Here is a 144,179-nt window from a genome sequence, read left to right on the forward strand (position 1 = left end):
CAATACATGCCTATCAACATAGAAGGATGACTTATTGGTTGGGTCTTAAGGCCTGCCAACCACTTAGGCATGAGAAAACTTGCAATCAAGTTTGTGAGACCCAATTGTATTTTGTTAATGCATGTATCTTATGACATGTAATTGATGTCTAGGACCTTGACTACATATGAGAACTATGACAAACTATTCACATGTTGAGATTCAAATATTGACCTATACACTAGTAACTATGAGGATAATGCAAGGGAATTCAAAGGCATGAAAAAAAGGCCTAACAGACATGAGCCACAATGAAAATGGATTTTTGTGTAGATTTATACTTAATTCTTACCAAGCAAAAATCAAGAGCAACATATTGAAAGGTTTTGTTAAACAAAAATAATGTTGATGATGACCTTCAATCTACCTTTGAACCCCTTTAAAGAAAGACACATCTCAATATACTTCATTATTTAAGATGAAACAATATGTGCATTATTCAATTCACTTGCTTTATATGTTCTTTACTCTTTTTTATCCCAGCCTATATAATTCAAACTTCTACTACATGCAAAATACTTTATAACACTTCCAACTTGTTAAATGGGCTATCCCTTAGCAATTCCATGCTAGGGACCCTTCCCTCAGCTAGAGACTTATCCCTTAAATTGCTCATTTACCTTTGGTAAGGTATGCCTTGAATTTTAGGCCAATTAGTGACTCTTCCAAATACATTATGACTTCCTATAACCTAGCTATTACACCTAGGTCTAATGACCCTTATTGATGTAGAGCACACAGCCTACTTTTCCCACTTAGTTCTTAAACCTCTAATGGTAACCAAACCCACTTCAGGATGATGTCTTGGTTACTAGCCTTTTTCAAATGATAACCTTTACTTATCCAAGTGGACTACACTCTCCTAAGGTCCTTCCCTTTTCCTAGGGCTCTTTGCAAACTTGGATCAAAATATGGCTTTAGGGACACTTGTCCTCAACTAGGCCAATTAAGGGAAAAAAAAGTAAAAAGGTTTGATGACTTCAAAATTAGACTTGATTCAACATTTTTAGGACTAAACTACTAGGATTCATGCACTTTCAAGGCCCCAATAGCTTCAAAGGATCAATATCCCTAACTTAGGCCTAGAAATCTTGGTAGGTCAAAATTTAGTTTTCCTTGGAAAACTTCCAAACTTTCCAAAGGACAAGGCCAAATTATCACCTTTTCAAATACCTTTCACCTAGTTCTTGAAAACTTCAAAGGATCAAGGGTTGAATCCATTCTAGCATACCCAAACACCACTTTAATCCTCAGACTTAATATGCCTAATTAGGTTAGGTTTCCAAAGCAAGTGCTTGAAGATGGGTTCATAGAATTAAGTCAACCCCATGGAAATCTTCCTATCCTTCCTAAAACTCCATTTTCCCCTTCACTTAGGTTCAAAAAATTAGTTTAAAAGCCTAAATGCCACTCCTTCTTCAATTCCTGGCTGAACACATAGGGATGTTCAGCCTAGGGCCAGCTAGTAGAAATATGAAACCAATTCCTCCAGGTCTAAAACTTTTCCATATCAAAGTACAATACCGTAGCATCCATTCCCCAAAGAGGTATTAAATTCCAATTGTGGGTTTGCAAGTGAGAGGCGCATGTTTGCCAAAACCCTTGAATTCAGGCCCAAATAAGCAACCTTCACAAAAATTGTAATAACTTAAGCAAATGAAAAGAAATAACCTTCAAACCAAATGAAAATGAGACCTAGTTCATCAAGATATCCAATCATGATATCTGATATCCTTCACCAATCTATACACATCTATACAACTCATAAAAAGAGAGAAAAAGGTAGAAAATCAGAGTTTTATTCATGTAAATCTTCACCAGTCCATACAACTATTTTTCCTCTCCATGTAAAAAAATTTTAAACATGAATTCCTTTCCTCAAATGGTCATAACCATCATTCAAATGGTTATGCTAATGTTCAACTTCCTTTTCAATTATTTAGCAAGAAAAGTTGTCATTTTGCATTTTTTTTGCATGACAACATTGACATTTTTTTCTAAATTAATAACCTCATAGATGCCTAAATCTTTGCCCAAAGACCCCAAGGAATTTAAATCTATCAAAAGGCCTAAAAACTTCTTATTTCATACAAAATAATTCAAACTCCTAAAATTTAAACTTTGGTTCAATTTGGTATCCTGGCTTATAATGACACCAAGGACCCAATTGACCACTCTTTCTCTCTCTCCCTCTCTCCCTATTCAATCTAATGAACCAATTGGATCTACTCTAACTTTTAATGTCTCAAGAATTGCCTCATGGTCTAACTTGTCAACTTTCCAAAGTCTTATTATGTGGTTTTCCACCATACTTTATCAAGTGGACATTTGATGCGACAACAAGGTTCAAAAAATGAAGAATCTTCCTCTCTATTTGCCAATCCTTGAATAACCACAAGTTAGGGTTCTTCATAGAATATCATCCAAGCCATGTGCTAGTTATAACCACCACATTGATATGGTACTCTAATCCTTCACCATCTATAATCAAGTGATCCAATATTTAATTGGCTTGGACACAACAACACAAATAAAAATCTATCCCTTCTTTATTGTCTTCAGTGGCAATAACAACAAAAACATGGCCTATAGTGATAAATGTATAAAATGAGGTCATTAATTCAGAAAATACTTAAGTAAAAGTTATAAAGTTACATATTGAAATTAAAAATATATATAAATATATATATTACCTAGTTACACTAGATCAAACAAGAGATCAAATTCAATAGATGAAGGCATCTCTACTATTTCCAGTGCTTGTGGGGACAATAGGTGTCAATTGTGTCCAAAACCCATATATCTGATTTGTCCACCCATTTAGTCAACTAACAGTCATCCCAATTTTTCTCTACACATGATGGACAATAGCATGCCATTTTTCATGTGTGGATACTCCATGAACCTACATCAGAGCTTCTAAAAGAGTGAAACTCACTTGATCCTATTAGTGAGCAACAATCTTTATATGGTGCAATGTGAGTATTATCTATCAACCAAAATAATCTATGAACTATAGACTTACCTTCCTTACCGAGACCCATTGTAGTGTTACACCACTAGATGATGGATTTTGCATCTATTAATATTGCTTCATCTTTGTACTATAGTTCTTCACGAGATTAGGCTCTTTTGATGCATGTTCTTGCACCATCATGCTCTCCCTTTCCATGACCAGCCTCCATGAAATTTCACATATATTGAATTCTACACAGCTTGTGCATCCTACTCAACCAATAGAATATCTATGTATTCTTGAATTGAGATGTGCAATTGTCTTACCAAATAATGTGCTAATGATATGGTATGCCCCTATAAGCCAAATCTCCATAAAATAGTAAAAAAAAATCATGTACAAACTCCATAGAATGTGATTGATCATCAGTGATGTAAAAATGGTACTCCCTCAAAATGTTCCTGTCATCCTTTGTACTTGTAGGTGAAAGCATGAATGTTGTGTGAACAACTATGGAAACCTATTGAGAAGTATAATACTTTACTTGCACCACATTTTTTGGTTGTAGTGTGTAGTTCTCTACAAAGTGTACAACTAAAACAATGGTATCCAATAGAAATGTATCCTTGCACAACTTGAATTGAAAATCTAGCCATCGAGCTCTATGTGTATGCCTTGCTTACTTGTAAATAATCTTTTCACAAAAAATCTTCATGAAATCATACACTAGAATCTTTTCAATGAATAAATCACATCTTTTACCTTGTTTCCCATCTTTTAGAGCATCTATCACTATCTTAAATTTTTCGTAACCTACTATTTCATTTCCAATTGCATGTGTACTATCCATATGTTCACAAATTGATAAAAGTTGCAAAGAATCACAAAATAAGCATGTACCATCCAAGCATGATGTCTTGTAAAATTATTGGTTATCCCCTATTTCACATAAAATGTTGGATATGAATTCCCTTTAAGATCTTGGTGGCTCATTCATTTCACAGTCTTGCAAAACAAACTTAGAATGCAAAACACACATATATGCCTGAAAACATCAAAATGGTTAAAAAATTCAATATGTATCCTACAAAAAGAAGTTGTGCATATATGATTTATCTTCACATAAAATGGTTTACTCATCTCAAAAAATCTTTGACTTATTCAAATTTGAGGATACATACTAATAAATTTTGCAAAAAATTGTGTTTTGAGTTGAGTCCAAAAAATGTTTCGCATGTGGGTGATGATTTTGGCTACAAATTCTCCTTGTTACAACATCTCTTTGATTAGGGGAAACACATGTGTTATTTTTCCCAAAATCTTTGATCAACAATTTCAAATCTTCACTAATTTCTTTATCCTTTTGTCGTAGTGTATTGCTAAATTTTCATAAATCATTTTTTGTTGGATCTTCCAATCTCTCATGCCTTAGCATGGCTATCCTTAGAGTACCTCTACCAATTTTCAATATTTTTCTTGTCTTTCTCATGAGTCGAGCTTTCTTAATTTGGGTACTTACTATTGTCGATGTAAGTACTCATCTTGTGATATTACTATCTTTGGTGCATAATTTAGAACCCACTTTGTCATAAGCACTCATTAGATTCTTTACAATGTTTTTTTTTCATTTGAATTTTCCATCATTCTTAGCCCAAGAATCTTCATAATAGGCCTAAATTTAAAATTACTCATCATTTCAAAAAATAATTGGCATTGACCTGTAATATTTAATTCTTCAAAGAATAATCTCTACATACGATTAACTTTTCTTTGACAAGGACACTTGCTAATCTTGTCAGGCATTGATTTCAAAATATTAGTATCAATATCAATCAAATATTTTGGTCTTCTAAAATGAATTTTAGAAGGTGTCATAATCTCTTCCATTCCCTCAACATTTTGAACATCAACATAAGGTTTAGTGTTTTGCGTACCTTGAACTGAAGATGATATGTCTTGGCACTAAGATGTAAAAGATGGAATATCACCTACTTGATATGTTGATGTTGTGCCTTCAACATGATATGATGGAGTGTGTACATCATCGGATCTACAAATTAGCATCTCTTCAACATGAGAGGATGATATGACACCAACATTGGAAAATGGTGTAGCTTCACAATTCAATTGTCTACTTGAGCATAATAGTCTCATTCGTTCTCTTTGTCTTTCCAATTCTTCCTCTTTATTTCTTTGTATTAGTAGTTCTTGTTCCTGTTCAAAAGTCAATTCTTCAATATTACTTTACAATTTTCTTTGTTCACATAGTAGTTTCATTTATCTCTTTTAATTGCCAAATTTGTCTCCCTCTCTTCCTTTGTTTGTGTTTTTGGTTTCTTCCTTAGCATGATGATGATTTCTATATGTCAAATTATTCAAACATCTGAATTACTTACAATTTGTAAATTAGAAATCACTCAAATACATATAAAAATTACAATTATTTCAATGAATACACAATATATATTAAACATGTCAAATTATAATCAAATTTGTCTCTATATATCAACAAACAATATTAAAAAAGGAATGCACTAACCTTTTCTATAGAAAGAATATTCAAAAAGCCTTCAAATAGCGTACCCAATGATTGAATTTGGTGTTTGCTAGCTTCAAAAAGTCTTCAAATAGTGTTTGCTAACTTTCAACAGCTTGAAACCTATGTATTCTATTAGAACAATAGAATGCACAATAGACAAATAGAAGAGTATGGATTAGCAGGGACCCAAACTTTCTTTATGACCATTTTTTGGTGATTTTAGATAATGCATATGCATTAGAGCACATGTACACACTATAAAGCACATACGCACTATAGTGCATATGTACTATGTGAAAATAAAACTCACCTTATCCCACCATCCCCTATACGCTACTCTCTCTATCCCTACTCTTTCTCCTCTCCCATCCCCTACTCTCTCTCGCTCTCCCTCTCCTACTCCCCCTCCCATCCATCCCCTGCTCTCTCTTGCTCTCTCTCTCCTCTCCCATTCCCTACTCTCTCTCTCTCTCGCTCTCTCTCCTCTTCCATCCCCTACTCTCTCTCCCACTCTCCCTCTCCCACCACCAACTCTTTCTCTCCCATCCCCTACTCTCTCTAACCCTCTCTCCTCTCTCATCCCCTACTCTCTCTCTCTCTCACTCCCATCCCCCCCTCTCTCCCACCACCTACTCTCTCTCCCATCCCCTACTCTTACTCTCCCCTCTCCCATCCCCTACTCTCTCTCCCACCTCCCATCCCCTACTCTCTCTCTCCCTCTCCCTCTCCCACCACCTACTCTCTCCCATCCCCTATTCTCTCTCTCCCATCCCCTACTCTTGCTCACCCTCTCTCTTCTCCCATCCCTACTCTCTCTCTCACACTCCTTCCCCACTCTCTCTCTCTTCCTCTACTACTACTTACTCTCTCTCCTATCCCCTACTCTCTCTATCTCTCTCCCCTCTCCCATCTCCTACTCTCTCTCTCTCCCTACTCTCTCCTCTCCCATCCCCTACTTCCTCTTTTCACTCTCACTCTCCTACTCCCTCTCCCACCACCTACTCTCTCTCTCTCTCTCTCTCCCATCACTTACTCTCTCTCACTCACTCTCTTCTCCCATCCCCTACTCTCTCTTACTCTCTCTCCTCTCCCATCCCCTACTCTCTTGCCCTCTCTCTCCTCTCCCATCCCCTACTCTCTCTCTCTGACTCTCCCTCTCCTACTCCCTCTCCCACTACCTACTCTCTCTCTTTGATCCCCTACTCTCTCTCTCTCTCTCTCTCTCTCTCCTCTCTCTCTCTCTCTCTCTCTCACTACTCCCTCTCTATCCCCCATCTCCCATCCCCTACTCTCTCTCTCTCTCACACACACACATTCTCATCCTCCTCTCTCTCTTGCTCTCCCTCTCCCACCAGCTAATCTCTCTCTCCCATCCCCTACTCTCACTATCTCTCTATCATCCCATTCTCTCTCTTTGCCACCCCCTACTCTCTCTCATACTCTCACACTCTCTCCCATCCCCTACGCTCTCTCTTACACACACTCCCATCCCCCCTCTCCCTCTCCCACCATCTACTCTCTCTCTCTCTCTCCCATCTACTACACTCTCTCTCCCCTCTCCCATACCCTACTCTCTCTCTTTCACACACATACACTCCCACCCTCCCTCTCTCTCCTCTCCCATCCCTACTATCTAGAACTCTCAAACACACTCCCATCACCCCCTCTTTGTCCCTTTTCCACTCCCTCTCCCACCACCTACTATCTCTCTCTCACTCTCTCTCCCTCTCTACTCTCACTCTCTCTCTCCTATACCCTACTCTCTTTCACACTCTCTCCCATCCCCTATTCTCACTCTCTCTCCCATCTTGTACTCTCTTTCTGCACCCCATACTCTCTCACACTCTCTTCCATCACCTACTCTCTCTCTTATACACATTCCCATCCCCCCCTCTCCCACTCACTCTCCCACTGCCTACTCTCTCTCCCCCTTCCCCTACTCTCTCTCTCCCCTCCCCTATCCCCTTATCTCTCTTTCACACACCCACACACTCCTATCCCCCCTCTCTCTCTCTCCTCTCCCATCCCCTACTATCTAGATCTCTCACACACACTCCCATCCCCCCTCTCTCTCCCCCTCTCCCACTCCCTCTCCCACTGCCTATTGTCTCTCTCTCACTCTTTCCCTCTCTACTCTCTCTCTTACAAACACTCCCATCCCCCTTTCTCTCTCCCTCTCCCACTCCCTCCCCCATCGCCTACTCTCTCTCTCCCATCCCCTACTCTATCTTTATCTCCCTCCCCTCTCCCATCCCCTACTCTCTCTCTTTCACACACACACACACACACACACACACACACATACACCCATCCCCCTCTCTCTCCTCTCCCATCCCCTACTCTCTCTCTCACTTGCCCTCCCTCTCCCACCACCTACTCTCTCTCTCTCAATCTCTCTCTCTCTCTCTCTCACTCTCTCCCTCTCTACTCTCTCTCTCCACCACCCCCTAGTCTCTCTCACATTCTCACATTTTTTCCCATCCCCTACTCTCTCTCTCTCTCTATTTCTTACTCACATTCCCATCCCCCCTCTCTCCCTCTTCCACTCCCTCTCCCACTACATACTCTCTCTCCCATCCCCTACTTTCTCTCAAGCTACTCTCTCTCTCTCTCTCTCCTCTCCCATTCCCTACTCTCTTTCACACACACACACCTATCCCCCCTCTCTCTCCTCTCCCATCCCCTACTTTCTCCCCTCTCCCATCCCTTACTCTCTCTCTCTCACTTGTACACTCTCATCCTCCTCTCTCTCTCTCTCTCCCTCTCCCACTACCTACTCTCTCTCCCCCATCCCATACTCTCTCTCTTTTCCACCCCTTATGCTCTCACTCTCACACTCTCTCCGATCTCCTACTCTCACTCTCTCTCTCTCTCATCCTATACTCTCTCTCTCTGCCACCCCCTACTCTCTCTCTCATCCCCTTCTCTCTCTCTTACACACACTCTCATCTCCCCTATTTCTCCCACCTACTCTCTCTCTCTCTCACTCTCTTCCATTCCCTACTTTCTCTCTCCCCTCTCCCATTTCCTACTCTCTCTCTCTCTCTCTCTCTCTCTCTCTCTCTCTCTCTCTCTATCCCTCCCTCCCCCATCCCCTACTCTCTAGATATTTCACACACACCCCCCATCCCCACTCTCTCTCACTCTCCCACTCCCTCTCCCACCACCTACTCTCTCTCTCTCTCTCTCTCTCTCTCTCTCTCTCTCTCTCTCTCAATCTCTCTCTCCCATCCCCTACTCTTTATCTCTGTCACCCCTATTCTCTCTCACACTCTCTCTCATGCCCTACTCTCTCTCTTACACACACTCCCATCCCCCCTCTCTCTCCCTCTCCCACTCCCTCTCTCACCACCTTCTCTCTCTCTCTCTCTCTCTCTCTCTCTCTCTCTCTCTCTCTCACACACACACACACACACACACACACACACACACACACACACACACACACACACACACACACACATTCGCTACTCGCTCTTTCACACACACACACTCATGTCCCCCCTCTCTCTCTCCCCTCTCTCATCCTCTATTCTCTCTCTTACACACACACACACACTCCTATCCTCCTCTCTCTCTCTCTCACTCTCCCTCTCCCACTCTATCTCCCACTGCCTACTCTCTCTCCCTACCATCCCCTACTCTAAATCTCTCTCTCCCATCATGTGTACTCTCTCTCTATTCCACCCCTAATCTCTCTCACTTCCTCTCTCTCCCATCCACTACTCTCTGTCCCCTCTTCCATCCCCTACTTTCTCTCTATGCCACCCCTACTCTCTCTCTCACACTCTCACACTTTTTCTCATTCCCTCTCTCTCTCTCTCTCTCTCTCTCTCTCTCTCTCTCTCTCTCTCTCTCTCTCTCTCTCTCTCTCTCTCACACACACACACACACACACACACACACACACATCCTCCTCTCTCTCTTTCCCTCTCTCACTCCCTCTTCCATTGCCTACTCTCTCTCTACCATCCCCTACTCTCAATCTCTCTCGCCCATCCTATACTCTCTCTACCACCCCTACTCTCTCTCTCTCTCACTTCCTCTCTCTCCCATCCCCTACTCTTAATGTCTCTCTGCCATGTTTACTCTCTCTCTCACACTTCCTCTCTCTCCCATCCTATACTCTCTCTCTACCACCCCTACGCTCTCTCTCACTTCCTCTCTCTCCCATCCCCTACTCTCTCTCTCTCCCCTCTCCCATCCCCTACTTTCTCTCTCTCACACACACACCCATACTCTCTCTCTCTCTCTCTCTCTCTCTCTCTCTCTCTCTCTCTCTCTCTCCTTCCCTCTCCATGCACTATTTAGGTCTCAATATTAAGACTCAAATTGAAAAATTTTTAAATAGCATGCATGTGCTATAAGGCACAAACTATTCAAAGCTTTGCATTTTACCAAGCCTAAGGCTTGGTTTTGCCTTGGTGATCCAACCCATAGGTTTGGAGTCTGTAAATTGGTCTGAGATGTGTTTTGCCAGAAACATACAAAAAATGATTGATTTTTCTTATCTGCTCTCCTTCAAGTTTCCTCATGGTTGAGCATCGATAAAATTAGGTCACATGACATTCTAGGTCTTTGTGTTAGCTATATAACCATATAATTTATTTTTTATTTGAATTATTTCAAGCCTTTCATCTATAATTTCTTTTGAATGTATGTCCATTTTTTTGTCAAAAACCAACTTGTACTAATAGGGCTATAGATTTTATCTCATTCATCAAATTTTGCAACAACTTAGTTTTTAAGAAACTAGACTCCATTCTACACACTTTGAAAAAAAGAAGTTTTTATTTTAGATTAATTTTCAATCATTTCTAGGGGGATCACACAGATATTTCACATTTTTGGGATGTGTCTGATTAAAAAATTCATAATAAAAAACACATTATAAAATTACCCAAAAATATGGGATAAACTACATTGTGTTAGCTAACTTTTGACCAAAGCGATTAAAGAATTTCAAAAAAAGGTTAAAATTTTTGGGGGCCCACACTTTGTACTATGTTATGTTTTTTGGAATAAAAAGTACCACATTCTATGGCCCCCTTTTTTGAGGAGCTAAAACTAAACCATTTTGAAAAAAAATAGTAGTTTAGAAACTAGATTCAAAGGAGTACTACTTTTTTTTTTTCATATCTCAGAATTTTGAGTGTAATATCTTCAAATTCTTGTTGAAGTTTAGAAATTGTTGATTCAGAAAAAATGTGTCCACTTATTCCCCCCTTTGGAACCACAACTTTCTGCACTTACCCTATTACATGTTTGAATAAACTCATTTTGATAATTATGATTCCTAGTGGTCTAAATATCTAGACCTAGCAAAAAATAAGCTTGTCGAGATTGGAAATGAAATTTCCATGAGTAAGGGAAACACAAACAATTTGATTATCCATGGAGAAAACATTATGAAACAATGTGGAATCATGATAATAAATGAAAAATAGTTATTCCTAATATGACCATTATTATCTAAGCTGAAGTTGATCGAATTGTAAAATAAATAAGATTATATTAGGGATGCCCACCTCAACAAAAATTATCTAGTTTTTATTAATAAAATTCTAGCCAATACACCTTTGATTTTTAACAAACTCTCTCACATCTCTACCATAATTAATTTGAACATGAAAATTTCCATGGAATCCTCTAAACATGTTGCTTTTCATAGAAAACATTAGCAAGAATATGTACTTCTCCCTTATACTATATTTAATAAAATTCTAGCCAATACACCTTTGATTTTTAACAAACTCTCTCACATCTCTACCATAATTAATTTGAACATGAAAATTTACATGGAATCCTCTAAACATGTTGCTTTTCATAGAAAACATTAGCAAGAATATGTACTTCTCCCTTATACTATATTTCTTTATTTTTTACAAAAAGAAAATTTAGCTTGTAAAACTTCATTATATTTCAATACCAATCCACAAATTCCACCACAAGTAGAACAAAAATTGAATACTTCCTTCTTTCGTTATCCATAAAATCCATGGTAGTATTCTCTTATCTTAGAGTATGGATGATCCCAAATTAATTAAATGAAGAAATTATCCTTTTACTTAATCCATTCAATTATAAATGTACCTTGAATGTAAATATACTTTTCTATTGATTATTTATAATCATTTTGAACCACTTCCAAAATAACTCACCCAAAACATAGATCTTTCAAACATTTAATTCAATACCAAGTATCCAAGGTATCAAATCAGTAGGAAATCTGAGTTAGATATATATTTTAGTGTTAGATAAGTTATATATTACTTATGTTTAATTGTGTAGATAGGATCAACCTCAAACTATATTAGGAAAACTATTGTTTTTATAAAATTAAAATTAAATTTCATATACAATATTTATTTATTTTATGTTATTATAAATAACAATTTAAATTAACACTTCAAAGTTCTAATTTATTTTATATTGTATAGCTAATTGTATAATGTAATTCAAATCTATATAATTTAATAAGATTAAAGGAACAAATTTAATATAATTTAATATATTTTTATTATACAATATTAATACAATTAGTTACAATAATTTTATATATTTTTCTATTACAATAATTTTATTACATATGCATTCTTATTAAATTATAAATAATAATAAAATATATTATACTTATTTATTACAATAATTTTATTACATATGCATTCTTATTAAATTATAAATAATAATAAAATATACTATAGTTATTAAATTATAATAATTTAATAAGATTAAAGGAATAAATTTTATATAATTTTATATATTTTTATTATACAATATTAATACAATTAATTACAATAATTTTATATATTTTTCTATTTTTGACCTTGTATAACTAATTGTATAATGTAATTCAAATCTATATAATTTAATAAGATTAAAGGAATAAATTTAATATAATTTAATATATTTTTATTATACAATATTAATACAATTAGTTACAATGATTTTATATATTTTTCTATTACAATAATTTTATTACATATGCATTCTTATTAAATTATAAATAATAATAAAATATAATATACTTATTTATTACAATAATTTTACTACATATGCATTCTTATTAAATTATAAATAAAAATAAAATATATTATAGTTATTAAATTACAATAATTTAATAAGATTAAAAGAATAAATTCACTATTATTTTAGATTCACTATTAGAAAAACTATTGTTTTTATAAAATTAAAATTAAATTTCATATACAATTTTTATTTATTTTATGTTATTACAAATAACAATTTAAATTAACACTTCAGAGTTTTAATTTATTTTATATTGTATAACTAATTGTATAATGTAATTCAAATCTATATAATTTAATAAGATTAATGGAATAAATTTAATATAATTGAATATATTTTTATTATACAATATTAATATATAAAAATAAGTATAATATATTTTATTATTATTTATAATTTAATAAGAATGCATATGTAATAAAATAAATTTTATAACTAATAGAATATAATAAAGTTAATTTTTCATCTTCAATATTTTACTTCTTTTACTTTTTGAAACATTAAAAATATAATATCCTAATTAAGTATAAATATATTAAAAAATATATTTATTAAAGCACTTGATAATAATAAATTGAATTACTTTTTCTTGTTGATAATATTTAATTGTATCCACAATCAAAAGTCTTTCAGCTAATAATAATAAATTTAAAGAACAATTTTTAATTAAACTGGGGAAGAGCACCAAGAGCTACTATAGTAATTTTGCATCCTAAGCTACTTAATGATACAATAGATTTTGAAAATTTTCTTACTCTCATAAATAACTCAAATTGTGGATAAGTGATCTCTGAACTTATCTATCATCAGATTTTGGCTTGATCTCTGATTCAAAAACTTTAATGTAAATTAGAATGACATGTTTTAAAATTTGAAATTTGTAGTGATTTTCTTTGCCATACTTATACACACACACACACACACACACACACACACACACACACACACACACACACACACACACACACACACACACTAAAAATGTACCTAACCTTCTACATATTTTTTAATACACAACTTTTGATTTGACAACTTTGTATATAACTTAATTACTCATAACTATTTATTTAGCTTTGAGGTGAATGTTGTGGAATCCTTCATGCGTGCAAGTATAAAAAGTAATCATAATGCTATTTCAATTATATTTTATATCGGTCTATTATCCACTTACTTTGAAGCCAAAATAAATGGTATAATTGATCCAATACTTACACAAATGTTCCAATAATCAAGAATAAAGTTAGCATAATTATCTAATGATCTCTCATTTAAACAAGAACAACCTTAAATACTCTACACTCGTAGCCCTATTTTTTTTTGGATGGGGGTTATCCACAAAAAAGTTTTAGGTACCTGATATGGAAAATCCATAGCAACAAAAAAAAGGAAAATAGAAAAGGATAGGATAAGTAGGCCCACAAAGAAAATCAGGACTAAAAGGAAAATAGATAAATTACTAAGGGTGAGATTGACTGCTTAAATCACACAATAATATCTACTCTACACTTTAAAGTGTTAAACACCTAAAGTTGACTGAGACTCTCTAAGATAAAATACTACAAATTTACAAGGATATAGTAGGACTAGGAAATGTTGAGTTCATTTCTTAAATTCTATAAAGGGCATTTTTGGGGCTTAATCATTATTGACAAGTTAGTACTAAAGAATATAGTCTTTTGTTATTATCCTTTATATAGATGAGAAAGATCTCATCTCATAGTTGTTAAATTCTTATGAAGATGATATTCCATATTTTTTATTACAAGAAAATAGGTTTAAAGGGACCTCAATCCCTTTATGAATATATTTTGAGAGGGATTTGGAACTCCACAAAATAACCTATTACAAGGATAAAACACTATAAATTAGCAACTAACAAACAACTAACAAACAACTAAGAATCAACATCCTAGTGTATGCACCCTAAAATGGTCATCTCAACTATGTGCCCCAGTTTCATAATTTGTTTCAAGCTTGAATCGATATTTACATCATCATTCCCTTTAATGAAATTAAATTATTTGAATTATTAAATTTATTTGAATTATTTAATTAATCATTATTATTTTACATCAATTTTCTTGATTAAATTGGAGTTAATTTATTTAATTAATTTTAAATAAATGGTTGGATCATCTTTATTTAACTAATTATTGGATTAAGGGAATTTGCTCTCTTTTGATTAAATAAAACCCCTCCTTACTTAATCTTATTTGCAACAATTATTAGTTTAGAAGAAATAATTAAATAAATCTCACACACTTTATTTGATAAGAAAAGGGATTATTTTACATTTAAATTAAATAATAACACCCCTCATCTTATAATTTTTATGGAGTTTTACACTCCACATGTCTTAATTAAATGCTAATTGCACATTCTGTTATGTGTGTCACACCTTTTCATTTAATTTTCATTTTCCCTCCAATCTAGGAATGTCTCTTGGCTTTGGTATATATATATTTCATATCTTGTGTTTTCTTGTTTTGCTTGTTGCTTTGTTCGTTGCGAGTGAGTGTTCAAGCATACATGAAACGTACAACAGAGAAAAATGCGTTGCAAGAATTACTAGGTATTTTGTTAGATCTCTATAACACTTGGATTTGGAACTAAAATGAACATCTCATGTGTTTGTCTTGAGTGCTTTTACATGCTTTCATAGATTCACACTTCATTTTGTGCTCTAAAATTGGATCTAGATTTGCTTTCATGCATATATGTTTCACATAGTAATTAGGCCCTATGAACACTATTTGGGAGATCTTGAGAGATTGAGCTTCATTCGCTTGCTTTACATGTGAAGCTCCTCTTGATGACGGATCCCTTTATAGGTAGGGAAGGATATTTGTCATTGTCTCACTATTCCGCTTCGGTTTGTCTTCAACATCCACTAGTACTTTCTCTTTTGAGACTGATGGTGTTTGTTGTTGGATTTTTCAAAAAGTTGGTGAGGTGATTTCAAATTAGCATTATAAAGAATCTTGTTTGCTATATTTGGGTAAGGTGAAGAGGTTAGAGGAGTATGCTCTATTCCCTATTGGGCACATCAGAAACTTGAAACCCTTAAATCCAAACCAAGTCCTCATGTGGTACAACTTTGTGAGTCTTCCTTGATTAGAGAGGGTTAAACCGTAGTGGACATTCCCTTTATTGGGTCAACCACATGGATGGAAGATCAAGCGATAATAGCTATTTTTGACGTGGTAGTAGCAACTGCTATATAAATGTCCTTGTGGAGGAAATTCTCACGGGTGTAGTCTTTTGTTGGGTTGTTGAATCTCCTTAGTATCTCTGATTGATTAAATTTTCAGAATATGTCAAAACCCTAGTACACCAAGATTAGATTTTGCCCACTCTAGATTGCAAAAGCTACAGAGTTGACCATTACTAAGAACCTTAGTGCTGCCAAATTTTCTTTTCTAGGACTATGTGTGTGATTGAAAAATATTTTGAGAACATACACAGTAGTGGTTCTAGGGATTAGATTCATACTGTGACACTATTTTTTTTCATGCGCAAGGTTGCTTTGCCCCTTTCCCATTGCTTGTAGATGTTTTCTTGAAATCCCTGATTGTTGAACTATGTGCTTGATTATTATTTATAAATCTAAAATTGATCTTAGTTGGTTAAAAAAGGACAACTCATCATTCATCATTTGGACTCTAGGGTAACCGTATTTTTGTCATTCCTGAGTTGATTTGACCACTATGAACCTAATCTTGAGCATCTAAAATTGTTGTCACTTTAGATCCTTGCATCATAGCTATCTTTGAGTTAGTAAGTCTTGTCTTATCTTGTCACCAACATCAAAACTTGATAAGTTAGAGATTTTCCTAGTGGAGAAAGTTTTCTTTGGGATTCCTTGATTTCATCCTTGGATTGTGGGTATTCATTTGTCTAAACATATCAATTTATCTCATATTATTACATTTTATTACAGAACATTATAACTCTTGGATAAATTCGCAATTGTGAGATCAACAATGGCATATTGTCTTAACTAGTCGTGAGACCTCTATTGGCACTTTATGTTAACGAGAGTGATAGAAAATTACATTGTTACACCTTATTAATTGGACAAGTGATTACTTTACTACCCAAGAGTGATACCTACGCTTCTTGGAGTCTTCCTATTTACTAGTGTTTTCCCTCTCGTGCCAGTTATGACTAGGTTTCAAGTGACTCATAGTAAACAACCTCAAGTTAACTTTGATCAATTACCCTTAGTTCTGACTCATCAAAAATGTAAAGGAAAAGAACTCGTCTTTGATCAAACACCTATGGGAAAAATGGAAATTGAGTTTACTCCTCCTAGCAATCTTAGTAAATTGAACATACCTAGGCCCTCTTCAGTTTTTGAGCAAGACATGTTATTCACTAGAAGCAAAGATAAAAGCATGGAGATATCTTGTCATTGATATCAATACAATTCTTTCCTTTTGTCATTATTCTTGCCTCTCTTGGTCATCTCAAAACTATCCCATTCAGATTACATCCCATGTTAGTTGTACTCAAGTTCATTCAAAATTATTATAAGCTTAAATTAATGTACATACATAACACAAAGCCTAGTATTAAAAAGTAAATTAGGTGATCATCTTTAATGACACAATAAATGAATTAGTTAGCGATAAATAATGATGAATTAGAATATATGACTAGTGGACTAATCAAATTAGATTCTAATAACTATAAATTTATAAGTGACAACATGATTTCCTAGTAAAGGTTTTGAAATTATAGAATTTTATTTTCTATATAAGAGGAATTCACTTATTAGGGCAATATGAATCATGTGTCCTAGGCTTGCACTAGCATGCATCTCATTACTAGATCACAAGATTAGAAAAATATAGAATAAAATATAAAGGAAAAGAACCTATCTTTGATCAAACACCTAAGGAAAAAATGAAAATTGAGTTTACTCCTAGCAATCTTAGTAAATTGAACATACCTAGGCCCTCTTCACTTTTTGAGCAAGACATGTTATTCACTAGAAGAAAAGATAAAAGCATGGAGATGTCTTGTCATTGATGTCAATACAATTCTTTCCTTTTGTCATTATTCTTGCCTCTCTTGGTTATCTCAAAACTATCCCATTCAGATTACATCCCATGTTAGTTGTACTCAAGTTCATTCAAAATTAGTTAGTGATAAATGAATTAGTTAGTGATAAATAATGATGAATTAGAATATCTGAATAGTGGACTAATCAAATTAGATTTTAATAAAGAGCATGTGCAGGATCATGGTGTACCAAACTATGGCCTTAAGTGGCAGTGAAAAATCAGCAAATCAGGGTTATGTCAACTTGACACATAATTTTGAAGTGGTTATGGACTTTATATCAAAAATTTGTAAGAAAATAATCTATAGGAAATTGAATTTAGTTTCTAAACTACTAGGCCTTATCAGGAGAAAAAAATAATTGATTGGTCAAAATTTTAAATTTTAATGCAGTACTACGAAAATTTTAGGGCAAAAATAAAAAGTAGGTGTATGTCTGACCACCTTAATCAAACTCAAATGATAATATTTTTTTAATATAATTATAAATATGAAAAGTAGACTCATGCCTGGATGTGACGCATATTTTTTTGTATTTTTATTCCAAATAAATAATTAAATATGAATTTTCTACCAAAAATTTTTTGAAAAAAAAAAGTGTCGTGTCTGACCACCTTAACTAATAGAAAATTTTACCAAATTTATTTTTTTTATTTTTTTTCTTATACTAGGCAAAGCATAGAATGCGATGCAACTTTTAGATTTAAAAAATGTTATACCATTTGAAAGTTATAGTTATTTTTCAATCAGTATGTCAATCAGCACTTTACAATAATCTTCATTGATAATTAACTAATAAATACTTATCGAACTTAGAATTTGACAAAAATTATATCGATGGATTCTCGAGAGTGATATTAAAAAACTCTTTTCATTTCATTCAATTTCGATCAAAATAACATTGTCAGACGACTACCCAAAGTTTGAGTATCACTAAAACCCTCTTCAAACACGTCTTTTGTGTTGACCGGGTAGGCTTGGTAAATACCAAGCCTAATCGGATATTAGATTTGAAATCGGATATCAGATTTGAAATCCGATATCTGATATAGTCTGGTGAATTTTGGTGAGAAATTTGAAATCCCAACCCATTTTGGAGGGAAAATCATATTTAAGAGTTATAGCTTATGATTTATAAATTATTTTTGTTATATTACTCTGTAAATATGTATTATAATATATTATATATATAATAACGTAATGTAAAGATACTATTGCAATTGGTAAGGAAGCAGCTAAATTGATCCTGGAGCTGCAATAGTGGCACTCGGGTGGGTTCTCTAGTTTGGTGCCTGTCTGGTATTGGTCGCTGTTTGGGAACTCTGGTCTTGGTTTATGATTTTTTTATAGTTTAGACTGTTTGTGGTTCCAAGTCCCTATGAAACTTGGGTTAGATTGTTTTTGGACTTTTCTAGTGGTTTCAGGTCCCTGTAAAACCTGATTTTGATACTGTTCTTCAGTTTGTTGCAGGTTTTTTCCTGGTTGGGTTGTCTTGCTTTATCTTTCTATTTTTTGTTAAAGGGTTTCGGGGTCCCTTCAAAACCTGATTTTACCGTAATCTAAAATGTAATGTAAAGATATAACATATAATATATTAATATATAATAATATATTATGTTATTCTCATTATAATCTATAAATATAATTTATATTATTATTACTTTTACTAAATAAAATTATATATATATAAGTATGTTATTAATATATATATAATAACGTAATATTTTTATTAAATATAATATATATATATATATGTATTATAACGTAATATTTTTATTAAATATAATAATCTTATATATATATATATTATAACGTAATATTTTATAGCTTATGATTTATAAAAAAAAAAATTATATTACTATGTAAATATGTATTATAATATATATTATATATATAATAACGTAATGTAAAGATATAACATATAATATATTAATATATAATAATATATTATGTTATTCTCATTATAATCTATAAATATAATTATTATAATTATTATTTTTAGTAAATATAATAACGTAATATTTTTATTAAACATAATAACCTTATATATATATATATATATATATATATATATATATATATATATATATATATATATATATATATATATATATATATATATATATATATATATATATATATATATATATATATATATATGTTATTAATATATATATTATTATATTAATATCTATGTTATTAATATATATGTATATTATTAATATATATGAGTCAGAGGGGGTCATAGGTTGACCTATGACCCCCTTCGACCCACTACATAACGACATATGTCCCTAGGGGTCCTAAGACCCCTAGTGACATATTAGAATTGTTCTTATGGGTCGAACGGGGTCATAGGTTGACTTATGACCCCCCTTTGATACATTACAAGACGACATATGTTGACCTATTAGAATTGTTCTTATGGGTCAAAAGGGGTCATAGGTTGACCTATGACCCTATTCAACCCATTAAATGATGATATATGTCCCTAGGGGTCTAGGACCCCTAGGGACATATTAGAATCATTCTTATAGGTCAAAGGGGGTCATAGGTTGACCTATGACCCCCTTCGACCAATTACATGACTACATATGTCCCTAGGACCCCTACGGACATATTAGAATCATTCTTATGGGTCAAAGGGGGTTATAGGTTGACCTATGACCCCATTTGACTCATTGAACGATGATATATGTCCCTAGGGGTCATAGGACCCCTAGGGACATATTAGAATCATTCTTATGGGTCAAAGGGGGTCATAGGTTGACCTATGATCTCCTTTGACCCTTTACATGATGACGTATGTCCCTTGGGGTCTTAGGACCACTAGGGACATATTAGAATGCTTCATATGGGTCAAAAGGGGTCATAGGTTGACCTATGACCACTTTCGACCTGTTAAATGATGACATATATCCCTAGAGGTCCTAGGACCCCTAGGGACATATTAGAATCGTTCATATGGGTCAAAGGGGGTCATAGGTTGAACTATCACCCCCTTCGACCAATTACATGACGACATATGTCCCTAGGATTCTTAGGACCCCTAGGGACATATAAAAATTGTTCTTATGGGTCAAAGGTGGTCATAAGTTGACCTATGACCCGCTTCAACCCATTACATGATGACATATGTCCCTAGGGATCTTAAGAACCCTAGGGACATATCAGAATCATTCTTATGGGTCTAAGGGGGTCATAGGTTGACCTATGACTCCCTTTGACCCATTACATGATGACATATGTCCCTAAGGTGTCCTAAGAACCCTAGGGACATATTAGAATTGTTCTTATGGGTCAAAGGGGTTCATAGGGTGACCTATGATCCACTTCGACCTATTAAATGATGACATATGTTCTTAGGGGTCCTAGGACCCCTAGGTACATATTAGAATCGTTCTTATGGGTCGAAAGGGGTCATAAGTCAACTTATGAGCCACTTTGACCCATATGAACGATTCTAATATGTCCCTAGCAATCTTAGGACCCCTAGGGACATATGTCATCATGTAATGGGTCGAAGGGGGTCATAGGTCAAACTATGACCCTCTTTGACCCATATGAACAATTTTAATATGTCCCTAGGGGTCCTAGGACCCCTAGGGACATATGTCATCATGTAATTGGTCGAAGGGGTTCATAAGTTGACCTATGACCTACTTTGACCCATAAGAATGATTCTAATATGTCCCTAGGACCCCTAGGGACATATGTCATCATGTAACATGTCAAATAGAATCATAAGTTGACCTATGAACCCCTTTGACCCACAAGAATGATTCTAATATGTCCCTAGGGGTCCTAGGAACCATAGGGACACATGTCGTAATGTAATGGGTAGAAGGGTGTCATAGCTCAACCTATGATCCCCTTTGACCCATATGAATGATTTTAATGTGTCCTTAGACATCCTAGGGCCCCTGGGGACATATGTCATCATGTAGTGGGTTGAATGATGTCATAGGTCAACCTATGACCTCCTTTGACCCATATGAACAATTCTAATATGTCCCTAGGGATCTTAGGACCTCTAGGGACATATGTCATCATATAATGGGTCGAAGGGAGTCATAGGTCAACCTATGACACCTTTTGACCCATAAGAATGATTCTAATATGTCCTTATGGGTCCTAGGACCCCTAGGGACATATGTCATCATGTAATGGCTCGAAAGTGGGTCATATTTCAACCTATGACCCCCTGTGAGCCATCAGAATGATTCTAATATGTCACTAGGGGTCCTAGGACCCCTAGACTCATATGTCATCATGTAATGGGTCGAAAGGGTCATAGGTCAACGTATAACCCACTTTGATCCATAAGAACGATTCTGATATGTCCCTAGGGTTCCTAGGACCCCTAGGGACATATGTCATCATGTAAAAGGTCGAACGGGGTCATATGTCAACCTATGTCCCCCTTTGACCCATAAGAATGACTCTAATATGTCCCTAGGGGTCTTAGGACCCCTAGGGACATATGTCATCATGTAATGGGTCGAAGGGGGTCATAGGTCAAATTATGACCCCCTTAGACCCATAAGAACGAATCTAATATGTTCCTAGGGGCCCTAGGACCCCTAGGGACATATTTTATCATGTAATATGTTGAAGGGGGTCATAGGTTAAGCCATAAGAACGATTCTAATATGTCCCTAGGGGTCCTAGGACCCCTAGGGAGATATGTCATCATTTAATGGGTCAAAGGAGGTCATAGATCAACCTATTACCCTCTTTGACCCAAATGAAGCATTCTAATATGTCCCTAGAGGTCCTAGGACCCCTATGGACATATGTCGTTATGTAATGGGTCGGAGGGGGTCATAGGTCACCCTATGACCCCCTTTCAGCCATTAGAAAGATTCTAATATGTGTCATCATGTAATGGGTCAAAGGGGATCATAGGTCAACCTATCACCCCCTTTGACCCATAAGAATGATCCTAATATGTCTCTAGGGGTCCTAGGACCCCTAGGGACATATGTCATCATTTAATAGGTCAAATGGGGTCATACATCACCCTATAACCCCCTTTGACCTATAAGAATGATTCTAATATCTCCTTAGGGGTCCTAGGACCCCTAGGGAGATATGTCGTCATGTAATTGGTCGAAGGGGGTCATAGTTCAACCTATGACCCTCTTTGACTCATAAGAATGATTCTAATATGTCCCTAGGGGTCCCAGGACCCCTAGGGACATATGTCATCATTTAATGGGTCGAAGGGGCTCATAGGTCAACCTATGGCCCCCTTTGACCTATATGAAGCATTCTAATATGTTCGTAGGGATCATAGGATCCTTAGGGACATATGTTGTCATGTAATGTTTCGAAGGGGGTCATAGGTCATCCTATGACCCCCTTGGACCCATAAGAATGATTTTAATATGTCCTTAGGGGTCCTAGGACCCTTAGGGACATATGTTATCATTTAATGGGTCAAAAGGTATCATAGGTCATCCTATGACCCCATTTGACTCATATGAAGCATTCTAATATGTCCCTAGGGGTCCTAGGACCCCTAGGGACATATGTCATCACGTAATGTGTCAAAGGTGGTCATAGGTCAACCTATGACTCCCTTTGACACATACAAACAATTCTAATATGTCCCTAGGGGTTCTAAGACCCCTAAGAACATATGTCATCATTTAATGGGTCGAAGGGGGTCATAGGTCAACATGTGACCCCCTTTGATCCATATGAATGATTCTAATACGTCCCTACAGGTCCTAGGACCCCTAGGGACATATGTGGTCATGTAATGGGTCAAAGGGGATCATAGGGCAACCTATGACCCCCTTTGACCCATATGAAAGATTCTAATATATCCCTAGTGGTCCTAGGACCCCTAGGACACTATGACCCCCTTTGACCCATATGGAAGATTCTAATATGTCCCTAGGGGTCCTAGGACCCCTAGGGACATATGTCATCATTTAATGGGTCATGAACAATTCTAAGACGTCCATAGATGTCCTAAGACCCCTAGGGACATATGTCATCATGTAATGGGTCGAAAGAGGTCATAAGCCAACCCATGATCGCCTTTGACCCATAAGAATGATTCTAATATGTCCCTAGGGGTCCTAGGACACCTAGGGACATATGTTGTTATTTAATGGGTCGAAGGGTGTCATAGGTCAACCTATGACCCCCTTTGACCCATATGAATGAATCTAATATGTTCCAAGGGGTCCTAGGACCCCTAGGGACATATGTCATCATGTAATATGTCGAAGGGGGTCATAGGTTAACCTGTGACCCACTTTGAGCCATAAAAATGATTCTAATATGTCCCTAGGTGTCCTAAGGCCCCTAGGGAGATATGTCATCATTTAATGGGTTGAAAGGGGTCATATGTCAACCTGTGACCCCCTTTGACCCATCTGAAGCATTCTAATATGTCCCTAGGGGTCTTAGGACCCCTATGGACATATGTCGTCAAGTAATGGGTCGAAGGGGTCATAGGGTGACCTATGACCCTCTTTGACCCATTACAAGGATTCTCATATGTCCCTAGGGGTCATGGGACCCCTAGGGTCATATGTCATCATGTAATATATCGAAGGGGGTCATAGGTCAACCTATGACCCCCTTTAACCCATAAGAATGATCTTAATATGTCCATAGGGGTCCTAGCACCCCTAGGGACAAATGTCATCATTTAATGGGTTGAAGGGGGTATAGGTCAACCTATGACCCCCCTTGATTGATAAGAATGATTCTAATATGTCCCTAGGGGTCCTAGGACCTGTAGGGACATATGTCGTCATTTAATGGGTCAAATGGGGTTATTGGTAAACCTATGACCCCTTTTGACCCATTTGAACGATTCTAATATGTCCCTAAGGATCCTATGACCCCTAGGGACATATGTCATCATGTAATGGATCAAACGGGGTCATAGGTCAACCTATGACCCCCTTTAACCCATATGAATGATTCTAATATGTCCATAGGGATCTTAGGACCCCTAGGGACATATTAGAATCATTCATATGGGTCAAAGATGTTAATATGTCCCTAGGGGTCCTAGGACCCCTAGGGATATATGTTGTCATTTAATGGGTCGAAGGGGGTCATAGGTCAACCTATGACCCCCTTTGACCCATATGAAGCATTCTAATATGTTCCTAGGGGTCCTAGGACCCCTAGGAACATATGTCGTCATGTAATGGGTCAGAGTGGGGGTTATAGGTCAACCTGTGACTCCCTTTGACCCATAAGAATGATTGTAATATGTCCTCAGGGGTCCTAAGACCCTTAGCTATATATGTCATCATTTAATGGGTCAAAGAGAGTCATAGGTCAACCTATGACACCCTTTGACCCATATGAAGCATTCTAATATGTCCCTAGGTGTCCTAGGACCGCAAGGGACATATGTTGTCATGTAATGTGTCGAAGTGGGTCATAAGTCAACCTATGACCCCCTTTGACCCATAGGAATGATTCTAATATGTCCCTAGGGATCCTAGGACCCCTAAGGACATATGTCATCATGTAATGGGTCGAAGAGGGTCATAGGTCACCCTATGAGCCCCTTTGACCTATAAGAATAATTCTAATATGTCCCTAGGGGTCCTAGGACCCCTAGAGACATATGTCATTTAATGGGTCAAAGGGGGTCATGGGTCAACTTATCACCCCCTTTGACCCATATGAAGCATTCTAATATGTCCCTAGGGGTCCTAGGACCCCTAAGGACATATGTCGTCATGTAATGTGTTGAAGGGGGTCATAGTTCACCCTATGACCCGCTTCAAAACATATGAAAGATTTTAATATGTTCCTAGGGGTCTTAGGACCCGTAGGGACATATGTCATCGTGGAATGTGTCGAAGGAGGTCATATGTCACCCTATGATCCCCTTTGAGCCATATGAATTATTCTAATATGTCCCTAGGGGTCTTAGGACCCCTAAGGACATATGTCATCATGGAATGTGTCGAAGGTGGTCATAGGTCACCCTATGACCCCCTTCGACCCATATGAATGATTCTAATATGTTCCTAAGGGTCCTAGGATCCCTAGGGAAAAATGTAATCTTGTAATATGTCGAAAGGGTTCATAGGTCATCTTGTGACCCTCTTCGACCCATATAAACCATTCTAATATGTCCCTAGGGGTCTTAGGATCCCTTAGGCACATATGTCATCATGGAATGTGTCGAAAGGGGTCATAGGTCATCCTATGAGCCCTTTCGACTCATATAAAAGACTCCACTAGAAATAATATAGTAAAAATAATAATAATATAGTATAACAATCATATATATATATATATATATATATATATATATATATATATATATATATATAATTTATAGATTATAATAATAATAACATAATATATTATAGATTATAATTTACATATGATAATAATTATAATAATATATTATAGATTATAATTTATATAGTATAATAATAATAATATGTATTAATAACATATATATAATATATTAGGTTATTATATTTAATAAAAATATAGTAAAAATAATAATAATATATATTATATTTATAGATAATAATAATAATAATAACATAATATATTATTATTTATTAATAGATTATATATTATATCTTTACGTTACGTTATTATTATTATATATATATAATATTATATATTATAATATTATATAATATTATATATTATAATATTATATAATATTATATATTATAATATTATTATATAATATATAGATTATATATTATTTTATATATAATAATTATGTTATTATATTATGTATTTATAGATTATATATTATATCTTTACATATTTCATAACTGAAATTAGTTATATCACTTACAAATTTGTTTTTCCCTCTAATTTTTGTGCCTTTTCCCTCCAATTTTTATGCCGCCAATATCGGATATCGGATCTCATATCGGATATCCGATAAGGCTTGGGCCTTACTTTCTAGGTTTGGTACCTGGAAAGGTGAAAAAAATCAAAGTGGATTTTGAAGCGCTTTTAGACATTTTCAAACTCTATTTTTTTCACATTGCCACTTTTTGGCACACGATGATCCTGCACATACCCTAACTATAGATTTATAAGTGACAACATGATTTCCTAGTAAAGGTTTTGAAATTATAGAAATTCATTTTCTATATAAGAGGAATTTTCTTATTAGGGCAATATGAATCATGTGTCCTATGCTTGCACTAACATGCATCTCATTACTAGATCACAAGATTAGAAAAATATAGAATAAAATATATAATATCAACTTCTAATATAATTTTGCAAAATCATTTCATTGATGGTATAGTGAAATTATTTCATATCGAGGATATAATTGTATTTATTGTGATTTCAATATACTAATTGTTTTATTGAGGATATATGTAATAATCCCTATTAGTTTTTTTTAACATGTTTCAACAAGTTAAGGATTGCTAACCATATTAATATTCCTCAGAATGGATACAAAGTTTAAATGGCAATCACTCATCAATCTACCCGTGCAAGATGTCCTCAATGAAGGAAATGATTTTTCAAGTGCACAACTAGAGTGGACACCTATTGGACATCATAATGCAGTTATGGATTTATGTGCTACTATCCCTCTTGAGAGACTCTCTCACTTTGTCAAGGGAGAAGGTCTATTGGATGGTACAAAAACAACATTCGTACAAAAAGAACATCATGAGAAGAACTTGACAAACCCTACTAACCATTCTACCAAAATATATTCAAGGTTTGTTTAGATTTAGTATAATAATTAAGCGTGCAATATTCTATTTTTTTTAAATTTATTGATTATAAATTGGTATAAATATATTTGTACATGTATATACAAATATCATTGTGCATTTGGACCTCATGATAATAGAAGAAAACCTGAAACAGATATGCAAAGGTTACCAAGGTTTGCAAAGAAAAGGGGTTGTAAAACACACTTTTGTGTTAGAGTTATGTATGGAAGACCAGATGTTGCCATCATTACTTATAATGAGTTTAGTCATCAAGATGCTAGTGGTGAATTTTGTCATGGAAAGGATGACCCTTCTGGTGACCCAACGAGTATGGTTGCACCGAGATTGTCAAATGAATATAAATCTTATATTGAGTCATTGTTATTGATGGGTGTGGGGGTTTTCACAATATGTGAGCAACATTATTTGGATCCTAGTCTTACGAAGTTAATGAATAAGAGGGACACATTTCTGCTAAGAAAAGATGTAATGAATGCATGCAAAAGGGTGCATTCCCTTTGATCACAAAAAAATGAAAATGATGCCAAAAGTGTAAGTTTATGGCACATGAAGGAGAAAGACAACTTCTTCTACTATAAAACACCCAATAGTGGAGAAGACATTCCATTTCTCATAGGTATTCAAACACCATGGATGCGAGAGATGATGGTGAGACATTCACATAACTCTATTATAGCAATGGATTCCACTTTTTCAACAAATAAATATGCTGTGAGTATACCAATGTCAACTATATTAATATATTTTAGTTTAGTTCATCTAAAATTAATCTAAAAACTTAATTTATTGATTTCTTCATGTGCAGTATGAGTTATGGGTATGTGCAGGATCATGGTGTGCCAAAAAGTGGTGATCTGAAAAATATGTAATTCTGAAATGCCTCAAAGAATTTCAAAATCTATTCCCACTTTTTTCCCACCCATCCTGATACTAAATGAAAACAATTAATACCTTTGTAATTCCTATTATATCTTTCAATACCAACCTTATATGGTCATCTTTAAAACATCCTGAAAATGTGTTTTTGGCATGTTCTTATGTGTTTTTTACTTCAAGCATGTAGCTGACGACTTTTTTTAAACCAAAATTTGATGTAATGAAAAGGGTTTCTTAATAATGTTCTTAGCTTTTCATAAATGTAAGTTTTGTCAAATTATGAGTTCAATAAGTAATTATTACTTATTTTCTAATGGAGTTAGCTACAAAGTGTTGATTGACATACTGGTTGAAAAATAGCTATAACTTTCAAATCGTATAAGATTTGTGAAATCCAAAAGATGTGTCACATTCTATGCTTTGAATAGTATAAGAAAAAAAAAAAAAACTTAATTTTGATTTTTTTTGAACTAGTTAAGGTGGTCAGACACGGGAGTTTTTTAATTGTGAAAATAGTATAGTAGAAAATTCATAATTAATTATTTATTTGGAATAAAAATTGCCAAAAATATGTGTCACATCTAGGCATGAGTATACTTTTTATATCTAAAATTATATTTAAAAATATTATCATTTGATTATGATTAAGATGGTCAGACATACACCTACTTTTTATTTTTGCCCTGAAATTTTTGTAGCACTACATTAAAATCCAAACTTTTGACCAATCAAATAATTTTTTCTCTAGATAAGGCCTTGTATTTTAGAAACTAGATTCAATTTTCTACAGATCATTTTCTTACAAATTTTTGATATAAAGTCCAGAACCACTTTAAAATTATGTGTCAAGTTGACATAACCCTGATTTGCTGGTTTTTCACTGCCACTTAAGGCCATAGTTTGGTACACCATGATCCTGCACATACCCTTATATGCATTACTTGTATTTTATGAACAAGAGGTCGGCGTACCTATTGCATGGGCCATATCATCAAGAAATAAAGTTGATGATATACATGGGTGGCTAGCAGAAGTTTACAAAAGAGGCAAGCAATATAAAGAAGATTGGCAAGTCAATGCATTCATGACTGATGATGCTAGTGCCGAGATTGAAGCAATTAGGTTTGATAATCCTCCAATTATATTTGATATATAGGTTTTAAAACTATACATTTCATTATTTAAACATATAATTTTAGTTGAATAATTGATTGTGTTTGAATGCTACTTATTAATACTTATAATGTAACTTGTAGATTGTCCTTCAATTGTCGAGTACTTTTATGTATCTGGCATGTACGTAGGGCATGGCTAAAGAATGTCTACAAGTGAGTCATTTTAAGATGTCTACAAGTGAGTCATTTCTTCTTAAAATTCATGTAAATTTATTTTGTTAACATCATAGCTTGATATTATATTTTTTATTATAGGTTTTTAAGGAATAAGGATGTTGGAACAAATATTTTCACTAGACTAGGTGAGATAATGTATGCCATGAGTGATGATGGATATGTCACTACTCATCTAATAAAACAATTTATGGAGGAATTCAAAAAACAAAAAGAGTTTATTGATTACTTCCGAAAGACTTGGTGTCATGATGAGAGACGCATTGGTAAAATCATACACATTATTCGTTACATTATTTTTTTAAAATTTTTATTGCTTGGTTCTTTTATTATATATATTCTAAGACATTATCATACTTTTTTGCATAGAAATGTGGGCAAAAAACTTTAGAGGTTTCTCTCATGCGAATCAAGAGACTAATGCTTCCATAGAGTTATACCACATTCATATCAAGAGTCACTACTTGACCGACTGTTCTAGAAAATGCACAAGGAGAATGGATTGGCTCATTCATTTTCTTCTTCATAGGGTAGAGCCATACTATAAATATAAGAGATACTTGTAGTTATCTAGGTTTCTAACCAACTTCAAAAAGGAGAGATACTACCTAACTTCTTTAGAGAGATCAAAAAGAATAGCAGATATAGATTGCTACCTATATGACCTTCCTGATACATTTAAAGTTAGAAGTCAAACCATTTCAACCAAATGGTATCTTGTAAGAAAATTTGGACCAAATTTGCAAGTGTGTGATTGTGAGTGGGCAAAAAGAGGTAACACATGCAAATATGTGCTAAAGATTTTAGATCTACTAAAGAGAACCAATATAAACTAGCAAGGTCAAGTGGTTGGTAAGTATCATTTGAGAGATAATTTTAATAATTTATTTTATACAATCGATTATTATATTGTTAAGACCTAATTAAACTGATCTTGAATACAGATGATGTTACCGCATTGGCTGAGGATTGCGACAAAGTTGGAGGAAATTTTGGTCATAAAAACTATAACATTGGTAATAAGAATGTGTGTTTACAAGTAGATATTAAATTATTTTATGGATCAAAAAGTTAAGTGATTTTTTTCCAATTGCAGATGGTTTTATACCTTCAGAAGATCAAGATGTCCTTGGAGTCAACATTTGTGAAGATGAAAGAACTAGTAAGATTTAATACAAATTTTTTTCTTAAGAAATATATAGTCTTTTAAAATAGTATTTTGACTTTACAATTTTATTTTTTTACTACAGATTGTGTGAGATCATTTGATACTTCTGACGATGAACTTCAAAATTGCATTGATTATGTAAATTCATTTATTCAAAATTTGTCAACTAGAGAAGAATATGGAAAACAAATATTCATTCAACATGTTGGGAGATTTAGAAATGAGATACATGCATCTCTTGCTTCAAGTTCCAATTTTGAATCAATTCCTGGCTCAGAGAACATGCCTATGAAGCAAAAGACACCATGGTTTAGTCCAAGTAAAATGCATAAGCGTCGATCTTTTCATAAAAAATAAAATCCTATGACTCAAAACTTAAGTGAAATTTTTCAATTCCACTCCATACGCTCTAAAAAGAAAAAGGGAAAAAAAGTCATTAATCGTTCAGGCATAGCAATACAAGGAGAAAGAGTTATTCTATCACAACAAGGTGAGTACATTTATTTAAAAGTACTTTATTATTTTCAACATATAGCTCAATACTTGTTATTTTTATTTCATATGTTGAACATGTGTCAATATAGGTTTGGTTGATCAAGGAGAATCTCCACGACGTCGATTGCCTTTCTCTATTGATTTGAACTAAACAATAATAGATGACACACAAGTACTAGATGGTAATTTACTCACTATTAACTATTTTTATTAGAATTAATTATTTAGTTCACATTTCTAATTGCATTTAATGCTTTATCAAATAACCAAGATGTAGTTTGTGGAGATCAACCATCAACGCCAAAGGTTATTCATCCTCAAACATTTCAACAAACTTGTAGAGGTAATGGAATTTTGATTTTTCTTATTGTTACATAATGTGATATAGATTATGAGAACAATATTCTAATTTAGAATTTAGTTATGATAGAAAAAAAAAATGGAAATTATATTTGAGTTTTTAGTTTATAATTTAATTTTATCTAAATGGATGTGTTAAATGTGCATTGTTGTATTAGATGATCAACAAACTAACCAACAATATGGGTTGCCCTTTTCTATTGATCTTAACCAAAACACAACAAGTGGAGATGGTAAGGAAATTATGAAATGATATTCAATTTTCTAAGACCTTTTTCTTAAATGAATTTTATAACTAACTCGTTCATTTTGTAGGTATTGATGATATCTATATGGAGCACTATGGCCAATAAATTTTGAGACAATCATTAAAGTCTATAAAACTTTATATAAATGTATTCATGATTATATTTGTACAGGCACTTTATATGGCTATTTTATAAAGCCTCATTAGTGTTCCAATATGTGGTTAGAGTTTGAATATATAGAAGATATAAGGGAAGCTTTTTGGGTTTCTTAACAATTCTAGTTTAGGGATTACACTTTACACATCTTGAATATTATGAGTAACGAATGAGGGTTTTCTTTTTTGTTCTTTCCCTCACGAGCTCTTTTTGAACCAATTTATTTATTATAATATATGGTGATATTCTACTCTTGTTAAGAAAAAATAATAACACTCATTGAAATTAGACCACTCGTATGCACATGGAAATTCCACCTCTTATTTTTGATAACTAGTCAATTACTTTTAATAAGTCATATTGTTCTCTCTCTCTCTCTCTCTCTCTCTCTCTCTCTCTCTCTCTCTCTCTCTCTCAATTAATTAATTAATCTTGAGATAATTATTATAGTTTATCAAACTTTATATAAATGAATTATGATTATATTTGTATTGGCACTTTATATGGTTGTTTTGTAAAGCCTCATTAGTGTTCCAATATGTGGTGCGAGTTTGAATATCTAGAGGATATAAGGCAAACCATTTGGTTTTGTCGACAATTTTAGTTTAGGCATTACACTTTGCACATCTTGTATATTATGAGTAATGAATGAGGGTTTTCTTTATGTTTCTTTCCCTCAGGAGTTTTCTTTGAACTAGTTTATTTATTATAATCTTTTATGATATTCCAATTTTGTTAAAACAAAAAAAAAATAGCACTTATTGAAATGTGATACTACTTGACATGTGATACTTACACCAATTAGCATACAAAGATAAACATTTCATAAAATATATCTAAATTAATTAATTAACAAGATTCTTTATTGTTTGTTTTAAAATCTTAGTATCACATCAATCTTAAATTTGTTATGGTTGAAAGTTTTTTTTCGAAATTTATTTTACTTGAATATTTGATTTAACTTCAATTCAGTTTCAAAGAGTAAATAAAGTATATTATATATCTTATTTCTTTCATATTAATAATTCTAATTTCAATTAAGTGATTCAATATATTTTCATAAATAATATTTTTTAAATTTTTAATTTTTAAGAATGTTATGCAGTGTAAATGCTTCTCTAAGTGTGATTTTGTTGTGATATTTTACCATCAATGTTTCAGTTTCAGAATCATACTCAATGAACTAATATTGTAACTAATACTCAGTTTAAGAATGAGACAAATGAGTTCATTAATGTCTTGTAACTAATATTGTAAATAGTACTTTGAAAGAAATTAAAATATAATGGTTTGTTTTAAAAAGTGTTTCAAGAGATCTATATATTTTTGAATTTTTCTTTATGTTTTTTCTTTATTTTTTTTCTTTCTTCATAAATTGAATGATTTACCTTTCTATTGTTCATATTTTAGAAGTAGAATTTATCATTCATTAATTTAAACACTAGTCTAAAATATAATTGACCATAACCTTATTTTGTAAATTCTTTATTCTTTGTTTTAAATGAACAATGAACATGCTTGCAAGTTATAATTTACTTCAACAATCTAGAAGAGAGAAAATAATTAGTGATTAAATAAACTAAAAACAATTGGTGCCTAAAAGCTTGTCTTTTTTACCAATATAAATATCTCATTTATCCTTAGTTGCCTCATAAAATCCTAAAGAAGCACTAGCCTAAGCTTGATGGAACTAATACAATGAAAGATTAGCACCTAGTTTATCACTTGACCTAAATTACTTGTAGGTTGATTATAATTTTTACTTGATTGTCTAATTGAACTAATTCATGTCTATCTTATAGGGTAAAATTTAGATCACCAATAAAATGAGAATGACCAATTAGTATAAAAGATGTGTTTTTGACAATTTGTATGTCTTATTGAATAATACATTTAAATGCACAAATTTAAATGAATATTTTTAAATTTGTGGCAAGTATATCAATGGATAATGGTGATGTTTTAGGATCGTTAATTTTGGAATGTGGAAATTTGAATTTAGAGAAAAGGGAGCATACTTGGTCAAACAATCGTGTACAAGATTTTTTCTTAAAGTAAGATATAATCAAAGATAAAAGTTCTTAAAGATTGGACAAAGAAACTCTTAAGATAAATGCACATCATTACATTAAGTAATGCTTAGTCTAAGACAAAAGTTCATAAAGATTGAACAAAGAAACTTCTTAATAGAAATACACACCATTATATAAAGAGTGCCCTAGTCCAAAATACAAGTACACAAAGATTGGACATAGAAATATACATCATTACATTATGTTAAATTGAATCTTAAAACAATAAGAAGTTTAAATACATAAGTTTTAAAAAAAACACATGCATATTACCCATATAATACCATTTAATGATATTGATTAGTGAACACCATTCCCTTTTTGCATTATGGATACTCATAATATATTTAAATGAACCTCTCTATATTAGAATAAGTTTACTTAATATCAGAAAAAAAAACGTATACAAACATATATAAATACATAAATATATACAAACTATAGATCTTAAAAAATTAAGTAGAGATAGGAAGTGACATGATATAGGAACCAATAGACAACAATAATGTTTCAAAGGAAATAAGACTTTATGTGTATAAATATAGTTACAATACAAATTTACAATTGTATTCAAATATATAAACATATATATACCTATATACAACCAAGAAGAGTGTGTGTGGGTGGGTGGGTGTGGGTGTGTGTCACAGAGAGAGAGAGAGAGAGAGAGAGAGAGAGAGAGAGAGAGAGAGAGAGAGAGAGAGAGAGAGAGAGAGAGAGAGAGGCATGTATACAGAGATATGTTCATATATACTTAAAACTTTATATTACTTCAAATATTGACAACATTTATTTAAAAAAAAAGAAAAAAAAAGTCATTATATACGACATTGCAACCTTTTATCTTTCTTTTAATGCACTATTTCATCTTGATGATTAATCATGAAGTGTGATACAAAACATTGATACAAAAAAATCACATAATATCAAAACCAAAAACAACAAACGATAAATACAATAGATTATGAAAATCTAATCTCCTTAATCTTAGCTTTTATATTGAGGATTACAACGATGGGAGTAAGCATACACTAAGCTACAAAACCTCCTTCATCTAAGAAGCCATATGGTTTAATTCATCAAATTCATGGAACAGTTGAACCAAATTTGTATGTCAAACCATCATCAAATTGTACTTAACTAATAATAAAATCAGACATAAATTAAAGTATTATAGAAGACACTTTTATCCTCTACAATTAAATATTATGAATGGTATTTTTCCATTTCCGTATTTCTCTAAACAAATATTATTCCCTCCATGTTGTATATCCATAGAAAGTAAAACTAAAATTATAGTATCGTTTTTCTTATCACGTTTTCGTTTAAAACAAAATCTCTTCTTTTTTGATGAATAAACTAATAAATTAATGATTGAAAAACCTTGCCGACAGCAACCTTGCAGTATGACGCAAAGTTTCCATACTAGGCTATTTGAGTTTTCTTCTCAAGGATACTTTCTACCCGTATATTCTTTTCAAACACACAATTTTTTATTCGTGCATTATTCTTTCTCATTCTGTATTGTATTATGTCCAGACTTTGTGACCGTAGTTGGTGGGGTTCGAACCCATTGGGTGGTTTCGGAGAAAGAAGGGGGAGAAGTTAAGTGGTACGCGTCCACGTCAAATCAGAGCACAGAGGGCATGAGTCGCCATTGTCAATATCCGTCAGAGTACAGCGTTGCCGGACGAACGGATGGCATAAGGATGGGGGATGCCATACCCAGCCAGTCGAAATAACTGGCTGGGTAGCCGTTGCCGAATCATCATGAAAAAGTTATGTTACGTTTAACGATTTGTTAATTCTCCATTAAAAATGCTATATACAGCTGCCATTTGTAAACTAGCGCTCTTCAAATCTCATACTACTTTTGTTCTCATCACTAATAAAGATACAAATACCGTTATTATTAAAAGAATCGACTTTACATTACCTTCATAACCAAACCAAAACTAACCCTAAGATATTCTACAGAAATCAATCTTTATCATTATTCATGCGCTATTCATTTTACAACTCTTGTTTAGCTTATGTGAAGCATCCATATTGTTTGAATCGAATCACATTAAATTCTACGAGGAAATGACGAGGCAGCGACCTAAAGGACTACCATAATAATTGCATGAAAACCTTCGGCGATATTGTCGGTGGGATATCTCCAGCTCTCTTCGTACACACCGAATTCAGAGTATCTGAACCGTTTTCAAACTAAGAAAGTAGAAAGTACAATCATTGTTCACGGCCAAATTCAAGACTATTTATTATTAATAGATATCAATTATTTTTATGTTTGAGTAGACTCGAGCAAAAGCTTTCTCAAATGAGACACTCACAATTTATCATTGTATTCTACACTCTTTTTTTATTATAATAATAATTTAACAATATCATATTAAAAATTAATTTAAATTGTTAAACCATTAATATAATCTATTGATAACATATATAATAATTATATATCACCAAATAAACAATATCATGTAGAACATCAAAGTAAATTGTGATCTTCTCATCTAGGAGGTTCTTTGGTTTGAGACTATTCAAACTTAACAAATAATAATTAATCTTGACTTCGGTGCATCACCTAGCAAAAAATTAATCATATATAGATAAATATATATCTCTTTAATTGTAAAATCTGAATATTAAAATAATATATTAGATTTAATATTATTAAATTAATTTTTTTAAAAAATAAATCTTAATTTTATTAAAAAATTTAAAGTAAATATATAAATAACCTAAATTTGACCTTCAAGGTTAAAGTGGAAGAATCTTTCTTAAGTCCTTGAAAAGAATAAAATGAATATCTTTCTTATTGAGCAATACTGCTTGTGAACAAATTAATCCAATGTAAATGAACATGTATTCCCTCCTAATGAGACTTGATAACAAAAAAATGAACATACTATGATATAGTCTGGAAGGCACAAAAATACATAGAGATACAATTACAAATGATAGATACAAGTTCCTTCTCTTTCCATTTTCTACTTTATAGGTTGTGTAAGGGACTTTCTTTGAAATTGTGTTTATTAGCACTAAAATATCATTACACCGTGAATGAAAATTTAAGAAAATGGTACAACTATTTTGGAATTAGAATATTCGATTAGGTACAAGTCAAAATATTTTAACCTACTGATAGTGTCCCGAGACTTACCTAATCTACAACTTACTATAAAAGAAATAGATAATACTGAAAGTGGGGGAGGGGGAAGGGGTGGGAGGGGGGTGATTCTACAAGCTTTTTTCCACAACTAAATATTGTTAATTACTTGATAACTTGCATATGAAAGTAAACCAACAATGCTAGATAGTAAATATAACCATACATAGAGAGAACTCATAACACCATTATTTGTTAACTAGGAAAATGTTGGCTAAAGGAAAACCCCATGGGGATGATACCCACAAGATGATCCACTAAACAAAAATAATCATTTTAAGGATATTGATCTTGTTAGGAGTCTATGAAGTACATATAGTGTTTGGAGTTCTTGTTAGAGGACTAGGCCCTGTTAAAAGCTTCAACCCTATTAGGAGTTGGTAGAACAAATACAATGTATGCAAGAAGAGTTTGCTGCCCTAACATGCAATAAGCACTAAATTTCTTCACAAGTTGTCATGTCCCCTTTTCAAATAATTAAAAAATAATAATCTTTGCTAAGGCAGGCAGGCCCAAGAAAGTGAAGTTTCGAAAAAAGGGAGTTAATCTTTGGAAACCGTTGGACTAATAAATAAAAATTATTATTAAAATATGTTTCATTAACCTCTCTTGGACGTGAGTTACAGTTATGCCCTCTTTTAAGGGGTTTGGAGGCATTTTGGGCACATTCCAGAACTTGATTTTCGCTCATTCTTTGTTATTCTTCAAAGGCTGCCAAACCTGTGGAGAAGGAGACCCAAGAATGGGAGTTTGCAGGTTTCCAGGGAGACCCAAGAACGGGAGTTTGCAGGTTACCAGGAAGGCTAAGGACGGGAGTTTGAAGCCATTCCATGTGCATGCTCATACAGAGTTTGCCTTTGTGCTGAACAGTGTAGATTTGTGGGTTTTTGGGTGTGTTTTTTGCATGAGTTTAGTGTTTTCAGTTGAGCATTTCATATCAGTTTTGGTTGCTGTTGTATTTCAGACTTTAAGCCGTTAAAATAGAGCTGAATATATGTATTGGGACGTGATTAAACTTTTGAGATAGTTTATTAGTGTTTTTGTGGTGTTTTCGGACATTTTTGTGTTAATTTCGGGAGCTCGATGAGCATAGTTTTTGTCCTACATTTGAGAACTGTTGTGTAAAGGTTATACGGATCTGGAAATGTCATTTTGTAGGCTGTTATGCTGCTGAAATTTCTGTGAAAATGTCCACTTTCAGATTTATTAATAATTGGTGAAGCTGTGAAGCTTTTGGCACAATTTCTGGCATACTCGATTTGGGGTTTCTTGAGAAATTTGGTGGATCTTTGTGATAGCAGTTGTTTGATTTTGAAAATCTGATTAGAGGTGTGAAATACCATATCAAATCAGAAAAGGGGACATTTCAGTGGTATCAAAGCCATGATCTTGCCAGCCTGAGGGTTTGTAGAAGTTTGCAGGTCAGTTTTGACAACTACCCAGATCTTGCATTTCAGTTTTGAGAACTACCCAAATCTTGCATGTCATAATTTATGATTGCATGTTGCTTCTAATCAGCTGCATGTCAAAATTTATGGTTGCATGCTACTTCTAATCATTTTCATGTTAGTTCTTGGTGAATTTGGTGGTTGTAGAAGTTTGTATTTCAGTTTTGACAAGTACCCAGATCTTGCATGTCAGTTTTGACAACTACCCAGATCTTGCATGTCATAATTTGGTGGTTGCATGTTGCTTCTAATCAGTTCCATGTCCAAATATATGGTTGCATGCTACTTCTAATCATTTGCATGTTAGTTCTTGGTGTTTGAAGAAGTTATATCCTATTGGGGTTACACTCTACTTTATCCAGAATGGACAGGTATAGTACAGAGTCTCAGAGGGAACGATCTTGGACAATTGATAGCTAGAGTCAAAATAGTAGAAAGGATGGTTATTTAGACATTCGAGATAAACTTATGAAAATAAGCCATGACATGTCTAAACAGTTGGTTGAGCACCACCGTATAATGAATGACATGTTATCTGACCCAGCTAAGGTGGATAAGTTGACTGGATTTCTATTTGGCAGATTTTCTCACAGGACAGATGACACAATTCCCAAGAACTTGCATGAGGAGTTTGAGAAACTCGCTGATAGCCAGGTAGAGGTCTCAGATTCTACTCTGCCACAGGAGGTGGTGGGAAAGGATATTACACAGATTGATAGTAACGGTCAACTTGATACTCAAATTGAGACAATTGTTTACAGGTTGTCAAAGGGTGATGCCATAGGTATTCAGGATGGTATAGTTACAACAGGCAGTGACTACAGTGTAGTGGGTTCAGATGATGATTATGAGGATGTTGTTGTGCAGGATGGTGAGATACCTGGTAGAGATGAGAAAACATTGAGCATTCATGACTTTGCTGAGAAAGAGTACCAGGCATAGTTAGATGCTTCATCACATGAGGTTGAGGCAGGTAGTACTTCACATGATTTATCCCGCCAGCTGAAGGTGAGTGAAGATAGTAGTTTGACTTCATTATCTCATCATGATAGGTATGTGGAGTTAGTTGGCATTGGTCATATTACTCAAGTGAGGATTTTGCTTGAGTTACCAGCTGATTCTAGTTTACAGATATGGACTCAAGATTGTTATATTGGCATTTGGGATTCAGTTGACAGGAGATCTTTAACACTTTTTGGTAGCAGTGTTTGTTTGGGTGCTATCATGGATTTGATTAGCAGATTGCACGGTGTTGTCTTTTCTTGTGCTAGCAGCTTGTCCAATGTTGGTATTAGTTTTTATACACCGATGTTGGGCTTTGTTCATATATCCAGTCGACCATACTTGCTAGAATGTGTTGATGATATTTCATATTTGGCAGTGTGTATAGATGAGTCCCAGGATCATATTGGCATTGATGACATCCAAGAGGATGCAGTGGGCAATTTTGAAGACTTAGTTTCCTTGGGTATAGAGGAGTTGGATAGCAATGCTAATGTTTTTGATACTCCGTATGTTGATATGAGTTTTAGATTTGATTCACAGGATATGGATGGTAATACTCTAGAGACTAGTAACTTTGAGGATACTCCTTTAGACAATGCATCAGAGGAGGTTTGTAGGAGAGAGTCAAGCCAGTGCCATCATGTGTCTAATCAGTTGAGAGTTAGTGACCAAGACATTGCTATCACTTGCCAGCATTTTGATGATGCTCATCAGTTGTTAGCAGTTTATGGATGGGGTTCTCCTACTAGTGATGAGCAGGGAAGCAGTTATCTTTCCTAGACAGAGTTCCACTCTTTATGGGAGGCTATCCAGATTCTAAGACGAGATTATATGCAGTTGGTAGCCGACAGAGATTATCTTATGAAGTGGGGCAGTACAACATATGATGCATTGTTGGCCAAGGAAGATGAGGTGAGTGAGCTTACTGAGCAGCTTGTGGTGACTTCTGAGATTCTTGAGAGTACACAGTTGGCTTTCAAGGAGTCACAGTTTCATTTGGCTAAGGTGACCATGGAGTTAGAGTGACTACAGTCTTCACCTGATTCTATACAGTCACAAGCAGTGGTGTTTGGTGATCCGAGGATGTCTATGGCCGAGATTGTCAAAGACAGTGGAGATGGGGATGCATCCATTCTTGATACTAACATTGGAATATCAAGTTCATTCCCACTAGAGTTAGGTTCAGTTGAGTTGGGTGTTGTAGCAGATTGTTGTATGCCTGACATGGTGGTGGCCTCTAGTATTGATGGCACAGAGACTAGAGATTTATCAAAGATCATGTGTGATGTTGGTGAGTCAGCAGTTGGCATGGTTCCTACTAGTAACACTACTCCCTTGGTGATATCTTCGGAGGTAGTAGTTAGTTCCAACATGGTTAATGATCAATTGCAGTTAGTTTCATCTGGATTACAGTCTGAGCCACTGACTGAGATTGGTGCATTCTATCGGCATTACACTGTGAGGTATGCTCATCAATTTACCTTTGATGACCATGTTGATGAGATAATGATACAGAGATGTACTTTGGTTCCTAGTACTTATCATCAGTTATGGGACAATTTGATGCCTCAAGATGAGAGTTGTGATGGGCATGACATGGCGATAGGTTCTACAATTGACAGCTTGATAATACATGACTTAGAGCAGGAGTTTCAGAGTGATGCTTCAGCGGGTGTTGTTATTGATTCTACTCCTTTGGCTATGACATCTCCTGACTTAGCTGGTGACCAGTCACAGTGGGTTGTATCACTTGTTCATGGTGAGTTGTTGACTAAGGTTGGTTTTTTTTATCAACATTATATTGCAAGGTATGTACATTAGTTAGCATTTGATCCTTGTGTTGAGAAGTTGATGGTAGGAAGATTTGGTTTGGGTTCCAATCCTTGCTATTTATCTTGTGATGGCTTTTCACCATCAGGGGTGCATGGTAGTTATGGTTATGAGATAGTGGTCAGTGATTTGCAAAGTTGTGTTGACTGCAGGAGTTGTACAGTGTGTGGATTCTCCATACTTGGTACAGTTTCATTCGAGAGCATTCACCATTGTTGCAGAGTTGGATTGTGCATTCCGTATAGGCCAGTGGGATGCGTTGATGGTATTTACTGTGTTGGTAGTTTGATTTGTCCACTTTGCTTGGGTTCTGATGTTCTAAGAGTTTGTGCCTCATGGGTTTTTGATTGTGGTAGTGGTGATTTCGGAGTTTGGTTGAGCTATAATTGTCAGTTTGATTATGGATTCCTCTTGGTCATATTGCAGAGGATATTGCAGGAGCCTGTGTTAATTGGTAGTAGTATAGTTCATGACTACATTTGGGATCTAGGTGGATTGATTGGTTTATTGCTCAACCATTGCTTGAGGACAAGAAATGTTTGGGAGGGGAGGACTTGTCATGTCCCCTTTTCAAATAATTAAAAAATAATAATCTTTTCTAAGGAAGGCAGGCCCAAGAAAGTGAAGTTTCGAAAAAAGGGGGTTAATCTTTGGAAACCGTTGGACTAATAAATGAAAATTATTATTAAAATATGTTTCATTAACCTCTCTTGGATGTGAGTTACAGTTATGCCCTCTTTTAAGGGGTTTGGAGGCATTTTGGGCACATTCCAGAACTTGATTTTCGCTCATTCTTTGTTATTCTTCAGAGGCTGCCAAACCTGTGGAGAAGGAGACCCAAGAACAGGAGTTTGCAAGTTTACAGGGAGACCCAAGAACGGGAGTTTGCAAGTTTCTAGGAAGGCTAAGGACGGGAGTTTGAAGCCATTCCATGTGCATGCTCATACAGAGTTTGCCTTTGTGCTGAACAGTGTAGATTTGTGGATTTTTGGGTGTGTTTTTTGCATGAGTTTGGTGTTTTCAGTTGAGCATTTCATATCAGTTTTGGTTGCTGCTGTATTTCAGACTTTAAGCTGTTAAAATAGAGCTGAATATATGTATTGGGACGTGATTAAACTTTTGAGATAGTTTATTAGTGTTTTTGTGGTGTTTTCGGGCATTTTTGTGTTAATTTCAGAAGCCCGATGAGCATAGTTTTTGTCCTACATTTGAGAACTGTTGTGTAAAGGTTATACGGATCTGGAAATGTCATTTTGTAGGCTGTTATGCTGCTGAAATTTCTGTGAAAATGTCCACTTTCAGATTTATTAATAATTGGTGAAGCTGTGAAGCTTTTGGCACAATTTCTGGCATACCCGATTTGGGGTTTCTTGAGAAATTTGGTGGATCTTTGTGATAGCAGTTGTTTGATTTTGAAAATCTGATTAGAGGTGTGAAATACCATATCAAATCAAAAAAGGGGACATTTCACAAGTATAGGTATACATACAATATTTTCTCACTATTGAAACTCACACTTAATCTGATCATACATCCCATTTTGTATCCCATAAGACTCACATATCTTTCAATCTTTCTTCACAATAGTTTGCATCTCACATGTCTCACACTTTATCTACACAAGATGTGATCTTTACTTATTTTAATAAGTCTTTGCTCAGTCGGCCTCAATGATTTCATACGCTTGACCAAATATAAAAATGACTTGGGGGTAAACATCTAGGATGTCAACCCATCATGACTTAGTAATTATTTTGTCACCAAAATAATTCTTTAAGTCATACAATCCAATTTGCTAATATGCTCTATTCTATTTTGTTAAATACATGAACTGGTATTTGAACTGTAACTTGTGTCATACAATCTATATAAGTGTGTACACTGACACACATCATCATGACACTATCATATAGCTATCCTCAATTGTGCATGAGCTAACTCAAAGTGTGTCATCTGTGCACATCACATCTATCTTTGTATTACTGCAAATTGTCTAAGACTTTAACAATTTTCTAACTCTAAATACATAAATGAAATATGGAATGCATGTTTCCATAAATGACAACACTTTAGATATCTAACTAACCATATCGCCAACAATCTCCCCCTTTAACATTGATGGAAACATTTGGGAAAACTACCTAAGTCCCATAATGAAGTCATACAAAACAAAAGTAAATACAAAAGAAATGCCTTCAAAACATAACAATTTTATTTATCTTTTGATGGATCATTACATTCCTTATCACTCCTTTACAATGATACGTACCATTTTATAAACCTCTCCCTTTAAAAAATAAAACATGTGTATTATTTTCCACAAAATAAATCATGTATGCAATTTTCCTTACAAACATACATACTTCTCCCCCTTTGGCATCAATGGAAAAGGTGTCAAAACCATATACAAAACTATGTTTCCTTGATCAACTTGTAGTTCTAGAAAAACACTCTATAAGAACAAGTTTCAGTCCCTCAACTTCTTTCTTCTAGTTCTCCTTAACTGTCTTAGAGATACTAATGAGTGTGCAAAGTGCATAGGATGCCACTTCAACCACGCTCAATTCAGTATAGAAAAATTGTCACGTGAGGCCTTAGCTGCAAGACACTCCTCTATCTGTCTCTGCAAAATGCTGATTTTGGGTGATAAAATTCTCTAAGAGTAGAGAACCTTCTAATTACCTTTTTTTCATCAGTCTCAATGCCTCTAATTTCATTGTAAATCTTCTCTATTTCAGTTCTAATATCTTCAATGCTTGCTTCTGGTAACTGCAATCTAGTGGTGAGTGTATGAAGCTCACTCATTTGACCCTTTATCTAATTCTCAAAGTCTGATAGGTACTTATATGACAGTGCGCACTATCCATGCAACTTATTACCTTCATCAATGTTCTTCCTCAATTCCTTGATGCATATATCAAGTGCCTTCACATTCATTCCTCGGGTTTGTGCATACACCATCAAATAGTGACGCATCATGCTTGGCTTGTGCTTGTGTTGAAGCTATTTCAGACAATGTTGTGAATTCTTTTTCCTTAGCCTACAAGTTTGGATTTGTAACAGTTACATGAACTATCTTTTGCATCCTATCCAAGACTTTAGTCAATGTTTTCTCCAAAGAATTGACTAATTTATTCTTTTGTAATAGTTTGCTCAAAAAAATCATCAATCCTTTATGATCATCATCATCATCAGATATTGTTTCTTCTACAGTTGTTATAGGAGTTTTTTGTTGGAATCAATGTAACTGCTTTTGGCTCAACATTCTTCTTCTCTTCTTCTTCCTCAACTTTCTTCCTCTCTTCTTCTAGTCTTTATTTTTCTTTCTTAGCCTCTTTTCTTTCTCCTCTTCTTTCTTTAATTCTTCTTTTCTCCGCTTTCCTTTTCTAATTTGCAATTCTATCTTCTTCTCTCTTCTTCTTTGCTTCTTTTCTTTCTTGTTGTCTTTTTCACTCCCCTTCTTTTTCTTCTTCTTTCGTCCTTTCTTCTTCTTCTGTCATTTTTTATTCTTCTTCTTTCTTGTTTTATTCTTCTTCATCCTCTTTGGAACTCAAATATGTAGTGATATTTTTGACATTGCCAATAATATTTATTCTATATCAAGAAAATGGATTCTCTTTAGCCTCCATTGTTATGTGTGTACTATCCACTTGGATGGATTCTATACCCATAACTATATGAGGAGGTGACATGGTTTGTTGTGCCTCTTTAGCTTCTTCCTCACCATTAGATGGTGTCTTGGCTTCTACATACACTGGGCATACTGATTGTGGCTACACACTCTCCTTTGTGATGCTAGGCATGGAAATCATTTATTTGACTATTGCTTCCCCTATTTCTTTTTTAACTTCCTCATAATTTCCTCCCATGAGAAAAATAACTCTTCTTGTATTTATTAGCAAAGGTTCAATGCCTTTCAAAATTTTGTACAAGTCTTCTTTTGTGCTAACTTCACATAGCTTATTCATCATATTCTCTCTCAACTTCGTGTCTTCTTCCACTACTCTCCTTTTCCTATTTAATAATCTATTGTGTATATCTTCTAGGATCTTTCCTTGTATTCTATCAAATCTTTTATTTCTTAAGATCATATTCCTTACAATGGCATTCTCTAATTATTTCTTATCCATATTGCTATACAAACTATGATATTTATTCAATTGTACAAAATTATCATTATCTATAATCTGCCTATTCAGATTCTCTACCTTGGGTTTCCAAGCCTTCTTTCTAGTTGGAGTCCTTCCTTCTTCTACTACTTGTTCAACTAGTTTTTCTTCATCAGATTCATCTAAGTCAGTGATTTGCAATGATTTTCTTCTTTTTCTAAGTCCATTAGTGGTTTTCGTGACCCTTTTCTTTGTAGGTGGTGAAGGTTCTTGTTTAGCCTTCACTAGTTTTTCTAACTTACTCTGTACAACTAAGGTATCAACCTCTAGCTACTTCTTAGGTTGTTGTACTTAATTTGGATGCACTTGCATGTAATTGTTGCATAGGGTGTAGTAGGTATCTATGTACTAGGTCCTACAATTGTTATACCTTTAGATGGTTCTACAATAGCAATAGGTGTTGTTGTTATTACCTTAGTCTCCCCACTTACTTTTGTTTCCAATGTAATACCTTTGATCTCATTAAACTCATCTCTGGTTATACCCAATTCCTTCAAAATAGAATCTATTTTCTCCTCTACATTCTTCTTGATTTCTTTTCTATGAAGTTTGAAATGTACCTCTCTTACTTTTTCATTATATGTACCCCATCTATGGCATTTAGTGTCCTTCTTAGACTGCAATATGATTTGCACATATCCTTCTATGAGTTCTTTACTCATCTCATATCCCATGGGTTTAACAAATTTCTGTAGTGCCTGCCCTCATTCACATCTTTCTGGACACATTGTTGCTATAATTATCAGACTATGTTAGACTAGTTTTATGTTGATGGATTAGTGGTATTGTTTTGAGACTATTAGACATTATGTTATGGATTCAGTGGATATATGATGAGATCATTTAGACTTTACATTTCATGTATGCATGATGATCATTACATTGCTTTCAGTTATTGATGATGATTAGTTAGATGGTTTATTATCTCATGTATTTTATTATGGATACTTACCCCATACTTGCATATGTATGGTGTGTGTGTTTCTTCTTATGTATGGCATTTCTGATGTGGTTAAGGAAGGGAGTCATAGTCACCTGCTAGTCGGGATCTACACGATGCACAACTTCCTACCATTCCCTATTTAGCTTAGTATTATATATATATTGTATGTACATGCATAGTTTTTATGCAAGTTGTAGGTATCGGGTATCGACTTCCCTGGATTGCCAGGATGAGCGTACCCTATTATATTATCTCAATGATAAGAGAAGGGAGATAAATTCTCAAGTCCAAATCCCAAACCCTTAAACCATTTGTCCTAGTGAGGTAGGACAAGTATCTAGATATTTTAACCACCGAATGTGTCGGATGACATAATTCATGATTTTTAACCCTTTAGACTGATTTTGTGTGCATTGTTCTATGATGGGTTTTCATATTTTATCTTGGAGGTCTATGGTGAATTTTCTATTAATTAAGTCTTAATAAATAGATTTAATTAATAAATTAATTGTTTGGAAAAATTAATATAATATCATGATCTTTGATATTTTGTCTATAAGTAATTAAATGAGAATTAATTGAGAAAAAGAATTAAATAAAAGAAAATTAGAAATTAACATTAATAATAACTATAAAATAATAATAAAGTAATAAATAAATAATAATAATAAAAGTTATAAAAATTAAAATGAAAGTTATAAAAAAATTAAACAAGAGTTATAAGCTTGACTAGGAGTAAACACACCTTTTTATTTCTCATATGTCAACAACACGGGGGTTAGTGCACCAATTAAGCACATGGTGTCTACAACCTTATGACTCATCTAGAAGGTTGGAAAAGATGCATGCTTAGTTGGTGACACTTTCTAGTTGTTTCTAGAGACTCTCTAGGAGCTTCCTGAGAGTCGTTTATATTCAGGCACTCCTAGAGGCTTAGGGAGAGCATTTTGGAGCATTGGAGGACTCAGGAATGTGGGAGAAGGAAGGAGCTTACTCTATAGTTTCTGAGGAGAAGCGAATTAGCATCAGAATCTGGGTAGACCCTTGTAATTTTACCTATGTTATTTCCACTTCTCGCACTTGCTATCTTCTTCGTGTCTTCTGAATACTTTATGAGGATTATATGTGTGAATGTTCCAATTGTTTTGTTCTTGTCATGTATATTTATTTGAGAAATGCGTAGATCTGAGAATTCTATGGACTAGGGTTAAAATTTATAGCCGAATCCAATAGAAGAATTTAATGGGTAAATTTAGAGAACCCTTTTTGTTCAAAAGTTATATATATGTTCTTCTTTAAAAAAAAAAAATTATATATCTAAAATTTACACACATAGACACACAGACACAGATATATATATACACATATATATATAAACACACACACACACATATATATATATATGTCTATTATAAAAAAAATCCAATAATACACGTATATATATATATATATATATATATATATATATATATATATATATATATATATATATATATATATATATATATATATATATATATATACATATATATGTATATGTATACACTTGTTTAAAATACAGTGTAAGTCATCTCGAATATATCGTATTGCGCATGCGATTAACATTTTTAGAGAAACGTTTTATAAAAAAAAAGAAATTTTAAAAAATTTATAGGGGCAGAGGAACCCTTCCCCACCCCTGACGACACCATCATGGGGACTGTAGCATCGCACGGTACCTGCGATCGGCAGAGTACCTGTGACCTGCAGGGTACCTGTGATCCGCAGGTTGCCCATGCACTGGCGGTGATTATTATATCACCGTTCGGTTTAAAGTTTTAAAAAAAGGTTTAATTTTTTTTATCAATATTAATAAACATTATTAAAAGGTAGATATTGTTAAAAGTTATTTTATGTTATTTGGTTATAATTTTATATATATATATATATATATATATATATATATATATATATATATATATATATATATATATATATCTATATGTATATGTATATGTATATGTATATGTATATGTATATGTATATGTATATGTATATGTATATGTATATGTATATGTATATGCATATGCATATGCATATGCATATGTATATGGATATGCATATGCATATGCATATGGATATGCATATGCATATGCATATGCATATGCATATGTATGTATGTATGTATGTATGTAGATTTTAATATTTGTTATTTTATAAATGATATTTTTCATGATGATAATTGTTGATATGAATTATTAAATTGTTATTTATTATTTAAGAAAAAGAGATGTTAATAAGATAGTTATCAATTAAATTTAATTGATAATAGAGTTTTGATTATTTAATCGGTAATACTAAATCTAGGAAATTGTGGGTCACTTAATTGAAGGTGAAAGATCTTAAAATTTAAATATGGGGAGATGTTGTTAGGGAAAATGCAAATGTTATAGACAAGTATTATCTTCGAATTATTTAGAAAATTGTCTTAAATAATAGAGGGATAATTCTATGCTTAATACAAAGTGATAAAAGGGTCGACTTCTTGATTAAATGAAGAATTCTTATACTTTTGAAATATACTTGAAATGAAAAAGAAATTGTGACCTTCACACTTGATTCAGTTATGTAATTTTAGCAAACCAAAACATGTGCTTGCATTGTGTATTCTTTATGCTTTTGTTTTGGGTTTTGGGTTGACTAGTGTTGACCAATTATAGGACGTCTACCAGAGGCTCAGAGGTTATGATTGTGATGTCATGACGATGTCTTAATTCTGATATTTATAAACCCAACCATAGCTATGTGATGGTATGCTCTATGAGATGTTGTATTTACTGATTGTTAATGCTTTTTAGTCTTCATGTGTGAAGCTGAGATTCTTATGTATCTGAGACACTTGATTTAACCATTTTTGAGTCATCAATCAATTACCCTTGGTTTATTTTCCAGTTGTGATGATGGGATTGAGATGTTGATTTATGATGTCATGTTGTGACATGTTTTGACTCAACCATTTTGGAGTCTTCGATAAGTATTCTTTGAGATATATTTTGGTTATTGGGAACCAATGGATACTTATGATTATCAGTGATGCTTCAGTTGCCAATAGAGAGCTGTTGTGGTCATGATTTTCTATGGATGCTTTTCAGTTGACTCATGGAGATTTGATGTTTATATTGTAGATTATCTTTTGTGATTTTGAGATTTATGATTCCATGAGCTTAGGGTAGGTTATCTACTTGTAGTGTCGGGAAGTGGCTTGTAATGGGGGCCGGGGCCCTAAGAGGCTGCCAGGGTAACTCATTGTAAGTTGATTAATAAGTGAAAACATTCACACCTAATACTAACTAAATGAACCTAAAAAGATAATTGTTTTGTTCTCGCCCATGCCTCGAGTGCTTTTATAGACTAGGATGAGAGTAGAGAGAATGCTTGGTTGTGACCTTGCATTCCATAGTATGCCTTGTCAGTATGAGAGGATACTAGTGGCCACATGAGGATTAGTAGGGACTCGTGGAGTATAGCTAACTACCAGGGTAACTTCTACATGATATATGCGATGACACTTTCCCGCTTGCATATTAGGTTTCCTACATGTCTTTGTGTGCCTCTGGGAATTAGATGTCGATTTATGTCTTAGAACCTTTGAGTTAGCATACTTTTAGGATTCTTGTACTTAGAGAGTATTTATGCTATGTGATTTGGATAGCTCGTTTGGGACTTAAGATTATCTCCTCAGCACGGTGGGAGTGGACCACTTAGGTTCCATGCGGTCGGGTGGTAGTGTTTTTCCACTCTTATCATTTGAGATCCGTTTGAGACATTGTGGTTGATGCGTGCTTTATGATGGTGGATATGTATCCTTTCATTGATGATTAGCATATGTTAGATGATGTTATCTTTCTTTTATTTGCATGTTAGATTACCTTCTGTATATGATGTAGTATGTTTAGGTGTGACATTCCTACTATGTTAATACCGATGATCTCTTTGGTAGTTTGGAATGTTATGCACAGAGGGATGGCTAGGATCCACGATGGTCTAATGATGCTATTTACGGTTGGGAGGAACCGTGCACTTAGTTTTTTATGTTTGATCTTTATGATGGATGTATATATCTTCTATGATGATGTATCATGTGTATCATATGGTTATTTTTACTTTGATGTATCATGGATTCGAATAGGATGATGAACCTTATTTCACATATGTATATTCTTTTAAGCCTTTCATACCCTGTGACATGTACAGTGGATGATTGAGCATTTAGAAATGTAATGTATAAACATTGGACTTATCATTATCATTTCATGTGGTTGTTGTATTAGATGGATTAAATAATGTTAGTTGATTTAGATGTGATTCAACATTAAGGGATCCTTAAAGAATGTAATATGTTATGTATGTTATGTTTACTTTTAGATGGACATTGCTATTGCTTCCGTTATTGTATATAAGTTATAAATAGTATTTAATTTCATGTTAAAAAAAAAAAAAAAAAATGCTACCAAACTTAGTGAAATTCTAGGTTAATTCTTTGGATCCCTTGGCGGGGCATTACATTTGGTATCAAAGCCAGAGTTTCTACATTGGGAGCTCTGGGTATTTTGGAACAACTAGAACTTTGAACTATTAAGTGTATCTTTTCAAACTTGAAACTAGGTGAACTGAAACTGTACTTGAACTGTTATTTGCATATTTTTCATACTTCAACACTTAGTTTTCAAAACTAAAAATTTTACTTAAACCTAATCATAGGATTGAACTTAGTCTATTGCAAACATGTGTCTTTTGATTGTAATAGTACTTTGTACTATTGTAGGATGGTATCTGGGACTAGCTCTTCTGTTGGAAGCCATGGTAGAGGTCGTGGTCATGACAGAGCTATTAGTGTCCATCAGTCTGCCCATGGGGGATCTGCTCATGAAGAGAGCAGAGGAGAGCATGCTAGTAAGCAGTAGGAAGAGAGCCGTAGAGAGGACCAAGCTGAGTCTGACGAGGTTAATTTGAGACAGATGATGCAGACCATTCTTGACTGTCTACCTCCTGCTCAAGATCAACGCAAAGCACAAGAGCATAGACCCAGGTCTAGGAGTCCTCAAAAGGATCGACAGAGGTCCATTCTGTCCACTGAGATGAAGGATCTTTCAAGATTCAAGGTCAAGCCTTTCAATGGCAAGGTTCTAGTTATGCAGCTGAACAGTGGCTTATTTCCCTCGACAGGATTTTTGCCATGTAGGATTTCGACAGCAATGTTAAGGCAAGATTTGCAATCACCAATTTGGAGAATTTTGGGGCCACTTGGTGGACAATTGAGGAAAAGAAGCTGGGTATCGATATGAGCAGTGTCACTTGGGAACTATTCTTAGAAAGTTTTTGCAAACAATTCCTACCAGAGGAATGGAAGTAGTAAAGGGCAGATGAGTTTCATAATCTCAGGCAGTATACTATGACAGTGATCAAGTATGAGTGCAAATTTTATGAGCTCATGTCTTTTTTAGGATTCAGTTCAGTTGACACAACACTTTATTAGAGGTTTGAATAACCGTATAATTGGGGGTGTCAAGATATTTAAGCCAAAAACCCTCAAGGATGCAGTACGTCAAGCCATCCTTGTAGAGCAAAGTGTCAACCTTGGTCAAGGAGGCTTTGTAGGAGTGCCAGCAACATCAGGATCTAAAGGCAACTACAACTCAGGTGGAAATAGGAAGCCTTCTTTTTCTAAGGGGAAACAGTATCGACAATAGCCTCAACAGATGCAACAATAGAAGGGATTGAATTATCAGGCTCAAGGTGGTGATAGAGGTTCTAACTCCAAGAACAATTGCAATACTCAGCACAATAAACAAAATCAACCCAATCAGCCAGCTCAGAGTAGTCAGTCTTTTGTTAGCAGGAACAATCGTCAGCAATCAAATACACCACCTATGGGTAAAGGATCTAGCAGAAATACAAAATTTTTTTCATGTGGATAGATTGGACATTATGTAGCTCAATGTCCACAACAAGCACCTCAATTTTTAGGACCTAGGCCTATAGCTTCAGAGCCTACAGTTGGTGATGCAGGTAGAGCTCATAGAGTGTTTGTAGCAGTAGACCACCGTTAGGCGGATCATCAAGGAACAGTGGTTGAGACCATAGGTGCTATTCGAGGTATATCTCTTTCAGTATTGTTTGATTCAGGAGCTACAAATTCATTTATTTCACCATCTATAGTTTCTAAGTGTAAGCTGGATGCGGTGAAGCAAGTTAATGGTTGGCAAGTGGAACTAGCCTTAGGTATTAAGGTCTCCACAGATTCTGTAGTTCATAAGTGTGGGCTTAGCTTAGGAGGTTTTGATACTGCAGTGGATCTTCGAGTCATACCCCTTGGTTCCTACGATTTGGTTTTGGGTATGGACTAGCTTGGATCTCATAGAGCCAGTATAGATTGCAGGAAGAAGATTATAATGTGCCAAGATGACCAAGGGAATGATGTGAAGATAGTTGGGATACCAAGGCCTATATCTCTGCGGATGATTTCTGCTATGCAAATGAAGCAAAGTTTTCGTAAGGGATGTCAGATATTTGCTGTTATGGTAAATGATCTTGATGAGGAAGATCCTGTGAGGAAGACTTTAGATCACCCGATTTTACAAGAGTACACAGATGTCTTTCCAAGTGAGATTCTAGGCATGGGTCCAAAGAGGGACATCAATTTTAGCATTGATCTGATTCTTGGAGTGGAGCCTATCTCTAAAGCTCCTTATCATATGACTACATAGGAATTGGGTGAGTTACGTCTTTAGCTAGAGGAACTTCTAGCCAAAGGGAGCATTCGACCTAGTGTATCACCATGGGGAGCTCCAGTGCTCTTTGTGAAAAAGAAAGATGGTTCTTTGTGCCTTTGTATTGACTACAGACAGTTGAATAAGGTGACTATTAAGAACAGGTATCCTCTACCTAGGATTGATGACTTATTTGATCAGATCAAGGGAGCTACTGTATTCTCCAAGATTGACATTAAGTCAGGATCTTCGCATTAAGGAAGCCGATATTCACAAGATCACTTTTCAAACTCGCTATGGGCATTATGAGTTCATAGTGGTACCATTTGGGTTGACTAATGCTCCATCAGTTTTCATGAATTTGATGAATGGTGTGTTCTAATCTTATCTGGACAGGTTTGTACTTGTGTTTCTTGATGATATATTGATATATTCTAAGTCTCAGAAGGAGCATGACGAACACCTGCGATTGGTTTTACAGTGTTTAAGAGACAATCTGCTTTATGCCAATGCAGCTAAGTGTGAATTCTTCAAATCGGAGATTCAGTATTTAGGGCATGTCATTTCAGGTGATGGTATTTCAGTGGATCCTACAACAATTCAAGCGATAATAGATTGGCCTACACCGACTAATGTGTCAAAGATTCATAGTTTCATGGGCCTAGTTGGTTATTATCGCAGATTTGTCCAAAACTTCTCTAGGATAGCACATCCTATCACTTCTCTTTAGAGGAACGAAAAGAAGTTTATTTGGACAGAGAAATGCGAGGAAGCATTTCAGAAGCTCAAGGTGCTTTTGACCAGTGCACTGATCTTAGCAGTACCCGATTAAGAAGGTGATTTCATGGTGTGTACAGATGCTTCTCTAGAAGGGATTGGGGCAATTTTGATACAAAATGGATAGGTGATTGTGTATGAATCACGCAAGCTCAAGGATCATGAGCTAAATTACCCTACACATGATCTTGAGTTAGCAACAGTAGTTCATGCTTTGATGAGGTGGAGACATTTCTTGTTGGGGCACATATTCGAGCTACATAGCGATCATCGTAGTCTTCAGTACATTTTCACTCAGCCTAATTTGAATGCTCGCCAGAGGTGATGGATGGAATTTCTATGCGAGTATGATTTTGAGGTAAAGTACATTCAGGGAAAGGAGAATGTGGTGGCAGATGTGATGCAGGAGCATCCAGAGGTATAAGGGCAATCCTGTGTCACCCAAAAAATGTACTTAGACTTAGTTTCTATTTCATGTCTTTTCATTTTTGGATACCCATTTGGGTCAAATAAAGGTTCCAACTCTCACAGTTCAACTATCAGTGTGCTAGAAAATCCTGAAAAAATAGGAGCATGCAATTTGGCCATCATTTTGGTGACCTAGAAGGTGTGAATTGGCCAGATGAATGTAATTGTGATTTAGAGCATTCCAGAAAAAGAATCAGGTCAAAAGGCCCCACGGTTTGAAAGTTATTATAGTTTTTTGGGTTTTGGAGACCTCCTAAGAATGCTTCAAAGTCAGGTTAGGGGCATTAAATGACCTCAAAAAGGGCCAAAAAATGGGGGATGAGCTAAGCTTGTCCATAGGGCTATAGAGCGCTTTGAGAGCTTTTCAAAAATGTAAACAGTTCGTCAATCGGAGCTACGGTTCAAAAGTTATGCCTCCCGGAAGTTCGGTTACCATTTCTAGATTCTTCTAGATTTGCACCAACTTCTAACGCAGCTTTTGGAACCTTCTATTTGGTCAGTGTATGCCTACTAGCACTTTCTAGAATGTACTCCTAGTCCTTAACCCTCCGGGGTCTATTTAAGGAGATTTTTGGCATTGTAAAAGGCAGTTCAGAGTGGAGTTTGAGAGAAGGTACTGAAAAGGAGAAATTATCTCCAGATTTATGCTATTGTAAGCCCTTAGGGCATGTTGCGAAGTTTATTTTCTTGTACTATTTGTGCTAGCTTATTTTCTCAGTTAATATAATTTTCCCTTTCTGTTGTGTCCATTTTGTTCCTGGGCTGTGTCTCCATCAAGTGGTATCAGAGCTGGTTTTTCTGAGTGTGTAGACAGAATGTCGACTGTGAGGCAGTTTGCACCAGGATTGTGTGGTTGTGGGTTTGAGTTAAGAAGATGCATCCATGAAGAGAGTGTGGTGGAAGGGCTAGAGCTATTAATCATGAGGAGGTTAGAGCCCTCCAAAGGCAGGTGCAGGCATTGCAAGAGGAGCTTCGTAGAGGAGCAAATGTTGTCGTAGGTGACAACAGTGAGGATGACAATGAAGAAGAAGTAATGGGACCATAAGAGGAATTTGACAAAGAAGTTCTGAATCATGCAGAGGAAAGGCTTTTTAGGGCCATTACTAAGCTTGGGAAAAGACCCACAATTGAAGTGGGTGTATTTTTAGGAAATTTGAAACTAGATGAGTTGATCGATTGGATCAATGAACTGGAAGAATACTTTGAGTATGAGGATATCAGGGACCCAGATAGGGTTAAGTTTGCAAAGGCCAAATCGAAAGGCCATGCCAAAATCTAGTGGCAAGAGGTTCAATTGGAAAGAAACAGAAGAGGAAAGGAGAAGATCACAAGATGGGATTGCATGGTGGACAAATTGAAGAAGCAGTTCATTCCTGTGGACTACGAGCTTGATTTGTTTAAAAAGATGCATGGGTTAAAGCAAGCAGGAAGATCAGTCCAAGAATATACAGAGGAATTTTACCGACTCTTGATTAGAGTGGGGCATGTAGAAGCAAATAAGGAGAAGGTTGCTCATTATATTAGTGGGTTGCGACCTAGCATCCAAGAGGAATTAAGTCTGGTAAGAATGACCAGCATTGAACAAGCATACCAATTTTCCCTACGAGTTGAAGAGAAGCTAAATAAAAGGTTTGAAGGAAGACAAAGAGGGCAGGGTCAAGGAGGAAGGGGAAGCGGTAGGTCATCTGGAGGTCGTAATGAAACCCAAAAGAAAAATGAAGATGAGGGTACTGGCAGGAACTAGAGGAATGAGGGTTTCAACCACTCCTATGACCAAGAGTTTGGAAATCAGACAGGAAGAGGTAGAGGACGTGGACAAGGAAGAGGAGGCTTCCATGGTACCTATTTCCATTGCAATGAAGAAGGTCATCGTGCCTTTGAATTTCCTCAATGACAAGGAAGGACAGATAGGAGAGCTGAGGGCCAAGCTAGGGTGGCTCATGTGGATGAGGATGCACAATCATCACATTCAGAGGATGCAGAAAGAGGAGAGACCTTGGTAAATGAAAGAGTCCTACTAAGTGGTGAGATTGAACCAGGACAACGGAGGAGTTTGTTCTGTACCAGATGCAAGTGTGAGGATAAATGTTGTGATGTGATCATTGATGGTGGTAGCACTGATAACTTGGTATCAAAAGAGATGGTCTTTAAGCTAAAGCTTAAGAGGGAGAAACATCCCCAGCCCTATCGGATTGCTTGGGTAAAAGATGATCATAAGGTCCTAGTAAGTGAACAATGTTTAGTAAAATTCAAAATTGGAAGTTATCATGATGAAGTTCTCTGTGATGTTATTTCGATGGATGTTTGCCATCTATTGTTGGGTAGACCATGGTAGTTTGATAGACATGCAGTACATGATGGACATGCAAACACATACTCTTTGACAAAGGATGGAGTTTGCCACAAATTGAAGCCCATGAAAAAGGAAGGTGAAAAGGTATGTAGCAGTGCTAGGATTTGTCTTGTTGATGGAAGGAAGTTTTTAGATGGCATGAAACATCAACATATGTGCTATGCTTTGATTCCTAGGAAAGATAAAGAAGGTAGTAGTGAAATACCACTTGAAGTTTCAGATTTACTAGGGGAGTTTGGAGATATTATCTCTGATAATGTTCTAGATGGATTGCCACCAATAAGGCAAATCAGTCATCAGATAGATCTGATTCCAGGAGCTAGTTTTCCTAACAAGGCTGCTCATAGGATGACTCCTACTGAAATAGAGGAGCTAAATAGATAGGTTCAGGAGCTATTGAGGAAGGGCTTGATTTGAGAGAGCCTGAGTCCATGTGCAGTACCTGCAGTACTCGCACCAAAGAAGGATGGAGAGTGGAGGATGTGTAATATTCTTGAGCTATAAATAGGATAACCATCAAGTATCAGTTTCCTTTGCCAAGGATGGATGATCTTATGGACTGCTTGAGTGGAGCTTAGTACTTCACAAAGATAGATCTCAAGAGTGGTTATCATCAGATATGGATTCGAGAAGGAGATGAGTGGAAAATAGCCTTCAAGACCAAGGAGGGTCTTTATGAGTGGTTATTCATGCCCTTTGGATTGACGAATGCCCCAAGCACCTTCATGTGGCTCATGAATGAGGTACTTAAGAAGTTCTTGGGAAAATTTGTTATTGTCTATTTGGATGATATTTTAATTTTCAGGAAGATTTTGGAAGAACATTTACTACATATTCGTAGTGTCCTTGAAAGGCTAAGGGAAGATAAACTATTAATTAATCTGAATAAATTTATCTTTGCAAAAAGGGAGTTAGTCTATTTGGGGTTTGTTATATCACCTGAAGGTCTGAAAATGGATCCAGAGAAGGTAAAAGTCATCTTGGAATTGCCTACTCCAAGGTCTTCTACTGAGGTAAGATCATTTCATGGTCTGGTTAGTTTTTACAGGAAGTTTATTAAGAATTTCAGTGACATATGTGCACCCCTAATTGATACAATAAGAGGGGATAGAAAAGAGTTCAAATGGACTGCGACAGCTACGAGAAGTTTTGAATTGCTAAAGAAGAAGGTAACAGAATAGTCTGTGTTGGAACTTCCAAATTTTAGAAAGGTTTTCCAAGTAGATTGTGATGCCAGTGGCAGTGCTATTGGGGCTGTATTAAGCCAAGAAGGTAAGCCTATTGCATATTTTAGTGAAAAATTGAATGATGCAAAGAAGAAGTATTCTGTTTATGATCAAGAGTTCTATGCAATAGTTCAGGCCTTAAAGAAATGGAGGCATTATTTATTGCCAAAAGAATTTGTTTTGTATACTGATCATCAGGCATTACAGTACCTAAATAGCCAAGGTAAATTGAATCAGAGGCATATGAAGTGGGTAGAGTTCTTGCAGAGCTATACATTTGTGTTGAAGCATAGAAGTGGAAAATCTAACAGGGTTGCAGATGCACTAAGTAGGAGACAGTTGTTGCTTATAGTAATGCAGGTTGAAGTAGTTGGGTTTGATGAACTCAAAAATTTGTACCCCGAGGACCCTGATTTTGCTGAAGCATGGAAAGATTGTAAAGAACCTATTGCTATAGATAGAACCAAGTGGTTAGACTATTTGATTTAGGATGGCATGTTGTTCAAGGGTAGTCAATTGTGCATTCCAAGGAGTTCCATGAGGGAAAATCTGATTAAGGAGAAACAAAGTGGAGGGATGGCAGGACATTTTGGTTGAGATAAGACCATTGCCATTCTTAGAGAACATTATTTTTGGCTTCAAATTTCACAGGATGTGAAGAAGTTTGTACAGAGTTGCCAGGTTTGTCAAGTTGCCAAGGGGTTTAGTCACAATACTGGCGTATATCAGCCATTGCCTGTTCCATCAAGGCCATGGGAGGACATAAGTATGGATTTTGTTCTTGGATTGCCAAGGACACAAAGGGGTAATGACTTAGTATTCGTGGTGGTTGATAGGTTCTCCAAAATGGCACATTTCATTCCATGCCACAAAACTCATGATGTTGTCCATATTGCAAACTTGTTTCTCAAAGAGGTGGTAAGACTACATGGTCTTCCAAGGAGCATAGTTTCTAACAGAGATACTAAATTTGTGGGGTATTTCTAGAGGACATTGTGGAAAAAGTTAAGAACCGACTTGAAATTCAGTTCCAGGCATCACCCACAAACTGATGGCCAAACAGAAGTGGTAAACAGAAGTCTGGGCAATTTGCTAAGATGTTTAGTTAGGGATAAGCCCAAGGGATGGGATTTGATTCTACCACAAGCAGAGTTTGCTTATAACAACTTTGTAAATAGGAGTACTAGAAAATCACCATTCCAAATTGTATATGGGAGTAGCCCAAGGACTGCACTAGAGCTGAGGAAGATAGAACAAGGGGAGAGGACAAGTTCTAAAGCTGAGGAATTTGCTGAACATATCAGGCATCTACATGAGGAGGTTCAAGCACACATTACCAAGATGAATCAAGAGTATAAAGCTAGGGCTGATCAAAGGAGAAGACATAAGGAATTCCAAGTAGGAGATTTAGTCATGGTGCACTTATGAAAAGAAAGATTTCCAGCTGGTACTTACAACAAGTTGAAAATGAAGAAATTTGGCCCCTGCAAAATTCTGAAGAAACAGGACTCAGGAAATGCATATGAGGTGGATCTGCCAGATGGTATTCACATTTCTCCCATTTTCAACATTTCAGATTTAACAGAGTATCATGATGATGGTGTAGATGAGGAGCTAGTGTTAGAGCCATGTCCAATTCTTGCTTCTAAGAAGGAGGAGATAGAAGACATTCTAGATCATCGTGTGGGTAGGAGTACTAGAAATAGGCAGTATGAAGAGTATTTGGTCAAATGGAAAGGACAATCGATTGAGGACTCAAATTGGATTTCAGCAGCTGAGGTTTCCCATTTTGGATTTCCTCTACCATTCATAAAGTGACAGGGTCACTTTTCAATCTACCCTGGGTGTCTGATGCAGGAGCACCTAGAGGTATAAGGGCAATCCTGTGTCACCCAAAAAATGTACTTAGAATTAGTTTCTGTTTCATGTCTTTTCATTTTTGGATACCCATTTGGGTCAAATAAAGGTTCCAACTCTCACAGTTCAACTATTAGTGTGCTAGAAAATCCCAAAAAATAGGAGCATGCAATTTGGCCATCATTTTCATGACCTAGAAGGTGTGAATTGGCCAGATGAATGTAATTGTGATTTAGAGCATTCCAAAAAAAGAATCAGGTCAAAAGGCCCCACGATTTGAAAGTTATTGCAGTTTTTCAAGTTTTGGAGACCTCATAAGAATGCTTCATAGTTAGGTTAGGGGCATTAAATGACCTCAAAAAGGGCCAAAAAATGGGGGATGAGCAAAGCTTGTCCATAGGGCTATAGAGCGCTTCAAGAGCTTTTCGAAAATGTAAACGATTCGTCAATCGGAGCTACGATTCAAAAGTTATGCCTCTCGAAAGTTCGATTACCGTTTCTAGATTCTTCTAGATTTGCACCGACTTCTAACGCAGCTTCTGGAACCTTTTATTTGCTCGGTGGAGGCCTACTAGCACTTTCTAGAATGTACTCCTAGTCCTTAACCCTTCAGGGTCTATTTAAGGAGATTTCTGGCATTGTAAAAGGCAGTTCGGAGTGGAGTTTGAGAGAAGGTACTGAAAAGGAGAAATTATCTCCAGATTTATGCTATTGTAAGCCCTTAGGGCATATCGCAATGTTTATTTTCCTGTATTGTTTATACTAGCTTATTTTCTCAGTTAATATAATTTTCCCTTTCTGTTGTGTCCCTATCAAGATGGTTTGAGTCATAGGAGACATGTGATATCATCTATGACTCTTAGTGTGGATTTGAGGAGTCAGATTCTTTAGGCAATTCCTACAGATTCTTGGTATTAGAAAGTGTGCAGAGAGATAGATTTAGGAAGACCTTTGGAAGGTAAGTTTGTAGGCTATGTTCGAGAGTCAGATGGTCTTTTGAAACATTTGGGGAGGATTTATGTGCCATTATTGGATGAGCTTCACACCTTGATTCTAGCAAAGGCCCATCATACACCTTACTCAACACATCCAGGTGTCAAAAAGATGCATGCTGATTTGAGGCATTTATTCTTTTGGTCTGGGATGAAGCGAGACATTGCTAATTTTGTGGCTAGATGTCTTGAGTGTCAGAGAGTTAAGGCAGAACACCATCACTCGGCTGGACTTTTGCAGCCAAATCTCATTCCTTCATGGAAGTGGGATATCATCTCCATGGACTTCATATTAGGATTACCTATGACTGTTTGTCATCATGATGCTATCATGGTCACCATTGATCGATTGACTAAGGTGGCACATTTTTCACCAATCAAGTTTTTCTACACAACAGCTTTTGTAGCTAATGTCTTCATGTGTGACATTGTGAGATTACATGGTATTCCCTGAAAGATCATTTTTGATAGGGATCCTGTATTCACATCTGCATTCTGGACATCGTTGCAGCATGAGCTTGGAGCTTAATTGAATTTTAGTTCGGCGTATCATCCAGAGACAGATGGTCAGACAGAGAGGGTGAATCAAGTTCTAGAAGATATGTTAAGGATGTATGTGATGGATAGGCAGACACATTGGGAGGACTATCTCTACCTAGTGGAGTTTTCTTACAACAATGGGTATCATAGTTCTATTGGCATGGCACCATTTCAGGCATTATATGGATGTCCTTGTCATACACCATTGAGTTGGGATAGTCTTGAGGATCGCATCCTATTGGGTCCTGAGATGCTTCATGATATGGAGCAATAGGTAGTGCGTATGTGTGAGCACTTGACTACGGCACAGGATAGGCAGAAAAAGTATGCTGATGCTCATAGGGAAGATAAGCAATTTTTTGTGGGAGATAAGGTTTTCTTGAGAGTACATCCATGAAAGAGTCCGATCTGATATGGAAAGGGTTCTAAGCTAGCACCTCGCTTTGTGGGACCATTTGAGATTCTTGAGAGGATTGGCTCAATTGCTTACTGCCTTGCTCTACCGCCCAGCCTAGCTCCCATTCATAATATTTTCCATGTTTCAGTACTTAGGTAGTATATTCCTGATGTTGTACATGTTCTTGATTGGAATGCATTGTAGGTAGAGGATGGGCAGCTAGCTTTGGAGCCAGTCCGTATTCTGGAGCAGTGGGAGTTGACCCTCAGGGGTCAAACCATCGAGCAGGTAAGGGTCCAATGGGATCCTACAGATGATTCTTCAACTACATGGAAGGATATAGCTAGATTATAGGAGTTATATCCCTACTTGTTTGTAGGCTTCCAGGAGTAAGCCTAATCCAAGGGGGGGGGGCATGTAGTGCCTGCCCTCGTTCACATCTTTCTGGACACATTGTTGCTATTATTATCAGACTATGTTAGACTAGTTTTATGTTGATGGATTAGTGGTATTGTTTTGAGACTATCAGACATTATGTTATGGATTCAGTGGATATATGATGAGATCATATAGACTTTACATTTCATGTATGCATGATGATCATTACATTGCTTTCAGTTATTGATGATGATTAGTTAGATGGTTTATTATCTCATGTGTTTTATTATGGATACTTACCCCATACTTGCATGTGTATGGTATGCGTGTTTGTTCTTATGTTTGGCGTTTCTGATGTGGTTAAGGAAGGGACTCGTAGTTACCTGCTAGTCAGGATCTACACGATGCACCACTTATTGCCATTGTCTGTTTAGCTTAGTATTATATATATATTGTATGTACACGCATAGTTTTTATGCAGGTTGCAGGTATTGGGTATTGACTTCCCTGAATTGCTAGGATGAGCATACCCTATTATATTATCTCAATGATAAGAGAAGGGAGATAAATTCTCAAGTCCAAATCCCAAACCCTTAAACCATTTGTCCTAGTGAGGTAGGACAAGTATCTGGATATTTTGACCGTCGAATGTGTCGGATGACATAATTCGTGATTTTTAACCCTTTAGACTGATTTTGTGTGCATTGTTCTATGATGGGTTTTCATATTTTATCTTGGAGGTCTATGGTGAATTTTCTATTAATTAAGTTTTAATAAATAGATTTAATTAATAAATTAATTGTTTGGAAAAATTAATATAATATCATGATCTTTGATATTTTGTCTATAAGTAATTAAATGAGAATTAATTGAGAAAAAGAATTAAATAAAAGAAAATTAGAAATTAAAATTAATAGTAATTATAAAATAATAATAAAGTAATAAATAAAGAATAATAATAAAAGTTATAAAAATTAAAATGAAAGTTATAAAAAAATTAAATAAGAGTTATAAGCTTGCCTAGGAGTAAACGCACCTTTTTATTTCTCATATGTCAACAACATGGGGGTTAGCACACCAATTAAGCACATGGTGTCTACAACCTTATGACTCATCTAGAAGGTTGGAAAAGACGCATGCTTAGTTGGTGACACCTTCTAGTTGTTTCTAGAAACTCTCTAGGAGCTTCTTCAGAGTCTTTTATATTTAGGCACTCCTAGAGGCCTAGGGAGAGCATTTTGGAGGATTGGAGGACTTAGGAATGTGGGAGAAGGAAGGAGCTTGCTCTACAGTTTCTGAGGAGAAGTGAATTAGCATCAGAATCTGGGTAGACCCTTGTAATTTTACCTATGTTATTTCCACTTCTCTCACTTCCTGTCTTCTTTGAGTCTTCTGAATACTTTCTGAGGATTCTATGTGTGAATGTTCCAATTGTTTTATTCTTGTCATGTATATTTATTTGAGAAATGCGTAGATCTGAGAATTCTATGGACTAGGGTTAAAATTTATAGCCGAATCCAATAGAAGAATTTAATGGGTAAATTTAGAGAACCCTTTCTGTTCAAAAGTTATATATATGTTCTTCTTTTAAAAAAAAAATTATATATCTAATTTTTGCACACACACACACACACATATATATACATACATATATATATATATACATATACATACATATATATACATATACATACATATATATATATATATACATACATATATATATATATACATATATATATATATATATACATACATATATATATATATATATGTATGTATATGTATATGTCTATTATAAAAAAAATGCAATAATACTTGTATATATATATATATATATATATATATATATATATATATATATATATATATATATATATATATATATATATATATATATATATATATATATATATATATATATATATGTATATGTCTATTATAAAAAAAATGCAATAATACCCGTATATATATATATATACACACACACACACACATCCGTATAAGTATATATATATATATATACACACACACATCCGTATAAGTATATATATATATACACACACACACATATATATATATATATATATATATATATATATATATACATACATATATATATATATACATATATATATATATATATATATATATATATATATATATATATATATATATATATATATATATATATATATATGTACACACACACACACATCCGTATAAGTATATATATATATATGTATATGTATACACTTGTTTAAAATATAGTGGAAGTCGTATCGAATATATCGTATCGCGCACGCGATTAATGTTTTTAGAGAAACGTTTTATAAAAAAAAGAAATTTAAATTTTTTTATAGGGGTGGAGGAACCCTTCCCCACCCCTGACGACACGATCATGGGGACTACGACATCGCAAGGTACCTGCGATCGGCAGAGTACCTGCGACCCGCAACGTACCTGTGATCTGCAGGTCGCCCACATGGCAGTGGTGATTATTATATCACCGTTCGGTTTAAAGTTTTAAAAAAAGGGTTTTATTTTTTTTATCATTATTAATAAACATTATTAAAAGGTAGATATTGTTAAAAGTTATTTTTCTGTTATTTGGTTATAATATATATATATATATATATATATATATATATATATAGATTTTAATATTTTTTATTTTATAAATGATATTGTTCATGATGATAATTGTTAATATGAATTATTAAATTTTTATTTATTATTTAAGAAAAAGAGATGTTAATAAGATAGATAGATATCAATTAAATTTAATTGATAATAGAGTTTTGATTATTTAATCGGTAATAGTGAATCTAGGAAATTGCGGGTCACTTAATTGAAGGTGAAAGATCTTAAAATTTAAATATGGGGAGATGTTGTTAGGGAAAATGCAAATGTTATAGACAAGTATTATCTTCAAATTATTTAGGAAATTGTCTTAAATAATAGAGGGATAATTCTATGCTTAATACAAAGTGATAAAAGGGTCGACTTGTCAATTAAATAAAGAATTCTTATACTTTTGAAATATACTTGAAACGAAAAAGAAATTGTGACCTTCACACTTGATTCATTAATGTAATTTTAGCAAACCAAAACATGTGCTTGCATTGTGTATTCCTTATGCTTTTGTTTTGGGTTTTGGTTTGACTAGTGTTGACCAGTTATAGGACGTCTACTAGAGGCTCGGGGGTTATGATTGTGATGTCATGATGATGTCTTAATTCTTATCTTTATAAACCCAAACATGGCTATGTGATGGTATGCTCTATGAGATGTTGTATTTACTGATTGTTAATGATTTTCAGTCTTCATGTGTGACACTGAGATTCTTATGTGTCTGAGACACTTGACTTAACCATTTTTGAGTCCTTGATCAGTTATCCTTGGTTTATTTTCTAGTCGTCATGATGGGACTGAGATGTTGATTTATGATGTCATGTTGTGACATGTTTTGACTCAATCATTTTGGAGTCTTTGATCAGTATGCTTTGAGATATATTTTGGTTATTGAGAACCAATGGATACTTTTGATTATCAGTGATGCTTCAGTTGCCAATAGAGAGCTGTTGTGGTCATGATTTTCTATGGATTCTTTTTAGTTGACTCATGGAGATTTGATGTTTATATTGTAGATTATCTTTTGTGATTTTGAGATTTATGATTCCATGAGCTTAGGGTAGGTTATCTACTTGTAGTGTCGAGAACTGGCTTGCAATGGGGGCCGGGGCCCTAAGAGGCTACCAAGGTAACTCATTGTAAGTTGTTTAATAAGTGAAAACATTCACACCTAATACTAACTAAATGAACCTAAGAAGATAATTTTTTTGTTCTCGCCCATGCCTCGAGTGCTTGTATAGACTAGGATGGGAGTAGAGAGAACGCTTGGTTGCAACCTTGCATTCCATAGTATGCCTTATCAGTATGAGAGGATACTAGTGGCCACATGAGGATCAGTAGGGACCCGTGGAGTATAGCTAACTGCCAGGGTAACTTCTACATGATATATGTGATGACACTTTCTTGCTTGCATAGTAGGTTTCCTACATGTCTTTGTGTGCCTCTGGGAATTAGATGTTGATTTATGTGTTGGAATCTTTGAGTTAGCATACTTTTAGGATTCTCGTACTTAGAGATTTTTATGCTATGTGATTTGGATAGCCCGTTTGGGACTTGATATTATCTCCTCAGCACGGTGGGAGTGGACCAATTAGGTTCCACGGGGTTGGGTGGTAGTGTTTTTCCACTCTTATCATTTGAGATCCATTTGAGACATCGTGGCTGATGCATCCTTTATGATGGTGGATATGTATCCTTTCATTGATGATTAGCATATGTTAGATGATGTTATCTTGCTTTTATTTGCATGTCAGATTACCTTCTGTATATGATGTAGTATGTTTAGGTGTGGCATTCCTACTATGTTAATACCGATGATCTCTTCGGTAGTTTGGAATGTAATGCACGAAGGGATGGCTGGGATCCAAAATGGTCTAATGATGCTATTTATGGTTGGGAGGAACTATGCACTTAGTTTATTATGTTTGATCTTTATGATGGATGTATATATCTTCTATGATGATGTATCATGGATTAGAATAAGATGATGAACCTTATCTTACATATGTATTTTCTTTTAAGCCTTTCATACCCTGTGACATGTATAGTGGATGATTGAGCATTTAGAAATGTAATGTATAAACATTGGACTTATCATTATCATTTCATGTGGTTGTTGTATTAGATGGATTCAATAATGTTAGTTTATTTAGATGTGATTCAACGTTAAGGGATCCTTAAAGAATGTATTCTGTTATGTATGTTATGTTTACTTTTAGATGGACATTGCTATTGCTTCTATTATTGTGTATAAGTTATAAGTAGTATTTACTTTCATGTTAAAAAAAAAAATGCTACCAAACTTAGTGAAATTCTAGGTTAATTCTTTGGATCCCTTGGCGGGGCATTACAATTTCACCCTGGGTTCCATAGCTTTCATATGTGTGGTATCTATTTCTAACATGAAACATATTTCATCTCTGTATTTATCCATAATGGAGGGAGGGATTTTGTACCTTTGTTTCATCTCAGACTCAAAGTTCTTCATCATTCCACAATGTCATTGTCTCTGACATTCTCCAATCTAGCCCTCTAACATTGTGTAACCAACTTCATAGAATATTCACCACTTTTCCAACTAGTCATGCAAGGAAACTAATTGGTTGCATAGAAGAATAAGTGTATTAATACAGATTCAAATTAGAAGTCTACATTCTTTGACAAGTCATTAGCTTCACAATGTTGTCTAACAATTGTGTCCTGACAATTTCACACAAATTAATTTTTCTTTTCTCAATAGCCATCACATAGGATTCATGCATGAATCCTACTAGTAGTGAATTCACTCTAAAATTGTGATTTTGTTTGTATCCAATAATTTTTCTTAGTACTTTAACTCCTTTGTCTTGAATCATGTCAACTTTCATGTTTCTTGTATCAAATCTAGTGTACAAGTTTATCTCAACTTTTTTTTTTCTCACTTTTCTATCATTCACCGGGTTACAACCTTGATTGCTAAAACATATAAATTTGTGTCTGATTAGTTCACTGCCAATTTCAATGGGTACATTGCCTATCTAAAAGATACCTTCATGAACTCTACTTGGTATGATTCTGGTCCAAACATGATTATGAAATATTGTGTAGAACATATAATTAATCAAATTCAGCTCATTTAGGTGCACATACTTAGATTTAAGGGTTATGTTACTATTACACATGACTCCTAAATCCTTAGGTATGTATTTATCTCCAATGCTTTCAAACATGCAATTAATGTAACTTCAAACATCCTTTACATGAAGCACATTTGACGAGATTTGCAAAAATTCTCCTAAAAGATCATCCACTAAAGAAACAAGTGGGTGTTTCTTGAACTTATACCTTGACCTTTCACTGAGATCATATATTGTCTGACTTGCCATAATTATTAACTATATAGAAAGAAAATTCAATTCGAGCTTCATAAAATACATTTAAATTTCACATTTAGGGCTTCTTTAACTTCATACTTCAAATGCTTTTCTTTGCACTTGAATTTACTATCAAATCACTCTCAAATTGTGGTAAACTCTTCACATGATCAAATGGTACTCACAATCTTTAAATTACTTCAAATCAAACTCTGTATTAAATGCACATCTACCAAAAATTAAAAAACTATCACTGATTAATAGTGAGCCTATTTTCTATCTTACAACTTCCTATGATCATATCTAAGCTTGCACACTTGACCATAGCATCCTCTTTATGTAATCTACCTTCTCTTAAATGTACAACTTCTAATTCACTCTCCAACACCATTTTTGATTAAATGATGCTCTATCTTTGGTGAAATTTCTTAATTCAGGTAGCATGAATCACAGATAATTTCTGACTTCAATTTCCCTTCAAGTGCATCAAAATATTGTTCTTCCAAAATTGTATAAGAACTCTTTGGATTACAAGCTTTCACAAATGCTTCTTTGAATTCATTAACATATTCCTTGATTGTTTCCTTTTGCTTGTAGTCACTATCATTACCATTCCTTCTGTCACTTTTTATTATTATTCCTTCTATGATTAGGATTCTTGTTGAAGTTTGTTCTATCCATTCTACAAAATCCTTTTTTGTGTCCAAAGTTATAACATATCTGACACACCTGTGCATTTCTTCTTTGATTTGTTCCATGTTGACTATTAGGTGCTCGATAATTCCTTGCAACGTGTCCATGATTGTTACACTTGTAACATACAAAATGTTTCCTTTTACCATTATATCTTTCACCATCATTGCATCTACTTTAGGATCTTCCTCTTTCATTACCTATAGGATTAGTATTCCTAAACATTCTACTACTCCCATTATTACCATCAAATTTGGATTTCTTACAATCTACTACTTTATGTCCATAACCATGACAATTATAATAATAGAAATTAGTAATAAGTTTAAAAGAATTACCTATTCAGTCTCTCTTCATATGACCCACTTTATTGCATATGAAACATCTACCTCTAAATTCATGCCTAACTTCCTTGGGTGAGTCAACTTTCTTAGTTTTATCAACTTGTTGTTTTAGCTTAGGTTCATTAGATTTCTCAAACACATCAACATAGGCTCTAGGTTAATGCTACTCCCTAGAATCTTCATAAGCTAGGTTACTTATTTAACAACATTAATCTCCAAGCCAATAATATCAGTTTGTATTCATCCTAGATCCTACCTAAGCTCATCAACTTTGACTTCTAATCCTCTAGTTAATTAGTTCCTAGGCTTTCTAAACTGTAACCAGCACTAATTCCTAAGTGGGCGACTTGAAAGGGGTGCAAATTTCGAAGGGCATGTGGGGTCAAATTTTCTAACTCACATGTTTTGTTTAAGTCAAGGGTAATTAATCTCCAACTTGACTTTATCCTCTCTCATGCTGATCGACCTCCACCTCATCATTATTGATGATAGACAAAAGGTACTACTCCTAACGTGTTGCATGGGAAGGATTCAAATTTATTTAAATTGCCAAGTTTGACAATGATCTTCTGGATGCGTAAGGCAAGGAAATGGATGTGACGCTTGTCAAATCCATGACAAGAACTTTATGACTTAGCAAATTGCTTTCTAAGTTGTTTTTGTTTTTGTTTTCCAAGCATGAATCGCCTCTTGGCCAGAATTAATTGTGGATAAGATGTGATTGGAGAGATGGTCAGCCAAGTGGGTGAGCGCTGCAAATGGTCTCCCTTTGGTTTTTATGAAAAGTGTTGTTTTTTATTAACTTAGCCCTAGGTTGAGATAACAGGTCACATAAACTATATAAATATTATTATTCCTTTCTTCCTCCACATTTATTGTGACAAGGCCTTGGGTTAGAGGTTATGATGAATTTGTTTATTTTTTTTATATTAAATAGAAAGTCACATCTAATATAGGCAATGTATAACTTTTCTTTTTATTGGACATACCAAATACTATTAATTTATGGGTGGTGTATTATTATTATTATTATTATTTTTAATGAGGGGTAAACGCTTTGACCTGGAGCTATGAACAAGTGAGGCCTCAAATGGGGGACCTCATCCCCATGAGATTTGAACCTTGATGGCAAGGATAACAACACAACAACTTAACCATCACAACATGCCACTATTGGTGGTGGTGTATTATTTTATCCATCTGTAATAGAATGAGTTCATTTTGTAGATCTCATACATTTTCCAAATTGCAATTTATGCATTTCGAGGTCTCTTTTTACTTGCTCTTTGTCTAACTCTACATGGCACCCATAACATCTATTTTTAATTAACTAACAATTTAACATAAACATCTACTACACAATGATCAAAAGATAATAAGGAAACCAAGATATCTTAAACTAATTTTTAGAAATTCAAATATACATTAAGGAAAATCTTTTTCCCATCTAGTCTTCACAAATATACTCTCCAATGCATGAATCACAATAAATTTTGATTCCAATATAACTAATCTCATTCTCATGCCATTCTAAAAGATTAAGGTGCCAAACAAATTCTCAAATCATTCCCCATGATATACATGATACAAATTTCTTTCCTCAATACATTCTGATGTTTGTATAGAAATAAGACAACCTCTCTTGCATAATCTTTTCTAATTACTTTTCAACACAATATCATATCATATAAAAAAAACATGCATTAAATAAATGTAGCAACCTCTTGTTCTATGAATATTTGAAATGAGAGCAACATTATACTTTGCAATATGAATTTCTTTACACAACTCGTGGAGTTTATCTCTCCATATCAACACCATAATAATGAATTTCCTTCTATGAAAAAAAAACACTTCATGACATCAAATTTTCATTACTCTCCCAATCTTCTCAGAATTGAGAAGCAACGTTGTTGAAAGTGTAAGTTTGAATATTGAATTTTTTTAACAAGAACTTATAGAGAAGTCTATATATTTTTATCATTTCGTCAGAGTTACACTAATCAAATACGAAAATGTGAGAGGAGGTTTAATTCATGTAGTTTTAAATGTACACACTTTACATGGGTCCATTATTTCCCTACTGTCACGAAACCGGGATCTGATACCAAAATGTCATGCCCAAAAATGCCAACAAGTTATGTTTTTAATATTTAAAAGTGATAATAGGATTAAATGTGATAAACAAGTATTCAAGTAAATTCACTTAACTTCCTCACACACATGTATAATTACAAAATTTAAACACAACTCGAAAGAAAATTTCTTTAACATATTTTAAACTTAAAATTGCATAGCTAAGTATATATATATCAACATATTATCTGATTAATCTAATTTAAACGAATGTGATTACCAATCATTAAAAAAAATATAGTAAGGTAACACCATCACATCTAAGTTTTAAATTACATATGCAAAACTGAAAACAAAGCTATAAGACTCAATGCAAGCATATTTACTCAATCTCATTTTTCTATTAAACTACCTGGTTCAAAGGCTCCACCGGGAAAGAACCAGTAAGAAAACCCAGCTTCGTTGCCACTTCAACAGAAGTTTAAAATATATTTCTACACAGGATTCTAATCCCGAATGTAATTGAATTGCAACAATCAATAAATATTTCCATCATGGCCCTTAACAAGGGTTCCATATCATTTTTCGCAACACATTTCTAAGAACTGTGGAGAGAACAAAATCTGATCAGGTATCAACAAACATGACTAAGAGACAAATCAAACATGCATATTCATACAAGTTTTTCACAATAGGATTCACAATGAATCAAAACTAGGGAAAGGTGGATTTTTCCAATAGGAGATGTCAGACACAACACCAAACCAGGTGCCCAATCGGGGCTATAGATCAAGAACTTCCGTTCTTCCATTCTTACATGCCAAAACTCATACATGGTTTCTGCTGACAGGTAGGGGCCCATAACACCCTACCCTCTCTCCCTCTTCTCGTCCTAAGAAGAGACTTTACACTGTTGGAGTCCAACTAAAAGGACCTTTCCCAAAATTGGCCACTTCTACCCTCTCCAAGGGTGAGTAATGCCAAAACACCCATGTAAGAAAATCTCAAAATTCAAACATAAAAAAGAAAAGGAAGCATTCAAAAAAGATGGTTTTCAAATCTTCCCAACATACCCACAATCATATAAGAATTCAAATATCAACAAGGTAGCATAAGCATGAACAAGCATGAAAATCTAAACAAGGGAGATGAGAATTCCTATCCTCACAAAGAGGTAATGGAAAATGAACAAGTTTGAGTAGAGCTTTTCCCTTCCTTCCTTCACTCTTCTAAGACTCCTCTCTAAATGTAGAGATTGGGTAACAACCTCCACTACTCTAAGAAGAGCCTCTAAATAAGCCTCAAACTCAACCACCAAAAAGAGCAATAACTACTCCCCACCCACATACCAATCTAGAAGGTCCTAACTCAACTCATACTATGGTTAACCACTAAGTGGAGGTGAGGTGATGCAACTCATGGTAGCCATAGTCAATTTTCGCACAAAGGCAAAAAGAGACTTTTTGAGTGATCTCAAAAGTCAATAAAAGGGGTTTAGGGGTTGGAAAAGACCCCCAACCCATACCCATACCCCTTGGGTATAAATATTTCATGTTTTAAAGCCTTAGGAATAGGTTTGGAACCAAACAAAAACTAGGAAAATAATTAGGACCAACTAACAACTCTAACAATGAAGATTAAGCACTAATCCAAATTAAGGGTGACTAAACTCGATTAAGAACCCAATTAGTAAACTAACACTAACATAAAATGACTTAGGTCCAAATGTTACATAGCTAACCCTAACTAGCACGTTGAAGAACACAAACAATTCACGAGTGTCAAGAGACACTAAAAGAACACAGTTATGAACATTATCATTTGTTGATCATAGGAAAATACATACATACATCTCACAATTAAAATACTTGAATTACGAACAACAAGGTTTCCAAAATTAACACATAGAGATCAGTTCTATTCCTCCGTTGATTTCCTTAGCTAAAATATCTGCACACTCATTACACACATTAGTAGTCCCAAAAATCACATGTACATATGTATATATACGTATGAAAAATTCACATAAATTGAAACATACATCAATCAAGGTTTCTTTCATCCTACTTATATATTTAATCACAAAGATTCCAAAATCAATGTTTTAATCCTACATTTTACTTAATTTGTCTACATACATATACCTAAAACCTTAAATGACGAACATCAAATATCTAGAAGTAACATCACATAGCATGAAATAATAAAATATGTTCAAGCATCAGATAATGTCTCGACATCTCGAGTCGTGAGTATCCAAATAATAGTAATGTATCACTATGCTATGATGGATCGGGGCGAACTCAGAACATAATGCTTCAATTACTTAACTATTTAATTCATTGCTACTCACATTTAATCATCAATAATTACATAATCAATATGACATATAACTTATTCATTAATTCAAATTAAATACAAGAATAATCATTGTTAGGCATGCATATACCTAAACATAATAACATCACCAATAGTGAGTATTGAACTATCTAAATGCATAGAATCCTAATCATTGAGGTAACAAAATCAATAACATCATCATTAAGTGAAACACCTTGTATTATTGTTAGTGCAAATTAATGTTTAAATAGTTGAGACAACATAGTCGTTCTCTAATCTTTAAGTATTAAAGCATGGATGTATCTATTGTTCTCAATTTTCATTAGGACATCTAAAAACCTACAACATTACTCCATATCCATTCAAATCTCCTACAACAGATTTGATAGAGAAATTCATATTTAAATATCCTCTCCCACTAGCCTTTGACTTCCTCCCGGAAGTCACACAACTAAACTATTCGTTCTATGCTAGCCCTTATCTAAACTTATTCCACGATTTACTCTTATTAAAAGAATGATTACTAATTAACATACATATATAGGGAGGTAACATATTTTTCTAATGACCATGTTAAAAGAGAAGTTCAATCCAAAATTCTGACATGGTTACATTTTCCAGGGTCAATTATTCCTTAAAACATATCGGTCATATATAAGCAACATTTTGATCTCTTATAAAATACTTATGAAGTCTCTAGTAATAATAACAAAAACAAGGTATTTCGAATTCCACGTACCCACTCATAGAGTAACAGTTGTACGAGATTCCCTCAAACGAGGTTTCATAATAAGCAACTTGTCCCTTTATTCAAGGTCAAACATTGTTACTTGAGAGTTTCCACGATGTACTGATTTCTCGATAGGATACTAAACAACCCATCGCTACACCTACACCTGTTCATCTAGAAGTTCATTTAGTTCACTTATAACCTTTAACCATATTAATGTTGGGGTGCAATCTATCACTCATAATAGTTAACAAAAAAATTCATTGCACTAAATCTTGAAGTCTTGGGAAAGGGTGGGGTATGACTACTCTTACTGATAACCCCATACCCTAGTGTTACACATCCACTTAATTGTCATGAATCCCTCTGGTAGGCCCATCATATGTCACTTTTGCCAACAACATTTAGAAAAAAAGTGCCTCAAAATTTAAATTCAACATCAAGGATGAAACATCCAACACAAAAAGTCTGAAATCAAAGAAATAAAGAGTGGCCACAACAGTGAAATTTTAATCAAGAAATAAAGACATAACGAAGAGGCAAAATAGAATTATCAATAATACATTTGGCTAACATCCCCATATCACACTATTGGCAAAAAGAAAAGAGCATTAAATATCAAAAATCTGAAATCAGACAAATATGGAAAAATATCCAATTACTTACAAATTGACATTACTGACATAATGCAGCCATACCAAGGTCTTTGAGGAAAATGAGGAATCTTAGGTTATAGACTTAGATACACTCATACCCTCCACTTGACTATGCAAAATCCTTGTTAACCAACTTATATTATTACTTCACATCTAATATTTGTCAAGTCATCAATTAAATTATCAACATTTTATTTTTATTTTTATTTTGTTGTTATTATTATTATAGTAATTATGAATATTTCTATGAATTTTATGCAACTTCTATTTGATTTAAGCTTGACATATACCCCCTCAAACATATAAGTAAATTATCTTTAAAGTAATGTATATCTTAACCCTAAGATTCTCTTTGTTACTTAAATAAAATTACTCCTAAATACCATAAAGTAATATATTAATATCCTAAACATGTTATCCCTTTATTAAACATTTCCTCTTCTATCTCTTGATGTCCCATTTATTTGAATTTTCTATGAAAGCTAGGCTCTAGATTAATTTCTATAAAAAACATGACAACTTACCCCATTCATTTTAATTTAATAATTCTATAAAAACATAGGCTCTAGGTTAATGCTACTCCCTAGAATCCTCATAAGCTAGGTTACTCATTTAACAACATTAATCTCCAAGCCAATAATATCAGTTTGTATTCATCCTAGATCCTACCTAAGCTCATCAACTTTGACTTCTAATCCTCTAGTTAATTAGTTCCTAGGCTTTCTAAACTCTAACAAGCACTAATTCCTAAGTGGGCGACTTGAAAGGGGTGCAGATTTCCAAAGGCATGCGGGGTCAAATTTTCTAACTCACATGTTTTGTTTAAGTCAAGGGTAATTAATCTCCAACTTGACTTTATCCTCTCTCATGCTGATCGACCTCCACCTCATCATTATTGATGATAGACAAAAGGTACTACTCCTAACATGTTGCATGGGAAGAATTCAAATTTATTTAAATTGCCAAGTTTGACAATGATCTTCTGGATGCGTAAGGCAAGGAAATGGATGTGATGCTTGTCAAATCCATGACAAGAACTTTATGACTTAGCAAATTGCTTTCTATGTTGTTTTTGTTTTTTTTTTCCAAGCATGAATCACCTCTTGGCCAGAATTAATTGTGGATAAGATGTGATTGGAGAGATGGTCAGCCAAGTGGGTGAGCACTGCAAATGGTCTCCCTTTGGTTTTTATGAAAAGTGTTGTTTTTTATTAACTTAGCTCTGGGTTGAGATAAGAGGTCAAATAAACTATATAAATATTATTATTCCTTTCTTCCTCCATATTCATTGTGAAAAGGCCTTGGGTTTAGAGGTTATGATGAATTTGTTTATTTTTTTTATATTAAATAGAAAGTCACATCTAATATAGGCTATGTCTGACTTTTCTTTTTATTGGACATACCAAATACTATTAATTATGGCTGGTGTATTACTTTATCCATCTGTAATAGAATTAGTTCATTTTGTATCTATTCATACATTTTCTAGAATGCAATTTATGCATTTCTAGGTCTCTTTTTACTTGCTCTTTGTCTAACTCTACATGGCACCCATAACATCTATTTTTAATCAACTAATAATTTAACATAAACATCTACTACACAATGATCAAAAGACAATAAGGAAACCAAGATATCTTAAACTGATTTTCAGAAAGTCAAATATACATTAAGGAAAATCTTTTCCCCATCTAGTCTTCACAAATATACTCTCCAATGCATGAATCACAATAAATTTTGATTCCAATATAACTAATCTCATTCTCATGCCATTCTAAAAGATTAAGGTGGCAAACGAATTCTCAAATCATTCCCCATGATATACATGATACAAATTTCTTTCCTCAATACATTCTGATGTTTGTATAAAAATAAGACAACCTCTCTTGCATAATCTTTTCTAATTACTTTTCAACCCAATATCATATCATATAAAAAAAAGATGCATTAAATAAATGTAGCAACCTCCTATTCTATGAATATTTGAAATGAGAGAAACATTATACTTTGCAATATGAATTTCTTTACACAACTCGTGGAATTTATCTCTCCATATCAACACCATAATAATGAATTTCCTTCTATGAAAAAAAAACACTTCATGACATCAAATTTTCATTACTCTCGCAATCTTCTCGAAATTGAGAAGCAACGTTGTTGAAAGTGTAAGTCTGAATATTGAATTTTTTTAACAAGAACTTATAGAGAAGTCTATATATTTTTATCATTTCGTTAGAGTTACACTAATCAAATATGAAAATGTGAGAGGAGGTTTAATTCATGTAGTTTTAAACGTCCACACTTTACATGGGTCCATTATTTCCCTAGTGTCACGAAACTAGGCTCTGATACCAAAATGTCATGCCCAAAAATGCCAACAAGTTATGTTTTTAATATAAAAAAGTGATAATAGGATTAAATGTGATAAAAAAGTATTCAAGTAAATTCACTTAACTTCCTCACGCACATGTGTAATTATAAAATTTAAACACAACTCGAAAGAAAATTTCTTTAACATATTTTAAACTTAAAATAGCATAGCTAAGTATATATATCAACATATTATCTGATTAATCTAATTTAAACAAATGTGATTACCAATCATAAAAAAAATATAGTAAGGTAACACCATCACATTTGATTTTTAAATTACATATGCAAAACTGAAAACAAAGCTATAAGACTCAATGGAAGCATATTTACTCAATCTCATTTTTCTATTAAACTACTTGGTTCAAAGGCTCCATCGGGAAAGAACCAGTAAGAAAACCTGGCTTTGTTGCCACTTCAACAGAAGTTTAAAATACATTTCTACACAGGATTCTAATCCCGAATGTAATTGAATTGCAACAAGAAATAAATATTTCCATCATGGCCCTTAACAAGGGTTCCATATCAATTTTTGCAACACATTTCTAAGAACCGTGGAGAGAAAAAAATCTGATCAGCTATCAAAAAACATGACTAAGAGACAAAGCAAACATGCATATTCATACAAGTTTTTCACAATAGGATTCACAATGAATCAAAACTAGCAAAAGGTGGATTTTTTCAACAGGAGATGTCAGACACAACACCAAACTAGGTGCACAATTGGGGCTATAGATCAAGAACTTCCGTTCTTCCATTCTTACATGTCAAAACTCATATGTGGTTTGTGCTAACAGGTAGGGGCCCATAACACCCTATCCTCTCTCCCTCTTCTCGACCTAAGAAGAGACTCTACACTGTTGGAGTCCAACTAAAAGGACCTTTCCCAAAATTGGCCACTTCTGCCCTCTCCAAGGGTGAGTAATGCCAAAACACCCATGCAAGAAAATCTCAAAATTCAAACATCAACAAGAAAAGGAAACATTCAAAAAACATGGTTTTCAAATCTTCCCAACATACCCACAATCATATAAGCATTCAAACATCAACAAGGTAGCATAAGCATGAACAAGCATGAAAATATGAACAAGGGAGATGAGAATTCCTACCTTCACAAAGAGGTAATGGCAAATGAACAAGTTTGAGTAGAGCTTTTCCCTTCCTTCCTTCACTCTTCCAAGACTCCTCTCTAAATGTAGAGATTGGGTAACAACCTCCACTACTCCAAGAAGGGCCTCTAAATAAGCCTCAAACTCAACCACCGAAAAGAGGAATAACTACTCCCACCCACCTACCAATCTAGAAGGTCCTAACTCAAGTCATACTATGGTTAACCACTAAGTGGAGGTGAGGTGATGCAACTCATGGTAGCCATAGTCAATTTTCGCACAAAGGCAAAAAGAGACTTTTTGAGTGATCTCAAAAGTCAATAAAAGGGGTTTAGGGGTTGGGAAAGACCCCCAACCCATACCCATACCCCTTGGGTATAAATATTTCATGTTTTAAAGCCTTAGGAATAGGTTTGGAACCAAACAAAAACTAGGAAAATAATTAGGACCAACTAACAACTCTAACAATGCAGAGTAAGCATTAATCTAGATTAAGGGTGATTAAACTCGATTAAGAACCCAATTAGCAAACTAACACTAACTTAAACTGACTTAGGTCCAAAGGTTACATAGCTAACCCTAATTAGCAAGCTGAAGAACATAATCAATTCACGAGTGTCAAGTGACACTAAAAGAACATAGTTACGAACATTATTATTTACTGATCACAGGAAAATACATACATACATCTCACAATTAAAATACTTCAATTACGAACAACAGGGTTTCCAAAATTAACACATAGAGATCAATTCTGTTCCTTCGTCGATTTCCTCACCTAAAATATCTGCACACTCATTGCACACATCAGTAGTCCCGAAAATCAAATTTGCATATGTATATATACGTATTAGAAATTCACATAAATTGAAACATACATCAATCAGGGTTTCTTTCATTCTACTTATATCTTTAATCATAAAAATTCCAAAATCAATGTGTTAATCCTACATTTTACTTAATTCATCTACATACATATACCTAAAACCTTAAATGATGAACATCAAATATCTAGAAGTAACATCACACAACACGAAATAATAAAATATGTTCAAGCATCAGATAATGTCTTGACATCTCAAGTCATGAGTATCGAAATAATAGTAATGTATCATTATGCTACGATGGATCGGGGTGAACTCAGAACATAATGCTTCAATTACTTAACTATTTAATTCATTTCTACTCACATTTAATCATCAGTAATTACATAATCAGTATGACATATAACTTATTCATTAATTCAAATTAAATACAAGAATACTCATTGTTAGGCATGCATATACCTAAACATCATAACATCACCAATAGTGAGTACTGAACTATCTAAATGCATAGAATCCTAATCATTGAGGTAACAAAATCAATAACATCATCATTAAGTGAAACACCTTGTATTATTGTTAGTGCAAATTAATGTTTAAATAGTTGAGACAACATAGTTGTTGTCTAATATTTAAGTATTAAAGCATGGATGTATCTGTTGTTCTCAATTTTCATTAGGACATCTAAAAACCTACAACATTACTCCATATCCATTCAAATCTCCTACAACAGATTTGACAGAGAAATTCATATTTAATAGGTACATGCAAGGAGGGACCTTACACTACATATTTGATTCCTGACTAGATTTTAGATTATCAATCTTGTCTTTTAGTTTTCCAATGTAAACTTTTGCATCTTCATACCTATCTTTCAAGTTATCTCTTTTTTCTATAAGAAGGTCAATCCTCTCAAGAGATTCTTCATGATTTCTCTTTAAATGTTCTATATCCACAGAGATCTTACTCAAGTTGTTAAGCCTCTTCTAAGTAACTACTCTCTAATACAAATTGTTAGAAATAGATAATACTGAGAGGGTGGGGGGGTGAATTAGTATTCTACAAACATTTTCCCACCACTAAATATTGTTAATTACTTTATACTTGGTATATGAAAGAAAACAAACAATGTTGAATTGTAAATATAACCATACACAGAGAGAACTCATAAAACCATTACCTATTAACTAGGAAAACCCCAACCAAGGGGAAACCCCCATGAGGATGATACCCACAAGATGATCCACTAAGAAAAAATAATCTTGTTAAGAATATTGACCCAACTAGGAGTCGATGAAGTACATATAGTGTCTCGAGTCCATGTTAAAATCCTCAACCCTATTAAGAGTTTCTTCAACCCTTTTAGGAGTTGGTAGATCAAACACAATGTATGCAAGAAAAACCCACTTCCCTAACATGAAATAAGCGATAAAGTTCTTCACAAGTATAAGTATATATACAATACTTTCTCACTTCTAAAACTCACACTTGATTTGATCATACATTATTTTTTGTATCACATAAGGTTCGCATATCTTTCAATATTTCTTAACAATTCACATCTCACATGTCTTACACTTTATCTGCACAAGATATGATCTTCACTTATATCTCATAACTTAATAAATCTATGCTCAGTTGGCCATAATGATTTCACAAGCTTGACCAAATATAAAAATGACTTGGGGAAAACATATACGATGTTATCCCTTCACGATGTAGTAATTATTTTGTCACCAAAATAATTCTTTAAGTCCTACAATGCGATTCTCTGATATGCTCTATTATATTCTGTTAAATACTTGAACTGGTATTTCAACTGTAACTTGCATCGTATAATCCATACAGGTTTGCACACTGACATACATCATCATGACACTATCATATAGCTATCCTCAATTGTGCATGAGATAACTTGAAGTGTGTCCTCCATACACATCACATTTATCTTTATACTTGTGCAAATTGTCTAACACTTAGAATTTTTTCTAACTCTAAATACATAAATAAAATATTGAATGGATATTACCATAAATGAAAACACTTTAGATATCTAACTGACTATATTTCCAACATTTCCTCATATAATTAATTTTATATACTTACCTATCATTACGTTTTCTTATGAAAAAAATATATTATTTTTCTTATATGACATTAATTTAAATTCAATTTATGGGTATGTGCAAGATCATGGTGTGCCAAAAAGTGGCTATTTGAAAAATCTATAGTTCTAAAATATCTCAAGCCATTTCAAAATCTATTCCAACTTTTTTCCCACCCACCCTGATACTAAATTAAAACAATTAATATATTTATAAGGTCTACTATATCTTTTGATACCAAACCTATATGGTCAACTTTAAAAACATCCTTAAAATGTGCTTTTGGCCTATTTTTATGTGATTTTTACTTCAAACATGTAGCTAATGAATTTCTTTTCACCAAAATTTGTTGGAATAAAAAGGTTTTCTTAAGAATATTCTTATCTTTCCATAAATGTAAGGTTTGTCAAATTATGAGTTTAGTAAGTAATTATTACTTATTTTCTAATGGAGTTACGTATAACATGCCGATAGACACACTACTTGGAAAACAACTATAACTTTCAAATGGTACAACATTTTTTAAATCCAAAAGATGCATCACATTCTATGTTTCTTCTACTATAAGGGAAAAAAATGAAAAATTGAATTTTGCAGAGTTTTGAATTAGTTAAGGTGGTCAGACACGAGAGTTTTTTTATTCCAAAAATACTAACGTCAAAAATTAATTAATTATTATTTATTTAGAATAAAAATACCCAAAAATATGTGTCACATCTAGGCATGAGTCTACTACTTATATCTAGAATATTATTAAAAAATATTCTCATTTGATTTTGATTAAGGTGGTCAGACATACGTCTACTTCATATTTTTGTTTTGAATTTTTTTTAATATTGTATTAAAATTCAAAATTTTGGCCAGTCAATTTTTTCTTTTTGAGATAAGTCCTAGTAATTTAGAAACTAAATTGTATTTCCTCAAGATTCTTTTCTCTCAAATTTTTTATATAAATTTAATAACAAGTAGAAAATTGCACGTCAAGTTTACATAACCCTGATTTTCTAATTTTTTATTGCCACTTAAGAGCATAGTTTGGTTGACCATGATACTACACATAGCCTTCTGTATGTTTTTATGTTTCATTAAGTGGGAAAGAGCCCAAAACTATTAAATAAATAATAAAACCATATAAGCTATGTTCTAGTTACAACACAAAAAAGAAACAAACCTAAAGAAAGAAAGATTGTTTCAAAAGGTTGCATCAAAAACATCTAATGAACATTATAGTTAGAACAAAAGTATTGGTTGAATATAACCATTTATAAAAAAATTGACTATCCTTTTCTTATTCTTTCAATAAATGATTATTTAGAGAAAAATATATAGTGATATTAGTGTCATTAAAGGGACATGATGAGTAAGACAAGTGAGTTAGTGAACCTAACATGAGAAATGTAAATTCAAAATATAGGAGAAAATAATTCTAGGGATAATTAGGAATGTTCTCAAAACACTATTAGAAAGTGCACAGGTTTCAACATGTGGACATCATAACTAATTTTGGGTGTGATGATATTTGTAGAGGAAATAACATTAAGAAAAAATCACCAATTAAGGGACAACTAACATCATGAAATATGGGTTGTAAAATAAACAACTAGATCCAAGACAAGAAAATAAATCATAGTAGGGATAAACATCCACCATTGAGATAAGGTTCTAAAGAGAAGCAAAAAAAATATGAACTAGAATGAGCAACAAAAGGAGGAGGAAAATTTTAAGAAGTTAGTCCACGATAATTGAGAATAAGGAAAAGAGTCTAATTGTACTAGGAATAATGTAATATGATAGTTCCATGCATCTTTCCATGAGGTGGGAAGATAATATAGTAAAAAACTAGAAGGACAAATGGAAGCCAAGTTTCTAGTTTTAAAATGGTTTATGTATTAGAATAGAATACCTTTGTAATATTGGATATTTATAGGAAGTGCCTCACCTGCCTTGTGGGAATGGTAAAAAATATATTCAAAAGAGTCCTAGGAAAATGATTGTAGTCTAAGTGAATATCATTGTAGTTGTCCATGATGAAGAGGATCATATGAAATATTGTATTAGATGTGGTGAGGTAGATGAGGAAGCCTAACCCAATTAGGGAAAAAATCAACTAGAACCATATGGAATTAAAGAAGACAATATAATCAAGGAGGTATGGGTTAGGGAAGTCCCTCCTCTAAATATGTTAAAATGTAATATCAATTCTATTGTACATAGTTCCAAATTAACTCTCAAAATATTATACATGAAAGGATATATGTCCATGTTAGCAATACACAAATAAGATTTTCTCCACCATCTTGATTGGGTTCAGTTGAAATTTTCTGGGTCTTCTATGGGTAACTTTGGTGAGGCAAGTGGGGGTGGCCTTTTAAGAGACTCAAAAGGGGAGCCACTAGTAGCATATTTCATTAACCTTGGAATTCAAAATTCTCTAACATCATAAGGGATGAGGTCGAGATTATTCCCTTAGTGATTTTGATAGTGTTGATGTCCCTCAGTCTTTGTCTCTAAACCAAAGAGGTTTCAATCATGAGTGGGCCTGAATTAGGTTCCTATATTGTATTAGTAGTGGCTTTTGCTAGTTTGTAGCTCGTAGCTAGTTTTTTTATTTTGTTGGGTTGCCTCATAGGTCTTAACCCTCCATAAAAAAAAAAAATGCCTACATGGAGAAATTACTTTACATATATCACAAGGTGGTTTTGCCGATAAGGAAAATTTTGAAAAAGGTACTCATTGAGGAGAATGCCTTAAAGAAAAGAAAAATTTAAGAAGGTGATGAAAGTTGGGTGGAATAGAAGCAATGTCATCCATATGACAAGACACCTAATGAATATGGTGGGTAAGTTGTGAATTCTCCACACTTACCCTGAAGGTAATCATGTTGAATGTAGCTTGGAAAATGTGGGAAGATTTATGAAAGGTTTTAAAAATTGGGAACACATCTTGTTTATGGTTATGGGATCATGTGAAGTGATCATGGAAGATCATAGTAAAATACTACATTTATAATGATTATATTATTACTAAACTACGTGTTTCTTTCCTGAACCATTTTCTGGGGGTTTGAGTCTGCTCCTTTATAGTTTCTCTAGCTTGATTGTGAAGCCAAACAAGTGGTATTTATTTTATTTTTCTCTAAGTTGTTTGAGCAATGTTAAAATTTTTTAAGTGTTGTAGGAGGATTCATGGTAAGAGGAAGAACATAGGGGCAATCCTTTTCAAGTTAACCCTAATGAGTTTAGGAAATACAAAAATGATCTAGAACTTTGGGAAACCATAGATTGGGGATGAATCATTAATCACATTATGGGAAATGAAAAAGTTCAATTGAAAGCTGTATCAAAAGATTATGGAATATTAGGACATGGGGAATGTTATTGTGGGTCACCTTTCCTTCATTATAAATAGTAGTAGATTTTTGGAAAATAAATGATTACATGACTAAAAATTTTAGTCATAAGACTAAAAATTTTAGTCACATAACTGAAAATGATCAAATTCTAGTAACATTTTGTAATTTATAAGTGTAACTAACAAAATAAATGACTAATTTGATCATCATGTAAAATGACAAGGCTATACAAAGACAGGTTACTAAATAAATGACTAAAAAACTGGTCACTAATAATTAGTCACCAAAATAAATGACTAAATAAATGATTGATTTATTTACATATTAATAAATTCTTTAACTTTTTAATAACTTCCATTGCTCATTGATGAAGTTATTTTCATATCAATATGTCATTATTGATTAACTTCCTCAAATATTCTCTCAAATGATATTGAACTAGAAATAAACTCGAAACCACCCCAATTTGCACTAAAACACCTCAAATTTTATCCATGAACTCCTCAAAATTTAATTTTTAAAGAAATTGAAGTTTTTAACATTAAAGTTGTTATAAAAATTTTATTTTCAGTGAATTCATCAAAGATTTGAAGATTTTGAAAGATTGTAGAGATTTATTGGAATGCAAGGGTACAAACTTTGATTTTCACAATTACAAGTTCCAGGATCAATTATTGATTCTAAGACAAGAAGTAACTATAGTTTTTCTTTTAATTCCATATACAACAACATCAACATATGGTTTGGGCTTCAATGTCATTATCTCAAATTTTAAATGGGAAAAGGTTCAATAAGACCCTCACATTATTTCCCTCATCTAGGTACAAGCAAAGTAGAAAAGTAAGTAGTATACCTCTATAACTCAATCCTAGTTACCCAACTTCCCTTATTCAAACATTCAATGAATTCAAGGTTTCAAGAAGGTTATATTTGTGAACCCAACACTCCATTTGAAAATAAGTCCTTACAAAAAATGAAAAATCACTATATATGACTAAAATGAATGCATTAGCCTTATACTAATTTAATTTTAATGTTTATGTATAATGATAATATTATATTGTTTCACATTGAATTATTGTGTATATCATAAAATTAGCTCAATATGTGATCTAACCCAATTTATATATTCCTTAAATAATCTAACCAATTTAATTTGAGTTGGATATAAAAAGTAGGTTTGTCAAATTTATATTTAATCTTTTTGATAAATACAAGTGAGGTAGAAAAGTGCATGTACAAGAATACAAGAAAATAGTGAGACAAAATTAGTGAAAATAGAGTATAAAAATTTTCCTACTTTTTTTGTATTTTAGAAAAAATTAACATTTTTAACTTTGTAACATTTTAAACAAAACATATATTGGTATGGACATAACCATTTAATCTTATAGGTGCAAGTGGGGATAGTATAATCATTTATGACATTTACTATCTTTCCCTATGGATTTGTCTTATGCAATAGGTAATGGATTGACATAATTTATTTTTGGTCATTTCTAACCATTGAGAGTTGAAGAGGGAGAACAAAAATGAGGTTGTAAACTACTCATTTCATCATCTCTTCTCTTTGGTAGAGGAATCTAGATCCACATTTTGAGCCAACCCAATATAAAAAAGAAACCTTAATTTTTTCTGCAAAATTTTATACACCAAATAATTTGATGAAAGAATCAAATCACTATCTTAATTTTTGAAATCTTAGTTGAGAAGTTTTTGGAAAGAAAGACATTGAGATGTAAGGAAGAATTGCAATCCTGTCCAAAATGGTTGAATTGTTTGGTTGGGTATAACAAAGGGAGGTGGTCCTTGAGTGAACAAAGCCTATGCACAAGATGAATTATTGGAAGCATGAATTCTAAAGATACTACTATGGGGAAGAGGGGGGGGGGGGGGGTATCATAGAAACATGGTTAGATCATTATCATAATGACATGTTACATTCATGACTATGTTTGTCGTTCATGTCAACATACCAATTTTCTATGGTATTTGACAGAAGAACAATGGCAAAGATAAAGTTGGTACACATAGCTAATTGAGCATTTTCACTAAGTGAGTTTAAAGGGGATAATACTAAGTGTCTGGTATATGTAGCTAACCTTGAAAACATAAGATATTAAGTCTAGAAGAAGTTATGCAAGTTTTGGTGAAGACTGTTCTAAGATAGAGTTTACAGAAGCATGTTCTAGCAAACCTATTATATCTCTTATTAGAGTTGTTATTATGAGAAGCCAAAGTTAATGATGTGTAGAAGACATTCTAGAGATGACGTGTCTAAGATCACTTTCCATAATGTTAGACATACAAAAAGATTTTTCAAGTTACAAGGAAAAAGATTAATGTTATCACTAAGTGTAACATGTTCTTAATGAGGTCATAAAATAATTAATTAAGAAGGTGTAATAGTTGACTTTGGGAGTTGTTTTATGGATTCAATATAAAAGAAGGAAATTTTCCTTTATCATGAAAAGGAATGTACAAATGATAGCAAGAAGCACGAAGAGTCGAATGTGAAGATAACCAGAGCAAAGAAAAGGTGAAGAAAACTTCATTGTTGATGTTTTATTATGAGATCCCAAGATTAATACTTGGATCTAAGGTTCATGTCCTAGTCTACAAGGTCTAACAATGATTGGTCAGGTTGACAATATAGAGGAAAGAAGTTAAAGTATAGTATAGATAGTTATTCTGCAAGGAATAGTTGAAAGATCAATTGGATAGTGAGTTCAGTGGTCTTGCCCTAGAAGTTGCTTAGATAGTGGGTCTATTTGTCTTTCGCAACTCCTAACAGGGTTGGAATCTCCTAACAGGTATTCAAAATCTCTTAAAATAGACTAATATGTACTAAATGTTGCAATACACTCCTAATAGGGTCCATCCTCTAATAAGGAATATTTATATTAGTACATCATCTTGTGGGCATCATTCCCACTAGGGTTTTCCTTCTGATCAAGGGTTTCCCTAGTTAACATATCTGGTGCAATTGTGTATGTGCATCTTTGTATGGTTGTTGTTTAATTTGATTGAATGGTTAAGATTATTTAAGGTTGATAATTATTGGATAACTAATTCATACCCCCTTCCACCCCCCCCTCCTCTCAGTTGTATTGGTGGACTATTGTTTATAAGATGAATATGCTGAAAAAGATTGGAGTAATTCAATTATGATTCGTAGATGCAAAAATAAAATTTCATATTAACGACATCCTCTATGTTTGTACTAATAGAATAAGGAATAATATTTCCTACACATGTGGCAAATCAAGTCTCAGTTGTTGGGAGGAATAGTCTAGTCTATTTATAGTTGTGCTATGTAGTTCTACTTTGAACAAATGATCAGTTGTAGATCTTTCTCTTAGGTCAAGTTAGTTGTCAAAAATATTCCACTTGTAAATTATTCTTGTTGTGTTGTCAAATCCTCTTAGTGTGTTTTCAAACACTTAAAAATTTATCATCAATCTCCTTTACAATATTTTAAATATCTATGTTATTCATTTAGATGCATAAATAGGTCCCCACTATTCAATGATATCTAGTTTCTAGTTCTTCTTCTCTTCTCTTTTTTCTTCTTACGTATTGTAACTTTTTTTTCAATATGGTATTAGAACCAAGTATGAGATTCATTTACTTGTATTTTCAAATTACTTTTGATTGTTGAGGGTGCAATATATTTGCAAAAGAAGGAGTTTTTGTAAGTTATATCAACTACTGTGCTTATATCATTAGTATTATTTTTGAAGACTACTCATTGTGAAAGTACTCTCAAGGTTAACAATTTTTTTTCACTAAAAATTTATTTTTAAGTTTTCCCTTGTTTTTTGATGGCCAATCTTATAGATTCTTATATGGTACAAGTTATTTTAATTTGAAGTTCAAGATGCAGACTCTAATGGATGGGCATAATATTTGTGCCATTGTAAATGGAGAAGATGTCAAGCCTACATCCCCTACAACACCACCAACTATTGTCCAAGGTTGGGAGAAAAACTAAAATGTAACATTCTCTCTCATATGTCAGTAAACAAGCCAGTTATCCCTAAGATAAGACACATCATTACTTCTAATGGTACATGGTTGGCTTTGAAAGGTTTGTATGATATTACAAATTCAAAAATAAGTTTGTTTTTTTAAAAGAGAAAATTAGTGTATATCAAAATGGAAATAAATGAAAATGTTAGTGAATTTATATCAAGAGTTAAAGGATTGAGGGATACATTAGTTGATGTTGGTGAACAAGTATCTAGTAATGACCTAGTAACAATAACTTTGAATAGAATAGTTAATGATTTTAATCTTTTCATTATTAGTTTGGCTACACAAGAAAAGACACCTTCTCTTTATAATTCGAAAGATATCCTTCTACAAGTAGAGGAGAGAAAGAAGAATGTGGATAATAGATCTCAAAATATAGAGTCATGTTTGATGGTAAAAGACAAGAAGCCATATAATGGAAAGAAATGGTCAAAGAAAAAAGGATGGGTTAAGTTTGACATATAAAGGAAAAAAGAAGAAAAAAAGGTATCATGATGAGGAAGAACTTAAATCAAATGTAAAGAAAAATAGTAATTGTAATTATTGTGGAAAACTTAAGCATTATGAATATGAATGTTACAAAAAGAAAAATAATGAGTCCACAAAAAAAAAATCATGAGGGTAATTTTGTGAATAGTGATGATAAAAAAAGTAACAACCTTTGTGATTTAAATTTGTTTTTCTTTGATTATGCTCTATCATCTAAATCAAATGATTGTAATTATTATTTTTATATATTTAGGGGCATCAATCCATATGTCATGTCATACAAAATTGGTTCAAAACAATTTAAGAGAAAGATGATGGTAGAAAGATCTATCTAGGAGATAATAGCTCACGTGATGTAAAATGGCATGGTTATATAAGTGTAACTACCTAATGGTCATGTACAAAAACTATTTAGTGTTATATATGTCCTAGGAATTAAGAAGAATTTGAAATATATTTTAACAATTCCTAATTAAGGTCTAAAATTTGAATTCTTCAAGACAAGTTGTCAAGTTAAATATATATGGAAAATCACAATAATGTTATTTTTGAAGGAATTAATATGAGAGGTTTGAATAAAATTGATGTCAAAATGCAGATTCATCATGCAATGAATGATACATGTGTATCTACTAAAAATCTATGACATAAGAGGTATGGTCATTTAAATTTAAAAGATCTATTTTCTCTACAAAGAAAAGAGATTGTACAATCTCTTCCAATATTTAAGGATTAACAAATAAGATGTGATGGATGTGCATTAGGAAAACAACATGGAAATGAATTTCCAATAAGAACCAATGTAAAGAAAACAACTATTCTTGAATTAGTGCATTTAGAGGTGTGTGGTCCTATGCAAACTCAATCACTTGGGAGAGAATCTCAATTTCTTATATTTATTGGTAACTGCACTAGATACACTTGGGTGTGTTTCTTAAGGAATAAGAGTGATTTTTTTTTAATATTACAAAGAATTCAAAAGAATGGTAAAAAAAAGAAGATCTCACACTATTAAGATTCTTTGATTAGATAAAGGTGGGGAATATACTTTCTAGAATTTTTGTCAAATATTGTAAAGATAATGACATTATTAAGAAATATGAAGTTGCCCATAGTCCTAAACAAAATGGTGTAGCTGAGAGAAAATTAGAACAATTGTTGAATGTGCTAGGATTATGCTAAAAGAAAAGAACATGTCTAATAATGTGTTGCCTAAAGTAGCTAATACAACTAGTTAAATAGAATGCCTACCAAGTATCTTGTAAAGAAAACTCCTTATGAATCTCTTCTTGGAATTAAACTAGTTGTTAGACTTTTGATAGTTTTTGGATGTAAGCCATATTGTCATATTCCAAAAGAGAATAGAAGGAAACTTGATACATAATATTATTCAAATATATATATTTTGGTAATTGTATTTATCACAAGGCCTACATGATGTATAGTCCTACTAATCATAAGGTATTTTCTAGTAGAGATTTTATATTTTATGAATTTGTAGATGATGCTTAAGAAGAAGAAAAGGTGGACACCCATTTCATCGAAACTACTTAAAAAAGATAGTCAAAATTTATATATTGTAGATAAATGAACTCATGATTAAAGTGGGCATAAGACAAATAAAGTCAAGGCCACTCCATCCTATAATGAAGCAAGAAGAAGATATACAAGAAAAATTAGGGTACCAAGCAGGTATAATGAGTATGGTTTAATGACTTAGGTAATGAGTGTAGAGAAACCTAGAAATTTTGAAGAAGCTAAGAATCATAAAAAATGGATGAATGCAATGCATGAATAATATGTTTCAATTTTGAATAATGAAACTTGGGAACTAATTGAACTACCAACAAGTAAAATTCTTATTGGTTGTAAATAGTTGTACAAAATAAAGTTTAATGCTAATGATGTTGTTGATTGATTCAAACATAGATTGGTCTAAAAATGGTACTCACAAAATGAAGGAATTTATTATGAAGATATCTTTGCACCCATTTTCTAAAATGGATACTACTAGACTAATTATTGCACTTGAAACTAAAATTGGTTGGCTTCTTCATCAAATGGATGTTAAATCAACATTTTTAAATTGAAATTTAAAGGAATAAATTTATCTTGTTCAACTTGAAGGTTTCTTACATTAGGGAAAAGAGGATTTGGTATGAAAGTTAATATAGGCATTATATGGTTTCCAACAAGCATTGAGATCATTGCATGAGAATATTGATAATTTCTTCTTTCAACAAGGATATATCATAATTAAAAATGATCCAAATTTGTACACAAAGAATGATTAACATGGGAATGTTGTTTTTATTTATTTCTATGTGGACAACTTAATCATAACGAGAAGCAGTATAGATATTATTGACATAGTCAAGGAAGTTCTATCACATGCATTTGAAATGAAGAATCTTGAAAATATGAATTATTGCTTAGAAATTGAAGTGTGGAAAAAAATTAGAGGAATTTGATTACTCAAAGTCAACATACAAAGAAGTTAATCCAATAGTTTAATATGCAAGATTGTAAAGAAAAATTTACTCCATTGGAACAACATTTCAAGTTCCCTTGTGATAGTCACACTTTAGAACTCAATGGGAGATTGTATAGGAAGATGGTGGGAAGTCTAAACTACTTATCACTACAAGACTTGATATTTCATATACTCTCAACATACTTAACCAATTCATGAATAATCCTCTCGAGGTCAATACAAATGTAGAAAAAAATGGTCCTTTGATACCTACATATCTCTTGGCATTGAATATACTACCAATTTGAATGTTGATTTTATAGGTTAAGATTCATAGTGGGCAAGAGATCCAGATGATTGTAAATTGACAACTAGTTATGTATTCAATATAGGATTAGATGTTTCCTCTTGAAACGAAAAGAAGAAAACAACTATTTCTCTTCCATCTAAAGAAGCTAAGTACAAAGCATTATGCAGCACTACTAGCGAAGAAATTTGGCTAAGGAGAATTCTTGAAAATTTTGAAAAAAATCAAGAAGGTACTACTTCAATAAAGTGTGACAATAAAACTAGAATTTTCAATAAATCCAATTTATAATGTAAGATCAAAGAATATTGAAACACAACATTGTTTTCTAAGAGAGAAAATTCAATCTCAAGAGATAGAGATGAACTATTATAATACCAATAGCAATTTATCTTATATGTTTACTAAGTCCTTGGGTAAAATCAATTTTGTAACCTCTAGAGATATGTTAGGAGTCATCCAAAACCATATTATTCTTTAAGAGGGAGTGTTAGAGTAAGGAATAATCTCTACTGCACATGTGGCAACTTAGGTTTGATTTATTGGCAATAAGAGTCTAGTTTAATTTTAGTTGTATCATAGAGTTATAGTTTGAAAAAAATAATAACTGTAGATCTTTCTCTTAGATCCAGTTAGTTGTCTGGAGTAGTCCACTTGTTCATTACTCTTGTTGTGTTGTCAGATTCTTTTTGTGTATTTCCAAACTCTTAATAGTTTTTTGTCAATTGTATTTGAAATATTTTAGGAATTTATGTTGTTCATTCAGCTATATAAATAGTCTCCCATTATTCAACAATATCAAGTTTCTATTCTTCTTCTCTTCTTTATTTTCTTCTTATGTATTGCAACTCTATTTTCAATAAGTGTTTGGGTAGAATAATCTCTCAAGGATCCTTTGAAGCATAACTCTACAAGTATTCTTGTCAAATATGAAGTAAAATGTATACATATGAGAAAAATATGCAGTTGTAGATAAGGCATATAAATTATTTGACAAATTATCTAAGTTGTGATGCACTCTATAATACAATTTTTGCACAATTTGGAGAGATGGGTTTGCTCAAAAGGTAGTAGAAATTTCAAAATAGAGATAAATGGTTCATATATAGTCAATTCCATAAACTATTCTATCCTTCTCCTACCCTATCAAAATCATGAATGTAGAACTAGTATCATTATTAATACACAATAACTATTATCTACAAAGTTTCTGAGAGGAAAATGGTCTCAAAGAATAACTTGAGAGGAATTTGGTTATAAATTTTCAAAAATTGCATATGATTAGGATAAATAAAATTTCCATTATGTTGGTTTTTGAAGTAATTGATAGTAGCCAAAAAGATAGGGGGCTAACCCCGAAGTACAAAAAGGTTGACAAATCAGCCAGAGGTAGCCTCCCAGTCAACTAACCAATACCAACTTTAAACTTTAAAAAACAATATATGTCCATAGTCAGCTTAACAGTATTATCAGTCTTTAAACTAATATGCATAATAGATTGTAAAATAAAACAACCCTTATAAAAATTAGTGCTATAAGTCCCCTTAATTGAAATAAACATAAAAACCCCATGGGGTATCGAGTTCATAGCCATAATCATAATAAAAACAAAAATAAACAAAAGACACAAGGCTAGCTTCCCTCTTCTAGCCCATGGCTATCATCCTTCTTAGGCACATCCTTATCCACATCCTCTCACTCTTCTTTAACCAGTTTGTCTAGGATGGCCTTTAAAAAATCTTCAACTAGGAACTCATAGATGGATCGAGTGGTCTCTGTGACTTTTCCTAGGTCCTTCTCCTATGTGCTCATCTATAGAAAATAGAGGCTGGTGGCTACACAATGCATGACCTTGGTGGAAAACTCCACCAATGTTTTGAACCTCTAGTAGATAGTGATTTGGTTGTCAGCCAAGTCCCTCATGGATTTCTTTAGCCTTTCAAGTCTCACCTTGCTATGTCTAGAATTTATCCTTTCTTCTCAACACTTTTGGTGGTTTCTTTCATCGAGGTAGTAATATCTTACCCCCAACTTCTAGTTGGGGTATCCTCAAGGGTGTTAGAGACATGCAAGGGTTTTAAAGGGCTAGGAATAGGTTTTTTTTTTTTATAAATCTCGAGGCATTCTCTTCTTTTTAGCATGCCTGGCATCACTTTTAGAGGAGTTAGAGCTAGAATAATGCATGAGGGGGGGACTTAAATTTTTCCATCTAGAGACATTTTTTGGTCCTCCTAGCACTTTACTTACCCTTCCTAATGTTTGAATCTGAGTCTCTTAGGCTAATTCTAACCTTAGGGTTAATTTTAACATATGAGGTAGGGGTTTTCTTGAACTTCTTGTGGCTAGGGCTAGGGCCAAGATCAACGGAGGCTTGGGGGGGTGATAGAGGCAAGAGGGTTAACCAAACACAACGGGTTTAGGAAAAGATGTTGGATATAAAGTTTATTCATCAGCCCTTGGTGGATGAGGTAGAAGGTTTTTCTCTCCCCATGTTTCCTCCTAGCCTTAAAAATAAAATCCTCTAGCAAATGCAATTACAAAAATTAGAAGGAGATGTGGTCCAAATTACAAAAATGATTTAGGATAGGGAAATGGTAGTAATATAGTACTTGAAAATGGTCCTCCAAGGTGATGTACCACATGATTATAGCAAATGATGTCCCAAGGCTTAAGAAAGGCTTCCCATGAAAACCCTTGTTGTGTTCTTGTCAGTTCCTCCTTGCCTTTGAAGAAATTTAGTAGGCTAGCTTCCTCATTAACCTTGGCCTGCCTCTGCCAATTCTTTCGTTCCATAGAAAATTGACCAACCCTCGCAGTGGTTTCTAATAAAATATCAAAACTCATGCCATTGATAATCACCTTCCCATCCTTCTTGTATCAATATATTTCTTCGTGCTTCACCATACCCTCCATATATAGTAACAGACCACCTTTCTACAAGTAAATCATCACTACCTCATTACTATGAATCCTATCTTCAACACCCACCAGTTCAATGTGATCGCTATTACTCATGCCATCACCTAGATCAACCACTAATTCTTTCGATGACATAGTCTTATTGTAGGTTATGAAGTTAGGAGATATAAATTGAAAAACCTCAGCAAATAAAATGAAAATTTATTGCATGACCATCATAAGTCCACAATGTTCCCCAAGAAACAAAAAACCACTCTTCATGGCATGTGTGAGTGTTCTTTTTCCATCCCTAAATGGCCATTGTCAGTTGTATCTTATGCATAAATTCATTAACATGTCATTTTGATCATTACTAGATCATTCACTGCATCTTAACAAATCCAGCCTCTACATCCTTTTTTGGTAGTAACCAATGCTCATGACAACTGAAATGACAATGCAAATTAGTAAACAATTGTGCTAAGAAATCCCTTTGTGAAATGTCTTATTTACACTCCCATGTGGAGAAAAGAAGGCTTGCCACCTATTTTGATTATTCATATGGTATTTATAGAGGTACACTCCCTTTCCATCACAGCTTGAGTTGATGATGCTAACAATTTGACATCATCCCATTCCACTAGGCACATGACACTATGGCTAAATTTAGCCAGGCCATCCACCACACCATTTCCTTCATGATATATATGGGCAATGTGGATCTCTTGGAAATCTTCTATCAACCTTTAGATTTCATTGATTATAAATTTAATTGGCTAGTTGCTTCTACCTTCACCCTTAGAAGCCTTAATAATTAACATGTAATCTCCCTTAATTTCCAGCTTATTAACTCCTCGAGCTCTCATAGTTCTCATCCCCAAAAGAAGTGGGCTAGTGCTTCATCTTCATTGTTAGAGCCCACTCCATAGTTACCCATGTAGTCAACAACCATATTTCCCATATTGTTATGAAGTATACCTCTCATCATGGTGCTTCCCATTCTAGCTAAACCAACGAAGTTTAGCTTGATCCAAGAGTTGGGGGAGGTGGGGATGCCACATTGTCTTCTTTCTAGTCAAAACTTTAGAATTGTCGAATTGAGCCACTATTGGGCCAACATTCCAAGCCAAAGCACATTTAATATCAAGCTCACCTGGTGGGTTTTGGGGTTGGGGGGCTTCTAATGTCAAAGCCCACTATATTATTTTAGTAGCCTGATAGATAGTTGGGCCACCCCCCGGCTAGTAATGGTTTCGTCCCTAAAAATCCTATTTTTCATGCCACAATTCTATGAGGCAAAAATGCAACTATTTTTTTTTTGATTTGCGAACTAGACCACAACCAATTATTCAATAGTTTCGTTATTTCATTTTATTTTCAATTACTTTACTAATTATTATTAACTTACATACTCATGTCTCCCTCTTTGCTAGTTAGCTATAGGGAGTTGGATAAATTATCAAATTTTACTCAAGAAAATCATTGTCTATCCACCATAACATCATTTCTTTAGAAGTTTATTATTAAATCCCAATTTACTAGAAACATTTCCGCTAGATCTATCCATAATTAATTATAAGAATTTTTGGTATCATATATCTACATATATTAACATAGTATTTCCTAAGGTCGGACTCTTATATTAATGTTCTTTATGTAAAAAAAAATTACTTATATTTTCTAATTCTATGGCCCATCACAACTTATTTTATTTATTGTGTTTTGCTTTTATTATTACATTTTAATTTTACTATGTACACTATTCAATTTACTCTACCCCTTAAATATTGCATATTTAACTATTATACTCCTAAAATATTTATACCCAAATATACTATAATTAAAGTGTTTTAAAATTAAGATACATATGTTACCCTTTAAATTATCTAAATATCTATATCCAAAAATATAATCAAAGTGTATTATAATCGAAATCATACAAATCCATAAAATCAAAACATAATCGGAGCAACTAAAAAAATAAATTATACTTATTATGATGCTAACTTAACATGCTTAAATTATATTTAATATAATACTACACTTAACTTATTTAATTATGAAAAAAATAATACTAACCATCCTTTAGATTATACTTATTTTAATTACTAACTTAATCCCTTTTACCAATATCTTTAACCCTTATTATCTTTATAATAATTCTAACTATAATTATAATAATTATTATATTATACTTATTAAATACTACTTAACCCTTATATTAATGAATAAAATAACAAATATATAAACAAAAAGGAAAACTACAATTTTTAAAAAATAAATCTTCACATAATACACTAACCCCTACTATCTCCCAAATGCTAAAGTCTAAGCCCCACCTACCATACCACTACCTAGGCAGCCTAGACCTAAGCACCCGCCCCTCATGTACACCCTCAAATTTCTAAGGGCCCATTTGGTTGTGGGAATATAAAAATAGGAATAGGAATACCTATTCTGGAATACTTATTCTCGAATAGAGAATGGGGTTATGTATTCCTATTCTTGTTTGGTTCATCTAGAATCTGATGCAGAATACACAGACTCAAAAGTTTATGTTTTCTAAAATTTAAAAAATTGGAATAGGAATACGTATTCCTATTCCATCTATTTTGGTGGATTACGAAATCCTCATTTTTGGGCCAAAATTGGAATATGTATTCCAATTTTTTTCCTATTTCTATTCCGATTTGGTGCATCCAAATAGAGAATTAAAATTTTCCGAAATACACATATGCCTATTCCACTTGTATTCTCGTTGCCAAACGGACCCTAACTATCGACCTTCATGGAAATGGAGAAAGGAGGGTGGCATACAAGAAAAGCGTCTCCCTTCCATGCAATAAATGCTCCACCCACAAATATAGCCACTAGGACTTAGTGGGATGGGACGGCTTGCCTTCCCTCCCACTTGACTTAAATGTTTTTTTACAAAAAAAAACTTGTTGTCATGTATTTAATGCCCTGTTGCCTCCTTCATGGGGTTAACTTATATATATATATATATATATATATATATACATTTGTTGGTAACTATCCTAAGTATGTGCACTATATTTGAACACCCCCTTTTTCAAACCTTACATATTAATTGTGTGATTGACTTTTTATTTATTTATTAGTTTATAAATGTAATATTATTTTATTCAGTCTGATTATTTTAATGGTCTATAATAGGAGAGGTCTTTTTTTTGTTGTCCATGCACTTTCCAGAGAGTTTTTATGCTTCTACAGGTCTTTATTTGAGCTTAACTTCATGCCTAGATTCATTCATGAAATCCCTCAATTGTTTAGTTTAGGTTGAAATTGTTCCAACATTGTATTCTGCATTATATTTTCCATTCAAATAAGCAAAACTATTATAAAACAACTATGATATTCCAACAGGTCTACTTATAAACTACATTAACATGGGTCTTGTATGAATATCATGTTTCCAAATACATTATTGACATTCAATTTGAACCTAAACTATCTACAGTCCATAAGCAATCAATTGTATATTTTACCACAAGATCAAGAGCAATACTAAGCTCCAATACAACTAATTATCAATATAGAATTTGAGGAGATAAAAGTATACCAATATGCTAATGTCCTATTCATTTCTCCAAGAAACATCATATTATAATCTCCTTTCTTCATCACATTGTAATTCAAGTATTGCTAAGGCAACAACATCACAAGAGTAATGGAATGAGAGAATCATCATGTCAAATACACAATGGAAAGACCATATGAATACATACATTATTCAATCTCTCTCTCTCTATGGACAAATGAGTTGAAAACAATAACTACACCCTTACAATACAAATTGCTTCACATAACAAGTGGAGTTTGTCTCTCTATTTCTAACACAATAATAAAGATTTTTCTACTATGCAAAGAATAAACTTCATGAACATCAAACTTCTAAGCTCTTTGAGTGAATACCTGCAAAGAGAGACAAAATGGGAACCATGGAGGTTCACCTCCCAGCCTAGGCCTCAAGAAGGCCAACCACTGAGCTTGGGGAAACAAGGCATAAATGGTTGCTTACTACACATTCCCATGCCATGCATATTCACAACAATATGATAGGATCTAACACAATACATTGCAACACTTCCCATCCCAAGGCTTTGCACAAAGATTCAACAATTGGATCAAGAATAGGGTGAAGGTGGGCTCTCACCATGAGGAGGATTTTCAAGCTATGATTCACAATATACACATCTTCTCATTATCAACATGCCCTTTCAGGGTTTACAATATCATCCCTTCCACACACCTCCTTATACCTCCCAAAATGCAAGTAAGCAAGATGAACACATTCCATTGAACATATGCAGTCATCTCCACACATGGGAGAGTTCCTCTACTACACACCTCCTTATACCTCCCAAAATGCAAGTAAGCAAGATGAACACATTCCATTGAACATATACAATCACCTCCACACATGGAAGAGTTCCTCAACTACATGTGTGAGCCCAACTAACCCCTTCACCCAACCATCTCTTCCCTCCCAAGGGTGAGTGATGCTTCACACCCATTACACAAAACACAAAACATGAAAACAAAGAAAGATCCAAGGAAGAATTCACACAAAACTTCTCACATGCAACACTCAAACAAGATCTTTTCCACAAACCACATCTACAATACACCAAAAATTCACCATGAAATGAATTACACCACATCTATTCTACATACAAAATGATGAACACCATGAATCAAGGTACCAACCTCACTCCAAGCAATGGCAATGGATAGTTGTAGTAGAGCTCCTTATCCTCTTTTTCTCCAAACCCTAGTTGTCTCTAAAGATAGAGAGTGGCCAAGTGAGTTCCCAATTTAGCCATACCCCTATATATCCCTCTCATTTTCGGATTCAATAAAGAATGCAATTTTTTGGGGGTCTCTTGGGTCAACTAGGCACTCTGGAGGTCATTATTAGCCCCCTAACTTAAGGTACTAACATGGGTAGGGTTTATTTTTGTCAAAAACTCATCTTAGAGTTACTTTATGGCTCTCCCAATGCTAGGTAATTCAATTTCAATTTTTCCCATGGCGATAACCTTGTTCTCTTTACTAATTTTGGCAATAACCAAATTTATCAAATCAGAAATTTTAATTGGAATGAGGTGGCTACTTTATCCATCATCAAAGAACATGTCATTTCACATATCAAATACAAGTGTCAAGTGACACACACACAAAATGCACTATACATCACACACGACACATTCAGAACCTACTCATGAAATGCATACTACACACTTACATCACACATTTACAAAATAAACACATCACAATGAGGTTACAAATCTTACAAAGATTCACCTTGGTAGAGTCATTTAAACATGTGTCTATACCTTGTTTCCCTGTTAGATTTCCATGCTTCCTCTTCCTACACATCAAACTCGAGCATCAGTAGTCCAAGGGGTCAAATAAACATATACTACATAAGTACACATAATAATAAGATCCATATTAACATAATTCAAATTAGATTTCTTTTCCTAGTCTTTCAATTATTCCATTTGAAATGTTATGATATCAAAATTTGCATGTCATAAGTCATCATTGTCATATTAACATCTATCTACATATCCTATCTATTCATCTACATGTCATAAAACATCATAATCAATTTAACATTTATTTATAAATCAGAAATCATCAAGATCAAATTAACATTTGCATTGCATCACAATCTGATAATATCATGTCATAAAACTGCATCCATATATGTTTAAACATTTCTTACACAGTAATGGGTTCTTAGTGCACATAAAAATGTAAAACACTACTGAAGCATCAAAATCAATAGATAAAGCAATCCACTATCTATCTAAGTCTCAAATAACTATCAAAATATCAAGTTCTCAAATATCAAAATGTAAATAAGATATTCATGCTATGACAGGTCAGGATGAGGCCTCGCACTATTGTTCCTCTCCTTCTAGATATTCCATGAAACATATTAGGGGGAGGATCAACCAATGTTAGAGAGGCAAATAAAATACCTGTGATATGAAGCTTCAAATAAGTTTTTTTTTTTTTGTAGACACTATAATTGTAATATGTTGATAAATTCAAATGCTACACAAAGAGACATATAGATCTAATACAACAATTTGATCAAATGAGATTTAGTTGTTTAATTTAATTTACATAAATATATGATTTCATGAGGTGCAATAATTATAAATCTATTAAGAAAGGACTTGTCAAAATGACTCAATTTTGTAGGGATTTGTGAATCTTCTCTCACAATAAGCATGGATTATTTATAAAATTGACTCAAAGAAATGCATTCCATTGAATAAATGGTTTCTACAAGTAGACAGAACATGAATTTATTATTAAGGCCTTCATAATCTTTTCAAAATGTGAAACAATTAAAAGGCTAATTGGAAACTTTTTTGCAAATGGTTTATTACTTATAGCAAGCAAGATTCTTGTATGAAGCTATATGATGGAAATGCTCTATTAAAAATATATGAATATCAGAGGGTGTTGCCTTACATTTTTATTCTCTATGATATCCCAAATTTTATTTTGAAAACTCTAGTAATAAAACTACATATAGTCAAATTGGTATGAAAAATTAAAAAAGCTGCAAGGGGAATAGAAAATCAGCATCTTGATAATGGAATTATTACAATGCTTCATGATTCCTTAAGAATCAAAGAAAAATATTTCATATAAAATACCAAAGTGAATTCTTAGGAAGAAGCTTTTAACCAAGAGATAGAGTTTAGATACTAATAAGATAGAACTAATTTTTCATTTTTTCTAAAGAGGTGAAAGGAAGTTTGTGGGGTTTGTGAAGAGTGGCAAGTGACCCTGTATAAGATTATTTTTCATTTTGAAAATTTGTCCAAAACTAGTGTCCAGGTAACAGAATTGCCTAGGGAAAGAGACCTTATGGACTAAATATGCAATACATTATTGTCATGTAATATTTATATTTTTATATGAGTGTAAATATATAGTACCTATTTCTAGAATTAAGACAAATCCATGAATAAAACTCTCAACTTTGTGTATACCAAATGTTTTCCTTCTTGTATACTTATTAAAGATTTCTATGTTTTCAATCACTGTATTCAAAAATAAAGAAAAAAGATGGTAGGCCAACTAGTTTGTCAACTAAATATTAAGAACCAAAAACATGGGCATAACTTATCTGAGGATGCTTGAGGTATTTAATTATTTATTTTAACCATGTATAGTCTTAATTTTTCTTACATTTGGTTAATAAGATGATGAAGCCTAGACTATAGTTACAATTCACCTAAGACACATGCCATAACAACCTCTTTTTGCATCTTAGCTTAAAGTATTATGAATATTTCTATTGATAATAAACGTATCTTTCTATAAAATTGTTGATTACAAAACAAAATAGTCTACAAACTACAAAGAACATGAAAGTTATGTCAGATTCATGTACATAGAAAATAATCTTGAGAACAACAAAATCCCTTTGGTTGGCATGGTTCAAGGCTAATCTCCCTAATATTTTTATTTGATACATGCAAGTGATAACCTCTTTGGATTCCACATGTTGGTTCTTCTCACCAATGAGAACATCTTTTTTCATATGGTATGATAACTCTACACCAATTGAGCAGTGAAGATCAGGAACAAGACTCTTAAATGACAAGATGACAATTCTTAGATATTTATCCTAATTTATTTATCAGTAACTTTCCTAATAAAAACATATTTTTATTAGCTTTTGTTAATTGAACTACAATGAAAATTTGTTCCTTAACATATGAGCCAAAAATAAATTTAATTTGTGATCTCAAATAATAATACATGGATTAATAAAAGGAGAAATCTTTATTAGTGTCATATTAATTACTCGAACCCTTTCTCATGTTTTAAGCTTTTAAAGACACTTTACCACCATTTTATTTTCGGCCTATAGTGGTTGAAAATCTCTATAGGAAGAAATGAAACTAGTAGCCTTTTGGGATGCACTCAGTGGAAGGAAGATTTATTTAAACTAGGAAGGATAAAAATAAATTAGCAAAGATCCTTATTAATATGTTCAGTGAGTGCACAAAGATGAGGGACCAAAAGGGGATATAAGTTGCCACATTTTTTCATTTGAAATTAGATAAATATGAACTTTGAAAAGGAATTGAAGATAGTTGGACTCAATATTTAAAGATATGACAAAAAAAAAAAGTTGTATCCCTCTTAAACTCATTTATGAACTGCTAACTTTTATGTTAAATGGTGGAGTTTAGCACTCTCAAAAAGGGGTAGCACACAAACTAGTCATATTTTTAAATTAAATATATAACATAGTATCAAGTGTGATCCCCCTTAAATATTAATGGTTTTAGAAAAAAAATCTCTTTTGAGGAGTTAGTTAACACTACTTAGTTCATTACAGTTGTTTTTTATAATTCTTTACTCTATATTTGATTTATTATGATTTTTTAAAGTTGATTCACATAAAAAATATGAAATCTTGTTGTGATACCCCTAAAAATCATTGAAGTAATAAAAAAAAATTCCTTCTTTAAAAGAGTGTAGAATAGATTCTAATGTCTAGAAAAGTCACATGTTGCAAGAAAGGATAAAAGAGTGAAAATCTATCCCCAAAATACTAAAAGTTGGTTTTTGACAAAAAATGGACATACATAAAAGGAAAATTAATGATGATTTAGGATTAACATAATCCAAAAAAAAAAATTTATTATATGGTTAGATATCTAAAAAGGATATGTATAATATTATATAACGTGATTCTCTTATTGTGTAACCATGAGGAAACCTGATGGATTCCAGACAACTAAATCTACATTTTTATGTGTATACTTGTTAGGAATCATATCTTATAGCTATTTTAGATGTTTAAGCCTTTGGGTTGGATATCCAAGGCAAATCCAAACATTAGGATTGGCAATCTTCAATGAATACTATAGCATGTACACACTATAGTGCATATGCACTATAGTAATATGAAAAATCAGCAATTTTGTGCTATTTTCAAATAGTGCCTACACACTATGAAAGAGAATAGAGGGGCAAAAGTACAAAGCTGTGTCACCTTTCAGGCTGACTTATCAGAATGAATGAATTTGATTATTTCTATCTAAAACTCAATTTTGTTCAAACATATGATCTTGATAAATTTATTCTCACTAAGTTATATATGGTCTCACACTTTTCCAATTGGAAATGTCTATTAAATGCATATTTTATACTAGTTAGTACCCAATTAATAAAGAAATATAATTATTTAGAAAACTAACATTTCAATAACTCTTACTATTTTTTATGATGTTTTTTGAATAACATATAAACATCATTTTATAGAGCTCAAAGTCAGGAATATTCACATATAGAGTTCATAATTAGATATAGCATTTTGTCATTAACAATTTCTACAAGTACGTAATTTGACACTTGGGAAGATATCAATTTTGAGAAAGAAAAAAATATTAAATCAAATCAATAAAAATAAAAAATTAAATGATGTTCTGGAGGAGAGAGTCCTCTTTTAGAATCTATAAGTTTTCTTTTGGTTGGAATACAATTATTTTGAAAAATGTGGTGGGAGATGAAAACTATCAATTTGAATAAGTTCAAGTTTGAATCATTATAAAAGAGAAAATATAGGTCTAAAGCCAATTTTTATTGTTGATTGTTCTAGCTACATATGTTATGTATAATATAATTTGAGATCGAAGGGAAATAAGTTTATTTCCATGTAATTTTGTGGTGGGAACTAGACCCCTAATTTCTAGCATTTTTGAGCAACTAAAAAGTTATCAATAAGCAATAGGAAAATATATCATTTCTTATTCCAAATAATTATTAAAAATTATAATCCTAAAATTCATCCATTTCTACACATTTTATTAGTTTACTTTATTTTCAAATTCTAAATAAGCATAGCAATTTTATGTCATTGATGGTGAACAATTATACTTTTGTTAGCCTTTTCCTTTGTAAAAGGGTGACATGGGTTTGTGATTTTATCTAGAGTGTATACACTATATTTTCCCATGTTTGATCCCATCAGGGTAAGGAAATACAAATCATAGTGCATACACACCATAGTGTATTCACTATGTCTTGGATGCGAGAAAACTAGAAAGTGAAAAAGTTATTGTCCCCCATCTTTGTGCACATAACATTCTTGTGAATTCAACAAGGGCATGTTTTTAATTGTTTGGAATGTCACTTTTTGGGGGAAATTTCTCTTTTCCTTATTACTTTTATGAATAAATAAATTGAAAAGATCCATTATTAATTCACTTTTCCTGCACTCATTGGGTAGCAAATGTAACTTTCCTTCAAAGCCAATCTTTAGAAGATACTAGAAAATTTGCACTAGAAAAACTAATTTCATGTTTTTCGTTATACCTAGAGAAACTAATTTACCTATTTGCGGTATGCTTGAAAATTGCAAGCACCTTGAAGGTGGTTGGCATAGAACAACCCTTGTATCTTCCACATTGATAAGACCTAGGTTTCACCATTTTCCAACCAATAATCTATTGAGTTCTCCTACCAAGATTGTATAACTTTGTAATTTGGTATAATTTATAGCACCATGTAGAAGTATTCAAATTTGGTCAATATGGCCTACTAATGGAGGATCTCATGGTACTATATACACATCATGAAGTTTTTATTGTTAGACCCCTCCTTTTATGTACTTATATAAATATGTATTTATATCTTAATGCCTTTATTGGAGATTTGAATGGATAGATGACCACAACAAGGAAATGGTATGGGAAAATGTTATGGTTCCTTCTAGAAACCATGCCGAGGGCATTATAATAATTTTTTTCTATCTTATGTATTATTATCTGATAGTTCTTACAATACTAAAATTTAAAACATACCCTTTTAAGAATAATTCAAAATTCAAAGACAAAATTCAAAGATACCCTTCTAGAAACCATGCCGAGGGCATTATAATAATTTTTTTGTATCAACTCACTAGAAGTGTCCTTAAGGTAGCTTAACTTTAAATATTAAAAGTACATTATGATGTGTTAAGGTTATTAGGGTATTATGTACAAGAGGTTATACTTTTGTATTGGGATGAGTTAGTCAATTGTTTGAAATTTGGGTTTAAATCATAAACATTGCATGTGTTCTCTTGGACACATCCACATAACTAAATGATAGGAAGTTAATGGATTTATATGATTAAGATGATAGGTATAAATTAAGGTTTTATGGTTTAGGTGTTCTAATGGAAATTGATATCAATTTATACATTCATGTTTTGATGCCCTATGATTCGAGACTTGCTACATTGTTTGACTATTTAAAAATTGATTTCTATTATTGATGTTACATGCTCTTTTACCTTTTGATTTTATATATGGTACCTTGATGATTATATTGTATGCATTCAGATAATTCATTTTGATAATATTAAATTGATTGGAAGTAAATTTAGAATAATTAATGAATTATGTTTAAAAAGTTGAAGACTAAAACTGATGGACTACATCATGGTCTTTGAATTGCATAAGTATTTTATATGCCTACTACTTATAAATGATAATTTCATTGAATTGAGATTATAGATGTGAAATGGTCAATTTATTTATGCAAATTAGTTATATTTAATCAATGTGCAAAAATGGGAAAAGTTTATTAAAATGAGAATGTAGAATGCTTAGTAAATTGATTATGCAATTTGGTTTATAACACATGTGATTTTATCAAGCTACAAATATTTGAATTAAGTGTTCAAGAAAGTTACCATGGAAATTTATTAGACAAACAATAACCAACCATATGTGCAAACTATCAAACCAAGGTTGAATCTAATGAAGAGATTAGAAACTCATTGTTAAGTGATTTAACTTGTGATCATAATCTCTATGTATGTATTAGGTGATTCCATTATGTAATTGGTGACATGTTAGATGTTGTGTAATGTGATTTTATAGCATCACTTGAAACTTGTCATGTGTATATGTAAATGACATATCTACTAAGGTTGGCAATGTAATCCTTAACCTAACCAACTTATTAGGAACCTAGTTAAATCTCCCTTAATTAGAGATACTCATAGAGTCCCACCAATTAGCTTATTTGGATTAAAATTTCTCTAGTCACTTCTAGAGGCCAAAATGTGGCCCTAGTGGTCAATATTAGTGAAATCTAAGTGCCTAAATGTTAGGGGTATGGGTTAGGGACATTTTTGACATTACTAGACTCACCTAGTGGCTTTGGCCACCCTCTAATTATCTCACTTATCATATGTTGCGAAAAAAAAAATGAACTCTTGAATTTTATCCAAACCCACACTCTTTTCCATTCTTGCATTCATTATAGGGGACAAGTGATAGCCAAAGGATTGAGGGTACATTCTAGATTGAATGTTGTTAGGTGGGTGGGCTTTGGAGGCCCTTTTAGAGGCACTTGGAGGAGTTAGTGGGAATTCGCCGATTCTCTATCTTTAGAGACATTAGAGTTTTGGATTTGGAGAAAGAAAAGGGGATTAGGCTCTTCTCAAACACCACTTTTCCATAAAAATTATGAAGGTTGGTCATCTCCATTGCCATGTAAATATTGTTCTTGTTTTGCAAATAGATTAGTATGTTCTTGTATTCTCTTGCATATGTGAAATGTGTACTTTGTGATATTGTAATGTGGTGAATCAAATTTTGGATTTGATTTCATTCTTGTTCATGTTCTTCTATTGATTTTGTATTGAGGGAATATATGAAGGGAGTAATGACATTACTCACCCTTGGATAGGGAATAAGTGGTCAAGTATGGGGGAAGGGGTTTGTTGGACTCTATGAATGTAAAGAGTCTCTTCTCATGGAGAGAAGAGGGGATGTTCTTGTATCTCTTGCATATGTGAAATGTGTACTTTGTGATATTCTAATGTGGTGAATCAAATTTTGGATTTGATTTCATTCCTGTTCATGTTCTTCTATTGAATTTGTATTGAGGGAATATATGAAGGGAGTAATGACATTACTCACCCTTGGATAGGGAATAAGAGGTCAAGTATGGGGGAAGGGGTTTGTTGGACTCTATGAATGTAAAGAGTCTCTTCTCATGGAGAGAAGAGGGAAGAAATTCAATGTGTATGGGACATTGAATGCCAATGTTTATTGACCTTATTATGGAGGAGATAAGGAGGAAAAATTATGGCAATTGTATGTGAATTCTTGCCTTGGAAGATGCCTATTTGTTGTAAGTTCTACATTGGCATCTCCTACATGGTAGTCCACCTTCACCCCTTTGTCATGGGTTCAAGGTGAAACCCATTGTGAATACATTGGATGAGTGTTATTGTTGTGTTTGTGCTATTGTGGATTAAACTTGGTTATCACTCGGTTGAAAATTATTTCTCCTAGATCGATGGGTGTTCTTCTCGAGACCTAGGTTTGGAGGTGACCTGTTCATGGTGTTTTTTACATGTAATTTCAGATTTATATAGTTGAATATGGAGAAAACTTAGATTGGGATCTTGATGGTGTTCCATGAGTCACTTGTGTGGAGACTTCTCCATTATCACACCTTCTTATGTATCTTCCATTCATGTAATGAGGGAGGAATTGTATCTTGAATTTTATCTATGAAATGGATCCAATATTTAAAATTGAATATTGATTAATAAGATAAACTCATTCCATGAAGAAATATGTGTGGTTTCATTGTGTAACTTATCCATTGTAGGTTCATAATTGATTCTTGCTTTAAAAAGGAATAGAAAAAAAAAGGTTTAAAGTTGTAACTTTCTTACTAATTCATTTCTTGTATTATGTTTCCAAATATGGGAGAAAGCGATGTATGATAATTGAATTCTATTAGAATTTAATTAAGTTGTTAAATCCAAGTATGGATAGATCTCCCTAAGTTCATGATTTGAAACCAATAGTCTAATGTACATATTATTCAATAGTTGTGCCTAAATCTTATTAAGTAAACTTGATAATAAAAACCATAGATTTGAATTCAACTTGTAAATCATGTAAGTTACCTATTAAATCTCTACCTAAATCACTTGAAATGAACCTATGAATACTACCCTTGGAAGTGAAAGTTTTTAAGTCTACCCATTGTGCATGGAAAATCATTTTTCATTTTTTCTTGCAAAAGAGACCCTACAAGTCTCTGGAAATTGTATGGGAGGAAACAAATTCCTCCCATGCAAATTCCATCTTTCAAAAATCATTAAAAATAATAGACTTATAAATCCACTTGAGAGAAAAATCTTTTTTATTCAATCTACTTTGTGTGACACTTTATTCATTTTTTTAAAAAAAAGAGGAGTTTAATATATTACTTAAAGCACCTACCCTTTCACTATATATTAAAATAAAATTAGATGGGGATGAGTAGATCACATAGAACCCATCCCCCTTCTTTAAATAAACCCCCATGTGAGTTTTGGCATAGGTCTAACAGAGAGTATTATAGATGTTTTTTTGTCTTGGAAAAAGTCAAGTAAATTTAAAGTGTTTACCTTTTAAATCATCACCCTCCATTTTTATTTTAACACATGCCTATTCAAGCGTACCACCAAGGGGATGGGTTTTTCAGACATTGGAAAATGTAAGATGCCCTTTTGTAGTGCATTAACCACCTTGGGGAGTGCCCATGGCATTCAGAAGAGGGGTTGCCTAGTAAGCAAGTGGCCTAGTACGCAAGTTTATAGGTGGGATGGGTTAGGGATATTTAGCTACCATTAGAGTTTTTAAATATGGTTTAGGGCCTTCTAAATTATGTTTAGTTCTTTATTATTATTTATAGGTTTTAATTTAATTGGGTCTTAGCATTAGTAGTTTTTATTAGGAGTGATTTTTGCATGTGTAATGATGGTAGGCTAGTGGGATGGTTTACACGGGTTGTTAGGAGGTAGTTAGGGTAAGTACATTATGTTAGTGATTATTAATCATGAATATTATGCAATTTTTATTTTGGTTTTTTATATAACATCTGAGTATTTTTAATTTTTAAGTATTTATATATTAAGTTACTATGATAAGTTTTGGCATTTGCTAAGAGGGTTAAGTATAGGAATTAGGAGTTTATAGTTAAGAAGTAATTATATGATTTAGTTTTTATTTTAATGATAGTATATTATTCTGAAATTTATATATTATTTTATTAAAGATTTATTTTTAATAATGTTTATAATAATATTATGTATTTAATTAGTTCGATGTTGCTAATGCTAAGGCTCTAAATTGTTATAATTAGAGTTGCATCGATATATGATAGGACGATTTGGGGTTACGTCAAGATATATATTTGAGTATTGAAATAGATTTAATGACATATAATTAAAATTTTATTTAGTGCTACTGGGTTATGTTTTTAACCTAAATCAAATATTATTAGACCAACAGTACATGAACCTTAAGTGTAGATTGTTTTCTCTAGGGGATTGACCTAGTATATTTTGAAACAAAGTGTATGGCATTGTATAACCCCCAATAGATTCATGATTATTGTCCTATCATACAATATGTGATGTAATATAGAAAAGTATGTTCTAGTAAACTATTATTGAGGGTTAACCCATTTGTGGGATTTAAATGCACTTAACTACCCTTACCCTAATCAAAGTTTAAAATCTAACCCAAAAACTCTAGTAAACTAATCCAAGTGACCTTGAGACTTGAACTTATGTTTTACTTTTTGTCATATTCCTATAACTTTAATGCTACCATGTGTTTAAAAATAGGTGTTGTCTTTAAAAAAATGAAATTATCAGTGTATTTTTGCCCTTATTTTTTGCATGACATTTATCTTGATCGTTCAACATGTAGAAGATAAATTAAAGAAAGTTTTGTGATTGGCTAGGAAAATAAAATAAAATAATTTTTTTTTTTTTGAATCAATCTTAAAATATATCATAATATGAATGAACATTTGGTAACTTAAAAGAATGTTTATACTTGAAGATCGTTATCCATGGAAATCACTACTCCCAACGCCTTGTGCCTTCAAGGTTTCATGTAATGCATGCATGTCCTTGAGAAAAAGGAGACCTTAATATCTCTGTGGCATGAACATCTTCACCTTAACATAGTTTCTAATGGAAATGGTGAAATTTTAGCAAAAATAGTGTGCAACATTATATGAAGGGTTATGTCAAGATACTCCACTATACAAAGAAAATGAAGGAAATGAACCATCTTTCTTCACTGGGTATTTTGCATGGGATGCTTCCAAGGTTGTTGTATCTTTTCTATTATGTTAAAAGTTATCTAACACCAAATATTTTAGTTGAATGCAAATCTAAGATAAGACATGTAAAAATTCAGTATAATTAGATTAATTTTCTTGCCATAAATTAACTTTCCCTAGGAAAATTCTAAAAACTTGATTATTTGCCACCTTGTTACACTACAAACACTTATCCATAAAAAAGTCACGTGTTTTCATGTAGCTCGTATATAGTTGTTTTGAATGATGAGAATTATGTGATTATCTAGGTGTGCATTTGTATTTTTTACTATTGTAGATCTAGAGAAATTCTCTTGAAAATAAGCTTTCAATAATTCAAGGAAACCTTACTTAAACTTTTGAGGTCAAAAATTAAATATATATCATTCTTAAATGGTCATTTTCATGATATAAAAATTGGAGGATGTGAGGCCTTACCCTAATCCATCATAGAACATATGATGCATTTTTATTTTGATACATTAATTATGAATCGATATGTTGTGACATAATCTGATGGACTAGATATTATTATATTATTTTATCTAGTGTGATGCTTTACTTTAAAAATGCTTGATCATGTTATTTGACATTTTACAAGCATGCATAATGATGATGTATTATAATAAATGATTCAAAATTATGGACATGTTAAACACTTTAACTATGCAATTTCTAATGATCAAATATGTGTGCATAAATGAGAAAAAAGGTTATTTAAATGAAATATTGATGTTTTGATCAATGTAATTTTTCAATTTGGTTTAAATATATAAATATGATGTTATTGAACTACTAATGTGCAAATTTAGTGTGCAGGATTATTAACCATAGAATCTAATAGAGAATCGCTAGTCAAACCTATGTACTATCTATGAAACCAAGGTTAATTCCAATAAAGAGACACAAACCTTGTTGTTTCATTTGTTTTACTTGTATCATAATATGAATGTGTATATCATTATGTAATTGTAAGGTGATTTATGTTACATAATAATGAATCTTATAGTGTCACTTGACACTCGCAATTCATATATGTGTATCAACATGTTAATTGGGGTTAGCAAAGTAACCCATTGATGTCAGATTGATGTAGTTAGTAATCTAAGACTAATTAATTGGTAACCTAGATTAATTACCCTAATTAGGGTTTAGTGGTAAGTTACCATTCCTAGGGTTTTAAAAAGTTCAAATATTTTGAAGCCAATTATATAAGTCCTAAAATGATCCCAGAGACCAAAATTATTGCAATCCAAGTTCCTAAGGGGTATGTGTATGGGTTGGGAACATTTTCCACTCTTCCAGAAATCCTTCTGTTAACTTTTATGACCACCTAAATATCTCACTTTCCCTTTAGTGCCAAAATTTAACATCTCCTTGAGCATTTCCAAGTTTACACTTCTCATAAAAGGTTGTCTTAGTGGTAGGATCAAGTGGGATGACCCTAGAAGGCTTAAGTCAATTCTGGAGTTATTTCCATTTTAGGTAGGTGAGTTTAGAAGCCTATTTAGTTGTCATTTTGAGTGTTGAAGGGTGTTCACCCATTTTCTACATTTAGAGAGAGTCAAGGTTGGAATTGAAGAGGAAGAAGGATGATCAGTTATTAAAAAATCCATTTCCATAACCTTTGTGAAGGTAGGATTCTTCATGGCATTGTTGTTCATGCTTTTTTTAATTTACTTATGTAAATCTCTTGCATGTGTGTGTATTTCATGTCTGTGATGAAACATGTGAGGGATGGGTTATTGTGGGTTTTTGATTTTCTTTCCTTTCATGTTTTCCTTTTTATTTTGTGGGGAAGCTCTTACAGGTGTGTTGGCATTACTCACCCTCAGATAGGGAAGAAGTGTCCATGTAGTGGAGGGGGGCCTTAGTTGGACTCCTAGTTAGTGTAGAGTCTCTCCTCATGATGAGGAGAGGGAGAAAGTAAGGTTTTATGGACCCTTTTCAATACAAATCGATTTTTGTTTGGGGAGATAAGGAGAGAAGGAATATAATTTTTTTGTGATTATTAGCCTCGGAAGAGGCATATGTTTGGTGTTTGTGATTGACATATCCTACCCTGGAAAAATCCACCTTCTCCCTAGTATTGGTTCAATATGGAACCTATTGTGCAAGCCTTGGATGGGATTAGTTGTTAAGTGTGTCAATGTAATTGAATTTGATTGTCACTTAGTCAATTTTGGTTCTCCATGTTTATCTTTATGTATTTTTGCAGATTGCTTAGTTGATACCTTGATATGGAGCAAAACTGGATTCAAAGTTTTTTGGTGTTCTTGAGTCCATTTTTAGGGAGACTTCTCCTTGGGAAATATGATCCTGATGTATAAAATTTGGTAGTAGAAATGAAAAAATGTTAAATGGATTTCATGGTAAATTCCTTGAATATAGATTGGTTTAGGATGAATATAGGAACATAGTGTTCACATTTCATTGCTAACTTGATATGTATAATGAAAACAATATCGAGTTTTCTTCCCTAATTCTTTCCAAATTGAGTCTTTGAATCAGGTCTTTAATAAAATATATATGAAGTGGCTAGCCCACTTATGTTAAAAAAAAATATTTCTTATGATATTCCTTGTACTCCTGAAAATTCATTCCATATGCAAATGATCAATTTTAATTATATATGATGATGTTATATGAAGTTGTTCAAGTTAATTATAATTATTTGTTAGAGGAAATCTGATTTAGACAAATGTTACTTATTATTGCATTTTTAGTAACTATTGTAAATTACTCCTATTTCAATGCAAAATACAACATCAAAATCTATGCCTATAATCCATCATAGAAAATGAATTAAACATTATGAACTTATTCCATGCTAAAACTTTTATGAGAAAACCTAACACTTAATTAGAAAATAAACCTTCAGAAATTTCACCTATTTTGGAACAAAAACAATCTCTGGAATTTGTATGCAAAATTTTTAATTCTCTTTAGGAATAGAGAATATTCTTCAAAGATTTCCTTCTAAATATTTGAACATCATTTTAAATAAGGGATAAATAAATATAAAATTCCATAAAAATAAATATCAATGAAAAATTAAACTATTCTATCCTATCCTAAGTTGCACCCACTTAACATTAATTCATAATTTCCCCTTCACCTTTCTAACATCACACTACTTTATCTCCTAAGTTCCTCCCCCAAAGTGGTGTTCAATGCAAGCCTATGTAGAGGTTTCCTTGGAAAAAGGTCCAACCAAGTATTGAATGCAAAGAAAGAAAGAGAATGCAAATTTTAAAATTGATCTCCTCCTCATCTTGGATGCAGGCTTTTATGACTAGAGAAAACACATTTAACACTTTGACTTTACCCTCACCATTTATTGGCTTTAAAAAGCCTCCTAGATCCTCACACAATCCCCATGTAGAAAGGGCAGGCTAGTAGGATGACCTTAAAGGGAGGGAAATGTTGGAAAGATTGGTTTACACCTTCTTGTTTAGCACTCCCATCATTCCACACAATTGAGTCTTGGGTGGAGACAAGACATGCATGAATCAAGCTTTGGAAACATGGAAAAATGGTAGGATAGCATGCCCCACTTGGATGAGGTGACATGTAGGTGGTTGGATGTGAGGATAGGTTAGGAAGAGTTAGTGGGTTAGGTGATTGGATAGAGTTAACAAGTTTTAGATATTTGAAGGGTGTTAGGATCAGTAGATAGGTGCTAGGGGATTGTTAATTAGACTTAGATAAATAGATTATAAAATATTAAATGTTATTCTGGGGAGGAGTATATTATGAGATGGTTTAGCAATCAACTAATTAAGATTAGGTATATGTTAGTTAGGGTGATTAGTAGTTAGGGAATGTTTAGATATATTTAATATTAGTTTAGGATTAATATTTTGATTTAATTGTTTGGGTTTAAATTAAGTTTGTTAAATTGTAGTTATGCCTTGTCTTTAAAAGGGATATTTCCATTTTAATTATTTAATCATTTGAAAATGGAAATGGTTGGAAGTTAGTAAGTGTATAGTGTTAGATTTTAGATAGGTTTAATTAGTAGTTGAATGTTCTTTTAGTTAGTAGTAATGTGGGTTAGTCTATTAAATTATAAAGTTGGTTATGTTATTAAAATGGTTATCATAAAGGAAGATTATATTTAAGAGTTTGTTATAGGATTATACTAAAGTGTTAGATTTATGATAGAAATTAGTTGTGTCATATTAGATTAAAAATAATATATTACTTTATTTAATGTTTTATAATGTTGTAAATAATGTTTTATACGGTGTTGTGGAGATGAAACTAATATTGTAAATAATGTTCAAGCAATATTTAATGTTTACAATTAGTATTATAGGTTATTTTAATTAGGGAAATAAAGTGTTAGGTAATTGACAATTTTTTTGAAATGATGAAACTAGTGCATGTAGGAGATTAAATCAACATCCAATTAAATATGAAATAACTTGATAACCTATTCAGTGTAGTTTTGTGATAAAATTGTGGATTAATTAAATAAATATAAAAGATAAAAGATAAAAATATAATTCCATGTGTTTTTGTCCCAATATTTTTGGCATGATAGAGGAATTAGCTTCCTTTTCTCAGTCATCCATGTATGATATTACTCCCAAAAATAAAACAATTCAAATCTCTAAGGTGTATTTCCTACTAATAACAAGCATCTACCCAAAAACTTCCAAATTCAACCCTTTGAATGAAGATTTATACTGAAACTATATTTATTTTTCATGTTTAATATTATTTTGATAGCACTCACAAGAACTGACTTCTTTTTCTCTGACATTCATGTATTGTATCGTTCCAAAAAATGCAACAATTTTATTCTCAGAGGTGCATTTCTTGTGAAAAACATGCATCTAGCCAAATCCTTCCAAACTTCAATCTCACTAAATTTTTAAAAAAAATTATATTTACCAATGTACATATTGAACTAAAGGTTCTTCCCAACAACTTCTATTGTATATTCTTCAAGACTTTTTAGCAAATGTCTTGTATAATATGCTTTGTTTTATCCTCATCTTAGCATACCATGTTTAATTACTTAACTAATCTTAGTGATATACCTTTGAGTATATTATGATCGACTCTTTCTTCCAATAAAAATTGAATTATAAACTCTTTGAACCTATGTCACATCGAATCAACATCAATAATATTCTGTGCCTTCATGATATCTTTTTCTGTTCCATTATAAGTTTCCATGTTACAATAGTCTATTATGAAGTATACAAAAATTATGGGCTTCTTCCAACTTTCTTATCCTTTTCTTTCCATTGTATCTTTCAAGGCCAAAGATAATAATAGATGTTTAATTATGGAAATGGGCATGCATAGAGTTTCGTAAAGACATTGATGGTAGTAATTACATTCTTTTTGGAATCTATTTGCTTCTTACTAGATATGACATTAAAGGAATCACCCTACATAGAAATATTGGATGTTGTGCTCCAGAAATTAGTGATAATAGTTGTGCTCCATTTCCCTTTATAGTCAAATAGAAGCTTTTGATGGTATAACTTCTAAATGTTATTTATACATTAGGAACCCATATGTTTAAATAGCATTTATGATTCCCTTATATCACTCTATTTTCTCAATAATGATTAGACTTATATGGTAAAACTTCTAATAATATAACTATATACAAATAACATTGTATGCTTATTAGATATGTCCCCTATTGGATGTGTCCTTGATTGTTCCAACATTGTATACAAGAGTCCTATAATCTAGGTTCCAATATTGTAATGGCCATGTAACAAATGTTAGATGTTTTGAAGTTTTTAAATACTAAAGTTTTAGGACTTAAGAAAATTTCCCTTATGTTGCCATCAATGCCAAAGGGGGAGTTTCTTGGAAATTCAAATAGGTTAGATAGTATGATATTTTCATTTTACTACAATATTCAGTATGAAGTGAGTTAAATGTGATGATACAGTTTTGGAAGATAATCTTAGAAAATTGTCTAAGTGTTACTCAGTTTTTCTATTAGGATAGGTATTGATTTTATTGGAGAGCTTCACTAAGAGATGATGACCATGTGTGATCTTAAGGAGAGATAGAGTAGAGTTTTTTGATCATGCCTATAAGTGTTTGAGGTTGTACGATCGCTACAGAAAAGGATAGTACTATTTTATCCCACACCAAAGATTGGTGATTATAATTTTCCTTAACTTTTTAATGATTTTTTTATTACTAATTTTTAATTGATGATTAAGCTAATTTCTAAAACCTCTCATGTATGGGGAACATAATTTAATAAAATTTTAACTTTTTTAATTTTATTTTTTAACATCAAAATAATTGTGTGTAGACTGATGACATGTAGATTAATTTAAGAAATATGAAAAATTTAAAAAGTTATTAAAGTTTTACTGAATCTCACTATTTCATGTTCAGGTGACACTTTTGATTAATAAATAATGTAAAAATAGAAGATGAACTCATAATACTATAAAATTTACATTTCTAAAATTAGAATAGTAAGATCTATTATGGGATTTTGTTTTATCCAAAACTTTGATGAAGAAGACTGAAAATTATGGAAATGCCCAAAATCATTGAATAATTACCTAGTTAAAATTTGATAGATAAAGGCATAGGCTTGGTCCCAATAATCTTGTACCATGCCTTTTCGCAAGGTAAAACCCAATGCAAATGGGAGATTCCTGCCCATGGCTTTAGATTTTGGCATCTGATTCTTAATTCAAAAATCAAGTACCTCATTTTAAAATTGTGTACTTGATTATTTAAAAATAAGTTTCTCAATTTATAAATTAGGCACCCAATTCATACATAGTTTTTCAACCCTAAAAGCTCACCCACAAAGAACTAAACAATCATTGTAATGATTCTTTGACAGTCTCAAGTTGTAGCAATGAATTTTTGTCATAATATTCTACTTTCTTGTCATCTTTTTCATTTTGCAAGCTATGCTTGATTTGAATTCAAATTTAGTGTAAATAGGATCAAAACAATGAAGAAAGAAGAAAATGAAAGTTTTGACAAATGAGTAGATTGTAACAAATAAAGAGAAGGAAGCATAATTAGGACATCCATTGGGGAGAGAGCCACTAGAATATTTCTAGAATGGGATTATAGATAGGTTTAGTAAGAAGCTAGTAGGTTGGAAAAGTACCACTCTCAGCCAAGCTGGAACATATCTTCTAGTGAAGTCCACTCTTCAAAATCTTCTAACATATGCATTGAGTCTCTTTGGGATCCTGATAAAACATGCTGACAAAATGGAAAAGATCTAGAGAGATTTTCTATGGTCTATCCTAAAGGAACATAAAAGATACCCTCTAGTGGCCTAGGATAATGTATGCCTTCCCAAGTGCTATGGAGGGCTAGGAATCATAAAACTTAAGCATCTCAATAATGCACTTCTAGCTAAGAAGGTATGGTGAATATTAAATAGTATTGGGGAATGGAGGGACATTTTGGTGAAGTATATTAGGAGGCCATCTCTAAGGTTTTTTCTTAATGACCCTAACATCTTGAATGGTTCAATTATTTGGAATGAGATCTTAAAAGAAATATCTTTAGCTAACTCTAAGGCCAAATGGAAAGTGAGAAATGGAGAAAACATCCTCGTTTGGAATGATAATTGGCTGATTCAAGGTCCTCTCATTAATAACCCTAGATATGACAATTGGGCCAGTACATGTATAATGTTGTTTTGAATAAAAGTAAGAGACTATAGAACAGACTAGGGATGGAGAGATCTATCTTTGATTTTGAATGATCTTAAGTTGATAATGGTGATGTTGAATTCTTTATTTTTGAATTATAAAGGGGATGAACTAATATGGGAGGGTAATCCTAGTGGATCATACTCAGTGGCCTCAGGGCACAACTCCCTTTGGAGCCTAAAGGAGAAACCTCTTTGGGCTAAGGTATAGTTGCCTAGCCTTACCCCTAAAAAATTAACATTTTTGTCTAGCTGATGCTTCAAGATAAAATTCTCACTCTAGATAATTTGGAAAAGAGAGGTCAGTATATCCCTAATAGATGTATTCTTTGTAAGCACCATTTGGAGATGGTTAATCACATTTTCATCCATTACCCTTATTCAATGGAGGTTTGGGAATATCTTACCAAGAACTATGGGGTAAGTGGTGCAAGCCAGAAAATGTTTTGGACTTCTTTTGTTAGTGGTATAGCATGTACAAAGGCACAAAATCACATAGTATTAGCTTATGGACATTTCCCCACTTCTACTGGGTAGTTTGGAAGGACAGAAACAATCAAATTTATAGAGATAGGGAGGCTCCTACTTATGTGCTTCTAGATAAAATCAACATCAGTATGAGAGAAAATTTTGTTATAAGGAAAGGTGGAGATATTGATGAAGGAGGTAAGAGTAAGGAAAAGAAAAGGGACAAGAGTTTGAAAAGAATGGGAAGTGGAAGCTCCTCCCCAAAGGATGGGATAAAGTCATTTTGATGGAGTGGCTAAAGGTAACTCAGGTCCTTCAAGATGTGGGGGCATCATTAAAAATAGCCATGGTGTGGTGTTTTTGCTCTATCCTATCCCTTGGGAAATTAGACAAACCACTATGCGAAAGTTAGTGCTACTCTCCACACTATTAAACTAGCTGAAGGTGGGAGTAAAAAACCAGTGGCTAGAGGGGACTCATACAATATCATCAAATGCATTAAAAGAGTTCTCCAACATGCCTGGACCATTGCAAACACAATGGAAGAAATTTGTGTAACAATTGAAAAATTTGAGAGTGTCCATGTTAGCTACAAGTATAGGGAGTCTAACTTGGTGGCCAATTGGTTTGCAAATGAGCTAGTCAAGAAAGATACGACAATGATATAGAACACCAGAGGAAATATTCTGTCAATTGCAAAAGGTCTAATCAATCAGGAGAGGATCCAAGGAGGTACAAGTGAAATCCCTAGTTAATTATGGGAACTAATGTAAATATGTGCAAAAGCCAATGCATTTATGGAAAATATGGGAGGAGTTGGTGGATGACACATTTCGTGTCTAATCACCACACTTTATGGGTTTCTTATATTCTTTACCATTTCACTAGAACTAAAAGAAAAGGCAATTTTTGATTGAACAAATAGAGGACAAAGGAAGGAGAGGAGAGGATTGTGTTTTTTGTGAAAGGGTATCACCCAGTTTATCAGGATGATAGGATAATGGAGTAGAAGAGAACCATTGGGAGAGTCAAACAAAAGAAAACAAAGAACCAAGGTTTGGGAGAAACTTGAAAAGGGTGGCAACTACATCTGCAAGCTTCATGGGTATGATTAAGCAATTGCCAATCTCATGGTAGAGCCTTGGAAGGATGGTAGGGTTAATATTGATGGGGTGTCATGTCATGTAACTATGGAGGTTATTGCCCATGTCACAGAAATACCTGATGAGGATTTAATGTTTTACAGAGACAAAAATTTTTTTGTGAATGCAATGAAGGATTTTGCCAAGAACATGGATGAGAAGAAGGAGCTGGTGAAGAGTGAGACTTACTATGAGATGGAATTAATCAAGAAGCTCTGGAGGTATGTACTGAGGCCTATTATTGAGATTATTTCTTTGGACATGAGGTTTGATAGGACTAGAACCCAGCATTTTGTTTTGCTCAATCATTTTTGTTATGGGGCTAAGATTTCTTTTCCTTTTTATTTGTATTCTTCCATGAACAAGAATATTTTGTGGTCTAAGTAAAAACCTAGTTCTAACCCTACCTTGCATGAGGGTTTACTTCTTTTTCTCTATGAGTATTTCAAAGCTCAATCTAGGAGCAAATCTCTAGCTCAAGTTGTGGTTGCTTCTGGGGAGACGAGGAGCTCTAATTTCTTCTTAGAAATAGAGGAAATCTAGAGCTTAAGCTCAAAGGAGGAAGATTATCATTTTTTGAGGAAGAAAACATGGGGAAGAGACAAGGATACTTCTACTCCAAGCAAAGTTCCATGAAAAAAAAGCACTAGGGGTCTTGTGTCCAAAATAGCTAGTCAGGGGGATGAAGAGTACAATGAGGAAGGAGAAGATATGGACACAGAGGATGAGAAAAAGGGGGAGGATGTAGAGATTACAAAGGAGCTAGCTGCTAACCCCAAAAAGAAGTAAAAGAGGAATAAAGATAAGGACATGCCTCTAGAGGTGAAATATGATACAGCACTAAAGATCTTTGTACCACCTCCCCTTCCCATTCCCCTACAGGAACAAGAAAAGGAGAATAAGGAGCAGGGAAGTAGTGAGGTTTTTATAAAAGATAGGTGTATGGCTTGGAGAAATTTCAGTGCCAAAACCTCAAAAATGGGGATTGTGAGAGAAATTATGAATCCTCAAATCCTTGAAGAAAAAGAGGGCAAGATCTAATTGGAGGAACTAATAGAACTGACACTAGTGGCCATCGTAGACAATGTGAGGGAAGTGGCCATGAATTTGTTCAATAATGTAAAAAATAGCATGATCAATAACTTTTGATCTATTAAATCAATTTTTCATTATTTGGAGGAGGTAAAAGAAAGAATGGGATGGATGGAAAGCTAGGGGAAAAGTAATGATCAAGGGATCCCACTAGACCATGGGGATTGAATAAGGTTGGTTGAAAGAAGAATGCAAGATCTAGAGAATTACAACCATAACATGGCTAAACAGATGCTCATTATTCTGAATTCTCTCAATGAAAATATTGTCAGTCTTGGTGGTATGCTAAAAATCAGGGGTTTCATTGTGGAGAAGGAAAAAATTGAAGATAGGATGCAAGAGGACACCATAAAAGACATAACCCAAAGCCACTTGGATCACACTTATGAAAAATGCCAGGAGCTCATGGTAGAGGAGAACTAGAGAGCCTATAAAGTGGCATAGACTATCCAAGACCTCGAAAGGAAGGTGGGGGAGCAAGTGAAGAATTTTCAAGTTCTATCCTTGGTTTCTATAATCTGTGTAGGTCTTTGTCTTTTTGGCTTTTCACTTGTTTTTTGTTCTGGCCTTTTTGTTGGCTATTGTTCTATTGTTGGGCTTGTTTTGTTAATTTGGAGTCCTTTGTTATGTAAGAACTTTTGGGTTTCAGAATCCCTATAAAACAAAATTTTCTTAATAAAAAATGAGAGAGAAGGAAAATAATTAGAGAGTCAAGAAATGTTGGGCCTTCAATTTCAAATATTATTTTAGAAGAGAAGGACATGTACAATACCATGACAGATGTAGAGACTGAAGAACATAACCCAATACAAGGAGATTCAGGTGCACATTCTAATCAAACATTCAATACAAGTTTGTCTCCAAACCCTCAAGTTTATTCTCATGATAAAATTCGTGATTTTGTATAAGTAGGTTATGATTCAAGTTATTTAGGTTTTATTGATGTGAATATATTAGAAAATGATTGTGTACATCAAACTCTAATGGAAATGCAAGTGATAAAAGAAATACCAAGAAAAAATCAAAATGAGATTCAAATTTGAAATAACATTGAAAATGAAATACCAACTAGAAACAACAATTATATGAATGTAGACATTGAAACACCAAGTACTCATGAAACATGTTTGAATGATACTAAAGTCTATGGAAATAACTTCTAGTTTTGTAATGACGTGGAAGATAATCTTCACGGATTGGTTTCATGGATATAGATTAGGACACATGCTTATAGATTTTATGGACAAATTTTTTATAATAAGAAATTTTTATTTCAATGTCAATTGACATTGCAACTAATTAAAATGTCTAAAATGTGAAAAGTGATGAAAAGGCTAGGAATGTATGCAAAACCACAAAAAAAATGAGTCTTTAAAACAAGTTGTATCCACTATTGCTAGAGCCTTTAATGTTATCGGAAAGAGAAGTTTCTCTAAAGATAAGAATGCAACATTATCAAAAATAACAATAGCTTTAGTTAAAAAATAAATTTCTTACAAAATATTGATTAGTAACATAAGTGGATATCTTAATGTGAGTCATAAAACTTTAGAAAGAGCTCTAAAGAGAAGGGTTATCTTTTAAACTTACAAGTGAAGTCAAAAGATTGGTTGAGATTTTTTGGCATGATAATACAAGAGTATCATCTAATTCAAGAGATGCTCTTAAATTGAGAGTTGGTTTAAAAATACACACTCCACATCCTAAACACCTTTTGGACATGACTCAAACAGAATTATTCAAAAAAAAAAAAAGATGATAAGGTGTTAACTATTACCATTAGGAAAAAATCTTTTGAAACGGGTAAACCATGATATGTAAGGATTAGCAAGGAAAGACTCATATGTTGTTCTAAAAATCTTGTTCAATTTATTTACCATTATGATGTACTTCAATCTATATGTAGTACGATGCGAAGTAAATAAATGTTGTGGGAATGTAGTATAAAATTACCACCTCAAACTGTAAAGGATTTCATACCAAGATTATTTTGTAAGCAACCTAATGAGCAATATTTTCTTTTCAATTCTCTCTTTCTTCTAAATGTGATATGTGTGGCAATATTGCTTTTTTGGATGAATGTTTGCATGAAAATTCTTTGACTAATTTTGGACAACAATTAGTTGATGTAAAAAGAGTCAAAACTATTGAATATCGATTAAAGGATGAGAAGATTGAAAGAAGGTGTGATCTAGGTACAAATAAAGTTATTTGTCATGAATTTATTGTTGAGTTTGTTGGGACTCAAAATTGAAGCACTGATTTTGAGTACCATGGTAAAACTGAGTCTAAATGAGCCCCTATAAGAGCTTTTCATGGATATGTACCCACCCATTCTTTTGAGGTCAATAATGGGTTTCATGTATTTAAAAACTTTCATTTAGTACATATATGTGTTTCATAATGATGAATTTCCATTCTGGATCATTCTGCAACGTGTCATTTTCAGTAGTTCTCAAATTTGCATTTTTGTTTGTGTCAAATAGTGATAGGAAGCCTAGTTTGTAATTGAATATCATGCACCTAGTGAAGTTTCATGACTCACCACTTTATGATTACTTAGAGTACATATAATATAACCTATGTTTCAAGTTTCAAGTCATTTGAATATGTTTTCACAGTGTTTTGACTCCCTCCAAGGTAGTCATTTGATGTTGTCATGCTATTGTACATTGTTCTAAAATTTGTTTTTTCATTGCATTCTTCTAGTCAGAGACTTTCTATGTTTCAATTTTGATCCTACTATGAATCCATTTGACTAGTTTTCAATCATGATTCCAAAAGAAATTTCTTAAGTCTTACTGGTAGCTGAAGGTGCAAATTGAGTGTTAGTCATGTTTGGGGAGTTGTAACTTTAATACCATGATTGATGATAATAGATTGATTCTACCACTGTGTTCTACTCTAGAAGATGAAAATACTTCAAGTGCGCAAATTTTAAAGTCTTCACCAATCCATTTGCACACTTTCCTAGGCTCATTCTATTTTTAAAAATCCTCGGTTGATAGATTGTTCAGGTCTGTAATGACAAGTACCCAACTTCATGCACTTGCCAAATTTTCCCAAGTATTTTTCATGATCCCAAAATTCATATTCATACTCCCCACATAAGATTCTACTAATTACCTAGGTTTTGTACCCCTAAGTGATCATTTGACCTATTTTCAAAGTCAAAACTAAATGTACTTTTATGTTTTTAACATGGTTGTTTGCAAGGATCAGTTGGAAATAAGAGACTCTGGAGACCAATGTATTTTCATTGGAAATTTATCAAAAAGAATTTATATTTCATATAATGAAAGAGTTTGCATTAGAGAACATGATTGCAGAGTTTCAAGGCTTGGTCAGATGTTTTTGGTAGTTCAGAGACCCCTTGACACATTAAGTGGACAACTATTAGAAAGAGTAAAAGTGAGTTTTAAGTGTTCATTTAGTGATCCAAATTTAATTAAATCAGTTCAAGATCATCAATCAAGACATTTCTAAGAGATCAGTTGTTTGAGTCTGAAAATTTTTCATGGTAGAGCCCAATTTATTTTCAAGAAGTTGGCACCTTTTCTAATTTGAAATCGCTAATCAAAATGGGAAAAGTTTTGAAGTTTTAGGCAACTAAATTTCATGGAAAGAAGCATGGATTCTATTATTTGGATGAAAAATGTGATAAATCCAATGACAAACAAGAAAAAAAAATTAAGCAAGAAGGGGTTTGTCAAGTGTATTTGGATTTGAGCCCCACTTGAATTTAATCATTTTATAGACTTTTTAGCAACCATAGTGCTTGCCTATTGGAGGGGGAGGAATGAAAGTAGAGCTAAGAAAAGCCTACACACAGTTGAGTCTAGACATAGTAATAATGCCACCATAGTGGAGATAAAGTAGGCACTTACATCTACAAATGAGAGAGGGAACCTAATTATTGAAGAAATGTTTGATTTCAATGATCAAGTTGTATCTGTGAACCATTGTATGTGTAGCCCAGATAGAGTGATACTTGTTGTTGGTTCTCCAAGTGTGTTTTCCACATGTATATTCCTATAATGAAAAAATGATTTGAGGAGATATTTAAAGGTTAAAATGCATGATTGAGGGTGTGAATCTTATTGCATTTTTTCACCATGGAAACCATCTGAAGAGTGAATCAAAATTTTAACCATGTGCTCACTAGCTAGTGTTCACCATACACATGGGGACTCTAATTTTTTGAAGGAGTATAAAATTGAAGCCATCTAAGAATATCAAGGATCTTGTAGAGAAGCATGATGCAATTTTTGAAGGAGGCATTGTTTTCCAAATGGATATAGTAATCTACAAGCATGATTTAGGCAAATTCACCATATTTGGACTTGTGCTCAAAGCACAAGTGGTGAGATTTCCCATAATAGTTTATCCCATATTGTCCCTATAGTGGGGTTTACATGTAGTTTTATATGAAAATGTACAAGCTGTAAGTGTCTTAAATATGTTTGCTATTTTCAAAAATGAGCCTCACATGTTCTGGGTGCAAGAGGTGGAAATGGTGACTAAGCTATAATTTTGAACAACCCAACAAATGACATGGATATGATATCAGTGATGAAGTAGACCCATCTTGACCAATAGGTAACCTCCATGTGGCATGCATTTTGATGAAGATGAGATGGAAAAGAATGACACCTGGTGTACGATCGCATACTCACTATTGATGTGGCAGATTCTAGGAGGGCATGTGACATTGTGACATTGTGACATGTATTTGTGTTGTTGAGGTGGCGTGATGACATGTGGTACACAAATCGAGGTGGTGACTTGGATGAGGATGCCACATGTCATGATGATGTGGCAAGTTACTAATTGGGCATGGAAAAATGTTAGACATGGTGGTCGAGATGATGTGGTACATTGTGGATCGATGCACCAGATTGCACCACATTGTAGTGAATCAATGGTTGTCATTTACTCGATATGGGAAGATGCACACTAGCTAAGGAATGTGACATGACAATGATAAAAAATAGTGAGGTGTCCAGATGATGATCTAGCAGTGACTATATAGAGACCAGCGAATCTGCTGGTCAGCTAGGTTTGATCCAAAATGGAAAATGGAGGGAAAATGCAAAGTTCCAAAAAAAAGTAAATTTTTATTATTTTCTTGAGTTTGAATGTACAAGATTTTTAAAATTAGAACATGTTTTATCATAAAGTTTAAAGTTTATGTTAAAAAGAAATATTTGCACAACAAGGGCTTGTAAATCATTCCTAGACCTAGAGTTTGAAATAGATGCCTTAGGCATGCATTTTAGGCCAACATAGGACAATTGTATATCATAGGAAAGCTCTCAGAGTCTACCTTCTAGATTTTCCATCATTTTTTGCACATGTATCATTTTGTGCAAGATATTCTAATTTATTTCCAAGGTTCTCCATCTTTAATTGTATTCTGGTATGCTTACTTTAGATACAGTTTGTGGCCAAATGGTGAAAATTTTATGTACCAAACTTGGAGAGGATCTTACTAGAAGTATTATTCTACCTCCAAATTAGTTTAGTGAAGGTTTTGGTGACCTTTTGATACTAGATCCAATATTTTATCAAAAAGGGGCTTTCTCATCATTCTTGAGAGTTATTTTTTAGTTTTTTGGGTACAATGATGGGATTTGATTTGGTATTGAGTTCTGGAGAGAATAGAGAGTTTTTACAGCAACAATGGGTTGAGATTCAAGTGGACAAGTGTCAATTCTAGCTCAAATCTAGGATTCCATCCTCTTCTATATGTTTTTTTCTTCTCTCATTGTATAGGGTTGGTTACCAAAGTTTTGAGCAAGTTCTCAACTGGGTTTCCACCATTCTTCAGCAAGGTTTCTCTGTATGAATGAAAATTGATGAAGCATAGTGTATAATTCTGGTCTATTGTGTGTTTCATAAGTCATTTCATACATCTTAAATGTATTTATTTCAAAGGAATGAATATAAAAAAGTAATAAGTTATTTTGATTCTGATTCTTGTCTCCTATCTCTATTGTTTGTAACCTTTTTTGGTTTGTGATCAAAGAATATGGATCTAGTTGCAATTCATTTTGGGTTGTATGTCTTGATTTATTTTTCCTTTGATTCAAAGAATCATGTAAATGCTTGATATGTCCTGATAAGGTTGTATATTTCATGAGAAGGGTATGATGAGTATGAGATTTAGTTTGAACATAGATGTTTAATTTTGCAAAGTGAAGGGATAGATGAAATACCTTATGTATGTTGTAATTTTTGAAATACCCAATGTATAGAGCACTAATCAATCATAGGATCTACAAGTATATTGTTTTTTCATATGTGGGTTAATTTGATATCAATCAATTAATCAAAATTATTTTTCCTTTCATGTTGTAGAATTGAAAAGGATACCTACACTTAGCTTGTGAATCTCATAGGTCATGTTATTATCTATTTCATGTCTTTATCATTTCATGAGCATAGAAGGATTCAGGGTACTCATATTCTTAATACATATTCATATTTATGCTTTAGGAATTGTTACCATATAGATGAATATGAGTTCTACCTACCAAGGTTTTGCAGAGCTTGGACTGAAGAAGGAGTTCAGCCTTATAGTTGACCCGAGTTCTAGACAAATTGTGTCAATCATAGGAGCTAGTTTGCCTTACATGTAATCTTGTCTTGGCTACTTGGTAGTTAAAAAATCACTATCAAATTAGGACCCAAAAAAATTTAAGAGTGTGATAATACCAAAATATGTTGAACACTCTCAATATGCTAGATGACTTGATGGATAATTTTTCATATGTAACAATAAGTTTCCAATTGATACTATACTTTCAATTGATACACGATATTTCAATTTAGTGTAAGTAGCAATTTTTATTCATAGTGTTTATAGGTATGCACTTGATAGTACAGAAGAGGATTGATAAATATTGAGAGAGAGTGATTTCTATATGAGTGATAATAAACTTCATTCATCTGAACTTTGTCCAATATTGCTTCAAGTTCTTTTATGATAGTTTAAGAGAGAGACAAATTGAAATGACACAAAATCTATTATGGTAAGATTATTGTATAGGACAATTCAAGAATGATATAACATTCGATTGGTTGAGTAGGACACAATAGCAAACTAATATCCAACATATGTGGATTTTTTTTGAGGCTACACATGGTAAAGGACAACATGATGGTGTTGTTGCATGCATGAAGAGAGCTCTTTCCAAAGAGCAATTAAAATTTTAGGAAAAAGCCAGATTCAAAAATATAGATGACATTGTTTAATGGTGTAACAAATATTTATAAAAAGGATCAAGTTAGAACTCTACAATCAAATGTTTCTTCTGCCTAGTTGAAGAGAATAATATTCTTTCAAGATATCACTATGATACAACTAGTGGGTCAGCTAAATGACATTTATTTAGGAATTAGGATTCTAGGACTTGGATTATATGAACTAGGGAGCTTAGTTTTTTTTGTCAATTTTGTCATGTTGGTGAATGTGAAGAAAGAGAGAATATAGAATGGGTTGAAGATTGGCAACAAAAATCATTGACACCTATTGAAACACACATTGAAGATGATATAGTAAATGAGGACCCAAATGTTACACTTGCATTAGAAGACTACGGTCATATTTTAGACCTCATACAACTTGGTATGCACAATTTAATTAAATTTTGTTGTGATAGTGCTTCAATTTATATTATTTATTTATGTACATATCATTAATATATATGTACTTTGTTTTATCTTGTAGGACATGTTTATGTTGTTATTGCACCTAATGATAATGATAAACATACTGAGTATTAGCTACCTAGATGTGTGGAACCTAAGAAAAAATCGATGCGTCATCAAGCAGATGATGATGCTTTTGAGTATCCAATTGGGCCTATCATTATAGTTGGCACCTGGCTACGTAGATACCTAACAATAAGAAATAATTTGTTAACATTTGAAGACTACCAATCAGAAAATAATAATAATAATAATAATTACAGTATTCTCAATTGGTTGTGGGAATGAATATCAAATTAGAAAGATACAAAGGGAGACCCACCAATAAGGTAATATGGACAATTTTAATGGAAGAGCATGAGGCAATAATAAATGCATTGCAAAAGAGTGAGGATGCATATTGTACAATAGGATGACTATAAGATACACACATGTAATTTTTTTCTTTATTGTGCACTTTTTATATATGTACTCATATATTTTAAATGTATGTATATGTTGTCAATAGAAAATTAGAGAAGTTATATACCTCTTATTTAGGTCTTGAGTACAACTTATGCAAATTTAAATATTTTAGGTGGATCCAACTTCAGCCTCTTGTGCAATTATAGATAATGAGTGTACATTAAACATATATACATAATACAAACATGTCATATAAATTTATGCTTTTACTAATACTTCAACAAATATTTTTTATTTAGTTTGCAAGACCTAATTTGGATAAATGTTTTCAAAAAAAAAAAAAATTATTTCAATCAAAACATGTTGTAAACATTTAAAAACATTAGTTCACTTCTATTTATGTCCTTCATATTGTGTTACATATATATGACCACTTGTTTTTTAAATATACGACTTCACTTTTTTCTAAATATATATGAGTTCAGTTGTGTAAAATATACTTCTACTTATGTCCTTCATATTGTGTTACATATATAAGACCACTTGTTATTTAAATATATGACTTCACTTTTTTCTAAATATATATGAGTTTAGTTGTGTAAAATATAGGAGTTCACTTCTATTTATGTCCATATTGTTTAAGTACATATATATGACTTCACTTGTGTTAAATATATGACTTCACTAGTTATTTAAATAGATGACTTTAGTTGTGTAGAATATAGGAGTTCACTTCTATTTGAAAGTTATTGGTGTGCACCTTATCTATTAAACTCTTTGTCAATTTGTAATGACCTCCTATATTTTTTCATTAATTTTATATCCAAATATGTTTAAATTAATCTTCATATATTTAATTAAAGTTATTTATTATTATTCATACCAGATACTAACAAAAAGTGTCACAATAAACAAAATGTGTCATACTTACAACATGATAACATAAGAATATACCATACACTAGTATGAGAACAAGTCATAAAAATATCTTACACATGGTATAATATGTGATAACATGATCTATGAAGTCAAAAAAAATATAATACAGATAATTATCCTAAATAAAGCATATCATAATCAACAAAATATGTCATAACAACACAATGTAAAGGTTCCAAAAGACCTACTCTATCTGATCTGTACTCCTCTTTACTCCATGTGAAGAGCACCCAGATGGATCATCCTGTATAACATGACATGTCTCATCATATGGGGCATTGTGTGTGACATTTTATGTGGAATCCTAAAAAGAAAATGTGTACATGCTTTATTGAAATGGGTTTCAAAATCTAGTTTAAAATTAAATTAAATATTTAGAACTTATTTAAAATTTTACCATGCGAGATAGGTGTCTCTCAGTAAGAGGAGGAGGTGCACTCTCATAGTTACCAATGTGGTAATGGTCAAGTCCTATAAGAGAATACATAAATTTTAAAAATTAGGTAAAGATCACAGTGAACTATGTATAAATAAAAATACTAACCTTAAAGGATGATCTCTGTACCTCCATTTGGAATAGTCATATATGCCCACCAACACTCATGGTGATGTCCTCCTAAAATCATGGATACATAAACCTTGATTCAAAATTATATTTACATGAATTACAAAGTACATAAATTAAAAGTACATAATTTACACTACAATGTTTTGAAATAAAAGAATATATATATATATATATATATATAGTCTTTTATTTCAAAACATTGTAATGTAAATTATGTACTTTTATATATATCATACTTGAGTCCTAGTCAGTGTCACAAATGACTCTAGAGATATGCTTCTACCATGATGATCATGTACTCCAATGACCTACAATTACAAAACATGATGATGAGTTAGAGTTTAGATATAAGTTAGTAAGCATACATATGCAACAAAACAATCTCGAAAAAGTAAAAATAATAGGTATTTGAGGTTGAGCCTCACCACTAGAAGCACTGACATTTCTAAAATGGCCAAAAGGTGAAGGACTTAAAAACAGACTATATTGAGGCCTAGATGGAATAGTACCATCCATCCCCTATTAGTAAAACTAACATATTTATTATACATGAATCAAAGTTGAAGATAGGTTAGTGAAAATGTGTACATAAAAATAATAGAAAAAAAGTTTCTTGAAAATTTCATACCATTGGTATTTGAGGTTATGCCTCATTGGTGGATTGATCAGGACTTGTAGAAGCATCTAACTATGTAACTAATGAAAATCCCTACAAAATTGGACAAAAATAATACGTTATCACATGTTAACAAATTAAATTTCTAATGCACATTATTTTACTTGTGTAATTTAGAGTGCATACCATATGAGGGATGGCAACATCTGAAGGTCTTGAAAAAGGACTATACTGTCTCCTAGGAGGAACAATATCATCCATCCTCTATTAATTAAAAATAAAAAATACCTTATGGTTAATATGATTATGCAGATATAGAAAGTAAATAATAATGATGTATTTTATAAATTTTAATTAAATTTTTACCTACTGCTCTTGATTATCTCCCTCCCCACAAAGAAAGTCAAAAAGTGATGACACATCAATATCATCACCAACACCACCATGAGAAACATACACCTCATTATCAAAACCACCACCCTTAAAGGCATGGGCATCTTGTGTTGTATCTACATCACCCTAGGGGTCTCTACATATATCCCTACAACTAGTGCAAATGTTTCCAAGGGAATGAATATTCCTCACCTACATCCATTGCTCTAATAGATTGACTAAAAGGGCACTCAATGAACTAAGAGAAGATGACACTACTTGATGATGGAGAGGCACTAGAACAACTGGTGCAAGAAGAGGAATAAGAGGCTAAGGACATTGGTGGTTCCATGTATCATCACTGAGTGTTTCCCCACACCTATCTTGGGGCATCCCTCCACCAAACCTCTGAAATGGCTTTATATCAAAATAATTGAGTTTCAATCCAAATTCAAACTTTGCCCATAATTTCTTAAGAATGTACATGGAAAACTCATGATTAGTGTGTAATGGCCAGCCAAATACCATCTACCACTGCTCCAATAAGTTTTTTGACATGTGGTGGTGTGTGCACCATCTAATAGAGATATGAGGCTTCTTGTCACTTATCCCTTCACCTGTCTTCACGTTCTTAAAATATATTTTGAAATATCCTTTATTTCTTTTTAGTTCATGGACCTGTCTATAAGAGAGGCCATCGAAAAGAAGGCACAAATGTTTTTCCTCCATGCTCTAAAGATATCTATGTCATAGTCTAAGTTCTTTATAGACTATACAATGCCTTGCATGTTATTCGTAAGCCAAACAAGAGGGGGTGGGTGATGTAGGACCATCCTAGGGAAGTCAACAATCCTATATCTAGGGGCTTTATGCTTGAGTTTGTGGAGTTATTATTTACATGGTTGGGGATTTGTTTGAGGCATATTGGGGAGACTATCTTTAAGTGGGTATGAAGGTAGGAGTTTATGTCTTGGAGTTGAAGCCATTTTGGTGATTTTTGGTAATGTATTTCAAATTTGTTGGCAAACTTTGGAGACTCTTTTTGTGAGCTTCAATTCGAGGAAGTTGGTATTCACACTCTTATATTTGGATAGTTTTATATCACATGGACCTATTTCAAAGTGTTTATAATTTATGTGGTCTTATGAGTTATTAATGCAAGACCATCTTGGAGCTTTAAGACATCTTGCATCAAAAACTGCAAATTTTCTCTTTTTTCCCATACGTAACTCACATGTTGTGTAGCCTATGATCCTTAAAGAATGAGCCTTTACTATCTTAGGTTCTTAAATAGGACCTAAAATACTACCTAAATATAAGAGTGTAATTGTTAATTAATCAGGAGTTGGGAGATATCACCATTTTCCTTAGGCATATTTTTCAACCAGTTTTCACGTAATAGGTGGAGTTTTTGATCTTGCACAGTTCTCTATGATTAAATGGAATCTTTCCCTCTTAGGGAAATTTTCTTTGGTCATGTGTGGACCTAAATATAACTTAGCATCAATTTTTTTCATAGATTTTGTTACTTCTTCATAGCTAGACCTATAAAGTAATTAATTGCTTGACTAGCCAACTTGTGGCTTAGCTCACTATATAAGGAGATTGGGTTGGTGTATAAATGAGGATTCTACATCATTAGTAGAGGAGAAGCTGAGATAGAAAAGTTTGAGAAGAGATAGTGGCTGCAATTTAGAAATGGGGGGGTTTCTTGGTAGCTTGTGAGCACAAGTTTAGATCTAGCTGGAGGTTTCTACTAGATTGTTATTATGTTATCTGGGCTAGATAGGATTTGAGTTGGATCTTGAGGAATCTTGCACAACTATTACTTGCTTTGTATATGGCCACAACCTGTGAAGCCTTATAGCCTAGCACGTTGGATATAAATCTTATGATTCTATTATGAAAATTGGCACTATTTTGGATCTAAATCTCTATGTTATTATTTGTAATCCATTGTGTGGTTATTTTTGAATACTAGGACAACTTTTTTGGAGATTCTCCTTCGTTGCATTGCATTAGGTGGTATTAGAGAGGAGGTTTGATCTGGTTGATTTATTGTAGAGGGTTTGAAAATCTCTTGGAATATGCCTCCAAGAAGATTGGACCCTAGGGTGATTGAAGATATTTGTAATGTTGTGGAAGCAAGGATCCCAGAGAAGGTTAAAGAAAATTTCCAGTTTGAGATATAGACCTGACGAAGATTGTTATGATCACTGTGATCATAAGTTCTATAGGTGGTCTACCTCAACATATGCATAGTGAAGATGGTTATGAGGAAGCTATTAACTACTTTTAGATTGTTGGATCAAGTGGTGAAGGTTCAACTAATCATGTGGAGCAACCTATGGGAAATAGTGTTGGTCAATTTGATAGATCTGGAGCTTAGTTGAAGATGAAGCATAAGATGGAGGTTTCTAATATTTAGGTACTTTTAATCTTGAATACGTAATTGATTAGATCAGTGAATTAGAAGACTAATTTGAGCTAGAGGATATTAAAGATCCACTTGGAGTGAGGCTAACATAGACTAAGTTGAAAGGACATGTTGCTTTTTGATGGAAAGAATTGTAGTGAGATTGAGAAGAAGAAGGTGAATTGAAAATCACTAGATGGAGGTTGATGGTGACTAAGATAAAGGCACATTTCATTCCTATTGATTATGAACTCAATTTATTTAAGAAGTTTCAAAATTTTAAGCAAAAGGATATGAGTGTGAACAATTATATATAGAGGATTTTTACAAATTGACAATTCGGTCTGGACATAGTGAATTTTCTAAGGAAAAGGTGGCTAGATATAGTAATGGTTTGAGATTTAATATTTAGAATGAGGTTAGTATGCCAAATATTTCTTTGGTTGAGGATGCTTATTAGTATTCTTTGAGAGCAGACGAGAATCTTAAGAAGAGACATCAAAGTAATCCTCGAGGAAAGGAGAAGCAGGATCACATAGTGAATAACAAAAAAAATGTTGTAGATGAAATCAAATCTATTTAACAGAGGAAGAGAACATACAAAGGTGCATTTAAGGGTACTTTCTACAAATTTCATGAAGAAGGACATAGCGCTTAAGAAAATCCTAAGGATGGTGAAAAAAGAAGTGTTGTGGTATAAGAGGGCAAAGACTTGGTGAATGAACCTAAAAAGAATGGGGATAACTTGTTGATTCAAAGAGCATTGCTTGGAAAGAGGATACTAGAACCTTGTTAAAGGAGGAATTTTTTTGGGGCTCATTCTAAGTCTGGTGGTATAATCTATAATGTGATTGTAGATGGTGGTGTATTGATAATATAGTTGTTGAAGAGATGGTTTAGAAACTTGGTTTAAAGAGGGTAAGACACCCTTGTCCTTATAGGATTGGCTGGTTACAAGATGAACATGCTTTGGAAGTGAGGGAGAAATGCCTTGTTGATTTCCAAATTGGGTAGTATAAGGATCAAGTGTTGTGTGATATTGTGGACATGAGTAGTTGTCACATGTTACTTGGTAGACATTGGTAGTATGATTCAGGGTTGTACATGATTGTGTCAAGAATTTGTTTACTATTGACAAGGATTGTAGGAAGAATTCCCTATTTCTTTTGTAGAATGAAGATCTAAATAGAAACCTAAGTATTGGTATTTGAGTTGAGTTACATGATTTTTAAAGGGTTAGAGATCAGCTTGGAAAGAAAACCTATTGTGCATTGAAGATAGATGTGAAGATGATAGTTGCAGAAAAGATGTTGCAGAAGAAGAATAAAGGCAAGAGTGTACAAGTTGATGTGGTTGATGACATGTATGTGAAGAACCAATTTGGGGTTTATGTTTTGAACCCTAAAAGTCATTCTTCTAACTATTAAGAACACATTTTCTTCTCACCTAGGTTGTTTGATGTAGGAGCATCCTAGGAAAGTTAATAATCCTATTTGCAGGGGTTTCATACTTGAATTTATAGAGTTCTGATTTTTGTGGTTGGGGATTATTTTGAGGCATATTAGGGAACCTTTCCTTAAGTGTGCATGAAGGATAGAGTTATTTTGTTGGAGTTTGAGCCATTTTGATGATTGCTAGTAATGTATTGTTGATTTACTAGTAGACTTTGGATATTATATTTGTGAGCTTTGATCTGAGAGATTTGGTGTTTACACTATTGTATTTGGATAGTGGGATATCATATGAGCCTATTTCTAAGTGTGTTTGTTCTTATGTGGTCTTATGTGTTAGTTATGAAAGAGTATCTTGGAGCTTTAAGCAATCTTGCATCAAAAACAATAATTTTTCTCTTATTTCTATATGTAACTCGTGTGTCATGCAGCCATTAATCTTTAATAAATGATACTATGTGGTGTTAGGTTCCTAAAGAGGACCTACAATGATACCTACAGCTAAGAGTGTGATTCATAATTCATCGGGAGTTAGGAGATATCGCCATTTCCTCAAGCATCATTTTCAGCCAATTTTAATGCAACATGTGGAGTTTTCATCTTGCGTAGTTTTGTATGATGACATTGTATGTTTCCCTATTCAATACATGTTATTTTGTCATGTGTGGACCTAAATATAACTTAGCATCGACTTTTCCTCATATTTTCTATAGTTTTGGTTTACTCTTCCAAGGTTGGACCTATAATCTAATTAATTGCTTGACTAGCTGACGTGTGGCTTAGCTCACTATATAAGGAGCTTGGATTGATATATAAATGAGGATTACAAATTAGTAGTAAAGGAGTAGCTGAGATAGAAAAGTTTGAGAAGAGCTAGTGGTTATGGTTTAGAAACTTGAAGGTTGCTTGGTGGCTTGCGACCACAACTTTAGATGTCACTATAGGTTTCTACTAGATTGTTATTATGTTATTTGGGCTAGCTAGGGTTTGATTTGGATCTTGAGGGATCTTGCAAAACTATATTACTTTCTTTGTATATGGCCACAATCCATAAGACCTTATAGTCGGGCATGTTGGATGTAAATATTATGATTGTATTATGAGAGTTGACACTATTTTAGATCTAAATCTCCCTGTTATTGTTTACATTCTGATGTGTGGTTATTTTCTTGGAGCTAGGACATATCCTTTGAGGATTCTCCTTCCTTACACTGCATCAGTGGGGGGAGGGGGGATGGTTCTTTGATGCAGGGAGTTCAAAGAGTCATAACTTTTGACTCGAATATTGGTTTTCTTAGATTTTTCTCATTTTTTTTCAAAATCTATAGTTGAGGTGGTTTCCAGCTCAACTAGCTCTGTTGGGGCTATTTTGACTTTTTTTTGAGAGCCAAAAATTCCATCTTGACCTTCGATTTTTAGTTTTAAAATATCTTAGGTGTTTTTTCACTTTGTAATAACTTCAAAATTTCTTTCTAAATTTTAGAGATTAGTTGGTAATTTTCCTCTTTGGTTTAAAGGGTAGATTTAGGAAACTTTGAAATTTCTTTTGGAGGTTTTTTAGAAGTTACCAAAATTGGCATGTTTTTCCTATTATCAAAATCTGCCAGATTTGAAAATTTCCTATTTTTGTGGTAGTTGTTATTTAATGGAGTTAGAGATCCATATAGAAGGAGTTTTTGGAGGAATGAAGAATTGAGAGTTTTGAATCTGTATTGTGTTTAGTTATGAATCTATTAATTTCTCTATGAATTGAGATTGGCCAGCTACATCAATCTTGCATCTAAGAGTTTGTATGTCTTGTATGAGGTCGTAGAGGTTGTGCCTCATGCACTCTCATAGCTCCTTTGGGGTAGGTGATGGAGGAGGACTAGGTAGTCATGGAGGTGCGGGTGGTGATGGAGGGGGTAGGGGTGGGGCTAGGTCTTGTCCAAACATTTCGTCCATCAAATATAATCTCCATATATGTAAACAACGTAAAAATTCACAAAATTACTATTTAATAAGAAAACCTAGAAAATTTGTTAATATAATTACATGTCTTTAAAACTATTTAAACATCTTAAAATGATAAGCGTTGTAATTATATAATCGAAACTTATTTTTTTATTTAGCTTGATAATAATGCTTAGTGCTAGGGTTAGGGTTTAGGTTATGATCAAGATTTAATAGTTAAGTTTATGATTCAAGTTAGTAGTATAGTTAGTGTTATGATTATGCTTAGAATTTTGGTTCTAAAGTGTTAGGGTTTATATATTGCATTTAAACATTTATGTGTATATTTTTATGTGTTTATATTATGTTTGCACTTTATTTGAACAAATTTTTCTTTTATTTATATAAATGTTTCATAAAGTATTGAATTTTGAAAATATTGAGATGATTGGACAAGTGTTTTAGGAGATTACAAGATTAATAAAATGAATTAATTGATATTTAAATAAACATAAATAATTTGCACCAAAATTGCATTTCCACATTTCAAATTAGGATCAAGATTCTATCAATCTTGCAAATTTTATATATTTAGTTGAACGTATTATTCTGGGTATATCATCCATAATCGATGGGAGATTCACCATAAATAGTACATATTATGACTTCTGATAAACTCATGGATGTGGTTTCCTCCATTGAAGTTTTGGATAATGCATGGCAATGGCTATAGAAACAAACTCTAATAATATATTTTCATTAGCGTTATGTGTTTCAATTGATGTCAACCTTAAAGCTTACTATATTTGTTATAGCATTTGATGATGACAACAATGAAGAATAGTTAACAAGAGACATTATTTTTTGGATTAAGGTTAAAATAAATTTTGTAAGGAGATCAAAAATCCCAAATAAACTAAAAACTTTGAATGATAACACTAATTTGCCAAAATGAATGCACAATTATCTAACCCAAGAAATATAAATAACTTGAAGATAACTTAAAACCCCTTTAAAATATTGTATTAAACCATTGTACCAAAATGAGTCTTAGTTTAGATAAATACTTATGAACTTAGTGCTAGGGTTAGGGTTTAGGTTATGATCAAGATAACAATAAAGTTTATGATTTGAGTTTTTTTTTTTTTTTTTGAAAAAGAGGGGTAAAAATTTATTCAATCACAATCAAGATACAAGGCAAAGGCCAAATGGCCCATCACAGCACTATAAACATCTATCCTCCAGGAGAAACTGATCAATAATCTCATGGTACTCAGTGGGTAGCGCTTCCCTACTATTAATATCCCATTTACCCTCATTCTTAGACGCCCATTTAGCCAGACAATCTGCCACTCTGTTCCATTCCCGAGGGATATGACGGAAGGCAACAGAGTCCAGCGATTGAAAAAGATCCACAATTTGTCTGGCTATAGAGGCAAGTTGCCAACTAACATCTTCCACTCTCTAGTTGTGCAACATATCCACAACAATATGTGAGTCAGACTCACAGATGATCTTCTTCCACCCTAACAAGATGCCACACTCAATAGCAACCTTAATAGCCAAAGCCTCCATCGAATTATTAGAATGTTGACCCTTGTAAGCAGAGAACAGAAACATTGCACCACCATCATCGCCTCTACCAATAGCCCCAATACCGACATGCCTAGGATTCCCCCTAGAAGACCCATCTGTATTGATCTTCAAGAAACCTATCGAGGGAGGTGACCATCTCCCATCTCTACACACCCGCTGCTTACCATGGCTTGGTCATTTTCTTGGACTGCCTCCCCACCAGCTATCATTCAGATGCAAATTCCTCACAATACCTTGATCCCCAGAATCAATATTAACTGCCATATCACACTTTGCATATATTGTCTCCTAGAGCCTATTAAGAATCAACATCCACAATTGGGAGTTTCCAGTTTTGACATCACAGAAAACTCTACGATTCCTTTCCAGCCAAAGATTCCATAGAATAAAGACTGGGCCAACCAACTAGGCCACCTGTAGGAAAGAAGTCTTCGCTGGAGGTCGGCCCAAGCTCTCCCAAAAATCAATAAGGGAATTAGCATGAATACAACCATGACCCCAAGCCTCCCACCATCTATGCCATATCTCTCTCGAGAAGGGGCAGAGAAAAAAAAAGTGTGAGATACACTCCTCATCTTACAAACAAAGAACACAAATCGAGGGACCCTAAAAACCTCATTTGCGCAAATTCTCCCAAGTAAGGCATTTCCTCTGAGCTAACAACCATAAGAAAATGTTACACTTGGGCCATGAATAGCTGCTCCAAACTTTCTTCCACCAGTACACTTCAGCCAAACCATGAAGGTTCCTGTCTAGAGTAGCATAACATTGTGCCATAGTAAATTTACCCCTTGGACTTGGACTCCAAGCTAGGTTGTCCCTCCCACTGAGTGAGCTACACAACCTGTCCTCCAAAATACGAGAAAGGAGAGCTTGATCCTCAATAGATCCACCCATTGGCCACTCTTGGGGATCCTTCCAACAAGTTATCTCAACATTGCCCAGGCATTTAATAGTCTTAAAATCCTCCACCTTAAACCAACCAGCATTAACAAAAGATTGGGAAAGAGGAATAAGTTGGGGAAAGCTAGAAAGAATAGGAGGATGGCCATCCCATGAGTCTTGCCAAAACAAAGAATCTGAACCGCTGTTACAAATCCAGAAGAGCCCCTCCTTAACAAGTTGAGCTCCCCTCTTAAGAGTATTCCAAATGCAGGATCCTTTCCCCATCAAAGGAAGTCATGGTACCTCGGAGCAGTCTGCACTAGGAAGGTACTTATGGAAAAGAATCTTGGCCCACTCTTGATCTTGGCTATTACACCAATGCCAATATAGTTTGGCAGCCAACACAGTGACAACAAGAGTCATCGATCGAAGCTCGAAGCCACCCACATGCTTTGGCCTACACACAGATTCCCACTTAACCAGACTCCACTTGGAGGAAAGTAGATTACAAGACCAGAGGAATTGCTGAGAAACAACATCAAAATCTCTCACAAAACTAGCCAGATGAACCTGGACACAACACCTGTAAATTGGAAGGGATTGCACCACAGTCTTAAGCAGAACCAATCTCCCAACAAAAGATAACCATCTATATATCCAATGACTAACCTTACTTCTAAATTTATCCAAAATCCCCCGCCAATAATCCTTCCACTGAGCACCCAAGGCCAAAGGGATCCCAAGATACATCAGGGGGAGTGAGCCAATCTGGAATCTAAGAATTCTAGCAATCCTATTCTGAATAATTTGAGAAGTGTTAAAGAAATAAATAGAAGACTTATCCTCATTAATTTTCTGACCTGAGGCTTTCAGATAGACATCCAAAGCTTTCCTAAAATTAACTGCCTCACTAGTTGTAACCATGCCCATAAGACCAGTATCATCAACAAACTAAAGATGAGAGCAAGAAGGAAGGTTATTACTCCAACTCCATCCATGGATAGTACCCTGCTGAACCTGAGCTTTTAAAAATCTGCCAAGCCCTTCTGCCATAATAATGAATAAGTAGGGAGATAAAGGGTCACCTTGCCGAAGTCCCTGAGAGGCCCCAAACAACTCAGAAGGTTTTCCATTAATGAGTACAGAGAAAGAGGCCGAGGTCACATAGCTAAGAACCCATTCGACCCATTCCACCGCAAACCCAAAAGTCAAAAGAATTTTTTGTAAGAATTCCCAACTCACCCGATCATAAGCCTTGGCCATGTCAAGTTTTATAAACATAGCTTTCTTCCTAGAATTAGCCATAGAGTGGATTGCCTCTGTTGCTATCACAACTCCATCCAAAATTTGTCTTCCATCTACAAAGCCACCTTGTTCCGCAAAAATCAAAGAGCCAAGGAATGGCTTGAGGCTTTCTGCAATTAGCTTGGTGATGATCTTATATACCACATTATATAATGCTATGGGTCTGAAGTGATCCAACCTATCAAATCCTTCCTTCTTAGGTACGAGAACCAAGAAGGTGGAGTTCAGAGACTTCAACATCTGTTTATTCCTATACGATTCCTGGACCACATCTAGAAGATCATACTTTATTATCTCCCAGAATTCTTGGAAAAATTCAATCGAAAACCCATCTGGACCAAGGGCCTTACCTTTCTTCATATTAAACACAATTTTCTCCAATTCAGGAAGCAGGATAGGATTTAGAAGGGTTTCGTTCATATCCACAGAAACAAGATGAGGGATACACTACAAGATGTCCTACTCCTTAGGCCTAGCTCTAGGCTCCTCCCTAGAAAAGAGAGCAGAGAAGTACTTTACTGCCTCCCTAGAGAAAGCATCACGGGAAAAGATCTGGGATCCATCTGATAATACAAGGGAGGATAGAGAATTCCCATGCCGTCGTGCCTTAATGAAGTTGTGGAAAAAAGTAGTATTCCTATCCCCCTCCTGAAGCCAATCAATATGATATTTTTGCTTCCAAAAAATCTCCTCTTGAATTCCCATTCATCCAGCTCCTTGAGGGCAAGACCCTCAGCTTCACTCCTCTCAAAACTCAACCCAAGGTCCCGAATCTAGCGGGTGATGTTATCTAGCTTGGTTTGGGCAGCCTTCTTCTGAACATGTAGATAACTGAAACATTGTTTTTTCCATCCCTTAAGCCTATATTTCACATGCTGAAGTCTCTTGATGAAAGTATACATAGCCATACCATGATCCAACATCCCCTCATACCACCAATTGACCATTAGATCGGGTAAAGACAAGTCTCTTAGTGACATCAACTGAAATTTGAAAGAGGGATTCTTGGTGACCCGGTATAAAGTGATGGAAAGCTTAATAGGGTAGTGATCCGATCCCCTCCAGTCAAGAATTTCAGAGCTGGTAGCCCACCTGTTGTCCATCCAATAGTAGGAAACTAGAAATCTATCAAGTCTTTCCGAGATAGCCTCACCACCATATCTCTTGTTATTCCATGTAAAGATTCCATTATTTGGTTTCACATCAATGAGAAATAAAGAGCCAATCATTTCTCTGAGAAGATTAGACAATTGCTCCAGCCTAGCAAGCCCACCTCTCTTTTCCTCAAGGCTAATGACCGCATTGAAATCTCCTGCCATAATCCATGGAAGAAAAGGTTCCAGGGACCGAATGAATCTAATATGGGTCCATAATAGAATTTTACCTACAAAGTCTATTGAAGCATAAATGTTGGATAAGAAACACCTTTCTCCATTCTCAAAGCTACTGGCAATCAAAGAAATGGAAGATCAGCTAGATAACCACCATAATGGGGAGACTTTCCTTGGGTCCCAAAAGCAAGCCACCCCTCTAGAACTATTCAGAGCACCTACCCCCTGCCAAGTGCCATGAGGCCAAATATACGCTGCACACTTGGCCAAACCATCCAAAGAAAGTTTAGTTTCTTGAATAAAAACCATATTAGGAGACTGAGATTCAATTAATCTACGAACATGCTTTTTCCTGGGGATGCTGTTCAACCCCCTTACATTCCATGATATCACAATAATTTATGGGGGTGAGAGAAATGTGAATCAATGGGTCGCACTAACCCAGACTCCACCAAATTTTCACCCATTATCTTCACTTTCTCTTGATCAGTCTTTCTACCACTTTTTATCTGCTTATGTAGAGGCCCCATTTTGAAGGGCTTCTGATCGATGCCTAAAGCAAGAGGAGACTTATTGCCTTTACCAGAGCCAGATGCCCCCTTAGGCCAATGAGAGTCCTTGGACATCCCTGCTGGTCCCTCTGATCCCTGTGCTCCACAAAGATCCCCAATAATCTGAGCAAGATGAGGCACATCCATATCTAACTGCTCGACTTGTAGGTCACCTATATTAAGATGCTGATCCTCTCTCTGCATTACATCTTCATGAATCTCCTGCTGAATATTGGCCTTAGAAGAGGGCTCAACTAGGATACCTTCCTCTTGGGCCATGCTACCGAGAGCATCAAACCTGTTAAAGGTGTCATCCGTCCGCCTGTCCATTCAGGCTCTCTTCTTACCTTTGCCCTT

This window comes from Cupressus sempervirens, chromosome 7 (genome assembly GCF_028749045.1).
Source record: "Cupressus sempervirens isolate cs-2001-9-10 chromosome 7, ASM2874904v1, whole genome shotgun sequence".
Taxonomy (NCBI): domain Eukaryota; kingdom Viridiplantae; phylum Streptophyta; class Pinopsida; order Cupressales; family Cupressaceae; genus Cupressus; species Cupressus sempervirens.